The sequence below is a fragment of the Lithobates pipiens genome, unplaced genomic scaffold (genome assembly GCF_037356315.1).
Source record: "Lithobates pipiens isolate NorthernLeopardFrog02 unplaced genomic scaffold, aLitPip1_a1.2 Scaffold_27, whole genome shotgun sequence".
Taxonomy (NCBI): domain Eukaryota; kingdom Metazoa; phylum Chordata; class Amphibia; order Anura; family Ranidae; genus Lithobates; species Lithobates pipiens.
The window spans coordinates 102,577,879-102,701,995 of NW_027507788.1; the positions used below are offsets into that span (position 1 = coordinate 102,577,879).

At 42.0% G+C, this 124,117-nt stretch overlaps 1 protein-coding gene across 3 annotated transcripts; it reads right to left on the reverse strand.

The window, feature by feature from the left end:
- Positions 1-31,267: 31,267 nt before the first annotated feature.
- On the reverse strand, positions 31,268-121,228 carry LOC143934032 (ras-interacting protein 1-like). 3 transcript variants are annotated; one of them, XM_077457279.1, is made up of 10 exons: positions 120,945-121,228; positions 102,518-102,894; positions 90,604-91,242; positions 84,647-84,684; positions 73,489-73,640; positions 71,940-72,055; positions 64,497-64,737; positions 59,934-60,106; positions 54,238-54,385; positions 31,268-38,465 (listed from the first exon to the last, which is right to left on the reverse strand). In XM_077457279.1, the coding sequence occupies exons 1-10, from the start codon at positions 121,093-121,095 to the stop codon at positions 38,266-38,268; spliced, it is 2,235 nt and encodes a 744-aa protein (XP_077313405.1). In that variant the 5' UTR covers positions 121,096-121,228; the 3' UTR covers positions 31,268-38,265. The 3 variants fall into 3 exon arrangements, with proteins under 3 accessions (XP_077313405.1, XP_077313404.1, XP_077313403.1); XM_077457278.1 differs by having other exon boundaries at positions 31,268-38,462; positions 120,936-121,228; XM_077457277.1 differs by having other exon boundaries at positions 120,936-121,228.
- Between the last annotated feature and the right edge of the window lie 2,889 nt (positions 121,229-124,117).

The following is a 124,117-nucleotide window of genomic DNA, read 5'->3' on the forward strand; positions in this document are numbered from 1 at the left end:
TCTCCAATTTACAAGCCAACCTCAATGCTCTGTGTAATTAGGCAACTCTGTGGCAAATGAGGTTTAAGGCTGATAAATGAAAAGTTATGCACTTGGGGGCTAAAAACATGTATGCATCATACACACTAGAAAAAGAGCTGGGAGATTTAATGGTGGAAAAGGATCTGGGGGTTTTGGTAGAACATAAGCTTAATAATAGCATGCAATTTCAAGCTGTGGCTTCCAAAGCAAGCAAAATACTTTCTTGTATTAAAATGCCCTGTACACACAGTCGGACATTCCGATGCCAAAATCGGATTTTGGGCCAAATTTCTGTTGCATACACACGGTCGCACAAAGTTGTCAGAAAATTTGATAGTTCAGAACGAGGTGACATACAACAGGTACGATGGGACTATAAAGAGGCCAGTAGCCAATAGCTTTCGTCTCCTAATTTATTCTGAGCATGCATGGCACTTTGTGTGTCGGAATTGTCTACACATGATCGGAATTTAAACGATCAGATTTTGTTGTTGGAAAATTAGATCCAGATCTCAAACTTTGTGTGTCGGAAATTCTGATGGAAAAAGTCAGATGGAGCCCACACACAATCGGAATTTCTGACAACACAGTCCGATCGCACATTTTCCGTCGGAAAGTCCGACCGTGTGTACAGGGCAAAAGAGATATGGTCAGCAGAGACTCTCTGGAATAGAGTCTCTAAAGAGTTGGTTCTGGCCAGCTCAATAGATTGTTTTAAAAAAGGTTTAGATTATTTCCTAAATGTACATAATATAACTGCATACTAATATTTATAGGTAAAGTTGATCTAGGGAAGATTAGATTGCCTGTTGGGGGATCCGGAAGGATTTTTTCCCCTGCTGATGCAAATTGGAGCATGTCTTATTGGGGTTATATTATATAGGATTATATACAGGATTGTATATTTTTTTCCCTTCTATTGGTTGAATTGGATGGCATTTTCAACCAGACTAACTATGTAACTATGTAACCTTCTATTTATGCATTGCAGCAGCATAGCTAGCTTCTTGCCTGCAGTTCAGCTTTCAAGGCAAACTGAACTAAACAATACTGTATATGTCCTAGTTGAGCAAGTTTTAGGTTATTGTATAAAATAAAATTATATAAATTTATATAAATTTATATATAAAATTATATAAAATAATCCCTAATAGATAGTAGTATGATTGTATGTCTATTAATATCTCTGCACACACATCTTTGGTGGACCAATCTTGGTTTAAAGTAATTGTAAAGTCTGTTTTTTTTTCCCCTATAAAAATATTAAACATGTTATACTTACTTACCTACCCTGTTACAATGGATTTGCACAGAGCAGCCCGGATCCTTCTTTTCTTGGGTCCCTCCTCTGTTCTTCTGGCCTCTCCCTCCTGTTCAGTGCCCCCACAGCAAGCAGCTTGCTACATGGGGGCACCCGAGCCAAGCTGCAGCTCCGTGTATCCATTCATACATGGAGCCCCGACTCAGCCCCATTTTCTCTCTTCCCTGATTGGCTAGCTGACTTTGATTGACAGCAGCAAGAGCCAATGGCACCGATGCTGTGTCTCAGCCAATCAGGAAGGAGAATCTTAGACATTCGTGGACATCACTGGACAGAGAGAGACCTCAGGTAAGTATTAGGTGGGCTGAGAGGGGGGCTGCTGCACACAGAAGGCTTTTTTATCTTAATGCATAGAATGCATTAAGATAAAAAACCTTCTGCCTTTACAACCCCTTTAAATAGATTTTTCTAAAAAAAAAAAAAAAATCCTGGACAGTTATTACTGGATCCCAAAAGCAGGCTGGGACCCAGAGATTTCTACAGGAATAATCTGGCTGGAACCATTATGCATGTTTACGAGAAACCACCTGGCAGCCAGATCTTTTGACCAATATGCCAGGTCTATGGCTACCTTCACAAGGGAAGAAAGTTCAGCATAAATGATACATGAATACTGAAACTCCTCTACTCTGTTATGTGTATGTGCTTCATGAATCAGCATGGCTTCCCTCAGAAAATCTACTTTCAAAATTATTTCATGAAAGGCCATACCTTTGTTAATTTGTAACCCAGGTAACTGCATGTTATCTCTGCTCAAATATTAAAGGATTACTGAATAGAATCACATAAGGAAGCCCTCTACTTCCTCTATTAAGCAGATTTTCTGAAGATTTTTTCCTTCAGATTTACCAAAACCATGTAGTGCAAGGACCTGCCTGATTGCATACAAATTGAAACTCCTAAGGTTTGCCTCATATTATATGGTTTTGGTAAATCTGAAGGAAAAAAATCAGCAGAAAATCTGATAGTGTGTATGGGGCTTTAGACTTCTAATATCAGAGGAGGTGTGATTTTTTTTTTTTCATTAACAGGTCACATTAGGTGACCAGAGATCTCGCAAGGCTGTTTTGAGATCTGCTGTGCTTTCTGTCAGTTAATGAATTTGTAAAAAGCGGTCTAAAGTAACATTTACAATTTCCCTACTACCACAAAGCAAACAATTTAAATCACCAGGGGAGTGGATGTTCCCCTTTTTGTTCTTTATTAATCAACACTGCATGTGCAAAGTGGCCAATCTATGTCTTTAATAGAAACTTGTGTAGGACTTTTCTCAGCACTTGCAAGCCAACATCTTCCTAAGTGCATTACCCCAGCTGCTATAGTATCCCAGGTATTAAAGTAGAACTGAAGGCAAAACATTTTTGTTTCCATTTTGGATGGATTAAGGGAAGATTTTAACCCCTGTCCTTTTTTTGTCCTTAGTCATAATCTAGGGGTCTATTGATTGCACAAATGTCACAAGCATTCATGCAAGTTGATCAAAATGTTACAGTATTTTAATGCTTGTATCGTAAACTCCATCTAGTGGCCAAAATTTGGTATAGTTTTCTGAAATACCTCAATGGGAAAACTTTACAGAATTTTGCCCAATAGATGGACCTGATAATACAAAAATGAATCTCTTAGAAAAAAAATGTTGGTGATATTTCTTTCAGCTTGCATGAATGCTTTTGAAATCTGTGCAACAAATGTTTTATAAATAGACCCCTAAGAGTTGGATGGGTCCCTTTGTCATTGGATATCTTGTGCAGTAGACCAGAATGAGAAAGCCAGTATGTCCCCTGAGGTAAATGCTTCCCACGGGTTATTATAAGATGGTCATTAAAACGGCTGTCATACTATAGAAGGTCAAACACCATAAAAAATGGGGCACTGGATTCGGTTTTTCTAAGAGTCACCTGGATTGCATTGGGCACACTGGCTCCAGTTCAACGGCACTCTACAAAATGGGGACCATCCCCAGGAACAGGGAAAGGAACAAGAGTTGAGAATCCACACACAAAACATACAATCCAATGAGTAGAAAATAACCCAAGGTAATTTGATGAAAAAACTGATTCATAGTAGCATAAATCCAATGCGTTTGAGGGGCCAAACATGGTCCCCATTCATCAGGGCTATGAAACAAGTACAAATACAAAGGAAATACGTCTAAAAGTAAAAGGTCATGAATATAAAAATGAATATACAAGTAAAAATAATGAATATAAAAGTCAAAGTCTATACACCTGTTTGCATATATTTAATTCCAGTAAATAGTAGACGCAAAGATAATAATATCTTACATGCAGATACAGAAGTCAAATCTCTCTTCAGAGGCAGACAAACAGGGTTGTTTTTGTTTTCGCATTTATACGTGAAAATATGGGGAGATTTACTAAAACTGAATCACGCAGAATCTGGTGCAGTTGTGCATAGTAACCAATTAGCTTCTAACTTCAGCTTGTTCATCTAAAGTGGTTGTAAACGATTTCTATGTATTAAACAAAAAAGCCTTCTGTGTGCAGTAGCCCCCCCCCCCTCTGCCCCCGTAATACTTCCCTGGGCCCAATCTCAGTCCAGCTATGTGCATGAGTGCTTCCTTAGCCGTCCGGGACTCTCCCTCCTGATTGGCTTAGACACAGCAGCGGCGCCATTGGCTCCTGGTTCTGTCAAAGTCAGTTAGCCAATGAGGAGAGAGAGTGGGGGGGGGGCGAACCGTGGCTACATGTCTGAATGGACACACGGTGCTGTGGCTCAGGTGCCTCATAGCAAGCTGCTTGCTGTGGGGGCATGAGGGCAGGGGGGTGGTGGCCAGGAGCTTCAGCGAGTGACCTGGAAAAAGGAGGATCGGGGCTGCTCTGTGCAAAATCATTACACGGAGCAGGTAAGTATGACATGTTTGTTATTTTTAAAAAAATAAAAAAAATTACACTTTAGTATCACTTTAAGCTTTGGCAATAAAGCCTGAAAGTTGATGGTTACCATGCACAGCTGTATCAGATTCTGTGTGCTCCAGTTTTAGTAAATCTCCCCCTATGTGTTACAATTAGAGATTGGCCAAAGGTTTGGTCCAAACCCCAGGTGTGGACCAAACTTTGGCTGTTCAAGCATTCTTATTCCTCGATGTGGTGTGTTTTTTTTTATTCTCGTCTTTCCCTTTTTTTTTTTTTTCAAATATAAATTTTATTAATTTTCAAACAATGCCCAACATGGGCATGGACATGTAATACAACATAGAAGTGGGATACAAAAGAAAAGGGAAGGGAAGAAAAGGGAAACATACATCAAACATATTGCCGAGTTCACGGGAGGGACAGGGTCATAAAAAAAAAAAAAAAAAAAAAAAAAAAAAAAAAAAAACATTGTACGTGGCCCATCCATAGCACCTCCAGTGCCGAAGCGTGTTTGGGAATCTAGATCCCTTCAGTTCCCCCATCTCCGGCTCTCATCCGAAAAAAACCCAGTACCAAGGCAGGGACCATTAAGTGTAGGGGAAGGGACATTGACAGGGAAGTCTGAGAGGGGAAGGAGAGGGGGGTGAGGTGAGGGGGGGGGAGGAAGGAGAGGGGGGGGAAGGAAAGGGGGGGGGAAGAAGAGGGGAGGGAGAAGTGAGGGGGAGGAGAGGGGGGGATTTCTGGTTGATTCAGGACTGCCCTACCCCCCATGCAGTATATATCGCCAAACATATTACAGGGTCCTCAGAGATACCCCTTCGGGCGAGAAGATAAATTGGTGCCAGGGTGCCCATGTTTTCCTAAATCTTTCCTGCTGTTGCCTCCCCGTAAGCACCAGGTCCTCCAGTCTACTAATTTCCTCCACCTTACGAACCCAGGACGCCACCGATGGAGGGGCCTGGCTTTTCCAGTGGAGCGGTATACATGCTCTTGCGGCATTCACCAGAGGGCATAGAATGGACTTTTTGTACTTTTTAGTGGACATGGCGTTCACGTGCAGGAGGAAGAAGGCCGGGTCATTGGGGACATTGTACTCCGTAAATTTTTGAATAACGGTCCTAACAGTGGACCAAAAGTGAGACAACTTCGAACATGACCAAAACACATGCAGCAAAGTGCCCTGTTCCAGTCCGCATCTCCAACAAAGCGCAGAGGTAGTCGGATAGAAAGAATGCAAAGCCTGAGGAGTTAAGTACCATCTCGTCAGGATTTTATAGTTCGTTTCCTGTATGGTCGTACAGATGGTAGATTTCAGGGCCAATGCTACAATGTTTTGAGTCTGGCTCGGAGTAAACGTACAGTTCAAGTCCCTCTCCCATTTTGTCAGGAAGGTCAAGTGAGTATCATCCCCGGGTGTGATAAGGAGATTGTACATTGTGGACAGCGTTCTTGGAAGCACCCCGTTGCCAGAGCAACATTCCTCAAAGGCAGTCAGCGGTCCGTCAAATCGGAGGGAGGATGGGAGGGTTCGAAGAAAGTGTCTAAGTTGGACAGCAGTCCAGAAGGCTAATTTATAGGGTCCCGATGTATTACAGAGCGCCTCTATAGACGGCCAGTCCCCACCTGTCCGGAAACATCGTGCTTGTGTGCACCCGCTACTGGTCTTTCCCTTTTTTAATACTTAATGTACAAATACTATATTGATACTTTTCTCTACGACACCTCGGAGACTTGGCTGCTTTTACCCACTTGTCTATCCCATTGGGGGCACCACTGCAGGTACTTTTTTGCTTTTGCTTATACTAACCAATTCCACCCTGTATCCAGATCCATACACTATGAGTCTGGGTCTTTTGTTCTACACCACATTGCCTTTGTCTTTTCTCTCTGTCCCCTTTTTTTCAGGATCCCCTGCCACTGTCGCCTCAGTGTATTCCCCGGCTGCTATCAAGTGCTACCCCCATTTCATTGGAGGGGGGGTAGGGGAGTTGTAGGGTCCCCCTCCCTACATTTTTTGCTAGCAAATTTAATCCACTTTATATACATCTATACATGTGAGCCCTGAACACTGGAAAGCCACATATTATGGCTGCTTGTTTCAATTGTTTTTAATCTTAACCACTTGCCGCCCGCCCTATTACAAATTGACGGCGGCAAAGTGGTTTCATTATCCTAACCGGACGTCATATGACGTGATTAGGATTATGAGCCGCTGCGCGCCCCCGGGGGCGCGCATCGCGGCGATCGTTGTTGCGGGGTGTCAGTCTGACACCCGGCAACTACGATCTCGGTAAAGAGTCTCCGACGGAGACTCTTTACCATGTGATCAGCCGTGTCCAATCACGGCTGATCACAGTGTAAATGGGAAGAGCCGGTGATCGGCTTTCCCTCACTCGCGTCTGTCAGACGCGAGTAGAGGAGAGCCGATCGGCTGCTCCTCTGACAGGGGGGGTCTGTGCTGATCGATTATCAGCACAGCCCCCCCAAGGATGCCCACACTGGACCACCAGGGACACCACTAGACCACCAGGAAAAGTTAATAAAAATCCATAATCCTCCCTAGACCACCAGGGTGCCAGTCAGCACAATGGGTGCCAATCAGTGCCCATAATGGATGCCAATCAGTGGCCACAATGGGCATCACTGATTGGCATGCATTATTGTTTGGCACTGATTGGCATCCATTACTATAACACCGATGCCGCCTATGAGTGCCCACCTGTGCCGCCTATGAGTGCCCACCTGTGCCGTCTGAGTGCCCACCTGTGCCGCCTGAGTGCCCACCTGTGCCGCCTATCCATGCCCACCTGTTCCGCCTATCTATGCCCACCTGTGCCGCCTATCTATGCCCACCTGTGCCGCCTATCCATGCCCACCTGTGCCGTCTATCCATGCCCATCCGTGCCGCCCATCCGTGCCGCCCATCCGTGCCAGCTATCAGTGCCAATTTGTGCCACCTATCAGTGTCCGTCCGTGTCGCCCATCCGTGTCGCCCATCCGTGTCGCCCATCAGTGCCGCCTATCAGTGCCACTTCATTGGTGCCACATTGGTGCCCATCAGTGCCACCTTATCAGTGCCCATCAGTGTAGCCCCATCAGTGCCCATCAGTGAAGGAGAAAACGTACTTATTTACAAAGTTTTGAAACTGAAACAAAAAAAAACATTTTTTTTTTCAAAATTTTCGGTATTTTTTTATTTGTAACGCAAAAAATAAAAACCGTAGAGGTGATCAAATACCACCAAAAGAAAGCTCTATTTGTGGGAAAAAAATGATAAAAATTTCATTTGGGTACAGTGTAGCATGACCGCGCAATTGTCATTCAAAGTGCGACAGCGCTGAAAGCTCAAAATTGGTCTGGGCAGGAAGGTGTTTAAGTGCCCAGTATTGAAGTGGTTAAGTTACCGCATGTCTACATCTCTGTACCTGGTTATGTAAGTACAATTTTGGATGAATATACATTGTCCACCTGTATGTATCTCACCCTAATGTGCTTTCATTTGTGTTCTCCACTAGAATTACGCTTTTTATCCTATACCCACCCCTGATGAAGGAGTTTACAATACCTCAGAAACACGTAGGTTTACGAGTATTTTGATCTGCCTTACTCTGTATAGGTGATAAATGTATTAGCTATCTTGTATCATGGACAGTGCTGTTTAACTTTTAAATTGTTTTGTGATATATTTCCTTTTTTTACTACTACTAATATATATTTTGTATAAATAAAAACAGTTATTTTTCTACTTTATTGTTTACGTGCCTCCAAAGTCCACCAATAGGGATCCTCTTTCTTTTGTAAGCATTGAGACGAATGCCCAAAATTTATCCTTTTCAGCCCTCTGATTGGCAGGAGCAGTGCATTATATATATAACCGATTCCCTCTGACACTGGTTCCTAAGGAAGCCACGGGGGTTGCACCTGTGATGTCCCTAGGAACTACTGACATCATAGGGAATCCCCACCTGTTTTAAGCAAAGGGGCTGGGATAGCAGTGACATCACTGCCCAAATATGGCCCTTATGTAGCCGAGACAGCTTTGGGACCTGTCATTCGGCTACATGTAGTGTCGGAAGTGGTCATATGCTCTGGGTCACCTGTTTTTTTTTCTCTTGATGAGCAGTTGGTGGGGGCACCATGTTGATTAATTTACAATGAGGGACATTTTTTTGAAGGGGGGCAGTAGCTGGGGCCTCTCTTATTTTTAAAGGAGGCTTTCAGATTCCAATAATCTGCCCTGGACACAGACCCCCATAACCACAGGCTCAGGTTGTGAGTAAGAGGGCCTTGTCCTTATCAACGTGGGGGTGAGGTATTACTGAGAGTATGTTGCCTGGTATTGGCACACACTAACCCCCTCTTCCTGGCCAGCCAGGCTGCATGCTTGGATTAAGAGTCTGGTATAGATTTTTGGGGGGAACCTCTTGCATTTTTGTTTGTTTGTTATTTGTGTTGCGTTCCCTATAAAATATGTACCAGACTCAAATGTATAGTTTTCCAAAGTACCTCAATGAGAAAACCGTACAGCATTTGGGCCACTACAAGGAGTTGATGATACAGTAATCAATCTCTTAGAAAATACACGGTGACATTTCGATTTGTTTGTACAAATGCTTCTGACATTTGTGCAACAAATGTGGGCTTTTCTGGGCCAAAAAATAGTGAGTTGAAACCTGGCTTGATATTAGAATCAGCTTTCTGATATCATTCCAAGCAAATGCCACAAGACTCTGACCTCAGAAGATGGGATGGTGGAGATGACCCTCAGTGTGAATGCAATGTTCGAAGAAAAGGGGAACAAGGGAAAACAAGGGGGACATTGGGACTTTACATGAAGTACGTGGTAGCAAGAGAGCAGAAGGTGAACTAATAGGAATTTTATTAATCGTTGCAGTTGGATTTACAAGAGATAGGTACAATGATAAACAAAGTAATAAACAATACATGATAATGGTAATAGTGATAATAGTTCCTTCACTCTCTCCACATCTTGCAATTCTCCTGATGGTTCTATATTTTTTACTCCCTCTATAGAAGTGCCTCGTGGTGACTCTATGCCTGCTTGGGCTGTGGCCTTTTGTGGCTATCTCCATTGAGTTACCCACCACGCCTCCCGGTTGGGGGTGTATATCGGACGGCTTGTGGCACACACCTACTATACCATCAGTGCACTCACCTAACTGAGTAAGCATGTATTAGGTGTGGGTGACTTGTTTACCCCACCCTTTGTCATGGATTTTTATTACTATTTTTATTTTTCATTTACTTTACCTTACTTCTGAATATCATATTACTTTTTATTATAGATTGAACACGTGCTCTGCTCCTGATGAGTGGTACAAAGGCCATGAAACATGCGTAGAGCTATCATATGCCGTGCTTCTATTGAATACATTCAGATTCTGACGTTACTATACATTACCCTAATTGGTACACAAAGACCTTGGTCATGCAGGCATTATGCTACATATCCTTTTACTCAATCCTGCTGCGGTGAACTTTTGAGTTTTATTATGATACTTTGTGATATTCATGTTATTATCATGTTGTACTACTATTATCACTATTACCATTATCATGTATTGTTTATTACTTTGTTTATCATTGCAACTTATCTCTTGTAAATCCAACTGCAACGCTTAATAAAATTCCTATTAGTTCACCTTCTGCTCTCTTACTACCACGTACTTCATGTAAAGTCCCAATGTCCCCCTTGTTTACAACATGATGGATAGGGCCGGAGTGTCCCCCACAGGACTAACAAGTGGATACCCAAGGTGGGCCACCATGATAATCACAAGGACTAACCACAGAAGACAAATTGCACCAGCAATAAAGATGGTAATGTCTGGATATGAAGCTAATAATAATCACTCAACTAAAATAGTAAATCAAAAATAATAAGGAGGTTGATATACAGTATATCGGTTCACTAAAAAAAATATTAATTAAGTACACACTAACAAGAGTAAATATTCAAAGCTCAAGGCTATGAGTTACTGCAAATTTGGCATACATAGCAAAGCTATCCACTGTGGCACAAGGTTGCTGAAAGGAAAAATTAGCAATTTACCACAGAGAGTCTTATGACGCGTGGCGCAGCCTTACCACATAGATGGGACAATGTCACGCGCCACCGTATTGCCGGTGTGTAGTTCCCCCAGCCACATTGGAAAGGCAGTGGTAAAGGTGAAACTGAAGCCTCTGCCAACAGTCCAAGAGGGGACAACTGCAAGTCCAGGGCAAGCCTCCAGCCAAACAATATTGTTTCAGCATAACAGATGTGACAGAGGCCAACACACCGGGTGGCACATGAAAGAGCCCAACAGGTCCCACAGTGCCCTTCTGTGCATCGAGATACACACAGCAGCACAATCCTTGACAATAAATTGTGACATGTATTTACAAAGTTAGAACAATAAACATGTGGGAAAAAAGGGTGAAAAAGGACAAAGAGCCACCTCAACTCACGTTGTAATAGTTTTTTATTGGAATCGCCATCCCAATGTCATAAATTGTACTTTGGGGATAGAGTCACCATGAACAAGAGCCATATGGTGGCCCACTGGTAACTCTGTGTTTGCATATTCTAGCAAGGTGTCGATATATACGCTTCCAAAACTAATTTTTGGCTTTCCCAACATAGTAACATCCACACTCACAGGAGAGTAGATATACCACACCGGGGGTTTTGCATTTGACGTAGTGTCTTGCATGAAACACAGGCCCATTGGGTAATTTGATGTGCTTTCCTTCATCCATGTAGCAGCAATAAGTGCAATTGCCACATGGGAAAGTCCCAATGATTTTACACATCATTACCAACGTGTTTTCGTTCAATAGTTCCCCCTTCCTTCAGATGCAGGGTATAGCTATGGGGACCTGTTACACCTCAGTTTATGCCAACCCGTACATTGGGGAGTGGGAATGCACATTGTTAGCTGATGAAACCTTATCTATGTTTGTGTGCTAATTTGGCACCACTACATAGATTACATTTTTATGTTCTGGAGTGGATCAGATATTCTTCTCAGTGAATTTATCATACGGATAAAAAAATAACTTTCATTTAAAATTCACTATGTCATATATCAAAAGGGAAATTACCTTTCTGGATGTGCTGATTTAAAAACAACCTGATGGCCGCCTCTCCAGTGAACTATTCCACAAGCCAACAGTGGGAAATTCACTGCTGCGTACCTCTATCTTTCATCCAAAACCTTTACTGTCATCTATACCCTACAGCCAATAATTAAGAGCAGAGGAAACTGCTCTGACGATGTATGGTTTCAAAACGAGCCAAACATTTAAAAAAACAGGGTAATTCTAAGATCCCAATGGTTTTACACATCATTACCAACGTATTTTCTTTCAATAGTTCCCACTTCCTTCAGGTGCAGAGTGTGGCTATGGGGACCTGTTACACCCCAGCTTATGCCAACCGGTACATGGGGGAGTGGGAATGCACATTGTTAGCTCATGAAACCTTATCTGTGTTTGTGGGCCATGTGCTAATATGGCACCACTACATAGATGACATTTTTATGCTGTGGGATGGATCGGATACTCTTCTCAGTGAATTTATCATATGGATAAAAAAAAATTACTTTCATTTAAAATTCACTATGTCATATAGAAAAGGGGAAATTGCCTTTCTGGATGTGCTGATTCAAAAAAAACCTGATGGCCGTCTCTCTAGTGAATTATTCCGCATGCCAACAGCGGTAAATTCACTGCTGCATACCTCTATCTTTCATCCAAAACCTTTACTGTCATCTATCCCCTACAGTCAATAGTTGAGAGCTAGAGGGAATTGCTCTGATGATGTACCGTTTCAAAAAGAGCCAAACAATTTTGAAAACCAGACTCCTCGAACGGGGTAATTCTAAGACCTCTCTTAAAAAAGCATATAATCAACCCCATCAGGATTTACTTTTCCCTCAAAAAAAATCTAAAAGTGATGACACAACCTGGATCATCACTACATTTTTAATGCAACATAAACAGATAAAACATATCTTAACCTAGTATTGGCATTTACGCACTATGGATTATGCACTTGCCCCTTTTGTGCCAGAAGTGCCAGTTGTCACCTACAGGAAACCCTCCTCTGTTGGTGACAGATTGATATCTAGCGAATTTCAGATGTCATGGGGGGGATATGTGTAAAACCTTTGGGACTTTCCCATGTGGCAATTGCACTTATTGCGGCTACATGGATGAATGAAAACACATTAAATTACCCAATGGGTGTGTGTTTCATCCAAGATACTACATCAATTGCAGAACCCCTGATGTGGTATATCTACTCTCCTGTAAGTATGGATGTTACTAAGTCAGGAAAATTAAAAATTTGTTTTGAAAGCACATATATCAACACCTTGCTAGCATACGCCATATGGCTCTTGTTCATGGGGACTCTATCCCACAATTACAATTTATGACGTTGGATTATATCCACCCCAACTCCAGGGGTGGCGATTCCAATAAAAAAATATTACAACATGAGCTGAGGTGGATCTTTGACCTAAAGGCCACCTCAACACCAGGCCTCAACGAGGCATTTAACTTTAAGCCCATTTTACTTGGATTCACATCAGGGGGCTGTGTACTGAATCTATAACACAGGCAGTTCCATTTGTAACTCCTCCTGCTCTCAGAGTAGCCTCAATTCACATTCCCAATGTTTCATCTCAGTGCCTCTGTTCTTTATGATGTAGTCTTTCATTTTGTTTTGTCTTTTGTTCTCCTTTGTCCTCTTTCACATATTTATTGTCAAGGATTGAGCTGCTGTGTGTATGTAAATGATGTATTGGAGGGTACTATGGAACCTGTTGCCGGGCTCTTTCATGTGCCACATGGCGTGGCGGCCTCTGTCTTGTACGTGAGGCTATACTGTTTAGCCGGAGGCTTGAGCTGGACTTGCAGGTGTCTCCGATTGGACTGTTGGCGGAGGCTTCCCTTCCGTCCTTATTGCGGCCTTTCCTGTGTGGCTAGACAAGCTACACGCTGGCCATGAGGCGGGACGTGACATCTATGTGGCGGGGCTGTGTCACGCTCCATCGCGTCGGGTGATTTCCCCAATCCCACCCTTCCTCGGAGCACCATTCGGTGGCGTTTTTTTGTGCTAAAACGCCCAGCACCTCTTACATTAGGGGATTGATTCAGAAGTATATATATATATATATATATATATATATATATATATATATATATATATATATACTGCTCACACACTAATACCTATGTATAGAACTCTCTAATGGTAAATTGCTAATTTTTCCTTTGGGGGAACCTTGAGCCACAGTGGATAGCTTTGCTATGTATGACAAATTTGCAGTAACTCATAGCCTTGAGCTTTGAATACTTACCCTTGTCAGTGTGTAACTTATTGATTTATTTTTATTTTTATTGAACCAATTTGGCTTTTCCACAATATGTATCAATCCCCCGTATTATTTTTGATTTACTATTTTAGTGGAGTAATTATTATTATAATAGTTTCCAGACATTACCATCTTCATTACTGGTGCAATTTGTGTCCTGTGGGTGGTCCTTGTGGTTACATGGTGGTCCACCTTGGGTGTATATTGCTCATCCGGTGGGGGATTTGCACTCCAGCCCTATCCATTTGGGATCCTTTGATCGATCCACTTGATTGTATGTTTGTGTTTTATACATTGATTCATTGTATCAAAAACAGCCTATATTATACTTTGATGTATATTGTATGAATCTAAATTGTTTAATGTGTTTAAATATATTGTAATGATTGGTGATCATTTATATTTGTATTCTAGAAAGGATAAAGTACCTAGGGTCTCTCCTGAAGAAGGAAAATAATTCTGAAATATGTTGGGATGCATCATAGCAACTCATATGGACTGACCATAATATATCTCTGTAGAATGTACACTTACTGATATTATTTAATTGTTATAAGTGTCTTATTTAAAATTAGGGCCCTTGTCCCCAGCTTTCTCTTTTTTTTTTTTTTATATTTTGTAGCAATAAAAGTGGTGCCATTGCCTTTTAAAGAAACATATTCTATTTATAATTCTCTGCCTTAATGGCCTTTCACACCACATTTAGTCCAGTGCAGTTTTTTTTTCTGCATCACAAATGCATTGAAAGTAGGTTATATGGTCTTTAATCACATACTTCACACCAGTGCTTCAGTTCCAGTGCGTTCCAGTTCCAGAAAAAAAAGTATAAACGTACTGCATTTTTCCTGCACTTGTCTTTACTGGAACCCTGTAAAAAACATCAAGAACGCACCGGAAACGCACCAAAAATGCACCAAAACACGTCATTGTTTACGTTTAAGAAAAAAGTGGGGGAAAAAATTCACTGGACTGTATCAAAACGCACCACAAACGCTTCAAAAACACGCATGCAGAAAAGCATCTGGAATGCATCCGGACTGTGTTTCTATGGTGTGAACTGGCCCTTAAAGTTCAAGGGGTGTTGTTCCATATTGCACTTTGTGCATTTGCATATATGATAAAATCCGGATGTTGGCAGTTCAACACACTCTATTCCAGAACAGAGCCATAAATGTCCAATATATAGCTAACACTTTTTACCAAGAAATGAATGTGATTAGAACAGACTGTTTAGGTAACCTATTAGAATCAAATATTAGAAATATTAAAAACTGTTGAGGGAAGGGTCTAGTATTGCAGGGGGATCTACTGTTGAGGTAGGGGTCTCTATTGCTGGGGTGGCTGTACTGTTGAGGGATGAGTCTAAAGTTGCAGGGAGATCTACTGTTGAGGTAGGGGTCTACTGTTGCTGGGGTGAATCTACTGTTGAGGGAGAGGTCTAGTATTGCTTGCTGCTGAAGGGTCAATTGATGTTGGCTGCTAGAAGATATATTTTTCTGGGGAGTTCTATTGTTGCTGAAGTGGGTCTACTGTTTTAAAGGGGGTATCTATTGTTGCTGGGGGATCTGTTGTTGATGGTGGGGTCTGTTATTGCTGGAGGCATCTATTTTACAGCTTGTCTTGTTATAAATAACAATTTCCATACAAATTGCTTAGCACCAAAATAAATGAAACTTGGTTCTGTATGCTCTAAAAGGGGTGGTACCTGGAGATGGCCAGGGGTTGGTACTAAGAATGTGCTTAAAAGTGGGTAGGGGGCAGAGACAAGGGGTGACTCAGAGGAGGGGGAGGGGTTACTGCACCTATTCTCTGAGAAAAAAAGCCCTGCTTATAGCCAAAACAGAGCGTGCATGAGTTTGTATTTTTTTTTTTAACGTTTTCTACTGCCTGCTGCCTTTAGAGAGCACTGACACCACACCAGCACTGAGATAGAGAGCACTGACACCAGCACCATGATAGAGAGCACTGAGACCACACCAGCACCGTGATAGAGAGCACTGAGACCACACTAGTTTTTGGGGGCCACTGGTCTATCACACCAGTTATAATACTTTTTTTTTATTGCGTTTGTCACTCTTTGTAGTATCGCTGCAGAACCGCTCAGCAGTCACAATGCTGCACAGTGGAAATGCACTATACTATGCTTTCTATATTTGAAAGTATTTTATACGTGTATTACACCCCTATATACTGCACACCAAATAGTACACCTATACCAATCCTTAAAAGGACCTTTGTGGACCTAGTAGCTAGTGATTTGCAGACTATCCCTCAGACCCTACACTGATCTGATAAAAGACAGCTGCAGAATCAGTCAGCACTCAGCTCAGCAGTCAAGTATAATAGGCTTTCTATATTTGAAAGAAAGTATATTATATGTGTACAACCCTATATACTGTACAACTATCCCAGTCCTTAAAAGGACCTTTGTGGACCTAGTAGCTAGTGATTTGCAGACTGTCCCCCAGTCCCTACACTGATAAAAGACAGCTGCAGAATCGGTCAGCACTCAGCTTATCAGTCAAGTATAATAGGCTTTCTATATTTGAAAGAAAGTATATTATACGTGTACAAACCTATATACTGTACTCCCATACCAGTCCTTAAAAGGACTTTTGTGGACCTAATAGTAATAGCTAGTGATTAAACTGACTTTCCCTGCTCCACACAGTGTCCTGTCCCTACACTGACAAAATACAGCTGCAGATTCGGTCAGCAGTGCACTCAGCAATCACCAGCACAGCAGTCAGCAGCAGTGCACCAGAACCCTATATACTGTACACCTATACCAGTCCTTAAAAGGACTTTTTTGTACCTAATAGCTAGCGATTTGTGTCACTACAGTCTGTCCCTGCTCCACACAGCAACCTCTCCCTACACTGACAAAAGACAGAATGTAAATTGGCCGCCAGATCAGGTCTATTTATAAGGTAGGGGGAATATCTAATTGTCCATGTGCTAAAATGTCTCAATTGGCTGTCCTGTACCCCATGATGGATGTGTCATCATGGGTCAAAGTTCTTTCACAATATAAATGCATTTGTCCGCCGTGCGAACAGCGACAGAAGTCCGCCGGTTTGGCGAATCGTGAACATGCAAAATTCGCCGCAAACCGACCACCAGGCAAAACGCAAGGCCATCCCTGGAGGTGACAAAGAGTACAACCAAAATGTTTGAGAGAGGCTTTTGAGTCATAATACAAATCTGCAATGAACTAGTTACTCAATGGAAAGAGTAAAAGGAAGCTGACACTTGACAGTGAAAGGGTGTGGGCTGTCTGTATGAGATGCATCTAAGTAGTCAGAGCAACTTTGGGTATAGTAGTGGTCTGCAGAGTAATCGCAAACCATACCTCTCTTGTAGAACACAGATGCTGAATGTATGTTGCCAGGCATGGTGTGATCGGCGAAAATCTTGTATTGGTTCCCCCGCCCCTTGGCTACCATCAATAATTTTATAGTGGGTGTTACACAGTAGTTACATTATGTACTCTGACAGGAGACATACGTACAACAACCTCTTGTAGTCCAGGGGGCATGTCAGCGACAGGCAGTAGCTAACAGTGGTCTTGCGTAATGCAGGTATATGTCATCTGTCATGCACACTTTAAAGGCAGAGAAAGTTTAGGAGCACCTCATTTTTTAACCAAGCAAAGGTTGCAACAGGTGAACTATAAATGGCTGAGGCTGGACTTGGGTTTTACTAGCTCCTTAGAGCTTATAATGTTTCTGCTCAGCATAGGCAGATGGATCTTGATGATGGTTTTGGAGAGTTTTCCTGGAATTTGAGTTGCCCTTTAAAATTAGTATTGTCTAGGCATTTTTATGTGTAATTCAATAGACTCACTAGCTTCAAATGTTGGCACTTAAACACCTCCCTTTTTGGTTGGTACCTGTACTTACATAAACCACAAGAGGACTTGATGCCATCAGCTTTCACCTGAACATATGTTTGTCTAGACCCAGGCCAATATGTACAGTAGCTGCCACTACTGCCTGACCCACATTAAGTAGTCAAGGAACTTATCCTGTTTCAAACTTCATCCTAAAAAATCTTGCACACCAGGCTGATACACTTGCATCCCACAACATTGCCTTTGCAATCTCCAACCAGTGCAAGCCAACACTCCAAGATCTGGATTGATGCCCCTAGCCTCTAAATTCTTCGTCTCAATCTGTCCGTGCCTCCAAATCCCAGACTTATGCTCTAAAATCTTGAGTTTACTTTATCTGAACAGTTCATAAAGCATTTTGCTTTTAGGCCAAAAAGTTCAATTTTGGTCTCATTTGACCAGAGCACCTTCTCCCACATGTTTGCTGTGTTCCCCACGTGGCTTCTAGCAAACTGCAAACGTGACTTTTTATGGCTTTCTTTCAACAATTGCCACTCTTCCATAATGGCCATATTTGAGGAGTGTACAACTAATAGTCGTCCTGTGGACAAATTCTCCCACCTGAGCTGTGGATCGCTGCAGCTCCTCCAGAGTTACCATGGGCCTCTTGGCTGCTTCTCCGACGAATGCTCTCCTTGCCCAGCCTGTCAGTTTAGGTGGACGGTCATGTTTTGTTAGGTTTGCAGTTGTGCAATACTCTTAAAATTTTCAGATGATGGATTGAACAGAGCTCCATGAGATGTTCAAAGCTTGGAATATTCTTTTTAAAAACTAACCCTGCTTTAACCACTTTCAGTTATCCTGACTGGATGTCATATGACGTCTTTCAGGATAACTGCCGGTGCGCGCAGCAATCGATGGTGCGGTGTGTCAGTCGGACACACCGATACACCATTCTCGGTAAAGAGCCTCTGACAGAGTCTCTTTACCACATGATCAATCACGGCTGATCACAGTGTAAACAGGAAGAGCCGTTTATCGGCTTTTCCTTACTCGTGTCTGACACAGGCGAGTAGAGGAGAGCCGATTGGTGGCTCTCCTGACAGGGGAGGTCTGCTCTGATTGTTTATCAGCACAGCCCCCCTGCGGATGCCCACATTGGACCACCAGGGATGCTGCCGGGACCACCAGGGTTAACCACAATGGATGGATGACCAGGAGTGCCAGTAAGTGCCCAAAAGATGCCAGTAAGTGCCCACACATCTTGCCAGTCAGCGCCAACTATTATTGCCTGCCAGATGTCTCATCAGTGATCTATCATCTATCAGTGCCCATCCATGCCCATCAGTGGCCACCTATCGATGCCAATCAGTGCCCCCCATAAGTAGTCATCAGTGCAGCCTTTCAGTGCCCATTAGTGCCATCTTTGAGTGCCCATCAATGCTGCATACCAGTGCCGCCTATCGGTGCCCATCAGTGTCACCTCATCAGTACCTGTCAGTGAAGGAGAAAACATACTTATTTACAGGATTATAACAGAAACAAAGAAAACCCTTTTTTTCCCCAAATTTTTTGTCCTTTTTTTTATTTGTTGCGCAAAACATAATAACCCCAGCAGTGATCAAATACCACCAAAAGTAAGTTCTATTTGTGAAAACAAACTGATAAAAAGTTCTTTAGGTACAGTGTAGCATGATCGCACAATTGTCATTCAAATTGCGACAGCCTTGAAAGCTGAAAATTGGCCTGGGCAGGAGGGGGCAAAAGTGCCTGGTATTGAAGTGGTTAAACTTCTCCACAACTTTATCCCTGATCTGTCTGCTGTGTTCCTCGGCCTTTATGATGCTGTTTGTTCGCGAAGGTTCTCTAACAAACTTCTGAGGGCTTCATAGAATAGCTGTATTTATACTGAGCTTAAATTACACACAAGTGGGCTCTATTTACTAATTAGGTGACTTCTGAAGGCAATTGGTTCCACTGCGATCCGACTTCAGGTCGCCCCTAGTCGCCTCAGGTCAGACAACATTTAAAAATCAATGTAAGTGAATGAGAGCCGTCTTAATGCACGCTACTGAAGTCGCCTCCGACTTCAAAAGAAGTTCCTGCACTACTTCAATCCGACTTGTAGGCGACTTGTACCCATTGATTTCAATGGAGGTCGCCTCCAAGTCGGATCTCTGTCTATACGGAGGAGACTTTGACAGAATTATTAGCTCTGAAGGGGGAACTCCACGCCAAATTTCTGAAAAAAAAATTGGCGTGGGTTCCCCCTCCGAGAGCATACCAGGCCCTTAGGTCTGGTATGGATTCCAAGAGGAACCCCCTACGCCGAAAAAACGGCGTGGGGGTCCCCCCAGATCCACACCAGACCCTTATCTGAGCACGCTACCCGGCCGGCCAGGAAAGGGGGTGGGGACGAGTGGGCGGCCCCCCCTCCTGAGCCGTACCAGGCCGCGTGCCCTCAACATGGGGGGGTGCCCACCCCAAAGCACCTTGTCCCCATGTTGATGAGGACAAGGGCCTCTTCCCGACAACCCTGGCCGTTGGTTGTCGGGGTCTGCGGGCGGGGGGCTTATCGGAATCCGGGAGCCCCCTTTAATAAGGGGGCCCCGGATACCGGCCCCCCACCCTATGTAAATGAGTATGGGGTACAATGTACCCCTACCCATTCACCTGTGAAAAAAAGTACAAAAAAAAAACACAACACATGGTTAAAATATTTTATTGCACAGCTCCGGGGGGGTCTTCTCGCCGGACTCCTCCGCTATCTTCTTGTAGCTCTTTTGCTAGTGGAGGAGCCCGGCTTTCTTCCTCACCGCCGGCCTCTTCTTCCGACTTCGGTGGTCTTGTCCCCCTCTTCGGTTCTTCTGCCGGGCCACCGTGCCTTCTTATAGCTCTTTTACAGGCGGTGGCCCGGTCTTCTGTCGCCGCTGCCGCCTTCCGTTCTTCTTCTTCTTCTCCTGGAGATCTTGACTCGACCTTCTCTCCGGCTGCAATGCCAGGGATGCGCTGCGCTGCCACTTATATAGGGACAATGGGGCAGTGTCACATGGGTTGATGTCACATGGGTTGGTCACATGGGTTGATGTCACATGGCGACAGTCCCAGCATCCTCCGGGACTGTGACATCGTAAGGGGCGGGATCACCATGTGACATCAACCCATGTGACCAACCCATGTGACATCAACCCATGTGACACTGCCCCATTGTCCCTATATAAGTGGCAGCACAGCGTGTCCCTGGCATTGCGGCCGGAGAGAACGTCGAGTCAAGATCTCCAGGAGAAGAAGAAGAAGAACGGAAGGCGGCGGCGGTGGCGACAGAAGACTGGGCCACCACCTGTAAAAGAGCTATAAGAAGGCGCGGTGGCCCGGCAGAAGAACCCGAAGAGGGGGACAAGACCCCCGAAGTCGGAAGAAGAGGCCAGCGGCGAGGAAGAAAGCCGGGCTCCTCCGCTAGCAAAAGAGCTACAAGAAGATAGCGGAGGAGTCCGGCGAGAAGACCCCCGGAGCTGTGCAATAAAATATTTTAACCGTGTTGTGTTTTTTTTTTACTTTTTTTCACAGGTGAATGGGTAGGGGTACATTGTACCCCATACTCATTCACATAGGGTGGGGGGCCGGTATCCGGGGCCCCCTTATTAAAGGGGGCTCCCGGATTCCGATAAGCCCCCCGCCCGCAGACCCCGACAACCAACGGCCAGGGTTGTCGGGAAGAGGCCCTTGTCCTCATCAACATGGGGACAAGGTGCTTTGGGGTGGGCACCCCCCCATGCCGTTTTTTCAGCGTAGGGGGTTCCCCTTGGAATCCATACCAGACCTAAGGGCCTGGTATGCTCTCGGAGGGGGAACCCACGCCAATTTTTTTTTCAGAAATTTGGAGTGGAGTTCCCCCATCAGAGCTCATTCTTTGATTGGCCACGGCAAAAGTCGCCTGGCCTGGGGCGACTTGTAAGTTGCCCCAGGTCGTGTCGTGTTCAAGTCGTCTCCAAGTTGCCTCACAAAGTCGTCCTGAAGTCGTGTCGCCCCTGTGTGAACCGAGCCTTATCAGAGTAAAGAGGGCTGAATAAAAAGGCACGCCACACTTTTCAGATATTTATTTGTAAAAAAGTTGAAAACCATTTATCATTTTCCTTCCACTTCACAATTATGTGCCACTTTGTGTTGGTCTATCACATAAAATACATTTACATTTTTGGTTGTGACATGACAAAATGTGGAACATTTTAAGGGGTATGAATACTTTTTTCAAGGCACTGTATAGTGTAACATACATAGGCTTATGGATTCTCCATATGACAGTGTGGTGGTTCCACCCACCTGCTCCTAAATCTATATTGTGTTCTGTAGTATAGAAGCAGCTGGTTGGTGGAGCCACAGCATGGAGCAGGGAGGCAGCACCCAACACACCTGGAACTGTCAGATACTAGGGACAGCTGTAGCTCTGTAAAATTGGAGTTACTGCTGATTTGACAGGTGTTATTCTTTTTTTTTAGGCTGTCTCTCTAAGCCTAGGTTTACATTGGAGTGATTTGTCATGCAATTTGAGAGATCAAATCACATGACAAGTTGCAGCATATCGGGGGCAATGGCACTGTTCCAATCAGTGCGACACCAATTTTGTGTCACCACACCGATTTGAAAAAGTAGTTCCTGCACTACTTTTGTCGATTTCAGGTGCGACTTTAATAGACATCTGTGCATGAAGCCACACAGATGTCTATCAAGCAGCCCCTGAAATCGCGCTGACCTTGACCTTGAAGTAGCATGATTTCAAAGTAACATCAATGTGAACCAGGGCTAACATGCAGATCATGAAATCATGTCAGATCAAATCAAATTCAGATAAAACGTAAATGAAAATGAAAAAAAAATTTAAAATTTGCAAGAAAGTAAAAGTATCAGGGCCAGTTCAAGACTGCGTTTGGTTAAATATTACAATAATAATTTAAAAAGATCCTCCCTTAAAAATAATATAATTTTGTCTTAGGTAATGGATATTTTCAGGAAGAATGAGTCAGTGAAATAACTCTTCATATTGTGTGCACATTTGTGTTGGCCATTGTGTTATTACTTTCTATTTTCATTTTCAGTCTTTGTGAAATTAAAGTGAAATGATAACCTTATTCTCCAAATATAATCCTCCACGCACATCCACTACTTAAAGAGGAACTGCAGTCTGCTCACATCATTTGTAATAAAAACATCTTTGCCATTCTGAAGCTTCCCTCCAACCACTTTGCATATTATTTTATATATACTGTGATTCTGTACTTGCCAAATATGCTGCAGGAATCTCCCTCCACCAAGTCTGGTTGCAGCCATTTTAACTGTGGGCAACTGAAGCTGCTGCTTGTTCACTTCCTGGATTTACACAGATAAAAAGAGGCACGCCTCCAGCTCTGCAGCCCTGCAGCTTTCATTGGCCCTCTTATGACTCATTCCCCCTCCCTTCCTGGCAAACTCTCCCAAAAGTGAGAGAGAGAGCTGTATATATGCTGACAGACAGAATATGATCTACAATTTCTTATGTGTCTGATATTCATGTTTATTTCATGTAGTACGCCACATATACTGTTATTATTGTTGTTCTTTTTTCTCGCCATCCCAGTTTTTGACAGGATATTCACTCTCAGGCTTGAGAGTTCAAATTATTTTCTGCAAACTCTGAGACGTAGTTTTGTAGACAGGGGGAGGATGTAGCACCCTGGTGTTTGGGCAGGGTTGCTCCTAAATTTACCTTCCAGGTGTAGTTACCTTGGCTCATTGTTAGGGATCAAATAATTTCACCCTAAGTCTGGAATTGCTGCACTTTTCTCTTTTGCTGCTAGGTGGCTGGGTACCTGGTGACATTAGATAAGATAAGGGAAAAGCAAGGACAGATTAGCAGTATATGGGGTATGTCAGCCAATGTGAAGGGGTTTTCTTGGACCCCCTTGGTCTGCTGGGAGAACATATATATTTGGGTGGGGTCAGGTGATCACTGTTCTGTGCCTCCTGGACGGCTGTCTGGGTGGACGTGTATTGTGCTGTCCAGGCTGCTAGGCTGGAGATTGGGCCCATCCCAGGCACATCTGGCTGCTAGGTTGTCTGAGGGCCTATCCAGAAGCAAGAGAGCAGCGTAGGGTTGGGATTGCAACTTGCAGTCCAACCATAAGTGAAGGTTTTGCCAGCCGGAGAACCTGTCATGAGGTGGAGGGGAAGGTGTCGTCACTAAGGGACCAACCACCTTATTACCAGGGACCACAGTGAGTATCTCAAGCATGTTCCAGAGCAGTATTCTCACCATCCGGGAACAGTGAAGAATTGGGAAACATCAGCAGCTGTCAAGCCAGGGACCCAGCCAGCAGCTGTGATGCTTGAAGAGCAGCCTTGTGTATCAAGCCAGGGACTGAGCAGGCCAGTGGGATGAAGCTTGAGAAGAATCTGAAGTACCAAGCTAGGAACACAGCAGAGAAGTGCGGGTGACGCTTGAGGAAGATACTAAAGTGAAGATTGGAAGAGCTCATATGATTCAGTGGCAGTGAATTGGCAAGTCTAGTGAGAGAGACTGGGAGCTCAGAGAGTGAGAACCTACAAAAGGTTAGGGTTAGGAACTGTTATAATGTTGCCATAGGAGACAGCAATCCTACACATGCAGATGTGGTGTCTTGCTGGATGCCTTGTGTTTTGGTGTCCTGGCTTTAAACCCTCTATCCCACAATGCTGTTCAAGAGAAATAAAATCTCTTTGCATTCAAGAAGTGCCTGGTGCCCATCAATCGATCTTGCATTAAACCCACTATGCCTTGCAACCCACTCTATACAGAATAATGTCAGCAGTTCTTGGCTCTGGAGGTTCTCATTAGACTGAAGGAGGCCTGGGACTTCGCTACACAAAAGTATCACAATTTATGCTGCCTTGTTTACAATTTTTAATTTATCTGATGTATAGCTGTCTAGTTCAGTAACCTTTGTTATTGCAACCTTAATCAGATCCTATACACAAGTATTCATATAAAATTTGTTAGCTGTATGTCTCCGATGAATATAGAATATTTTTTTTGGCTGACGCACTTGCCTCTCCCAAAAAAAATACTACGCCTTTAAAGTGGAAGTAAACCCATTGATTTAAACAGTTAAAAAAAAAGGCATGCCGGGAATGCTAACTGCACATTGGCTGTGCTCTCAACCAAACTATCCAATGGCTGGTGTCATAACGAATCACATGTGCAGCACCAAAGCAGTTGAAGATTAAACAGAGGCAAAGATGGCAGCTTCCTTGGCTGAAAACGATAGGGGAGTTTACTTCCACTTTAATACTAATCACATTGTCAAAAGCATAGGCATTTGGTCACATGCTAACCCTCACCTTTGACTTGGAGCTTACACAGAGCATCAGAACTAACCTTTAGGCCGGGGTCACACCTATTCGAATTAGATACGGGTTTCCCTGCATCCAGTTCACATAGCAGGAGAATGTGGCTGGCTCCCTATGGAGCCGGTTCACATATGTCCGTTGAGGCTGCGGCGCGCGCACTGAAATAATGTGGATCTTTGACTCTGTTTCAGGGCCGAATTCAGGCATAGATTCGCCCGATTCGTCACTGAAACAGGAAACAGTGACGCACAGCGCTCCTGTGGGATCCACAGCCGGTTCCAGTGTGAACCCGGCCTTAAACTTTGAGTGGTTAACTGAAACGTCAATAAAAAGTTTGGGGAGGAGGTGGCGGAACTTAGTTGAGTGTTTGGAAATGCTATGTTAACTGTAGACAGTTTGGATAAAATAGGAAAAAGCTAGAGCCACTGCCAGGTTTTTTTTGCCGCTTGTGTCCCAATTTATCTCTTTGTTTTGATGACTAACAATTTCAAGTATTGAAAGCAAAGGAAAACACAACAACAACTTAGTCTCCAGCACAGGAAGTGTATAATTATTTTAGTAATTTCTCTTTTCTATACAAATCTGTAAAAAATTTTAACAATACATACCCATGCCTTCCAAATTTAAAACTGAGGAATTTTAATTTTAATAATGAGGGACACTTCAGGAGGATAGTGACCTGGTTGTCGTTAAATTATGGTGGCTGTGAGAGGCAATCTTCCTCCGTGCCAGGGCTGTTGCTTGTTAAAAAAAAAAAAAAAAATCAGAGGCGCCTTTGGGCACCCCAGGGTTAAAGGGAGACTAGTAATGCATCACAGGTCCGGGGGTGGCAAACAGTGGGTATGGCCAAATTGTTAACAGTAAGAGGGGCTAAAAAGGTACAAGGAAACAAATCGTCAGGTTTTTTGTATTAAAAAAAATATACTTTGATTGCTGTGCCACAATAAAGAGTCTTGCAGACACATTAGACATGTATAAATATACATAAACCTCGGTACAATCATTAAAAAAAAAAAAAAAAACGCTTCTATTATTTATGATTTTGTGCACACTGAACATATACAGAGAGCTAAAACTTTGTCTGAACCTACCTTAAAGTGCAATGAAAAAAAAATGACAAGTGCAAATAATTTAAAACACAAAAAATGATAAAAGTCTATATAAAGTATGTCACAAAAGTGAGTACCCCCCCCCTCACATTTTTGTAAATATTGTATTATATATTTTCATGTGACAACACTGAAGAAATAACAATGTAAAGTAGTGAGTGTACAGTTTGTATAATAGTGTAAATTTGCTGTCTCCTCAAAATAACTCAACACGCAGACATTAAATTCTAAACCGCTGGCAACAAAAGTGAGTACACCCCTGAGTAAAAATGTCCAGATTGGGCCCAATTAGCCATTTTCCCTCTCCGGTGTCATGTGACTTGTTAGTGTTACAAGATCTCAGGTGTGAATGGGGAGCAGGTGTGTTAAATTTGGTGTTATCGCTCTCACTCTCTCATACTGGTCACTGAAAGTTCCACATCTTATTTCAAAGAACTCTCTGACGATCTGGAAAAAGAATTGTTGCTTTGCATAAAGATGGCTTAGGCTATAAGAAGATTTCCAAGACCCTGAAACTGAGCTGCAACATGGTGGCCAAGACCAGGTCAATTTCCAGAAGCTTTATGAACGTTGCCAAAAGTATTGTGAAGGATGGCGATTATTTTGAAGGCCAATAAGGGAAATTTGTTTGTATCTTCTGTTTTGATTGAATACCATTCACCAAACTTTTTAGCCACATCCCATATGTATGTTGAACATTGGTTCAAGCTGGAAAAACATCCATACCTACACTTCAGTTTTAAGTGTTAAATGTTCGGTTAGACGTAAAATTGTATGGTTAGGTTAATTGTTAAGCCTTGTACACACGGCCGGACATTCCGACAACAAAATCCTTCGGATTTTTTCCGATGGATTTTGTGCCAAAATTGTCTTGCATACACATGGTCGGACAAAGTTGTCGGAAAATCCGATCGTTCGGAACAAGGTGACGTTCGTTACGGACGACGGGACTACATAGAGGCTAGTAGCCAATAGCTTTGGTCTCAATTAAATCTGAGTATGCGTGGCACTTTGTCCATCGGAATTCTCTACAAACGATCTGAAAAAGTCAGATCATGGATTTTCGGCGGAAAAAGTCTGATAGAGCCCGACAACATAATCCGATCAGACCTTTTCTGTCAGAAAATCCGACCTTGTGTACAGGGCATTAGGGTAGGGTTTCTGTACTTACCGTGTGTTGCTTTGAATTTAAGTATTGGGGAAAAAAGTGTTAGAGTAGGTTGGTGTAGAGTTAGTTGTTTTGATTATATTGTGCGTTTAGGATGGATTTTACAACAAGGTTACATCCGCACATATTTTTACCTATTACATTTTGCCACAAGAAGCAATTGTTGGCTGTTTTATACATCTCTAGGGTGCCAGTTCTGTTTAATTATTAAAGCAGAAAGCTTAGGGTTAAAACATTACCATTAACAAGCTAATATAAGCAAGCTTTCAAAACAAATCAGGTTTCTTTGGCAAGCATACGGAAATATGTTTTTAAACATTACATCTGTATTAAATAATCCAAAAACTGTCTTTAGTTTAACATTCTGCTTTCCTCAAAGGTTAACATGCTACAAGCACTAACTATAGCATTCTTTTGACACTTTGGCATATAAGAATGATTTAAATTATTACAACTGTTACAAATAAATTCCTTTTATGTTAATTTACGTTTTGTAATTGTGATGAAGATTTTCTGTTTTAAGAAGGCAGTGTTGTATTTTTTCACAGTAAATGGGTGGCTTGGCGCTCCCTTGTGGTTCATGTGTTGTAGTTCATGCACAACATAATTCTGAATTGTACTTAGATATCTAGAGAGACAGTGCTGTCATCAGAGTTTGTCTGTTTTTTTAACAAATACGTACTAGCTAATCTAGAGATATTAGTAGCATGCATTCTTTCAGGGCAAAAGTTATTATACTCTTATGATAGCGCCGTCTCTCTGACAATTCCCAGCCCGAAATGGCTGATGACATTATGAAAGCACTTTCTTATTCGGTGATAACCCTATTAGCTCTGCAAGGATATGTTCTATTTTGCTAAAGCACACAGGTTCAATTGACACAAACTCACAACCAAGAGTGCCAGTAGCTTGACTTTATATTATAACAATTATATACAAAAGAATGGTGGACATATTCTGTAACCCTGCAATTTCAAAAGATATAAAACATATATATATATATATATGGTTGTTTAATGCATATACTGTAAATCAACATCAAAAATAAACTTTACTCCATTATGCAATGTTGTGGACTAGTATCAGTCCTTGCTAAATACATTTATTAAATATTTCAGTCGTATGTAATATTTCATATTATATAGGCTTGGTAATTTCTGGCAACTTTATAGAATGGTCATTGGCATATTATGCCTATCATTTTCTTTTTTTGCCTCCCTGCCACCCATTTGCTCTGGAAAAAGCCTAGGGGATGTTTTATTGTACATCTGAGATGTAAAGGAAACAAATCTGTTTGAGGCCAAATAATTATAGTTTAGTCTCATCTGACCATAACACCTTTTTCCATGTGGCCTCAGAATCTTCATCGTGCGTTTAAGGTGGTCAGATGAGACTAAAATTCAATTATTTGACCTCAACACCAAACAACATGTCTGTTGAAAAGCCATTATAGCTCATCGTTCAAATAACACCATTCCAACAGTGCATGGTGGTGGTAATATCTTGTCAAGGGGGTGTTTCTCCGCAGCAGGGACTGGAGCACTTGTCAGGATAGAAGAAAAATGGATGGGGCAAAATACTGTTAAATTCTTGAGGAAAATCTGCTGCCCTCTGCTAGAAAGTTGTCAATGGGAAGAAGGTTTACCTATCAACATGACAACGACCCAAAGCACACAGCAAAAATTACCACACAGGTTGAAGGAGGAAAAGGTGAATGTCCTTGCATGGCTTAAGAACCATACACACTATCAGATTTTCTGCTGATTTTTGTCTTCAGATCTACCAAAATCATATAATATGTGGTCAATCCTTAGGAGTTTCAATTTGTATGCAATCAGGCAGGCCCTTGCACTACATGGTTTTGGTAAATCTGAAGACAAAAATCAGCAGAAAATCTGCTAGTGTGTATGGGGCTTTAGTCAATGCTCAGACTTAAACCCAATTGAAAATCTGTGGAATGACTTGAAGACTGGAGTCCACAAATGATCACCATAAAATTTAACTGAACTTGAGCAGTTCTGCAAAGAGTGGGAAAATATTGCAAAGTTAGTAGAGACATGTCCCAACAAACTAAAGCCTGGAATTAAAGCAAAGGGTGGTTCAACTAAATACTGACATAGGGGGGATCCTTTCCAATCAGTGATTCTGTTTTTTATTTTTTCTGACATGTTGTTATAGATTTCACTAGTAAATACAGCTGTATAAAACAAAAACTGTGTCTGTCTTCACTACAAGCTGAAAAGCAACATTTGATTATTTTAAAGGGGGTGATTATTTTCTATATCTACTGTATGTGCTGCATTAGGAGGGACATACAGAGCCTATACCCACTTCACCAGTCACAGTACCTCGGTTACCTAACAGCCAGTAACAGAATTGGGTCATGCTGAGCACATAGCGCAGACCTCATGCGTGTTCCACTTAACCCTTTTTGTTGCGTACGAAGTGACCGGGTATAGATGTCCTTAACTTTGATGTAACTTAACATCGAACCCCTTCACTACCAGGGAACCCATCACCTATTCAGGTAGCATGCCAATGGCTGGTTGCCATACCCATAGCAACTTACTTGCAAGTTAACCCTCTTGTTGCACTATAAACAAAAAAAGAGCGACAATTTAAAAAAAAATACAATATTTTTTACTTTTTGCTAAAGTAAATATCCCCCAATTTAAATAAATAAATCACTTTAGGCCAATATATATTCTTCTACATATTTTTGGTAAAAAAAAAATAACAATAAGTATATATTGATTGGTTTGCGCAAAAGTTATAGCATCTACAAACTATGGGAAAGATTTACGGAATTTTTATTATTTATTTATTTTATTACTAGTAATGGCGGTGATTTTTAGCGGTACTGCAACATTGCGGCAGACAGATGGCACACTTTTGACACATTTTTGGGACCATTGGCATTTATACAGCGATCCGTGCTATAAAAATGCACCGATTACTGTGTAAATGTCACTGGCAGGGAAGAGGTTAACACTAGAGGGCGATCAAGGGGTTAAACGTGTGTTTCCTCAGTGTGTTCTAACTGTATGGAGATGTGACTTACTAGGTGAGGAGACATATCACTGTTACTACTTAGTAGGAACAAACAACATGTTTCCTCTGCCCTGACAGCACAGGGATTTGTGTGTTTACACACACAAATCCCCATGCTGGCGCTCGTGCACGCGATCACATGTGGCCGGTGGGCGCAATCGCATGCACAAGTGCCAGCATGGGAATTTGTGTGTGTAAACATCGGGTCCCCCGCCATGCAGCACCGCACGCATGCCCTGTGGCGGCCACTAAGGACATACTAATACGGGATTATAATTATATAGTCTAAAAAAAGTTTTTTTTAATTAAGGGTAGGTTTACATCTCTGTGGCTGGGGAATGTGTGTTCCAGACCAACAGAGAAACATACTGCACTTTAGCAGATGCGTGAATTAATGGCACCCCCTTCCCTTGCATCAGCACCAGCAGCTCAGTGTGGGGCGATTTAAAAACAACAACAGATTATTATCCCAAAATTTGGGCAACAAAAGGGTAGTTATATACAATATGTAGGCTAAAGACAGGGAATTATGTACAAGTATTCAAGTTTTATGTGAATGTATGTGAATGTTGGACCATAAAGAAGGCTGAATGCCGAGGAATTGATGCTTTTGAACTATGGTGTTGGAGAAGACTCTTAAAAGTCCCTTGGGCAGCGAGAAGATCAAACCAGTCACTCTTAAAGGAAATCAACCCTGAATATTCACTGGAAGGACAGACCCTGAAGGTGAAACTTGAATATATTGGCCACCTAACGCAAAGAGAGGACAAACTGGAAAAGATACTGATGCTGGGAAACATGGAAAGAAAAAGGAGAAGAGGACAACAGAAAAAAGATGGATAGATAGCATCATCAAAACAATGAACATGAAGTTAAGCAAGCTCCAGGAGGCAGTGGTGGACAGAAAGGCCTGGCGCACTATGATCCATGAGGTTATGAAGAGTCGGACACAACCAAATGACTGAACAACAAAAATGCAAGAATTACATACTAGGGATCCAAGCTCCCTAACAAATTCACAGATTTGTAGTATTATTATCTGCAATGGTTGGTTTGATTGAGTCTGTTGCATATTCTAATAAAAAATAAAATATATTCTATTTCTTTTCAGAAAGCTGTAATAATAAATTAACACACATAAAGATCAATTTTATATTGCTTTATTTTAACACAATGCTTTCAAACAACTATTTTTCATTTTTCAGTTATAATATTTATTTTTCAAATCTTACAAAAATATTCACCTTGTTCAGTCAATAGATCATACAAAGCTTTAAACATAAAAAAAAAAAACACATTTTTAACCTCTGGTTATGTGGCTATACATATGCTTATTATGATAATCCCATCCAGCTATAAATCAAGCTATTATATTTATTCACACTAATGGAGGAAAACCTGTCACAAACCTGATTAATTCATACTGAGCGCATGTCAAAATATACACAATCAGAGGTTACCGTCAGTGATAACTGCATGTCACAATATCACGTCAGAATGATGAGTAGGTTCAGAGATGTTGCCTGTTAAACCTATTTGCTAATTTTGACTTTAACTGTAAAGTCATGGTTGGCCACACCCCTCCCACCACCCATACCTTACTGTTGGTCCTTTAATGTGATGGGCAGCCTTGCCGACTAATAGGTGAACATTTGTGCATTAGGATTTGTTTTTAAAAACTAGAATTTAAGCTGATTATTGTTTTGTTTTAAAGAGGAACTGCGGTCTGCTCACATAATTTGTAATAAAAACATCTTTGCCATTCTGAAGTTTCCCTCCAACCATATTTGCATATTTTTTTATATACACTGTGATTCTGTACTTGCCAAAAATGCTGCAGAAATCTCCCTCCACTGAGTCTGGCTGCAGCCATTTTAACTGTGGGCAGCTGAAGCTGCTTCCTGTTCACTTCCTGGATTTACACAGACACAAGGAGTCACACCTCCAGCTCTCATTGGCCCTCTTATCACTTATCACCCCCCCCCCCCCCTGGCAAATTCTCATGAGAGTGAGAGAGAGAGTTGTGCATGATGTCATAAGCCTAGACCTTTTACCAGAAAAGAAACGGGCTGTATAAGGTATTTACTGGCAGAAAAAAAAAACATTTTACTGTCCAAAGTTAAAACAACAAGGGCAGAATATTTAATAGATGGAAAGATGAAAAAATGACTGAAGGTCCGCTTTAATAGATAAAAGTGTTATTTGCAAGGAGCTGTCATTCAAACAAAAAGAAACACAGTCTTTTCATCAGTATGGCTTAGAAAAAAAACTGTAAAACTAAAAATGAATATGATTGTATAGGATAACTGCGCTGGTGTCATTATTGAATTATACCTAATGGCAAAACTTTTTTTTTAGATTTGGATAAAGTGATGAAGAGTTAAAACACAAATGTCAAAGTTTTATTAACAATGTCTGTGTCCCCCTTAAGGAGATTCTTTCTTTCTAATTGACCTGATCACCAATGTCAAGAGGAATGAGAGTGACGAGACACATGTTTCTTGCCAGCCAAGAGGAAATATATCCTCTCACTTCCTGTTGAGTGTGCAGGACAGGAAGTGAAGGGAAATATCAAGAGAGACACAGATGACAAAAAGATAACAGTTGATTTAAAATCTTCCCCTATTGATCCAAAAAGGAAAAAAAGCTTTGGCTTTAGTTATACCTTAAAAAAAAACAGTCAATTAGTGTGTTTCTCTTTTCACTTTACATTATGGAAAATCAGGTTAAAGAGTCAGGTTTTTTTTATTTGGATGATGGTGGTCTGGAAAACAGACTGACTTTTTATAGTCCTGCGGGTTGCAGCAGCAAAAAATGCTGAGATCCTGCCACTGGAGTCCTTAAAGGGTATGAGAATTTGGTGGATGTGACATCTATACAGAAGAAAACTATGACCCTTTAAGTAATTTAAAAATTTATATCAAAATGAAAAATATCAAGGAAAAGCAACACAAAATGGCAAATAACTATATAAATAAAATTATAATAAATTCAGTATCACTTAGATGCCAAAATGTACCTTAACTACTTTTCTAGCAATGCACATTACAAAGAAGAGATTAGGGGAAAAACAGTGCAGGTTAATGAGAAAATTAACTTGTTTTAAATTCATAAGTAGTTACGGATCCAAAAATGCTTTTGTACAGTATGCTCCCCCTACCAACAGAAAAAAAGTCATTATAAGGATTCTGTAAAAATGCTATACATGCAGAAGTGATCACTGCTATAGTATATGTGAGTGTGAGCACATTTAAAATACAGTATATCATGGTAATTCTTTGCTCAGAATAACAGGCAGTAACTAAATTGTACGCCAGGGGAAAATAAAAGAAAACACTAACAAAGTACATCTCTCCAATACATGCACATTTGCTCATGCTTTATAGCTTTAATGACTCTGGAAACATTGGCCACAAATGCACTTCACTCTGTTCTATTTCTTATTGTGGACTGACAACACACAGTATTTTTCTAGACAAGCAATGTCAGCCCTGCCTATTGTCTTTTGTTAAACTACCCTTGTCTTCTAATCCACAAGATAGGGACTAATTGACTTGTAGTCCAACATAATAAAAGAAAGGGCTATATAGTTCTTGGAGATAACACAGAACATGTTGTAAGGACACAGGACAGCTCTAAAAATTTCTGACAAAATCAACGGGTAGTTTTTTTTTTTATGCTCATCAAGCAGATGTAACAATGGTATGAAATATTTACCAGATCAAATAAAAAATAAATTTGTTGTTAGGGTTTGCATTCACTTTAAGCAGCAGGTGGCCCCATTTACTAAGCTACAACACATGTTTTAGACTGTTCTAATTTATCCTGGTGGTTGCATAGCTGGTAGCTGTTAGTCACATTCAACTGGGTTGTTCTCTAATGTTGAATGTTGATGACTTTATGATATTCATCTTAGTAGCCTCCTCAGCTCAAATGTGAATCTGAAGCGTCCAGCCCCTTTTCAGATGCCAGGCAGCTGAATTACAGTGGCGGGGGTGTATTTTTGAAGCACCTGATTAGAGCCGATCCGGAGGAGGGGAGGAGAAGCACAGAGGACACAGCAACCACTATCTGACCTGCTGCAAGGTCCTGCCGCTCGCTGCCTTCACCTGCTGCCTGACCCACCATCGAGACAGGGTAAGTGCTGGACAGACGGCGAGCGGGCAGGGTCACATTGGCAACTTTTGATGGGCCCAGTGGCAGCATTTGATGGGGCACAGTGGCAGCGTTTGATGGGACACAGTGGCAGCGTTTGATGGGACACAGTGGCAGAGTTTGATGGGGCACAGTGGCAGAGTTTGATGGGGCACAGTGGCAGAGTTTGATGGGGCACAGTGGCAGCGTTTGATGGGACACAGTGACAGCATTTAAAGGGGCACAGTGGCAGCATTTAAAGGGGCAGAGTGGTGGTGTTTGATGGGGCACAGTGGCGGCGTTTGATGGGGCACAGTGGCGGCGTTTGATGGGGCACAGTGGCAGCGTTTGATGGGACACAGTGGCGGTGTTTGATGGGGCACAGTGGCAGCTTTTGATGGGGCACAGTGGCAGCTTTTGATGGGGCACAGTGGCAGCTTTTGATGGGGCACAGTGGCAGCTTTTGATGGGGCACAGTGGCTGCGTTTGATGGGCACAGTGAGGCTGCAACTGATGTTTTTCTTTCAGACTTTTTCAGTTTGTTGCATCCCCCCCAAATATTTTGAGCACCAGCCGTCACTGATCAGAAATATGCCCCAGTATTGGTAGCCATATAGGTAACTCAGTCGTATTTATTCGTATTTGTATGAGGATTGCTCTCGGAGCTCAGTGGATGTGGTGAAATTTCACTTTGCAAGGAGTACCCAATCATGTGGGTAAATAACCAGCATTTTTGCTTGCACATAATTGGATACTGGAAGCTAGCAGAGCTTCACCTTATTCACCAAGCATGAGTCCACTATGCATTCACCACCATGAATCCCATACATCTTCTTTTGCAAAGTGAAAAGCCTTTAGTCTATAGTATAATCAACCCCAATAAACTGTGTCAAGGCAGATATGATTTTAACATCTCCCAACATATTCTTGTACAGCACCTGCCCAGGCACACTCCATGGTGATGGATGAAAGCGATCAAGTTTCTTGTGTGGATATAAATACTGGGGTATGTTCCTGACACTCATTAAAACCAAGGATGCCACTTGGATGAGTGGCAGCAAATCTTTAACATTACAGAACTAGTCAATTGAGAGCAACTACTACTAGCACTATAACTGTTGCACTGTTTTTATTACCATAACCATTGTTACTTTTAGCCATGTAACTAAATTTCAGCTTTTATTAGCCACCTTTTCTAAAAATAATGGCCATTATGAGGAATAACATTTGTTATAACTTCTTTAATTAAACCAGCACAATAGGTTCAGGGGTGGATGTGTAAATCAAAGTATCCTAAAGCTTGCCATATACCAGAGATATGCAATTAACGGACCTCCGGCTGTTGCAAAACTACAAGTCCCATCATGCCTCTGCCTGTGGGTGTCATGCTTGTGGCTGTCAGAGTTTTGTTATGCCTCATGAGACTTGTAGTTCTGCAACAGCTGGAAGTCCGCTAATTGCATATCCCTGCCATATACTCTAAGCTTAATTAATCCTATCTATGTTCTATACATGCTACATGGCTTGGGTGGAGGAATATCCACTGTTGACATCCGCAGCTGTCAGAATACCCAAACATACCCATATCTGACTGAATGCAGCCCCTGCTCAGCTGACAATTTTCCACCCAACTTTTGAATTTCAGATTGAGGGATGTCGAGTGGGAGACTGCTGACAGAGCCAAGCAAAGCTCAAATTCTACTTGGATTATCCAGAACAAGACAAAATTCACTCCACGTATGGTCAGCTTTAGGTAATTTAGGCATATGCCTTAGACCACATACCTCCCAATGTGCCTTTTGCCGCTTACACACGACCGGACTTTCCGGCAGACTATGTCCGCCGGTCTTCCCGACTGACTTTCTGAATGAACGGACTTGGCCACACATGAACGGACTAAGTCCGTTAGTTTTGAATGCGATGACGCAAACGGGATTAAACAAGGAAGTTCAATAGCCAGTAGCTAATAGCTTCCCTTGCGTCATATTTGGTCCGTCAGACCAGCACACAGACAAACAGTTTTCCCGATTTTAGTCTGTTGGATAGATTTGAAACATGTTCTATTTCTAGGTCCGTATTTTTTCAAAAAATTTACGGACTAGCCCACACACGATTGGATTGTCCGACAGACTAATCCCTTCGGACCTAGTCTGCTGGAAAGTCCGGTCGTATGTACGCCACATAACACACATTTAGGTCCAGTTACTAGTAGTAGTAGTAGTATAGATTTCTTGGTAAAGAAATGTATTGGGTTTTTATATCATATAACAGTAAACAAAAATGGTGTAAGAAAGACAGAAGTGATCTAGTAAGTGACAAGACGGTCTTATAAAAACACATAGATGTTCAACAGAATAGGGTTACATGTAATAAGGGTATAAACAAGGCAAAATTGTTTGAGAACAGTTATGAATAGTTTAGTTAGAGAGGAAGGAGTCTATGTCATCAGTTTAGGAAGAAAGCTCCGTAGTTAGAATGGAGGGAGAAAAAAAGAGAGTGAGGAATAGGAAAGAAGGGAGGTCCACGGGGATGGTCTGGTCGTCAGCAGTAGATTTGTTGGGAGCGGGAGGGCTAGTAGTATAGATTTAGCCTGTATTTTGTATTTTGAATAGACTTGGTACCAACCTATGAACATATTACATCACATGGTAGTATTCTAGACAATAGAATGGTAGATTCTATTTTCACAAGGTGTAAAAAAAAACACATATACCTGTAACTAAAGATAAAAAAATTGCACACTAAAATGTTTATGTGAAATTAAAGTAGTCCTTTATGTCCTATCTTTCAGAACTTTTAATGGAAGGCAAATGTTAGTGAGCTCAAAATTATACACCAAGTAAAACAGACATATAAATAATGAAGGGATAGTAGAGCAAAGCAGACAGTAGACCATGCCTTTAAAATGTATTCATTTCATACAACAAACATTGAGAAACACAGGCTCTTTTTCCTGACCTTCTGCCCTTATAGATTTCTGACCAAAACAGGTATTCAAGTTTCTCTGACTTTGCAGATCTGCATACTTGTTTCCGAAAAAGTGGCTAAGAAAGTACAGAAAATTGTCTCAAAACAATAGCCATACAGATAGTACTTTAGGAGGTCTGTGGCAGCAATAATCAGATGTTACTGTTTACTGAGCTGAATGATATAATAAATTACACTTGATTGGCAAGTTTGGGTCACTGTCTTCGTTGCCTTATTTAATAAGCCAATCAGAATTCTTTAAATGTATTGTGCAATTACTTAGGTTGGCCATACTTATCCTGAGAAAATCAAACAGTGTCAACTTTTTAGACAATGCTTATGCTGATAATCAGACCACTTACACAAAGACATATTCCAAAATCTTTGTGGCTGTGACTGTTCACTTATCAGTGGAAAGAATGTAATTAGGTATTCTTTGCATATGTTCTAGACCCACATATGTATTGGAAACATTATGAAGAAGATTGAAGAAAACATAAGTCAACTAAATATGTAATGCCACGATAAGGGGCCCATTTAAAATGGAGAGCCGATATCTTTATCTGCTGAACACTGCAGTGTTTACTCCACACCGCACTTGCATATTACACTTTCTATCATAAAAGGCAGGTTATGATGTGGAGCCTGCAGTGTTTTGTAACTGATTGCATTCTACATCAAATATGTTTTACTATAGAAGGCTGTCATAATTTAGCGGATTTGTAAGAATGACCAGTGGCAATACCTACTGAATGTTGTGCATGCTATGAATACATTTGCTGATCTTTCATATGTGGAACGACTTGAACAAATAATATAATTTTATGTGCATTTAATATTTTGGTTAAATATAAAGAAATATTGATATCTGAGTTTCCCTTTAGGTTTACCTTTTTAAGTTCAGCAGTTGGAGTCTTATACCTTTTTAACACTTATCCCTGGGCAGTCTAAAAAATGTTCTGTGACACAGGCAAACACAGTTCAAGCAATACATTAGGCTCTACATCGTCCGTTGACTTAATTTTCATTCATAGTGATGTTCTACTGACTGGTGTCCACCCTGTACAGGGCCCTCTGGTTAGCCGGCAAGGATTTCTGCTCCAGGTCCCATACAAAATATCGGAGATGACATAGCTGCTTGTGGAAGGTATCATCGGTTAATGGCTGTGATAGCTGCATGCGGAAGTTGTCACAGGGCAGGATAAGTGGAGGATGATCCGTGAAACTCTCAAAGATATCTGCTGCGAACAAAGAATGGAGTCAGGAAAAGTTTTTACAATAGATAGTAAAGCTACAATAGATACATTGTAATGTTCTGAAGGGAAATGCAACAGTGAACAGGAGATCCCAAACAGTTAGAGAAACGAGTGCTCAGATTAAAATAAAGTTAGGAATGAAGATTAACACTAAATTGTATAAAATATAATTCCTAATCTTTCCTGGATTATCCCCATTAGATTAGTGGGTAGCATGTCCATTGGGAATGATGTGCAATTCAGTGCACATCCTGCGCCATGTACAGTGTCTTGCGAAAGTATTTGGCCCCCTTGAACTTTTCAACCTTTTGCCACATTTCAGGCTTTAAACATAAAGATATAAAAATTTTATTTTTTGTAAAGAATCACCAACAAGTGGGACACAATTGTGAAGTGGAACGAAATCTATTGGATAATTTAAACTTTTTTAGCAAATAAAAAACTGAAAAGTGGTGCGTGCAAAATTATTCGGCCCCTTGACTTTCAGTGCAGCAAACTCACTCCAGAAGTTCAGCGAGGATCTCTAAATGATCCAATGTTGTCCTAAATGACTGATGGTGATAAATAGAATCCACCTGTGTGTAATCAAGTCTCTGTATAAATGCACCTGCTCTGTGATAGTCTCAGGGTTCTGTTGAAAGCGCAGAGAGCATCATGAAGACCAAGGAACACACCAGGCAGGTCCGTAATACTGTTGTGGATACGTTTAAAGCCGGATTTGGATACAAAAAGATTTCCCAAGCTTTAAACATCCCAAGGAGCACTGTGCAAGCGATCATTTTGAAATGGAAGGAGTATCAGACCACTGCAAATCTACCAAGACCTGGCCGTCCCTCTAAACTTTCAGCTCAGACAAGGAGAAGACTGATCAGAGATGCAGCCAAGAGGCCCATGATCACTCTGGATAAACTGAAGAGAACTACAGCTGAGGTTGGAGAGTCTGTCCATAGGACAACAATCAGTCGTACACTGCACAAATCTGGCCTTTCTGGAAGAGTGACAAGAAGAAAGCCATTTCTCAAAGATATCCATAAAAAGTCTCGTCTAAAGTTTGCCACAAGCCACCTGGGAGACACACCAAACATGTGGAAGAAGGTGCTCTGGTCAGATGAAACCAAAATCGAACTTTTTGCCCACAATGCAAAACGATATGTGTGGCGTAAAAGCAACACAGCTCATCACCCTCAACACACCATCCCCACTGTCAAACATGGTGGTGGCAGCATCATGGTTTGGGCTTCCTTTTCTTCAGCAGGGACAGGGAAGATGGTTAAAATTGAGGGGAAGATGGATGCAGCCAAATACAGGACCATTCTGGATGAAAACCTTGAGATTTATCTTCCAACAAGACAATGATCCCAAACACAGCAAAATCTACAACGGAATGCTTCACAAATAAACGTATCCAGGTGTTAGAATGGCCAAGTCAAAGTCCAAACCTAAATCCAATCGAGAATCTGTGGAAAGAGCTGAAAACTGCTGTTCACAAACGCTCTCCATCCAACCTCACTGAGCTCGAGCTGTTTTGCAAGGAAGAATGGGCAAGAATTTCAGTCTCTCAATGTGCAAAACTGATAGAGACATACCCCAAGTGACTTGCAGCTGTAATCGCAGCAAAAGGTGGCTCTACAAAGTATTAACGCAAGGGGGCCGAATAATTTTGCACGCCCCACTTTTAATTTTTTTATTAGTTAAAAAAGTTTCAAAAATCCAATAGATTTCATTCCACTTCACAATTGTGTCCCACTTGTTGGTGTTTCTTCACAAAAAATAAACATTTTATATCTTTATGTTTGAAGCCTGAAATGTGGCAAAAGGTTGAAAAGTTCAAGGCGGCCGAATACTTTCGCAAGGCACTGTATATGTTCCTTGAACAACCATTTTAGGGTGAATACAGCTGCGCAAAATGTGAGCAATTTGTTACCTTGGAAACCCAGATTCTTAATCTAAGGAGGCAGCTGGCAACATTGTGAAGCATCACCAACCTGATAGGGAGTTTGGACTGAAGCCGTCAGGCGCTGGCAGCATCCAGTATAGAGGTGGGTGCAGATATGGAAATGCAGCTCCAGAGAAGGTTAGTTGGGTGACAGATAGAAGACAGGGTAGAAGGAAAAGCATTTGAGAGGACAGTCCAGAGCTGGCACAGCCCAATCAGTATGCCAAGTTGCATGAAGTTGGGGATATCAATCAAGCAGTGCCATTACTGGAGCAGAGTTACCCCTCTTGCTGCCAGGGGAACAACTCCTCCAATGAGATGGGGGCAAGATTACAGAAAAGGATAGACAAATCTTGGTGGTAGGGGACTTACAGTAATTATTAGAAGAACAGATAGGGCAATCTGTCACAAAGTCAGTGATCACCGAACAGTATATTGTTTACTGGGGGCTCGGGTTTGGAACATTGTAGATCAGATGGACAGATTGTTGGGTGGGGCTGGAGAGGACACAGCTGTCAAGGTACATATTGGTTAGAGGAATTTTTAGAAGAATTAGAGGAATTTTAGAGGAATTAGCCGGCAGTGAGCGAAGGTCAGGGGGTGCTATGGGGAGCAATATTGGTAGTGCAACTAGAGTATCTAAAACCAAGGTAGATTGACGAGATCCTATTGCAGTCTCAGAACAAACAAAGAGAAAATAATCTGCTCATACAAAATGAAAAGGCATGTTCACAAACGCTAGAAGTTTAGTTAAATTGAAGGAGAAACTGGAACTGCTGATAAATAAGAATTTCAATTTTGTGGGAGTATCAGAAGCTTACATGACTGGCTCTCAACTGTCCAGGGGTATTCACTGTTGTATTCACTATTGGAGGGACAGGGAAACTAGAAGAGGGGGGAGAGGTCTGTGTCAAGAATGATTTGCTAGTAAAAAATGAAGGATGACATTGCTAACGGGGCAAGGTGGAATCATTGTGGCTGGAGCTTCAAAGGGAAAAAAGAAACAGGAAATGAATAGTGGGTGCATGCTACAGGATACTAAAGGATGAAGAAGAAACCAATCTTCTCTCAAAGGCAGTTATAGCGTTGAGGCAGGGCAATATTATCATGAGGCACTTTAAACGTCTTACATGACAGTTCCATGTGTCAATTGGTGGATGAACCAACTAAAAATAATGCTTTAGGCCCCTTTCACACTGGGGCGGTTTTCAGGCGTTACAGCGCTAAAAATAGCGCCTGTGTAGCGCCTGAAAAAAACAGCCCCTTTCACTCCAGTGTGAAAGCCAGTGGGCTTTCACACTGGAGCGGTGCGCTGGCAGGACGGTGAAAAAAGTCCTGCTAGCCGCATCTTTGGAGCAGTGAAGGAGCGGTGTATTCACCGCTCCTAAACCACTCCTACCCATTGAAATCAATGGGACAGCGCGGCAATACCGCTGGCAAAGCGCCGCTGCAGCGGCGCTTTGCGGGCGGTTTTAACCCTTTTTTGGCCGCTAGCGGGGGTTAAAACCGTCCCGCTAGCGCCCGCAGACCGCCGCTAAAACGACGGGAAAGCGGCGCTTTACCGCTGACAGCCGCACCGCCCCAGTGTGAAAGGGGCCTTAAAGTCAGGATTCACGCACATGCCTGGACCGGCAGCTGGCTCAGCCTCCCAATGAGCTGCTGGGAGATTGAGACAGCCGGCTCCCGCCCCCTCCGCAGCCCAGGACTCCAGTGAGCACTGAAGGGGTAGAGCAAAGAGCTGGTGACTGACCGTCACCGGCTCTCTACTCACTGAATGCTGAGAATCAGTGCTCTTTGAGCGCTGGGTTCTCCATTTTAGAGCTAGCAGGGGCAGATGCAGCATTGGATCAATGCTACATCCATCTAGGGGAGTATACATTTTTTTTTCACAAGCCCATACAGTATTAAATAATGGCATTAGCCAGTGCATTCCAATGGGCAACAAATATAACAGAACTAAGGTTAAAACGTGGGTGGCAAAATTCTAGGTTAATGATAAAAAAAAAACTGTCCTCAAAAAATCAGCATCCAAAACTACAAAGAATACAATAGTAAATGTAAGAGCATGATTAGGGCAGCCAAATTAGCCCACACGAGACACATAGCAGAGAAGAGTGAAAAGAAAGCCTCCTTAAACGTTTTAAATATATTAATAGTAAAAAGGTGAGGTCAGAGCAAATTGATCCCATAAAGGATAATCAGGGGAAGTTAGTTACAAGTGACAAGGAGAAGGCAACTGTACACACATTCTTCTCCTCAGTTTTTACAAAAGAAGAGGAGGGGTATAATAAACAAGACTGTATTGCTAGTAACACTGCACAGAATGTGCCTTTGTGGCTAACAGAAGCCAGCTTTCAAAAAAAGACTTAACAAACTTAATGTGAATAAATCACCAGGAGCAGATGGCTTACACCTGAGAGTCCTCAAAGAACTTAGCCAGGTTATTGATAGACCATTATTCTCAATTTTTAAGGACAGCTAAGTGACTGGAATGTCACCAGCTGATTTTTAAAAAGCTAACGTGGTACCAATTTTCCTAATAGGGCCAAAATATATACCTGGGAAATACAGACCAGTCAGCCTAACATTAAAGAGGAAGTAAACCCTGATGGGTTTACTTCCTCTTTTTTTCCCTGCAAAGGTAAAGCATAATGGACTACTATGCATCGCATAGTAGCTCATTATGTGTCACTTACCTGACACAGGAGCCAGCGAAGTCGCCGCTGATCCCTGTAGTCCGCCGCATCCATGTTGCTGGTGGCGTCTCGCAGCTCCGACGGATCATAGCGGCGAAGCCGCGATGACGTCACTCCCGCGCATGCGCACGGGAGTCGCGTCTCGCAGCTCCGCCGCTGCCACTCGGCGAAGCCGCAATGACGTCACTCCCGCGCATGCGCACGGGAGTCGACAAATTAGGCAAATCCATTCATGGATTTGCCGCATTTAGTGCGCCTGCGCGCCGCTGTCTACGGCGCATGCGCCGTAGACAGCGGTGCCCATTTTCGGGCAAATATCTCCTAAACCATATAGGTTTAGGAGATATTGCTTGGACCTACAGGTAAGCCTTAATCTAGGCTTACCTGTAGGTCCAAGTTGTTTGGAAGGGTTTACTTCCTCTTTAATAGTATGTAAACTATTGGAGGAGATAAGTGACCATATCCAATCATTTGCATATGAAAACAGTTTCATTAGTAGTAACCAGTATGGATCTATGAAATATTGTTCTTGCCAGACCAGCCTGTTAACATTCTATAAGGAAGTGAGTTGTAATCTAGATGGAGGAAGGTCTGTGGATGTGGTATATCTGGATTTCACCAAAGCATTCGATACAGTTCCCCATAAACGCTTAATTTACAAATTGAGATCTGTTGGCATCAACAATAGTGTATGTACCTGGATAAAAACTGGTTACATGAGCGCATCCAGAGGGTGGGGATAAATAGTGTATATTCTACTCCTAGATTGTAAGCTCTAATGAGCAGGGCCCTCTGTTTCCTCCTGTATTGAACTGCATTGTAACTGTACTGTCTGACCTCATGTTGTAAACGCTGCACAAACTGTTGGTGTTATATAAATCCTGAATAATAATAATATTCTAAACGGTCTGGAGTTGTAAATGGGCTCTGCCCTGGGACCAATTTTGTTTAATTTGTCCATAGATGATTTAGAGGCTAGAAAACAGTTCAAACTCAGTGTTTGCTGATAATACAAAGCTAAGCAGGGCAATTACTTTATCGCAGGATATAGACACTTTACAGGAAGACCTTCGCAAAATAAAGGGATGGAAAATGGCATGGCATGGCAAATGAGGCTTGATATAGGAAAATGTAAAGTACCGTATTTATCGGAGTATAACACACATTTTTTCCCCTCTTAAAATCAGGGGAAAATCGTCAGTGCGTGTTATGTGCCGATCCCCCGCAGACGTGAGCCTGTGGGCGGCTTTCAGCCATCTTCGGCCCTTCTCGGCAGCTTTGTGAGGCCAAAAGTGGCCGAAAACAGGCGATAACAGCCGAGAGCGGTCGAAAGCCGCGAGAGCGGGCGAAAGCTGGCGAGAACAGCCGAGAGCCTCCAAGAGCTAATGAGCACCGCCGAGATACACAGAACATCTGCCATTTTTAAAAGGCAAAGCTGCAAATGAAACTGACAAGGCTTCAAATGACACTGACAAGGGTGCAACGATGGACAAGGCTGCATGACAAAGCAGCATATGACACTGATAAGGCTGCAAATGATGGACAAGGCTGCATGACAAGGCTGCAAATGACACTGACAAGGGTGTAATAATAGACAGGGCTGCAGATGGACACTGATAAGGCTGCATTGATGGGCATTTAAATGTAACTTTTTTTTCCTTAAACTTCCCTCCTAAAAGTTTTTTTCCTTAAAATTCCCTCCTAAACTTGGGGTGCGTGTTATACGCCGATAAATACGGTAATACACTTAGGGGCTCAAAATAAGAATGCATATTACTTGCTCGGTGGAGATCCTCTGGGGGAATTAAGGATGAAAAAGGATCTGTGAGTCCTAGCAGATCACAGGCTCAGCAATAGCATGCAATGCCATACTGCAGCAAGCAAAGCTACAGTAGCAGACTATTAGCATGCATTAAAAATAGGAGCTTCACTCCCTATATAACCCCTCCTCCTTCCAGGAGTACCTCATTTTTTGTAGCAAAGCAATATACCTAAACCCCAAATAGAGGTGAGGGACCTCTGTGTCCCATGATGTACTCCAAGAAAAGGATTTTACAGGTAAGCGGTTATAAAAATCCTGTTTTCTTTATCGTACATCATGGAGCACAGGGCACCATAGTAATCACTATGTGGGACATCCCATAGCAATGCTACTTGAGGAGAGGGAGAGACAATCTGTAGGGCACCCCCAGACTTGAGGACTTATACTGCTGCCTGCAGCACACTGCACCCGAAGGTGATATCCTCATGCCTCCTTACACCCACCTGATAAAATTTGGTGAATGTATGTACTGAAGACCAAGTTGCGGCCTTACAGATCTGAGCCATGGAGGCCTGGTGACGCACTGCCCAGGAAGCACTAACCATCCTGGTAGAGTGCGCTTTGACTTGAAAAGGTGGAATCTTACCCCTTAAATCATAAGTCTGAATTATAACCTGCCGACTCCACTTAGTAACATGGATCCTCCACTGCCATCTTTACGATTTCTGCATGCCATGACCTTCTGGGCCATGCTGGCACTACCAGAAAAACTACCATAATTACCAGCTTTCTTTCCTGCAAAGAAGTCATGGCAGAAACTGAATAGGGGGAAATGCATAGATCAGTGAGAACTGATCCCATGGGGTCACCAACACATCTGTTCCTCATGCGAGTGGATCCCTTGTCCTGGACACAAAGTTGACTAACTTCATGTTGAATCTGGATGCTAGAAGATCTACATCCAGAGTCCTCAATCTTTGGCAAACAGCCCGAAAAATGTCAGAGAAAAAAGACCATTTCTTTCTGCCCAAGTTAGAATATGTTTTACCTCTGTCTGCGCTGCCAGACTCTTGGTGATTGATATAGGCCACAGCTGTGGCATTGTCGGATTGGAACCTGAAAGTCCAGGCCTTCAGAGCCAGACGCACTGCCCGAATCACTAGGATATTGATGGGCAAGGCTCTTTCGGTTCTTGACCAGTGTCCCTGGACAGCTGTCTTCTCTAGTACTGCTCCCCAGCCTGAAAGGCTCTCGTCTGTCGTTACCACTTTCCAGATAACTTTTCTGAAGGATTTTCCTTTCAGCAGATTCTGGGTTAGTAACCACCAACTGAGGCTTTGGGACACCCTTGGGGACAGCCGCATTGGCAAGTCTAAAGCTTGGATCATTTTGTTCCAAGCAGACAGAATACTAGAATGGAACTGGGCATAGGGTACCACTTTGAAGGAAGCCACCATCTTTCCTAACAACCTCATGCAAAGGCGAATGGAGGGATTTCCTTTCAACCTGACCATCCGCATCAGCTCTCTTATGGAGATGATTTTTGGCAAGAACACCCTTTTCTGGGCTGTGTCTATGATGAGGCCCAAATACTCCAGCTTTTTTAGCGGTTTTAAGGAAGACTTCTCTAGATTAAGAATCCAACCCAGACCTTCCAGGTAAACAACCAGTTAATGTGCATGCTTTGCTCCAAACGAGCCACCGACTGGTCTATTAGTAATAGATCGTCTAAGTACGCCAAGACTGTTATACCCTATGCCCTTAACATGGCTAGAGGTGGGGCCAGGACGTTTGTAAACACCTGTGGTGCTGTAGCCAGCCCGAAGGGCAAGGCTACAAACTGAAAATGCTGCTGTTCTACTTCGAACCACAGAAACCTTTGGTGAGCAGGAAATATAGGGACATGCAGATATGCATCCCTGATGTCGATAGACGGCAGAAGTTCTCCTCCTTGTAGGATAGAAACTACTGACCTGATCTACTCCATGCGAAAGGAACAGATCTTCAGGAACCGATTTTTATTCTTTAGATCTAGAATGGGTCTGACATCTCCATTCGATTTTGGTACCATAAAGTGGTTTAAATAAAACCCCAAACCTTGCTCTTCTGTGGGGATCTGTATGATCACCCTCTGAGCTAGAAATCGTTCTAATGCCCAAAACAGATTGCCCTTTCCCTGGATCTTTTGGAACGTTTGATCTCAGAAAACGAAACGGTTGAAACTCCTGAAATTCTAGTTTGTATCCTAGAGACACCATGGAGATAAACCATCTGTCCTGAATTTCCTCTTGCCAGACTTCTGAGTATTGCAGAAGTCTTCCCCCCACTCTGGCAAGAGGGGCACCTCTTCATAAAGGGGCTTTAGTATTCTGCTTTGCTGATTTCCAGCCCCAGGTTTTCTTCTGTGCCTGACCAATTTTTTAACCACAGGGTCCTACGCATGTGTACTAGCACAAGCAGAAGGCGGGGCGCCTGTTGAAAAGAGTCTTTCACGGCTTCTATGGCAAAACATAGCGCTCTTGGTAGTTTGGCCAAATCACAGACCTGTTGTGCAGGGACCTCCTCAAGGGCCTGTCTAAACGGGTCCTTTAGGGACTGGCAGATGCCTATTGCAGCAACTGCAGGCTGAGTAACTGCACCTGCCAAAGAAAAAGAGGATTTTAACTTCCAACCTTTTATCTGTTGGATCTTTACGCACTTGTGCATTGTCTACTGGACAAGTTAAACTATTATTCACAGTGGAAATCGCAGCATCAACTGCTGGTATATTCCATCTTTTGTGAATTTCTCCTCCATGGGATAGAGTGCTGTGAATCTCTTTGGAGGGAGAAAATGCTTATCCGGGTGATGCCATTCACTATAAATAAGCTTTTCTATTAATGCATGTATAGGAAATGCATGAAAAGGCTGTGAAGGTTTTAAGGAACCTAAAGAAGAAACAGAACTTTCAGCTGACTCCGCTAGGGGTAGCTTGAAAGAGGCACAAACCATCTCCGTAAGAGATTGTACCAGCAATTTCTCAGATTGCGAGGCTGAATAAGGTTCATCTACCGTTGTTTCCTCTGCAGAGGAGTAATTGGTTCGCCTTTCTTCCTGATCGCCTAAGGGTAACACCTCATCCTCTACCCACTGTTCCCTTGGTAAGGGTTCTGAGGTGGGGGAGGGGGTTCTAACATGCTTCCTATCCTTTTTGATGAAGGATGCGATTAAAGTCGCTTGACAGTGTGGAGGCACGCCTGGAGTTCCCAGCACCTGGGGGTGGAATTTTTGGTACCTTTGTGGTGTCTTTTTTGGGAGCCATAGTGCTGAGCACAAAAAGAGGCATAACTCGCTGAGCAAATAGTCTAGCAAAGACAATGCTAATAAAGTTTAGCTTTAGTGTTGTATGTAAATGTTATTTCCTGTACTGGAAATGCCTGTATCAACCTTACATGCCCCCAGCACTCATGTCCTGTGTGTCAGACTCCAGCTGTTAGCTATGAAGCGTCTGTCTCTTCTCTAGCCCCCAGCGCCTGCGCTGTGTGCTCCTCGTGCGCTTACGTCCTGCACATGGTGCCACGCCTTGAACCACGCCCTTAAGCCATGCCCCCTTAGTCAGTAAGCATTTTCCCTTTTGTTTAACTAGCCATAGTCCGCGCATGCATGCACGGCATTCAATACATTCCTTGAGCAAGGGAGGGCTGGTGGGGGAAGTTTGAAAAAACTTCTGTGGGGAAAAATCCTTGTAGGATAGAAACTAAATACATGATCTGCATGTGCTTGCATGGGTTTCCTCCAACACTCCAATGACAAATGGTTATTGGTCCTGGTTAGTGTGGCAGACCCTGGTAGTACTCTGTTGAATAGCTAATTAATGCAGCTCTGGTACAGATTTCAGGCACAGAAGATGTAGTTTTCCTAGGTTAGAAATGCAGCGATGACCACAACACAATCATAGTAGTAGGGAAGGCAAAATAAATATATACAAAACCTCTATACGATCCCTTTAAATGCATAGTTCACTTTTACCAAAACAGCTGCCTGTGCAGATAAAATAGATTAAAACAAGCTGTGCTGCTTTGACCAAAGTTAAATATTGCCCTTGCTATAGGTGTAGGCCATTTATGTACCTCATGAAGCCTGACTGTAAAACTTTTAGGATGTTGCTAAGAGAGGCCTACCTGTTAGCCCTTGTACACACGGTTGGACATTCCGACAACAAAATCCGACGGATTTTGTCCTAAACTGGTGTTGCATACACACGGTCGGACAAAGTTGTCGGAAAATCCGATCGTTCGTAACGTGATGACGTAATTTAGTTACGACGGGACTACGTTCAGGCTAGTAGCCAATAGCTTTGGTCTAGGAATTTGATCTGAGCATGCGTGCCACATTGTCCGATCGGAATTCTCTACAAACGATCGGACAAAGTCCGATCGGATCATGTTATCAGAAAATGTTATAGCCAAGCTCTCAAATTTTGTCAGTCGGAATGGAAACAGTTCGATGGAGTCCACACACGGTCGGATTATCCGACAACATGATCCGATCTGACATTTTCCGTCGGAATGTCCGACTGTGTGTACAAGGGCTTACTGTACACCTTCAACATCACAGAAGTGAGCTATTTCTCCAATTCAAACCCCCTCACATGTGCTTTCTCTTCCCAGCAGCTTTGAGCTCAGCATTTGAAAGCTCATTCCTGTGACAGCAGGGGTGAACAGTAACAGCTAAACCTCTCCTTGCAATGTCCTATACGTATTCCAGTCAGGCTTCATGAGGCAAGTACCTGGCCTACACCAAGAGCAAGGACATTATTCAACCTTTATCACAGCTGTATAGTTTGTTTTTATCTAAAATTCCCCTTATCTGCATAGCCAGTTTTTTGGTAAAGTTGAACTAACCCTTTAAAAGACTATGACACATCAGCTGAAAAAATACTTGCATAGTATAAACTGTGTAAAAATGCAATGACCATGTAATTGTACCATTTGTTTCCAGACTGGCACCATTTCCTAATGTCACAGGACAGATGGTTTGTGACCTTGTGCAAGATGTTCTTCTCTGACTTCCTACTGGAAACATCATGCATTTTAGAAGTTGTAAGAGCTTCTGGGTTTACCCAGGATGGATTTCCCTGCATCTCCACACACACAAATTTAAACTGAAGACACGATTCACATATGTACAGTTACACTATTTAAACTATTTAACTAGCCTTTCATCCAATACAATCCATTTTTGTGGCAATAGGCTCCATTCAAAGAACCAGATTGCATGTAGTATTTAGGTGTTTTTCCAAATACCGCATGCGATCCTGCAAATGTCAATTCCCTATTGCTTTATGTGGTATTGACCACATAAATCAAAAGCACTTGGTAAAAACCACATAAAACAGGACATGCAATATTTAAAGGGGTTGTAAACCCTTGTGTTTTTCTCACCTTAAAGCGGAGGTCCACCAACCATTCATTCTTTTTTTTTTTTTCAACCATGCAGACACTGGCATTCTAACAATGTAACACTCACTTGTATTGGTGAACTTTGTCCCCTGATGTCTGGTTTCTAATAAAAAACAAAGTTTTAAAAATTGTGGACCACTGGTTCCATCTTGCTTGTGGGCATTTGAAGCCCACAAGCATTTCCTTCCTGGATGCGGTGAATGCTGAGCTACCAGCATTCACCGCTCGTTCCCGCGCATGCTCAGTGTTAATGGCGCGGAGCGGCGTAAACTTCCAGGTTGCCATCACAATGGCATTGTCATTGGAAGTTCCCTTCCCGTTGTTATGGCAACAGAAACAATACAAACAATACAAAACAAACACTTAGACCTCAGGAGACATTGCTCCACGCTCCCAGGATACAGCATGAAGCAGGGAATAAAGAATGCCTACCCCCGTGGGGGTTCGAAACAGGAAGTTCCAATATAAAGACCAATTACAAGATAAACAAACAGCAACATTTTTTTTTTCCATTTAGACATCTGTTGAATGCCAGGAAGGGATTAATATATATTTTACAATATGTGTGGACCTCCGCTTTCATGCATCCTATGCATTAAGGTGAAAAAATGTCTGACAGTCACCGGCATGCGCCGTAGACAGCGGCGCGCAGGCGCACTGGGTAAGCCGCAGATCGCGGCAATATGCCACGAGCATTGGCTCCCGTGCGCATGAGCGGGAGTGACATCATCGCTGCTCCGGCGAATCACAGCGCTGGAGCAGCGAAACCCACCAAGAAGATGGACGCTCGGAACTACAGGGGACAGCGGTGACTTTGCTGGCTCCTGTGTCAGGTAAGTGACACATAATGGACTACTATGCGATGCATAGTAGTCCATTATGCTTTACCTTTGCAGGGAATCAAAGAGGAAGTAAACCCATCAGGGTTTACTTCCTCTTTAAATACACTATTTAGAAATCTGTCTGACTGTTTACATGTTGAATTAGAAAATCAGAGGTGTTGTGTAAGATTAGCAAATCTGTGAGATCACTAGGTTTACCACTACTTTTAAAATTGAACATCTAACATGGGATGTCTAAATACTGTATTTCACCTTATACATTTACTGTTAAAAACAAGTGTGAAATGCAATACTCCGCTGGGTGCAACAAGATGTCAGCTTGAACCCTTCTCATTGTATCCTTATTGTGGAGGAGTGTGGGGTGTAGCAAGATTGTGGAGATGGAACGTCACTGCTGTTACAAATTCTGACTGGTCGCCTAATCTGATGAAACACCAACAGCCACCGGCATCCTTAACAAACAGTAAACAACATGGTTGTTAAGGAGCTGTCAGCCCCTGTGTCCTTAAAGAGGAAGTAAACCCTGATGGGTTTACTTCCTCTTTGATTCCCTGCAAAGGTAAAGCATAATGGACTACTATGCATCGCATAGTAGTCCATTATGTGTCACTTACCTGACACAGGAGCCAGCGAAGTCACCGCTGTCCGCTGTAGTTCCGAGCATCCATCTTCTTGGTGGGTCTCCGTAGGTCTCGCTGCTCCGGCGCTGTGATTCGCCGGAGAAGCGATGACGTCACTCCCGCGCATGCACACGGGAGCCGACACTCGCGGCATATCGCCGTGATCTGTGGCTTACCCAGTGCGCCTGGGTAAGCATGTGCCGTAGACAGCAATGGCTGTCTTCAGGTAAATATCTCCTTAACCGTATAGGTTTAGGAGATATTTCTTGGACCTACAGGTAAGCCTTAATCTAGGCTTACCTGTAGGTCAAAGTGGTTTGTAAGGGTTTACAACCACTTTAACAACCAATGAGTCATCAGCTGTCAGTGGGGTTCCCTGCTAAAAGCTGAATGAAAAAAAAAAAATTCCAGTAATGAAAATGTAAGAAAAAATATGGCCAAAATGTAAAAAGAAAATGGTGTGCCCCCCCCCCCAAAAAAAAATCCACACCAGACCTGATTCGAGCATGCAGGCTGGCAGGTTAGGAAAGGGCGAGGACAAGTAAGTCCCCCCTCCCCAAACCATAGCAGGCCACATGCCCTCAACATGGGGGGGTGCTTTAAGGAAGGGCCTCTTTCCCACAACCCTGGCCGGTGGTTGTGGGGGTCTGCAGGTGGGGGATCTGGAAGCCCTCTTTAACAGGGCCTCCCTAGTACCCCTACTCATTCACCATAAAAAAAAAGTATAGTGTAAAAAAAAAAAAAAAAAAAGACAGTAGGCAGTTTATTTTATTTATTTAAACTTTATCTTTTTTTTAAAATGTACCCCAGTGTAGATCTATCAACAATCACGGTGTCCGCCACCACCACGAACCCCAAAAAAAATGCTTTTCTCCCAAAGAAAAGCTACCACTGTCTTCCAGCCTCACTCTCTGACAGTTCTTAAATAACGAACCTGTGTTGTCACCGACCCAGCATGCCCTCGGTCGGTGACGTCAAAAAGGGGACAGTGCCACCAGGAAATGTCACTTATTAATTTGAGAACTGTCAGATGGCACAGCTGACAGATGGCTGTAGCCTTCATCGGGAGCAGAGCAAATTATTTTTTAGGGGGTGAGGCCGGGGATTTGGGGGCCCACTTGTTGAAGGGGGATTTCAGATTTGGACAAGCCTCCTGCCAGGAGACTCCCACAACCACCAGCCAGGATTGAGGGAAAAAGGCCCTACCTTTCCCCAAAGCACTTGACAGTTCTTAAAGTGTTACTAAACCCACAAACCCACAACAGTAAACAGTCCGTATGTGTAGAATAGCATGCTTGTTATACTCACGTGGAACTTAAGGGGTTAATCCTCTGCATTGTGTAAAAAGGCTGTTTTATCCTGCATGCATAAATAACCTCCCCCCCCCCCCCCCCCCCGCTACACTGTCTATCTGGGAAGGCCTGCTAACAGGGGCAGGGTAGCCAATCTGCACATGCTCAGTTGTGTCTTTTATGCTGGAGAGAAGATTTACTTGATAAATTAATTAATTGATATCACACATGTAGGGGTATATACAGGCTGCAGTGAAATCTCCTCCTACCTGACCTCTCAGCAATGGAGAAAATGTGCAGTTTATCACGTAACCGTGGTATACAGATCATCCAAAAAGGTATATAGTGGCAGAATTTAAATGTAAAAGAAGATTTATAATTTGTGGGCACTGTGAGGGGTGGAGGGAGGGTGGATGAGCTACTTTCATATTACTGGATTTAGTAAAAGTTTAAATAACTAAGGGATGGTGCCACCCGATGATGTCTCCTGGTGGCACCGCCCCCTTGTGACATTATAGACCGGAGGCATGCTGGGTCAGGGATGTCACAAGTTAGTTATTTAGGAACTGTCAATTGGCAGAGTTGTAAGACTGTGGTAGCTTTCATCAGGAGCGGAGCGTTTTTGTTTCTCGGGTCAGTGGTGGCGGCAGGCACCGTGATTGAAGATAGATCTACACTGGTTTTGTTTTTTAAATAACGTTTAAATAAAAAATATAGAAAAACTGCCTACTATCTTTTTTTTTTAACACTACACTTTTTATGGTGAATGAGTAAGGGTACTATGCCCTTGCCAATAGGGCATGCAGATCCCGCTCGGATAAAAGGTCTGGCATAGTTTAGTAACTTTACAAGTCCTAATATCCTAGTGTCCAGATCTTTTTCACTATGTTGAGAAGTGGTGTAGATCAGAAAAATTGTCATTCTCAATGGTTGATCTAGGTTGGCCTACTTTCCTTTCTGAATAAATGAGATCATCTTTAAAAAGTTAACTTTTTTTCTACATTTAAAACAGTAAACATCTTGCCAGTTCTGTTATCATTTTTTCCAGCTAGCAGCTGAGCATTACAATAATGTGTCCTACAAACTCAAAGTCCACAGAAGTCGCAAGGAAGCGGAATCAAAGAGAGAAGGGCAAAGTACAAGGTCAGACTGCACTTATTGAACTCACTGTTTGTGATCTCATCGGTTTCCTCTTCAGGGGGGTCCCAAGCAGCTGGATGTGACCGTCCCACTCCCAGATGATAGTTTCTCAACAAGTGGTTCAGCTGAGAAGTGCTTAGTGCAGAATAATCATTCCTCAGAGTGCTCCAGGAAAGCTGTGTACGAAAAACACAAACCCTTATTGATTAATGATTTTATATGCAGTGATCACAGAGGTTCTTTAGCATACTATGCACTCAGGGAATACATTCTTTTACTGGCATGATGTTATATAAAGCAATGTTCCCCTAATTCTGCTCATGTCTGGCACTCTGCCCAAACAAATGTGGACTAAAACTCAAGCAGACTGATATCTCACACAAAGATCTGGGCATTAAAGCAAACCTGTCATCAGAGAAATATGTAAAGCCTGCTATTTCGTATGTCTTCCCAACACACTAGATTCCTGGCTGTCATGCTGATGCTTTCATGTCAATCCTTATAGAGTCACTGACCTATAATGAGTATAGGGATAAAGAATTTTTGTTTGTTCCCGATCTGTAATTCAGCGGTACTGAAGCCAGACACAGACAACGGGAGGCCAGAAATGGAAGCTTATCCGCTAGATGGTGCACTGTATTTGGCGGATTCTTATTCAGCCCTCTACTAAACAATTGCTGAGATAAGATATCAGCCACATACAAAGTACTGGCCATTCACTGATGGAAATTCAGTCAGTCCAGAAGGGGAAGGCTGAATTTCGATCAGCTTGTGGCATCCCATGCTTGATAGAAGATGATTATTTAATGGACTAATCTTGAAGGGACATTTGGGAATAATTTCCATTTATTAGCAGATCCAACACTGATTAGTGTATTCTGACAGCAGAGGGAGCTACTGCCAGAATACAATGTCCCAGAAAGAGGGATTCTTCCACCCATCTCTAAAACTAGCTAAATGATATTAAAAAAAATGTATGGCTAGCTTTGCTGAATACATGAACACATACCTTCTTTATATGTTTTCTTTCCGCCCTTCTATATTTGTGTATCTATAGATTTAGTGGCGGATCTGCTACCCAGAAGTTGGCCAGTGATTGATAAATTGGGTTAAAAAAGGACCTTTTAGGAACTAGAGGGTGAATAAAATGTAGGGCTAAGCGGTCAAGATTTAAAGTTCACCTTTAACCAAACAAAAACAAAATGCACATATTTTTGCAGGTAAACAAAATGTACATTTATTATTCTCTTTCTGCCCATACCTCTGTACAGGTTTTCAGTTTGAAAGCTAGAGGGAGTGTGAATGTACTATGGGTATGTTGATCAGTATGCTTGCACTCCATTGAAACTACAAATCCATATTCTGTGATGGGAGATGGGACTTGTAGTCTATTCATTCATAGATCCCTGTGAATGAATGATGTATCTGTGCAGGTGGTGCTGTTGACTAGTATTTATGATTATGTGCATACACCTCAATCATTGTAGTAGTATGGACATATATATATCTGGATCTGAGAGATCTTGTACAAAAGAGGTAGTTCAATCGGCAATACACATTTATTTATAGGGTTACATAATATATACAAATTACACATCAGAGAGTATTTACAACACAATGTACAGTGCAGGTCCCCTGGCTTACATGATATTTACAAATTACTCACAGAACCATATTTACAATACAATATAAGGTGCAAGTTTAGAGTTAGATTACCTGTTAACTTCAGGTCAGCCCATGGTGACTGCCGTGTGCTCCCACACCAGAGTGAGTTGGCTTGCTCACAAAGTATTATATCCCCCCCTACTTTCTGTAGTGTGGCTAATCTAATTCTCCCTAATTGGTCACTGTACCTAGTAAATGTATATTGGGAACAGCCTGATTGGATGAGTCAAAGAAAGCTGTTGTTTACTTTCCAGGTGAGATGTTATCAGGGAAAACAAAAGGCCAAGCTTTGAAGTTGAACTAATTACAGTAACACCAACACAACACTCAATACTTTAAATATATATTTAAATCTAACGGAAATATATTTCTATTTACAATCTTGTACAGGTATTAATGGAGATTTCACATAAACTCATAAGGCTACAGTGCTCTGCACAGCTTTGCCAAATTAAAATGTGACAGTGGGAGTAGGGGAGAGGAACCCCCATCCACTGTCAAGGGGAACAGGGGGCAAGGTTGCTGAACATGTTACATTCTAAATACAGGTGTAACATGTTCAAAAGGGGAACGCATCCTTTAAATAACTCTTCCCCCCCCCCAATGGTGATTATCTGGGTCCCCCTATGCAGGAAACAGACCTAAAAAATTAACTAGCCCTGTGACTGTGCAAGGGGTATGAGATTGTAAATTATATGGCTTACAAAGGGTTTAACGTTCTCTTTAAAACACTAGACAATATATTGGTATTATATGAAAATGTTTTATGATGTATGCAGTGCCACTGGATGTCATTGGCAAAACCATCCTTTACTTTGGTCTTCAGACACATCCAGGCTAGCAAACTGTCCAACCAGGCTAGAGCAGTAAAACAGAGGAAATACTTTTTTTCGTATGTCCAAAAACATGAGAGCTGAACAGGTCTAAAATTAGGTGATATAAGTGTTACATGTTCACCACCATATTAGTATTTGATAACGTAAGCATAAAATTTGCTCCCACCTATTAGCACATTAGGGGAAAATATAGTCCGTCAGTTTTAGACTCAGATGGAAAATAGGGATAAACTAATTATATGAAGTATTTTTGTCTTTGTAACCAAATTTGAGAAACCCCCACCATAGATTTATGTGTTCCTAAGCACATAGTATACCTAAAACTAATATAAAAAATACTTCTTAAAGGAGAAGCACAGCCAAAGCTCATTTGGCTGTACTTCCCCTGTGGATCACAGGAATGCAGTTCGTTTTGCAACCCTGTGACCCCTTTTCAGCAGACAGCAGGCTGAAGCCCGCTGTTGGCTGATGACACAGAGCCAGTCCTAGCTAAGGAAAGATTGTGACCACATGGTTGGGATCCACCCAGGAGCCTTGAGTGGCATATGCCTTTCAGGGAGCCGCTGAGAGCCTGAGAAAGCCGCTCCCGCTCCCTCCACAGCCCAACGCTCTAGTGACACAAAGTGGAGGAGGATGGAGTTGGCAGGTCAGACAAGGGTGACTGACAGTCACCAGCTCTCTGCTCAGAGCGGGGGAGAGAACTGAGTAATCAGCCATGTTTGATTGCACAGCGGGGGACAGATGCAGTATCGGAATGATGCTTCATCCACCTAGGTAAGTATGATTGGAAAAAAAACCCCTCAAAAAACTCATACTTCTCTTTTGGCTTTTTAGCAGCAGCATTTTGCACATGTGTTAAGGTGTGTCTAGGGTTTGAGCATTAATGCATTCTGATGGCAAGAATATTTATTTATTCTGGCCATTAGTATGCATTAATGCTCTACACTAGATGCGTCTAGCGTTTATGCATGTTAATGTTAATCTACTGAGGAGACACCAACCCAAGAACACAAATATGAATATATTGTTGCATTATTAATGAGCATTAAAGTAATAAAGCATTACATTTAATTAAAGTAATAACTACAACTACAGTATTTACTATATTAACAAAGCAAATTTCTATCTTAGCTTTTTCTCTACAGCACTGGAAACATGTATCCTAATTATATTATTTAGAATTTTGATTTTCAGGTAGATATAAAACACCAATGAAAGCAGTGGTTTGTTTTTAAAAAAAAGATAACATGTTTTTTTATTCAGCTTGGGGAAGTATCTGAATTTGTCTTAATATCAAACTCTTGTTTAGTGGAACTTATATTAGTAGAGAAACTTCTGGGACTATGATCCATTCCAAGGTGTGCTGTGGGGGATAACAGAGTGAGCAAAGGGATGAGCTCATCAGTCTACCACTGCCCCTTTACATGTCCAATCACTGGAAGGGGAAGGCAAAGAAGTGACCGGGCTGTACTGCTTATGCCGCGTACACACATTCGGATTAAACTGCCCGTGTGTGGGCTCCGGCGGACTTTTTCTTCCCAAAAGTCCGGTGGACTTAGAAAGAAGTCTAGACTCAAAATTGTCCACCGGACTTGGCAGTCCAGCAGACAATCCGCCCCTCTTTGTGCTAGTCCGCCGGACTTTTGAAATGAACGGACTTGCCCACACACGGTGTAAAGTTCGTTCATTTTGAACGTGACTCCAGGTAGAGGGGACTAGAGAAGGAAGTCAATGTCGCCGGCTCCATCGACGAGATTGACACCTTGCGCGCCCCGTCTCCTAGTACGGATTTAAAGGGGAAAACAGCGTGGGGGTCCCCCCAAAGTCCATACCAGACCCTTATCCAAGCACACAGCCAGAATCTGGGGGCCCCTTATTAAAGGGGGCTCCCGGATTCTGATAAGCCCCCCACCCGCAGACCCCGACAACCAACGGCCAGGGTTGTCGGGAAAAGGCCCTTGTCATAAGCAACATGGGGACAAGGTGCTTTGGGGTGGAGGGGGCCACAGGGCCCCCCCTTCCCCAAAGCACCCCCCATGTTGAGGGCACATGGCCTGGTACGGCTCAGGAGGGCTGGTGCTCGCTCATCCCCACCCCCTTTCCTGACTGGCCAGGCTGCGTGCTCGGATAAGGGTTTGTTATGGACTTTGGGGGGACCCCTACGCCTTTTTTTGGCATAGGGGTTCCTCTTTAAATACATATCAGGCGACGGGGCTCGCGAGGTGTCAATCTCACCGATGGAGGTGGCGACATTGACTTCCTTTTCTAGTCCCGTCTACCTGGAGTTACGTTCAAAATCAACAGATTTTACTCTGTATGTGGGCAAGTCCGTTCATTTCAAGTCTGGTGGATCCCCGCCATAGTCCGGTGGATTGTTCGCCAGACCTTATAGTTTCATAGTTAGTAAGGTTGGTCCCCTGAATAAAGACACCAGTCCATCCAGTTCAACCTGAGTGAGTGTCTACAATTGTCCCTATCCCTGTACATTACACACTCACATTGGTTCCTACCCTCAAGGAGCCCACAATCCAAGGTGCCCATTCATATACTAGGGCCAATTTTGGACAGAAGCCAATTAACCTACCTGCATGTCTTTGGTTTGTGGGAGGAAACCGGAGTACCCGGAGAACACCCACGCAGGCACAGGGAGAACATGCAAACTCCAGGCAGGTAGTGTCGTGGTTGGGATTCGAACCAGCGACCCTTCTTACTGCTAGGCGAGAGTGCTACCCACTACACCACTGTGCTGCCCAAAGTCCCTAGTCCGCCGGAAAAGTCCGGTCGTGTGTGGGCAAGTCTGCTCGTTTGGAAAGTCCAGCGGACCTCCACTGCAAAGTCTGGCGTATTGTCCGCCGGATAGTCTAATCGTGTGTACGTGGCATTATATGCAGTAGAGAAAATGTAGGTTACAAACCTGGTTGTGCCATCTGGCAGAGCAGTGCGAATTTAAGGAAAGGAAGTACACAAGAGCAAATTTTTTGGCAGGTAATGAAGCTCCCAAAAATATTTCAACAGTGTATTTAGACATTTGCCTACAGTTCAGTTTTAGTGTGCAACAAAAGTATTATTCAATTGATTGCCTGCCATGATTGTTCTTCCTCCTTTAGTTCTCTTATCTAGGCCATACAGTAACTTAATTTCTTTATCAATACTGCAGTATATGCTTTGTAAAACTTTTCATACATGGTAAAAAGCCAAATTAAATATATTTATCATATCATACCTTCAAGAGACTGGTTTTAGGTATGCACAGCAAGTTTACTGTTGCTGACAACTTTCTGAAGAATTCTGTGGCAATGTCACCAAGACCTATTCCTTGGAGCCAGTCCAGAACCAGATCAAGGTTTGTACGTATCTGGACAGCCTTTGACCACTGGTAGAATGGTTCCCCATTACCTGAAAAATATGTGCTGTCAGAATAGTAACAGACAAGAAAAATAAGACATATAAACTCACTTGCATAACGGTAACAAAAGATAAAAAGTGTCCATATTTAGCATATTGACTGGGTATAGTGGTGATTAGGGGAGAGTCTACATTCACAGTATGACATTGGATGTTTTTATATACCTACAAGAGAAGGTGGCACAGTGCCTTGCAGAATCAAAGCCTCAGCATCAAGTCTCACCATGGACTCTTCGCATGGGTCACCTTTGTACGTCTAGGATGTTAGGTGTGTTAGGATTTTTATGACTATGGTAACTAGTGTGTCTGGTGTCTCCATCATATTTCATATAAATCCACCATTGTCATCTTTAGTCATTAAACTTCCTATTTGTAATGAGATGCATTTATTCTATTATATTAAAGAACAATTTCACTTGTACCCAACCAACCCTCTCTATCCCCCTAACCCAGCCTTTTTAAACCAGGATGTCTTGGCAAAATTCCTAAAAATGTATCAAATAATGTATACAAGCCAGCAGGTGGATCAAGCCTCCCTTTTAGTTACACAAAGCCTATGACTTTCTACACACTGGCATCATAACAACCAATGATATCATCAGTTGATAAGGAGGATGTCTGTTGCCTCCACAGCATCCTTGTTTGACCCTCTTCTGCTCCTCTCACTCAGCACTGGGGTCACATTAGCTGACTGATGGAGAGAAATTGAGGGAGAAGAGAAACATTGGAATACTAGTCAGTACCAGTGTGCAAAAGTGTATTTGCTTTGCAAGAATAAAACACCTCTAACGGTGCTTGTCCTACATGTGGATGTTGCCGCATTAAGTAAAACTATTAGAATATTTTTTTACATTTTAGAATGGGTGCCTCAGGACAGTCTGTGATTTTAAAGATTGCCTTGACTGAAAACAGGTTGAGAAACACTGCCTGAACCTAATATCTAATTTAAACAAACAAAAAAAAAAAAAAAATCAAACCCCAGTCCCACCCTGGTAGGTACTTATCTTTTCCTAACAGTGATATTCTGAACCTGCTCAGCAACACCCCATAGACTGGAACTAGGCCTTGTTCCTACCATCTCTAGTCTTGGAACTGGGCCCTATTCAGATCTATAGGGAGTCACTGTTTAATTATGGGTTGTGCGGTCAGCAACGGAAAATATTTTGGGCCTGAGGATGTAAACACCAGATGAAGCTGCCACTGTGAGGATGAGGTAAGTAGGTAAAAGGGATGAGACCTATTGGGGGGGGGGGGGGGGGGTGCTAAATTAGATTAGGTCATAGTTTTATTTTTTTTTATTTTTTTTATGGGAGACGTGTCTTTCAGCTTTAAAGCTTACTCTCTAACAAGAGAAGACAGCACAGAATCAGAATGCTTGATCTACATTAAAGCACAATTATGTATTTTCTATGTATGTTCTCCCTGACCTCTTTACCCGTGGACAGTTGGCTTGGTAGCTTGAACAGAAGTGGATTTCCATTCATATGTGCCTGTGGTAGCCCTTACTACTCAAATGATTGGTTAAATTAAAATGGTAAACCACACTTAATAGTAAAAAGCGATATCTTTTTTTTATTTTTTTTTATGTCCTTTCCACCATTGCAATACAGTGGGCAGAAAGTTGCACCTTAATCTAAAACTGCAGCATAAATCAGTGCATACTACACAGAAACAGATTCCTGCTGGACTAATTAAAGAGTTAAGGGCTGGTGGTGTTATGGAAAAAGAAAGGCACGTCATTCTCTCTTTACAGTCCAGGCGACCTTCTGCTTCCTGCTGCGAAGGAAAAAAATGCTCCCAGCAGTCCTGAGAGCAAGGCTAGGAGGAAGCACACCACTTCCTGCAGATAACCTGGCAGGACAATGAGAGGAACTGCTACATTATGGATGCTGCATAAGACCGGCCCCTCCTCCATCAGAAAAGATGAGTGAGAGAATTAAGCAAAGATGCTGCTAAGCAGAATGATGGAAAATCCAACGTCCCATCCCAGTTTCAGGCCAACTGCAGCAGATTACAGCATAACATCTCAAATGTATGACACTGTCTGTAAACCATTTGGAAGATGCTAAATGAATGTATTCTTATTATGTATTAGGGTTAACAGTTGTTAATGTTAACATACCCTCATACAATTTCTCTGCTGGGGTCTAAGACCCAGGGACAGGAATATGGTATCGTGATTTCAAAACTCAGTGCGATGATGTCATCATGCTGTATTCAAGTTGGCATAGACCAGTGATTGCAAAGCCTGGCACCCCATATGTTTTGGAACAACATTTCCCATGATGCTCAACTACACTGCAGAGAGCATGAGCATCATAGGAAATGTAGTTCCAAAACACCTGGGGTGCCAAGGTTTGCCATCACTGGCGTAGACCAGTGTTTCTTAACTTAACTTTCTTAACTCCAGTCCTGGCGGCGCCCAAACAGGTCATGTTTTTAGGATTACCCTCAGATGAAATAGCTGTGGTAATTACTAAGGCAGTAAAACTGATCAAATCACCTGTGCAAAATAATGGAAAGCCTAAAAACATGACCTGTTGGGGTGCCTTAAGTTGAGAAACACTGGCCTAGACACTCTCCATACACAGGAACTTTCACATATGTCTTTGCGTGTGGGAGCTTTTTCAGGTCACTATGCTGTCACCATAGTGAATCTCTACATTCTTTTATGCTTGTGACACCACATTCATCTGTGAGTATAAAGGCCTTGGTTTCAGTACTGTGGTATACAGGTGGACAGGTGGCTATCCAGTGCCCATAGAGATTCTCAGTCTCCTATATAAGTGAATGATATTTTCAGCACAGGAAGGTAGGTACTGAAGAGAGGCCAATGTAGTATGCCCAGCAATTCTAATGGCACATAAAGTGGTCAATTAGCACTGAAAGAGATACAGCTAAAGCTAATGATGTAAGCAGGGACTCATCTGCCAAATATGTAGATGTGAGAGGCATCAAACAGCAATGAGTAGAAGCAATACTAATAAGCTGGACGTGTGTTGAAAAAGCAATAGGAACCTAATCGGTTTTCTAGAATCGATGGAGTTGGTTTACTAAAAGCAAATTCAGAGAGGAAGAAGTGAATGCAGCATGGAAACGAGAAGCATGGAGAGAGATCTAGTGAGATACAAGTGGGAACTGACTGGGCCAGAGCCTACAGAAAGAGCTGCTGTGTGTGGCGAAAGAGAGAGAGCTCCACAAGGGCACCAGGGTGAGAAGGCCTGCCAGGGACAGACTGTGAACCCCAAAGGAAAGAGAATAGTACAGTCTGGCAGCAGAGCAGAGGAACCATGTAGGCATTAGATATACGCACATGCTTGAGAGGGGAGCCCTAGAGTGTTGTGCTACCTCTTGCCTGGCCCCTAGAAAAAAAAGGTGTGAGCAATGTAGGGGTGCCTTGGGACGGAGCAGCCTGTGCTGTATCTGCCTTCATCCAGTCTGTTAGGTCAGTGGAGTTATTGCTATCAGGAGGACAGGTGTAGGTACATAGCATCAGTGTGATGAGGAGCCTTTAGCCACCTCAGTGTGTATTATACTTCTCTGTTTAACCTTTAGGGGCTCTGTAAAGAGTTCCCTTTACGAGTACCTTTAGATGAAGGTCAAGTGCTCCTACGCGAGTTCAAGGGCCCCACCGCAGGTAGACTTGCTTTTATTAGTATACTGGCGAATGGCTAAAGAGGGCCTGAATGCAGTAGTTAGACCAAACTATTACCTGGTTTACCTTAATTTTCCAGGCTAGTTACCCTCAGTGACTTCTATTATTTTCGTAATAATTTTTCTTTTGGTCACAAAAACAATGTGACTGTGAGTACCATGATGCTTATTGTATTTGCACTAACATCCAAATTTTCAGGACAAGCTTTCAGGTATACCCCCTTCCTCAAGGTCCAAGCAGTACCAATATGCAAAATTTTAGCAGAATAGTCACTCAATACAGTCTGGCAGGACCATTTCACAGGCAACTAAGGGGGTGAGTGCGTTTTGTGAACGCATTTTTTTTTCTGCCAGTAAAAACCTTCTACAGCCCACTTCCTCTTTCTTGTCTGGAAAAAAGTCTAGGCTTATGACATCATGCACAGCTCTCTCTCTCACTCTAGTGAGATTTTGCCAGGAAGGGGGGGGGGGTGAGTCATAAGAGGGCCAATGAGAGCTGCAGGGCTTCAGAAGTGTGCCTCTGTGTGTTAGTGTGAATCCAGGAAGTGAACAGACAGCATATTCAGCTGCCCACAGTTAAAAAGGATACCATCCTATTACTACTGGTGTGTAGGTTAGTTGTTGAGGTACCCACCACTGGGAATGGCAGGAGAAGCAAACAACCAGCACCTATTTAGAGAATCATTGCTACGGGTTCTTCCTTAACCAAACTGGTAAAATGAATTACCTTTCTCCATTAGAGTATTGAAGAGTGATGCATTGGAGAAAAAGAAGAGATAGCCAAATGTTTGAGACACAAGATCTGGATGTAGTTCACATTCCCGAGTTAAATCCAATGTAGCCTGGTAAATGGCAAGTGTTCCACGTGTGCCTTCTGGCATATTGCTCAGCTCTCCTACATCAGAGAGACTGGCAGGATCGGTGAAAGGATTGCTCTCCAAAAGGGCTGGCAAAGCTGCATACAATGTCTAAAAAGAAGGATAAAACACTTACAATGTTGTTTTACAGAACAAGATTCAATATAAGCTGTACTCCAGCCAAACCACAGTTGGAATATGTAAATATCCCCTCCAGACTTCTAATTAACCAACATATTCATTACAACCCTGTTGCTGATTGCCAGTAACACATTCTCATGCATAATAAAATGTTCCAAACAGCCATGCTGCATGTCAGAGCTATGTGGCTGGGTCTTCATGGGGGCTATTCCTGCACAGTTTTTGCTATTTTGTTGATAGAAATGTGTTTGTACCATGTGCTCACCCAGAGAACCATGCCTTGAAGCAAACTGCTAGCTGAGTATGTTAACAGTCTATTCACCTCTATTCTATTCATCCAATCTAAGAGCACGAGCGTTGACAGTGCTAGCCCTCTATTTTCTAGTGCGTGTATAGTTTTATATTTATATACAAAGGATGTATGATTGCATCAATCAGCAAACACTTTAGTTTTATAATTTTTATTATATAAATATATACGGTATATCAATCTTTAAGGACAGCAGAATTTTTTAACAGAGCTCAAAGCTTGCATCTTGGGCTCAGAAACATGTTTTCCTCATTAAGAATAGCTAGGCTACCGATCCCTTCCAGATGAGTATCAAAACACTTAAAGGGGTTGTAAATTTTTTAAACTAAAAATAACAAACATACCTATACTTACCTGCTTTGTGAAATCGTTTTTCACAGAGCAGACTTGATCCTCTTTATATGGGGTGCCCTGCCGGTGCTCTAGGCCCTTCCTCTTCACTGGGTGCGGGCTCGCCTGCTGCTTCTGCCATTGACACACACAGCAGGACTTGGCCCGACCCAGCTCCCGTGTCACTGGATTAGATTGACAGCAGTGGGAGACAATGGCTCCCGCTGATATCAATCTGTCCAATGAGGGGAGAAACAGCGTCCGGGAAACCAATGCGCTTGTACACATTGCTGGATTGGATCGGGGCTCAAGTAAGAAAAAGCGGGGGTCTGGAAGGAGCTGCAGCACAGACGATTTTTCACCTTAATGCATAAGATTTTTCATCTTAACTGCATTAAGGTGAAAAACCTTGAGGCTTTACAACCACTTTAAGCAATTACCCTCTTTGAAACACTCTATGTAGTTGCAGTGCATGTAGGACACACATTGCCTCTGTCATACTTCATGTTGATGTCGGGTGAACATAATAAGCACCCCAAAGTTTATAACAATATGGGAACGAGAACTACACACAACCTTTTCCCAAGCTCAAAAAGATCAAATTTTCCTCTTTGCACATAAGGCCTCATTAACAAACACATACCAAGAAAAGAGTTATTAAATCCTCTGCCTCTGACCTTGCTACACCTTCACTTATTTATGCTTGGGTCTATAATATACTACTGGTATGGTGTTAGTATGGTATCATTTCTAATTATGTTTATTTATTTTGTACTGTATTGTAAATTATTATACTTTACTTTCCAGCTCCCCTTACCTCCTGAAGAAGTGGCACTCCTGCGAAATGTGTTGAGATTGAGCAAGCACAGTGGTGTAGTGGTTAGCACTCTCACCTAGCAGTAAAAAGGGTCGCTGGTTAAAATCCCAACCACAACACTACCTGCCTGGAGTTTGCATGTTCTCCCTGTGCCTGCTTGGGTTTCCTCCGGGTACTCCAGTTTCCTCCCACACTCCAAAGACATGGTAGGTTAATTGGCTTCTGTTCAAAATTGGTCCTAGTATATGAATGGGGACCTTGGATTGTGGGCTCCTTGAAGGTAGGGACCGATGTGAGTGTGTGATGTACAATGTACAGGGATAGGGACAACTGTAGACACACTCACTCAGGTTGAACTGGATGGACTGGTGTCTTTATTCTACCTAACTAACTATGTAACTAAGACTGCCTACCCACAGAAGACACCTGATGTGTTATCTGCAAATCTAGTTGTAAACTACCTAGCTAACTGATTTGTTTGATCTGTTATTCTGTGGGAGGTTTTTGAGGGAGGGTTATTGTATTGTCTATGTCTTTTATGAACAATGTTTTACACATATTTGGAACAAAAAATTGTATTTTTTCATCATACTTACCTGTAAAAGTACATCATGGGACCTACTGGGTTATACTTCATCTCCAGGTCAATGGACACTGGTAGATAAAAAGGTATTTAACAAGGAAGTGGTTCCCTATATAACCCCTCCCATACAGGAAGTACTTCAAGCACCAAATCCTCAAAAAGAGGGGAGGGACCTCTGTTTCTCATGATGTACTCAAAGAAAAGGATTTTACAGGTAAGTATGATGAAAAAATCCTATTTTCTTTTTCATACATCATGGGACACAGAGTTAGGCTAATATTCATTACCTGATGTGATGCCTTGAGGGCAGAGAGACACTCTGCCAAACAATAGCCATCAGACCTTACACACCCCTGCAGCCGAAAGCCGAATCCTTGGCTGCTCGAACATCCACTTGATAAAATTTTGTGAACGCATGCACTGAAGACCAGGTAGCAGCTGTCAGAAACCAGGAAATCAGGCCGAAACAGAAGTACAGTTTAAATCACACTTGTTTAATAGTAAAAGTAAAAAGAACAAACGTAGTCAAAACATAGCCAAAGTTCAGTAACCGGAACAGATAGTCAGCCAAGCCAGAAGTCAGGGATTAATGTAGTGGAACAGCAAGCAGGATCTGGAGCCAGAAGGGATGTCAGCAAAGCAAGTCTTGAACAGGATCACAGGAGATATTTTCTGTGATGTTGACCAAGGTGAAGGCAGAGATGCTCTGGACTGGACGGCTTAAGTAGGCAGGACTGATGAACAGGATATCATCCTGAGTAACTGTGGAGAGATAGGAGCTGGCAATTAGACAACAGCTGAGCAGCCAGCTCAGAGAAGGAAGGGCTGAGCTCAGCCCTGACAGCAGCCTTACAAATCTGAGTCACAGATACCTGATGGAAAAAATCCCAGGAGGTTCCTACACCCCCGATAGAATGAGCTCTCATCCTAAAGTCAGGAGCTTTACGTTTCACACCATAGGCCTGAATGACCAATTGACGGACCCAATTGGCAATGGAAGCTTTGGAAGCTGCCTGCCCCTTCTTGGGTCCTTTTGGTAAAACAAAAAAGGTGTCTGATACTTAGATCTCCACAGATCTAGACAAATAAGCCTTGACTGCCTGGACAACGTCCAAAGAATCGTCTCTCTTCTGCCGAACGAGGCTGAGAGAAAAAAGAAAGCAAAATAACGTCCTGATTTAATGAAAGGCTGACACCAGTTTTGGCAAAAAGTATGGACATAACCCTGTCGTGGTGAAGGATCAAGTATGGTTCCCTGTATGGTTCCCTGCATGAAAGGGCCACCAACTCCGACACCCTTCTAGCCGAGGTGATGGCCATCAAGAAGGCTAGCTTGCGTGACAAGCAAGTCTAATGGAATTTCCTTTATAGGCTCAAATGGTTGTCTTTCTAACATAGATAGCAACAAGTTCAAGTCCCAAGAACACATAGGTGACCTAATGGGGAGAAGCAAGCTATTTGCCCCCTGCATAAAGGTTTGGATCAGTGAATGAGAGGCTAAAGGTCTTTGGAAGAATACTGATAGGCCAAAACTTGACCTCTGATTGTACTCAAAGCCAATTTGATTTCCACAGCTGACTGTAGAAAATAGAGAATTCTCCCAATCACGTATTTCCGAGGATGCCATTTTTTGGCTTCACAACAAGCAATATAAGTCTTCCAGACCTCATGATAGATCTTCCTAGTGACAGCTTTTCTAGCATTCACTAGGGCAGACACCACTGGTCCTAAGATGCCACTGTCCTTTAGCATCCTGGCTTCAATAGCCATGCCGTCAAATTTAGAGACTGTAAATTGGGGTGAAATATAGGACCTTGAGACAGTAGATTGGAGCAACATGGAAGCGTCCATGGCCCGTCTATTGTCAGTCTCACAATCTTCGGGAACAAGGGCCTTCTGGGCCAGGCTGGTGCCACCAGAATGTCTGGAACTTCCTCTCTCCGAATCCTGTGCAACAAATGTGGAAGGAGAGGGATCAGAAGGAAAGCATAGACCAGGGAGTACTGGCTCCATGGAACTACCAGAGCATCTGTTCTAATTGCCAGAGGATCTCTTTTTCGGGACACAAACTACTGTAGCTTGTTATTTAACCTGCATGCCAGTAGGTCAATCTCCGACCATCCCCAGCATTGGCAAATTCCCTGGAACACCCCTGGGTGTAGAGACCATTTCGCCGGGCAGATCTGCTGTTGGCTGAGATAATCTGACTTCCAATTCTCTACTCCCGGGATATGGACTGCCGATAGAATCAGCACATGTCCCTCTGCCCAGGCTAGTATGTGGTTCACCTCCTTCAAAGCTGAACAACTCCTGGTACCGCCTTGGTGGTTTATATAGGCCACTGCAGTGGCATTGTTGGGACTGAACTATAGGGCAGTCCTGAAGCTCCATCGTCCAGGACCATATGGCTAGACGTACTGCCCGTAATTCCAGCACATTGATGGGCAGGATCTGTTCTGTCCTCTTGACCCTTTCCCCTGAGCTGTGAGCCCTTCTAGGGTCACACCCCAGCCTGAGAGACTGGCATCTGTAGTCAGTACTCTCCAAGTTACCAGGAGGAAGGATCTTCCCTTTCACAGGTTCTGATCCTGAAACCACCAGTTTAGGCTTAAGCGTGCCTGAACAGATAAAAACATTGGATAATCCAGGGCTTGTCCTCTCCTGTTCCAAGCCAACAAGATGTCTTGTTGTAGAGGCCTGGAATGAAACTGGGCATAGGGCAAAGCCTCGAAGGAGGATAACATCCTCCCTAGAAAACTCATACAGAGCCGAATGGAGGGTTGTCTGGTGCCCCTTATCTGATGCACCTGATCCTTCATGGCACAGATCCTTGCGGGTGGCTCTCCCAGTACTCTTGCTTGGACCATATCTAGGATCAGACAAATACTTTAGACTTTGAGCTGGTCTCAAGGTTGACTTTTCTGTATTTATGATCCAGCCTAAGCTTTCCAAATACCGCAATGTGCATGTTATGCTCTGTTCTAGAGCCTTTAGTGAGTGATCTCTGAGCAGAAGGTTGTCCAGTTACCCAAGCACCAGGATCCCTTGGGCCCTTAAAAGACCCAATACAGGTGCTAGGACCTTTGTGAACACCCGGGGAGCTGTAGCAAGCCCGAAGGGTAGAGCAACAAGCTGAAAATTACGCTTCTGTATTGCAAATCGCAGAAACCTCTGATGAGGCTGAAAGGTAGGTACGAGTAAATACATGTCCTTTGTATCAACGGAGGATAGAAACTCTCCCACCTGGAGTGAGGTTACTGCTGAGTGGACAGACTCCATCCCACAGGTCATCTGTATGCATGGCAACCACAACCCCATGACATGCAGATTACTTGAGGATTGTGGTGCCTGAACGCCAAAGAGCACTTAGAAGGCATATTATTAAGTACCGTATATACTCGAGTATAAGCCGAGATTTTCAGCCTCTTTTTTGAGGCTGAAAGTGCCCCCTCGGCTTATACTCGAGTCACCGCTGTCTGACTGCTCGATCAGCGTATCGAGCAGACAGACGGCGGACATTAAAATTTAAAAGCCGCGCCTCCTTCTCCGCCTCCGCCTGTGATAGGCGGAACACTGAATTTCCCAGCAGTCAGTGTTCCACCTATCACGGACATCCGCTCATTCTCATACTACGGACGAGTATGAGAGGATGTCCGTGATAGGCGGAACACAGGCTGCTGGGAAATTGAGTGTTCCGCCTATCACAGGCGGAGGCGGAATTTTGAATTGTAGAATGGCCGCCGAGAAGAGCGGCGATCCATCGGCACGGCACGGGACGGAGGAGGCACGGGACGGAGGAGGCACGGCACGGGACGGAGGAGGCACGGGAAGGAGGAGGCACGGCACGGGACGGAGGAGGCACGGGACGGAGGAGGCACGGCACGGGTCGGAGGAGGCTCGGGACGACGGCGGCTCGGGACGGAGGCTTGGGACACAGGTAGGCTGGACACACACACAAGGCTGCACGGACACACACACACACACACACACACACACACACACACACACACACACACACACACACACACACACACACACACACACACGGATGGATGGATGGATGGATACACACACACACACACAGGGATGGATGGATGGATGGATACACACACACACACACAGGGATGGATGGATGGATGAATACACACACACACACACACACACACAGGGATGGATGGATGGATGGATGGATACACACACAGGGATGGATGGACACACAGGGATGGACGGACACACACACAGGGATGGACAGCCATGTCTCACCCTCGGCTTATACACGAGTCAATAAGTTTTCCAGTTTTTTGGGGGTAAATTGGGGGCCTCGGCTTATATTCGGGTCGGCCTATACTCGAGTATATACGGTACAAGTATTTTGTTTTAGTCATTAACATAGGATGTGCATGGTGTGCAGAAATTGTTATTATCATAGACCATAGTTAGCAACACACTCTATAGAGGGGCCATGACAGAAAAAAATAAAAACATTTACATTATGTAGTGCATTTACAAAAACAAATCCTAAAAGCTTAAATGATTGATGCGATATCGTAACTACAATCAGCACTATGAAAGTGTTACTAAACCCAGGACCCTGATTCACTATATCTGGTCTCCCACAGTAAGCAGAACATGGAAATGCAATTATTTTAGTATATATAAACTGTTAAATACCTTTTCTCATCAGTAGTATATAGCAGTCTTGTGACTTCTGTCAGTGTCCAGCCGAGGACTGGTTAAAGCTTGTAAGAGGAGTTTTCTGACTATCCTTTGAGACTACAGGACCCCTGACTCTCTGTCTGGACAGAGTTAATTGGCCCTGTGCTGATCACATGCACCCTCCCAAGAAAAAAAAAATAACTATCAAAATACACCACACTGAGCATGTGCAGCCTGACTCCATAGACTCTGTGTTATCAGGAAATTATTAGGGGGCAGTGGAAGAAGGGGAGGATCAGGTAAGATAGGATCAAAAAGCCTTTTTACACAATGCAGAGGATTAGCCCCTTATGTTCCACAGGGGTTATAACAAGCATGCTTTACTACATATACAGACTGATTTTACTGTTGTGGGTTTAGTAGCACTTAAAGTACCTGTAAATGATTGCCACATATAATAAAACTATCTTCCATACCTTAGTAAGGTAATACACACACTGTTGGAAGGTATACATAATGACTTCATCAAGAAGGGCCATAGACTCCTCGCATGCCTCCAGGTCACTTGAAAGCAAAGCATCCTGGGAAGATGCTGGAAGAAAGAATTACTATTTTTATTACAGAAGTAAAAGTAATAGTTGCTAGTAGCAATGTTTTTTCTTATCATCATCATCATCCTGATTATATACGTAGTACATTGCAACAGTTCTGCTCATAGTCTTTACTACTGCTGATCACACATTTCTGCTTATTCTCTCTCATCATTCTTCTTAGAAAATATGCACTATATAGTAGTATTTTATTAAAAACTGCAGTCAATATTTATGTCTCCCTTTTAAGTTGCATTTGTAGATTCATTCTCAGTAGCCTACACTTATAGATCTGTATTTGGATTAGTGGAGCCTGCAGGTACACAGGTTTTGGTGTAACACACCTCCGCTAGTATCACTTCAGTGACACAAAAGTTTTTTTAGTTTGGTGGTCCTAAAAAGGCTTAGAATATATTTATTTATGGTAAATTATTTTATAGGAGATGAGAATTTGCACTAATTATAGAAAAAAAATGTGCAATCAGCATCTCTACAGCTAACTTTTTTGCACCTGCGCCCTATAGGCCCCTGCCTTCTGTGTGTAATAGTAAATCTGGCCTTGGCCACTAATCATAGCATCAGAGGACTTCTAGTCTATTCTATTCCGCAAGATATAATACATTGGACATAGGATTGATATTCATAAGCTATGGATGATATGCAGGTTACCATCAGGTAATTGGACACTGGCAAAAAACTTGCTAGAGCCACCCCTAGAGCACACATATGACCTCACCCACTTCGTAAGAGTCTACATTCTCCCTAGTAGCCTAGGTGATGGACCTGTTCTCTAGAGAATTATTTTTCTCTTTTAACTATTCAATTCTTTTCTTTTATGCTTTTTTTTAAAGTTTTGACTGCTTACTGTCTCAGCTGTATAATAGATACCAGATTGATTACCCCGAGTGTGTACTCTGGGGAAAAACAAATGCAGTCACCACATGTAATTATTGGTACGCTGCAATATATTTTATTTTTGGTTTTAATAACGCTTTAAGACCCATTCGGGGTTATGCCCACCGTGAAAGTTGAAGCCTGGACCCTTAGTAGGCCCAGCATCCTGGATAAGGTAAAACAGAGTCTCCATCTATGTTTGCACTGGTCCGTGACTTTTAATACTACAATTCACAGTGTGTAGCACACTGTGCTGTTTTACAGGCAGAAGATTTTCTGAGCTTTTTGCTTTATTGTGGTAACCCCTGCCATTTTGTCTATAACGTTTTTTGGCGCATTTCACTTCCCAATTAGCACCTTACAGTGCCTATTGAAAATGTTCCCTCTTTTAAGGATTCTCTTGATAGGCATCTGGAAGCCCCAATTAATCCCTTCTTTGCCCTTACAGGTTCTTGGCAGAAGCTGAAAAATACTGTAAGATTTGGATGCAATGCCTTTTAATAAAAATACATAAAAGTGAATATTTATAAACAATATAAACCTTCTGAATCCCATTCTTTTTCCATATCTAGGATTTTCTTCTGAACAAAATTGAGAAGTTCCATGGAATTTGCCATCCATAGCATTAAAGGTCGAAGATCAGTGGCCACCTCCTCAATCCCCAATGTACTCAAGAAACTTTTGTCTTGTTGGCTGAAATAATCAACAAAAATGTTCTTATCATTTTTATCAAGAAACTCAACCAGAAGCAATCTTTATTTCAGGAGGAAAAAAAAAACAGTCAATCTACAGAAAAGTGTCAGGAAAAGAGCTTTTCATCAGTACACATACAGTAAAAGCCTTTAAACTCCAAACAATGAATGTCAACAATCACCAACTAACTGATATTATGTCACTGTAGCACGCAAGCTTTGGTGAACAAATAAAACATTCAAATAAAACATTAAAATATGGTAAGGAAAATAAGAAAAGCATTCAAGTGGTAAAAAAATGTCATTATGTTTTGAAGATACACCCATAGTCATAGATTTAGCTACAAAGTACACACTGTATATTGTACAAGGAAAAAAATATTTTTAAGATTTGTTAAAAAACTATTTGTAACTGGATAAAAACTTGTTCTAAAAGAAACAACATGACTTTCCAACTGACTCCTAGTGAATGTCCTTGACCAAGCTCTATTGCTTTATCTGCAGTGGAGAAAAATAAATCCGAAAAAAACGAAAGCAACAAATTCATTCATATTAATTATTTTTATTTGGATGACAGGATGCGATATTTTGGGCCTTTTGTTAATGTTTAAAGCATCCAAAATAACGTAACAACGTAACAAATTATTCAAACTAATTCAGATACATTGTTTTATTCTAGTGGACGCAGGTGGATCCATCAGAATCTCTGAAACTGAATTCCCCCCAACTCCCCTTCCTTTTCCTTCCATATCCTTCCCGAGCATCCCCTCCCTTCCCCCTTCCCTTCCCCCCCATTTCAACCCCTCCATTTTGTCCCTTTTTCCCCCCTTTCCCCTTCTTCCCCCCTCCTCCCCTTCCCTCCTTCCCCCACCCCCCTCCATTTTCCTTTTCCTACCCCGTGCACTATACAATCTTTTAATGGTCATCACTCCACCAACTATTGTGTATATAGAAATACATTTGGGTACATTTACTATTACTATGTTCAAGTATAATTAGAATATTTCAGACATGCAAAAGACAAAGAATCTGGTGTGATTGTTTTGCAACACCTCAAGCCAGCAGTCCTTCAACAAAGAGGGACTCACTACTGAGACCTACCTTCCAAACTGGCAAGGATAGATAGGCTTTTACGAGAGCAGTATTTCCTAAATTTTTTATAATAAAGCTAAGGATTAAGATACACTAAACAATGTTTGAGATAATGATTTCTTACATTAGCTGTACTTTTTGCTGATGTGTAAAGCCCACCAAAGACAGTTCAATTATCACCTGGTTGCTGCTGAACCAAACGAGATTAGAACCATGTATGGTCAGGCTGAAGGTACCCAATGTGATTATTGCTAGCAGCTATTATAGAATAATCACTGTGTTCTTCTGGCAGGGATGGCTTCCCCCGCCGGGAGAATACAATGGCTCCGCACGAGGGATTCCCCCATCAACACTGACTTGTTTTCAGCACAACCCATATTTGCAATAAAGAAATTTACTCATCCTATGGCCCGACCAAAGTCTTGTGTACATGGGCACATGAAGCATGCTTTTAGTTTTTATTTCAGATCAGTTTGAGGTTCCTCTGATATCTTGCTGAGTTTCTTCAAAGGTGGTTCTAGCCTCATTCTGACCTGCTTCTAAGCTGCTTACCCACTTCAGCTCTGGAAGGTGTTACCTCCTTCCTGACCAGGCCATTTTTTGCGATACAGCATTGCGTTGCTTTAACTGACAATTGCGCGGTTGTGCAACATTGTACCCAAATAAAATTGATGTCCATTTTTTTCCACAAATATAGCTTTCTTTTGAGTAGCCTCTGTGTTTTTGAGTATTTATCCCCTCTGTGTTTTTATTCTTTGCGTTATAAACAAAAAAGACTGACAATTTAGAAAAATATATAAATATATTTTTGACTTTCTGCTATAAAACATACCCAATAAAAAAAAGTAACAAATGAAATGTCTTCATCAATTTAGGTCAATATGTATTCTGCTACATATTTTTGTTAAATATATATATATATATATATATATATATATATTGATTGGTTTGCACAAAAGTTATAAGGTCTACAAACTATAGGATATTTTTTTCTTATTAGTAATGGCAGCAATCAGCAATTTTTAGTGGGACAGTGACATTGCGGCAGACAAATCAGACACCTAACTGACATTTTTTGGGAACCGGTGACATTATTATCAGTGCTAAGAAAAATGCACTGTCCTGACACTGGCAGGGAAGGATTTAACATCAGGGGAGATCAAAGGGTTAATGTGTCCCTAGGGGGTACTTTCAAACTGTGGGGGATGTGCTTTGACTAAAGCAAAACAGAGATTCATGTTTCTGCTTAGCAGAAAGACAAGATCTCCATTTTCTCCTCTGTCAGAACGGTGAGCTATCTTGTTTACATAGGCAGACCGCTGTTCTGCCTCTCCTCAAAACGATCAACGGGTCCCAGGCGGACATCGCATCCATCAGACTCCCTGCTTGGCTAATGCTGTGTCCAATCACAGCGGGAGTGGGGCTCCAGTGGCGCGCACCCCGGAGCCAAAGAACAAAATCATGTACAGGTACATGATTTTGCAGTATATGTGCATGGGGCGGTCCTAAAATGGTTAAAGTGGTGTTTGCTACTGACTTGTGTGTGGGGAAAAAAAATCAGTTTCCCAAATGCCAAAGTTCAAAGCCCTAAAATAGATGGTGCCCACAAAGAAAAAAGAAAAAGGAGTGGCTTAGCCTTCAGTCGCCTGCCTGAAGCAGAATTAGTGGGCTGGTGCAACTTTGCAAGCAAGTCAAAATAAAAGAAAAAGCTCTCTTTTATGGCTCTTGAAGAGGAAATGAAAGCCGTGGCTAAAAAATAGGCAGGCAGAAGGCAAGGAAGTGTCACCCTTTTTGCCTGTGGTCTTCCTGCAGCTGATCTTTCCCCATTACGGACATGGATTGTGTCTTTGTGTTAAAGGGGCCATCTTGGTAGAGACAGAGCTTCGTTTTCTTCCATCAGAGATTTCAACTCTGTGAGCAGCACAGTAACCACCAAATCTTACCTCAAATCTCATGCTACTAGCAGGCAGAAGCGGCAGTGCCTTAGATCTCACGCTGCAGATACATAGCTATTGGGGTTTTGGCACAAGAGAGTGCACTGATATTTTTTATGAGGAATTCCAGAAAAAAGATAATGCTTTCTTTAGGGTACTGCTAAAGGACAATTTAGGGCTTTTTAGGGTACTGCTACAGGACAATTCCTTTCCTAAAATGTCCCTATAACATAGCAAATCTTAACTTTTTATGTTTAAAGGGGTTGTAAAGTCAGAAGCTTTTTTTTGTTATCTTAATGCATTCTATGCATTAAGATAAAAAGCCTTCTGTGTGCAGCAGCCCCCCCTCAGCCCCTCTAATACTTACTGGAGCCCTATCTGGATAGAGTCCAGTGATGTCCATGAGTGTCTTGGCCATCCAGGACTCTCCTTCCTGATTGACTGAGACACAGCAGTGATGCGATTGGCTCCCGCTGCTGTCAAAGTCGGTTAGCAAATCAGGAGAGAGAGAGAGGGGGGTGGGGCCGAACTGCAGCTCCATGTCTGAATGGGTGACCCCATAGCAAGCTGCTTGCTGTGGGGGCACTCAACAGGAGGGAGGAGCCAGGAGCACAAAAGAGGGACCCAAAAAGAAGAGAATCCAAGCTGCCCTATGCAACACCACTGCAGCAAGGCAGTTAAGTATAACATGTTTTTTATTTTTATAGAAAAACAAAAGAGACTTTACATCACTTTAATTCCACTAACTATAGAGCAAAGCCCAGTGTCACCTATGAGCCTCATGTAAGACTTCGATGAAAAATGGTTCACAACCGTAGACAAAGCAAATATTTTAAAGAAAGTGTCATTAATTATTTTGAGAAAACACTTTGTATTATGAACGATTAAGTGACATAAGGCGGCTAGGAACAAAAATAAATAGAGCAGAGGATCAAAAATGGTGTGAACTTTTACACACTAGGGAAACTAATAAACAGGATGGGCCCAGCGTCTCAAATTCTTGGTTCTATGTGTTTAAAGTACCATGAATAAAACATCTGAAACACAATGCATATTCATTGTGAAAGCCAGGACACAGTGAAATAATCATTCTATATACAAATAAAGAACAAACACTCATTTCTGTTTAAGGTCCAGCTGGGAATTCCATATAAATTGTATAAAGACACAGATGTTACCGTGTGTTACTATATCAAATAGTATGAAGAAACACATAGCATGTCACATAATGGGACAATGCAACACTAAAAATGTTTATTGATTTCCGCTATCAAGACATTACACATGGTCACAAAAGACAATATATATATATACATAATGCTTTTTTTATTGCAAGGCTTTGTAACATGCTGTGAAGGCAAGAAGGTTTATTCAATTGTTTTTAAAAATACACAAAATTCCTTGTAATGCATATAAGCATTTGGATGGCATTTACCAGGCTAAGACTGCCAAAAATGAAATAAAAAATATATACAAGAGTAAAAAAATCAACCAAACGAGACTAAAATCTGCATTCATTTTGTTTATCCAAGATTAAGGGACCACTAAGCTTAAAATTATAAAGTTATAAAAGAAAGACTATATGAAAATGCTACTAGTATTCATAATTCTCCCAGGTATTCAGAAACAGATTGTAAAGCGTTTAAGTAGTAATAAGAGACTGTTGGGTATCGTGTCCCAATACAAATATTTCTATTGCTCCTGTCTGTGCCTGTTGTGCTTGATTTTACTTTGCAATGGTGTTGTACACTAAAGCAGAAGTACTGTAAATTCAAGCAAGTGAACATATTCTCAGCACACCATGGATCAACACTTCCATCCAAGGATTTCTTTTATTGAGAGAGATCACATCACAGAAATAAGTGCAACGTTTCGGAGCCGCACATGCCTGACAAAAGGGGCCCTGCGCGGCCCTGAAACATTGCACTTATTTCTGTGATGTGATCTCTCCCCATAAAAGAAATCCTTGGACAGAAGTGTTGACCCACAGTGTGCTGGCGAATATGTTCACTTGCTTGATGTTTCCAGGACCCAACTGGTAATCGCTACAGCACCCACCATTTTAACCACTTGCTTACTGGGCACTTAAACCCTCCTCCTGCCCAATGCACTAATCACAGGGGGTGCACAGGCCGCTCGAGCAAAGTAGGATTTGAAGCAGTTAAGAGCCATACTTTTCAGGAACGTGAGCTAAAGGAATATTGACAAGACTACTGTAAACTCAGGTGTAAAAAACCAGAAACTTGATCCAGAGACAGTATGTGTTAATTAAAAACAACTCTTCAATATGTATTATAACCTAGGTTTAAGTAAAATGTTTTAAAAAAACATCAGCACAAGGGACAGTACATTCGGTACACAAGTACTTACATTTAGTGTATAGTGTTTTTCGTGCTAGTGCCAGCTGTCCTTGTTGAAATCTGAAGTCTTCGGCCCCCCTGCAGCCGTAATCTACCGGTGCTGTGGGGGTTCATATAAGTGCTGGACCTGACAAGTCGCACTCTTAAAGAGTGCCAACTATACCCACCCTTTCCTCCCCCCTTCCTTTATTCATAGAAGCTGTACTAGAGTTTCAAGCAATGAAAAGCACTCTACAAATGGAGAATGGGTGGAGGAATGAAAAGCTTGTCTTCTCCATTCATAGAGCACTTTTCATTCATGGAAGCTATAGTAAAGCTTGTATAAATGGATAAGTGGGTGGAAAGGGTGAGCATAGTCAGCCCTCTTGATGAGGTTCAGGGCTCATATTAACGCAGAACTCCACCCAAAAGGGTTTACCTCCTGTCCCCTTCCTCTGCCAAATTTGGCATAACATTTCTTTTTTTTTGGGGGGGGGGGGGGGGGAGAGCAGGTCCCTTGTTTTAACAAGTACCTGCTCCCACATTCGTTTGGGTCGCCAGTTAGAATGCTGGCGCCTGGACCTGAAGCCAATTGAAGAATCGGCTCAGGTGAAAATGGTACTGGAATCCATGGAAGGGTGAGTGTCCTCTTATTAAAAGTGAGCAGCTACAGGATTTGTAGCTTTAACCCCTGCAGCAGAAAGGTTATGGCTGCAAGGGTATGAGGACGGGGAGTCTCTGGTGCTGTTTTAAACATTATATTTAAGCCCGAACTTAGGCTTTGCTATACATTGAAAAGTTGTTTTTAATGAAGACATATCTAAGTTAGGTGTGGGATTTTTATTCCTGTGTAAAGTCTTGCTTTAGTTTTCATCACTATTGCACGGATATTAACCCCCGCAGTACCAGAACATTACAGCTGCAGGGGTATGGTAGGAGTCAGAGGATTTCAACTAGGACAGCTGGCACCAACACAAGGAACACTTTGCATTAAATGTAAGTTGTGTCCCAAGTGTTGATTTAAAAAAATAAAAATAAACATCAGCTTTAAATAGTTTCTCAGTCTGTCTTGATATCAATTTCCTGTAATCCTCTGCAAAGCTTCACAGGAAGGGGCAGAAATGTAAACCTATCTGGCACAACTTAAATAGAATGTAAACCCAACATTTCATATCCCTGATATGTGCCCACTATATGAAAAAGCCTCCTGTCCTGGTGTTCCTGCTAGTCCCTTTGCTATCCTATTAAAAACTGACCACACTAAGCATGCAAGCACAGCGCAGTTAGCTAGCTATGCTGGGAACTCAGACTGCTCTCCTCCAATGATCAAACTTGTCTTGACACCCATCCCCGCACAGCCTTTCACTGGGAAAAGCTCCTTGCCGACACAAATTTTATCTCATATGTCGGGAAAATTTCTCAGAAGTGACTCATGCTGATAAAAAGGGAAGGAAACACCAGAGAGAAATGACACAGAGCTTTGCAGAGAGATAAGTAAACACTACAGATATATGTGCTTTGCTCAGATTCCATGACTGAGGTTTAAAGACCACTTTAAGCTAATTTTACAAGTTTACATTTATTGTTACGTGTTTCCCAGGAAAATAAATTTAACATATTAAAATGCTTGTAAATGGCTGTAAATGTTGAGTAAAATATTTCCTTTTTCAATAAATACCTGAATTTAGATCCATGGTGTCATCACTAGGCTTCTCATCGCAATGCAGGCAGATCATGGTGGTGGAAGCGGTCTGCAGGGGGGCTGTGCATAGTTTCCTGAAATCATCATAGCACCCTGCCTCAGTACTCCTCTGGAGAGCCCTCAGGCCTGATGCAAACAGTGAGCTGGCTTTTGGGAGGGGTTATGAACACAACAAAATGCCTAGATAAGCAGATATCCATCTGAAGGAGTAGGCATTCCTAGGCAGACTGCATTTGCATGCATGTAAGAAGGGAATGACTGGTGGTTCGTCACATCCTCCATGCTTTCCTCTTTTGTTGTGCGCCATGCAAGGGTCACATGAAAGGTTCCCCCTCAGGGTGGGTTCTTGAATTACAGCAGGCCTTGTATGGGGTCGCTAACCCTTGCATGGGGTAATACTTCACCTGAGAATGTGCTCACCAATGCCTGGGGACAAGGCAGGCGCTGCGGTCATGTGAAAAGTCAAGCATAAAGGCAGTCTCATAACTTCTTGATGAGCCTTACGTATGCAGTACCCAAAATACGGAGTGCTTTGCGATGCTCTGACAGAGAAGTCCATGTTGCAGGGTTCTTCTAGTGATTTTGGGTTACAGGCGCACCATAGGTCCCAGCAAGTCTTTAGCATAGATTCCCCATGTGTTTTCCAAGTGTTCCCAGGAGCCTGCTTTGGATCTGAACCTCTGACCGTTTATAGAACACGGAAGACTGGACCCCAGCGAAAGCCCCTCAATATCCCCAGGAAAGGAGTCAAAAACATTAACCCCTTCCCCCTGACCTGGGCAGCCAGTTGCTAACTATACATACAGTAGGCTACCTGCCTACACGCAGACAACCCTAGGTAACACTAGGTGTGATGCGGTACCTCAATGATTGAAAGAGCGGTAATGCAATCAATTAAGGAGCATGGCCAACTTCATCTATCTCATATGTAATTCAAACATATTTGCATACCAGAATGACAAAGAGAAAAGCAGGATGGCATAGAGAATAAAAGTTTTTTTTTTTTTGATGCTTTGACGGATGAATTAGATGCACAGAACAAGGCTGTGCTTTTTCCCAATGATGTTCTGCAATCTGTCATGTGTCATTACACTGTGCATGGTATATCATCCACTGCACTGATGCCTGCAATTTCTCAGATCCCCAATTCTTTCCAATTCGTCTTCCCTTTTTTGTCTTAAAAAATTAATAAGGGTAGATGGAAGTTTGCCTGGGCATCATAAAATAATTATTAAGGACATCCTTCCAATAAAATAGAAAATGTGAATATAAAAAAAATGAAGGAGCATGGCCACAGATAGTAAGACTGTCCCTTGTAGCGACACACGTAGGGGAGGGGACTGGACGGTGCAGGAGGCAGCTGGTCTGTCCTATGGAGTAGGAGCACACAATCTCATCCACGGCTTGGCGCTATTAAGGCATGCTATAGAGCGGTGCACTAACGCACCAGATCCATGTGAATACCCCATAATAGGGTTTTGTTTGCATTAAATAAAATCTTTTAAAACGTTATTACACTATGGAAGTCTCTTTTTGATATTTATATATATATATGAGGATGTCATGTCTTTGAGCAGTATTTGGACCTTGCAACCTGACCTGGAATCCGTTTTGACATTTCAAAAAGCGTGTACTGACCAAACCTAATTGTGAGGTCACACGCTCTGTGGTGAGCGCCCATTACCTTGCGGTGGGGAGCACCTGAGTGTAATCACTGCTGAAGATCGCTATATTCACAGTCACCTATCAAGTCACATTTATTATCTTTGTATTAAGGATGCTGAAAACTGACCCTGTATGGTCAGAGTATTTCGGACCTATATGCAGTTGAGCACTTTATGAATCACTTTTGTATCAATATTTATATTTTATGAAATGTGTGTATAGTCACTCTATATGATGTTGAAAGCTGTATGACGACAACCGTTGCTTTATATAATATATATAAAAATATACATGTATATATATATATATATATATATATATATATATATATATATATATATATATATATATATATATATATATATATATATATATATATTTTTTTTTTTTTTATTATTTATTCTTGGGATTTCATTTATAGGCACATCACTTTAGTTAACAATTTAGTTTTTTAGTTTTTTTGCTGCAGGTTCAGCAGATAGCTCAGGGGGTAGCACAGCACAGGATTTATTTATCTGAAAGAGTAGAGGGGTAGGTGATACAGGACATCTTCCAACCAGAAAATGAGATGGGCTCTATCTGACTTGTGTCACCTTCTAATTGACACTGTGAAAAGCTAACAGTGTGCAGTGAAATCTGTGTAAGCAACTTCAGTATAGCAGAGAAATCTATACAACTGTGCATGAATGAAGTTAAGGCCTGTATTGTATTTAGGTTTTCTGCTACCCTAGGCCTGACTAAATTCATGCACCCCCTAATTTAAATATCACCCATCCTCTTCCTGTCAAGGGCACACCCCTCGCTGTTTCGAGTGAGGACACTAGTTCTGAGGGCCTGGGGTGGGGGAGCAATAGATTCCCTTAATTTGCATAGATTTCCTCTCACTTCCTGTTTGGCTATGGGGCAGGAAGTGAAGGGAAATCTCTGCGATGGGACAGGGATGGTAAAAAAAATAAACTGACGGGGGCTATAAGTCTCCCTTACGCTATCCAAAATGAAAAAAAAAAAGTGTTGCCTATAGTTCTACAAATTTCTAATAATTTTATGGAGAGGACTAAGAAGATATAATTATGCCAATGGTGCAGCAGAAAACAGCACAGTGAGGAAGGTTCGTGGTCCAGGATGATAGGACAGTCAAAATTAGAAGCGGTGCTCCCCCAACTCCCCCCCCACCACCACAGTTGCCGGAATGCCAGCTGCCCACATACCAAAAGCAGTGCAGCCGTTTATGGGGGCGGTAGACTAATTTGCCTCTCAGCCAAGTCCACCCCATAAGACTGGCACTACACTAAAAGTGTAGCGCAAGCTGGCAGGGACTCTTTTCGTGCTGCCCCCCTGCAAAGTGCTGCCCTAGGCCTGTGCCTTGTCGGCCTAGGCCAGGATACAGTGTTGGGTAAGGCTGGTGTTCATCTTTAGATGACAGTTCTATAAGCTATAATGGCCCAGATCTCACAATTTTGGCTGAGGTTTGCAAAATTGCAGTGGAAATTTGCATGAACAAACATTAAATCTAATCGATATTGTGGAGATTAAAATAGTCAGATCGGCTTAAGTAATTGTGCAGGGCACAGTAACATGGTCACTTTAATGTGGATTCCTACCCCCATCTTCTTACAATGTCTCTGTATTGGAAAAGTAAGAAACTAATACCTGGAAAAGTGGAGCACATAGCTCAGTTTCCTTTTTCCCATGATGCAATGCTGGATGCACTGTCATTTGGGGGCAGGAAGATAGCTACAACTAGATCAATATGAAGTTTACACAGTGCTTCTTTTTTTTTTGTTCCTGTATTTTGAACAGAAATGTATGGATAATCAGCACATAGGCTAATGAACCTGTTGCTTAGCCCTGCATAAACAAAGCACAGGTTCACTTTAAATGCATCAGTTAAATAAATCCAACAGTTAAGAGAATCTTACAATGACAACTTTCTCTACACTAGCAGTAGATATTGTCAAGTTGATACTGACATTAATAGATGGTGGCAGATGAGCCATAATTTCAGAAAGAAAGGATATACAACTTTCTAAAAAAACAATATTTCTTCTTTATCACCAGAGCTTCAAGTGACATAGGCTCTTCTTTCCCTGGTCTTCTGGCAAGCCATAAATACAATAACTCTATCATGAACACATCTGACTGAAACAGCAAACATAGCGTCATGAGTTGAGACAGTAATGCATCACTGAAATGTCCCTTATCTATCAATTCAGGGAAGATATGACTCCTGCCATAGGAAAATAAAGAAAAAACTCAGAAAATGATCACTACTCACTTTTCTGGTTGTTTGTCTCCAATTTCTTTAATCTTCTCCTGCATGGACAAAGCATTATTAATATTATTATCATCAATATTACTAGTATTATGTCTTTGTGAAAAAAAGCATGTTCACACATTTGAAGATGTCTATCTTATTAAAATATACCATTATGGAAAGGAAATGTTGGCAAGGGTAAACAGCAAGAATAGACTTAAACTGTAGACTAATTATAAGACACGATCCCACCACCCCCAACTTTCTATAACCTAATCTAGTGCCAAGACTGCCAACCCCTAATGGTTCCATAACCTAAACTAGAAAGACTGCTAAATTGGGTTGGAAGTGCTCCGTGTTTGCTAGATAGGGCTCCAGAGTGACATCCTCAGATGTAAACTCCTAGCTTAAAGTAAATGTAAACCCGAAAAAACTTTTTTTAATTAACTATTGTACCTTGTAGAGTATAAGATGTCATGTCATCTGTGCCCAGTCTTGCCACAAAGAGTTAATCCAGCCCTGAGCAATCCTCTTATCTTTTTTCAGTAAGAAAAAAAAGGACACACAGAGAAATAGGTGCCCATGTCTTCTCTAGTGCAGTGAGCGACAGGTAATTTCCTTATTTCATGCAACACCATACACACCTCTTTTTCTCAGTTTTTCTCAGCTACCAAACAAAAGTACCTACAAGTCCTTAAATAGAAATTAATTGGAAGAACACTCTGGAATTCATCCATATGCTTTATTCATGCTTATATTAAAGTGACTGTAATAACTCCCATTAGTTAATTGGTATAATTAACAGTAAATGAGAAATCACCACAGCAGAGACGACTCTCTAGGAATGGAGACTTGACACATAACTATATAAAGATATTAATAATGATACATGGACAATAATATGCACGAAAGAAAGAATATGTTACTATTTAATGAACACAAATACTATAATTTTAAATGATTAAATAAAACCATTTTTCATGCATGGATCAAGACTAAGGCCGCGTACACACGCGCGGACTGTTCGCCCAACTTTGTCCGTCCAACAGTTTCGGCAAACAGTCCGCTCAAACTTAGCATGGACGGACATGGCCACACACGACGGACGAACAGTTTGCTGAAACCGTGCGCGATGACGTGAACGGCACGTACGACGGGACGAAAAATACGACGTCCTATACACTGCATTATAGCTTTCGGCGTGAAAATCCTTTCTGAGCATGCGCGCAACTTTGTTTGACGAACAAGCCTACACACGAGCGGACTGTTCGCTGAAACAAGGTTTCAGCGGACAGTTTTACGGAATTTCCGAAAAACCTTGTCCGTCCAACTGTCCGCTGAAAGCCCACACACGAGCGGACTGTCCGCCCAAACACTGTTCAGCGGACAAAGTTGGACGAACAGTCCGCCCGTGTGTACGCGGCCTTAGATTTCAATACTACCAAGGATCTCATTGCAAGGAAAATCAGAGAGATTGAAATAGGTGGAAAAAAAAAAACATAGTGCAGGCTAATGATAATAATAGCTGGTGTCGCCAACATAAAAACAGATCCACATCATATCTGTAATTCATTCAAACCGGAATTCTCGTTTTTAAATTGAATATCCACCAGATTTCTACTTCTAGAAGCTTAAGAAGTTTGAAGCACGTAAAAAATTATTCCAGAAGTCCTTAGTGGTCTTAATACTGGCGTGGGTTGAGAAGGAGTGGGTGAGCAGCTAAAGATCAATCCAGAATTCAATTCTGCTTTAGATTAAGCCTGTGAGGATCAAAATATGGGAACGGGAAAAAAAAATCTATAAATATGGGAACTGCTCTTGCTGGGTTATTTGTAAAGGTGCAGAGTCCAAGTTTGTTATCCTGCTCATGCCTCCTCAGTAATATCGAAAAACCACCTTTAATCACCCAAGCCACTTGTTTGTTATTCAAAGATGTTCCATTTGCATCCATTATCCTATGAATTAATAGGAGGAGGCTGTTGATAGCCATGTTTGTTCTATCACAAATTGGCTAATAAGCAAATAGGTTTTTATTGTTATCATGACTGACATGTAAAGAACGGGAGAAAGTAAGTATCCATTGACTGAGCTACACAGAGGCAGGGTGTTTTTCTTGTCCCTGATTTAGCACACCCAACAATTGCACATTAAGAACAAAAAGTGGTCCTACGTTTTTTCTTTTCCAGTGAGCAGGTTGAATAGCTGTGTTGTGGACATAAAACAGGGGAAGAGATATTGCTCTCATGATAAGAGTATAGTCCATCTACTAAACACCTAATATACTAAGCAATAATATGTGCACTAGAAATAGCAGGCAACTGCCATTAAACTTTAGTGCAGGGGTGTTAAACTCAATTTCATCATGGGCCACATCAGCATTATGGCTGCCCTCAAAGGGCAAGTTGTATCTGTTATGCCGCGTACACACGACCGGACTTTTCAACATTAAAGGTCCGACGGAACGATTCCGGCAGACCATTCGATCGTGTGTGGGCTGCAGCGGACTTTTGATTTGCAAAAATCCGACAGACTTTAGAAATGGAACATGTTTCAAATTTTTCCGCCGGAACTCCGCCGGACCCAGTTCCTACCAAGAAATCCGCTCGTGTGTATGCTAGTCCGACGGACAAAAACCGACGCGAGGGCAGCTATTGGCTACTGGCTATGAACTTCCTTATTCTAGTCCAGTCCTACGTCATCATGTTCGAATCCGTCGGACTTTGGTGTGATTGTGTGTGGCTAAGTCCGTTCATTCGGAAAGTCTGTCAGAACTCCGTCAGAACTCCGTCAAAAGTCTGTCGGACCTAGTCCCTCGAAAAGTCCGGTCGTGTGTACGAGGCATATGACTACATACATTTATACAGGGCTTTTTTTTCTCAGAAAATAGGTGTAGGAAATGAACCATGAACCCCGCGCCAAACCGCATTGAACAGTGAGTTTGACAAAATAGCAGTGGGAGGGGCAATAAATACCAAGAGTACATTATGTGCAGAGTTCAGGGGTGTGCCAAGTTCAGGGGTGCATGCTCTACATATAGTGCAGTTTCAGGGATGCCCTATAGACAGCCTATGTCCCTTTACTAAATCAACCCCAAGGAATCCGATCTTTTCCCCCATATGGCCAGCTATGCCCCCAGAACCATTGGTTACAAAACAAACACAGACAGCATAATAGATATAGCTACATGTCATTTCCAAAATTGTAAAGTCTCATTAGTACAAGATCAGTAGAGGATACAGCTGGGGTTCTAGTTTCCGTATTGCTGCAAATTAATGGTTTGCATAACTTTGCACTCATTTCCTTAAATGAAAGGTAAACCAGTTCATGAATCATGGTAGAAGGCTACTAGTCAGAAGTAGGGAGTTTGAAAAATCCTTGAACAATTACTTTGTCATTGTGTGCAAAACATGTAAGTAAAAAGAAGTGATATCTTGAAGGGTAAACCTGAAGGTTGAGAGTCAGAGGTGACTGTCAGCAAAGCAAAAGTCACAATCAGTCAGGAGATCAATTAGACACAAGACCAAGTAAAAAGAGAAGAACTTGTGTTGCCTATAGGTGGGAGCTGGGAGTATGATCTCCTTACTATAGCCAGGTAAGATACATTGAATTACAGGCTTGGCCCTGGTGGAGTACTTCAATAATGAAAATGGAGTAACAAATGGAAACTAGATACAGACAGTGATGGTAAATGGCTGAAGTACATGGGTAGGGAACATGGATAGTTACCAAGAAAATCTCAGGAAAAACAGCTTACAACAAACATGAAAAAAGAGCTTGAAGTGCAGAAACGGGAGCCCACAAACAAAAAAGGGACTGCAAAGGGAAGCAACAGACAAGATAGTGGGTGAAAGCAGATAAAATAACGTACAAAACAGGATACCAGGTATGGATCAAAGAAGACAAACCACATCAAACAATAAACATGTAAGAACCAAAGTAAGACAACTCCACCAAGACAAGAGTTCAAAGTATACATAAAGATGCAAGGGACAAGATACACTATACCACCAAAGGTATTGGGACGCCTGCCTTTACACACATGAACATTAATGGCATCCTAGTTTTAGTCCGTAAGGTTCAATATTGAGTTGACCCAACCTTTGCAGCTATAACAGCTTCAACTCTTGTGGGAAGGCTGTCCACAAGATTTAGGAGTGTGTCTATGGGAATGTTTGACCATTCTTCCAGAAGCGGAGGAGCCCAAACTCGCTCACCCATGTGTGTATGGACCTTGCTTTGAGCACTGGTCCAAATCATTTGGTGGAGGGGGGACTATGGTGTGAGGTTGTTTTTCAGTGGTTGGGCTTGGCCCAGTGAAGGGGACTCTTAAGGCGTTAGCATACCAAGATATTTTAGACAATTTCATGCTCTTAACTTTGTGGGAACAGTTTGGGGATAGCCCCTTCCTGTTTCAACATGACTGCTCAAACCAATGCACAAACAAGGTACAGAAAGACATGGATGAGTGAGTTTGAGGTGGAGGAACTTAAGGCCTGCACAGAGTCCTGACCTCAACCCGATAGAATACCTTTGGGATGAATTAGAGTGAAGACTGCAAGCCAGGCCTTGTCATCCAACCTCAGTGCCTGACTTCACAAATGCGCTTCTGGAAGAATGGTCAAACCAAAGGGCAAAGGGTGAGCCACCTAAATATTGAACACTATGGACTAAGACTGGGATGCCATTAAATTTATGTGTGTGTAAACACAGGCATTCCAATACTTTTGGTAATATAGTGTAGCTATAACAGAAGGCAAGGGATTGGAATTTTAGAACACTGTGTATATCAATTATCTAGCACCATGCTGATGGGAAAGCATTCCAAAAGTCCCAGAAGCAAAGTATGGATGATGCACTGGTGTAGCTTCAGCAAGGTAGCACAGCGCAGAGACATAACCAGAGAAACAGCAGAGATACAACTAAAAAAGCCAGAGGAGGAGTGTCCTTAAAGGATAGCATAACAGACAGGGAAAATTCACAGAAAGATAGAGAATAAAGGATCAGAACCAGAATCTTCTTATTGTTTGGTTTTATAAAGTAATTTTGACATGTGCCTTTAGTCATAAAAAATGTATAATGACTCTGTGATGTTTGGTTCCTTATGTGTACCTGCTCAGTCCCTTCTCATAAAACAATGGTTGTTACTGTTGGAGTAAACACATTTACTTATTTTTTATAAAATAATAATACATTTATTTTACAGGAACACACCAAAAAAAAAAAAAAAAAAAAAATATATATATATATATATATATATATATATATATATATATATATATATATATATATATATATATATATATATATGTCTCCATAAAAGGCAAATACAACCAAACAACTGTACAAATAACTGAAATATTTACAAAATATTTTTCACCCTTTTCAATGGCTTTTACAGTACAAGCCTGCACCCTGGCTGTATGACATAAGGAGGGTAGAAAAAAATATTTTAAGAGTCTGCAATTGTACACCTCTGCGTCTGGTAACAACCACCAAAGTTCTCTACATACTTTAAACCCTGTTAGGTAGGTATGCATCACCCTTCTGTTTATAAAGCTGTCACTCCTACTGCAAGCGTAGCTACATATTTTAGCTGGAATGTGACAGAATTGGGGAATTACAGCAGTTGAATGGCAAAATAATTTAATTAACAAAATACATTTAAAAAAAACTAAAACCTAATTTGTATATGTGTATCACATGGCTTCCACACGGGTACAGACAGGAGAAAATCTGTACAATTAAATTAGTAAAAACTAAAGAAAATTATAGGTATCATTACAACAAGCAACCAATCAAAAAATTGCTTTCATTTTTTAACTTGCACTATAAAATCTCAATAATGTGCCTGTTTGCTTTTACCATCCCCCCTTAATTTTTTAATCATTGAAACAAGTAAAAATAAATACAATTCTAGAGAATTCTACAAAATACTGTAAAATAAATATTGCAAACAAAAGAAATGGAAATGACCTTACCCAGACAACTTCCTTAATCATGGTGGCAATCTTCATTAAGAGTTTAGGAAAGTGTCCTGGATCCAGGGCTCTTGTTGAGTGCTCAATACAGAGGCTGAAGAGGTAGGCAGGGGACAGTTTGAATTCAGTGCTTGGGTTGCCGTTTTTCTCAATAATCTCTTTTAATACAGCATCCTCTTCCTGAGAGCGGTATTGTAGCAACAAATCCTTGCTCTCTATGTAAGCTTGGACAGCCTCCTGTCGCTCCTGGAGTGATCTCCCACACATTTGACATGAAAAGGCCCCACTCAGGCCAGGAGAGGACCAGGATTGAGGAAGCCAGGCAGGTCTGGACTGTGGCACTCTAGGGTCTTTGTACATAAAGAGAAAATGCTCTCCAAGCCCCAGTAAATCACCAGTGTGGAGTTCAGCTTCTCTCTGAAGTACTGCCCCATTGTGAGTAACAAGGGCTCCCCGGTAAGGTCTTACTCGGACTAGGTTCTTTTGAGTTGAGGAATCTAACCTCCATACACAGCAGTGACGGGGCAGTATATCTGGAGCGGACAGGAAAGTATCAACGTAAGGTCCTTTGTCCCTTGAAGCTTTTTCTGATCTTCCAAACAGATGTTTCTTTCGGGTCATCACATAAATCACAAAATCCTGATACAAAAACACAAATCGAGAATGTTTTATCCAAATTAAGCTATGGCAATTAAATTAAGATACATTTTAAGAGTTTGATATTCTATTTTATATTGCGATAAACATAAAAGTTCTGTACTCTTAAAATCATATTTAGCTTTTGATAGATGCTGCTGGGATAGATGAATGGATTTTACCAAATGAAAACCACATACACTGTTCGAAATGTATTCGTTCAACGAAAAACTTCCATCCTGCTCCTTTGAATTTTCTGGTTACTGCGGTCAAAAGCAAACATAAATTTGACCCATCATGATTAGAAAAATGAACATACCTTCTTGGAACCTTCTTTTTCTATTAAATGTTGTTAGAAATGCTACCCATCTACAGCACAGCCAGCTAAATGTATCTTTAATTTAGGCTCAATTTACAAAAGGACAAATATATAGTTATACATATAATTTATAAATATATATTTTTTAAGTGAACGTTATTTTCAGTCCAATAAAATTGAAAGTTACAGTCACACAAGTGCCTTGGACTGGTGTTAAAGCTTCGTGAATTAGGTAGCTTTGTGACTTTAGCTACTATGTCAGCCTGATAATTTATGTGAAGTGTTGGGAACAACTGCTGCCTCCTAACTGCTTCATCTCACACACTACACATTCTGAGAATGGGAGATGAGAGGTCAGGCAGCTGACAAATCAGCAATTCTGCCAAACTTAGTGACCTCTGATGCTCTTATTACTTAAGATTCTTCAGTCTCTGGATTTCCATCTTAACAGGTCCTTTTGTGAGGCAGTGAAACGAAGGGAGCATGGCAAGAAGGGGCAATTTCTTCCAGTGAAATATCACAATTGTACATAACATAAATATGGCAACTGTACATTATATAATGCATTGTAACCAGTACTTAAAGTGATAGTAAACCTTTATTGTTTTTTGAACAACAAACATGTTATACTTGCTCTGTGCAAAGGTTATGCACACAGCAGCTCTGATTCTTGTCTTCTGCAGTTCTCCGCCGCTGCTCCTGGCCCCTCCCCCCTTCTGAGTACCCCTCCTAGGAGGCTGTTTGCGAAAGTATGCCCTTGAGCACTGCTGCCTTTGTCCATTGACATAGATAGCTGGGCTTCGCCCCGCCTCCCTCTTCGAAGGGGTTGATTGACAGCAGCACGAGCCAATGGCTCCCGCTGATATCAATCTGCACTGTGAGGAGGGAGAGAGCAGAGAGAGACACTGCTCTCATTCACAGTGCTGGATAGAAATCAGGCTCAGGTAAGTATAAGGGAGGTGAGGAAGGGATCCTGCAAACTTTGGGCTTTAGAACCACTTAAGTGAGGTGAATATTGAGGGCAATACAATATGGCTTACCAGGGGTGGGAAACATAGCAAACAAAACGCTAACAGGTCCACAAAAAACAAGTAGATGAAAAAGAACTGAGAGCTACTTACAGCTTAATAAAGAGTCTAAAACATTATGCCAGAAGCTGGCATCAATTGAAGTCTGAAAATCAACCTGATAAAGCTTAGACAACATGTAAACTGATGACCGGGTAGCAGCCTTGCAAACCTGGGAAACAGTTGCCTGATGATGATGAACCCAAGATGAACTTACTGATCTAGAGAGTGAGCTTTGACAGGAAAGCTTAGAACCTTATCCCTAAGCCCATTAGCTTGAATATTGGGCTTGAATAATGAGCTGGCTGTCCCTAATATGGTTCCTCCAGAATTACAAATATGAATACGGCTCACAGAGATAATGGCAGGGAGTAAGGCAACCTCGTGAGAGGGATTTCAAAGAGGGTTATTCCTGATAGGAACCAGGTCAATATCCCATGGAGTAACAGTTGGACATACAGGTTGAACTACATGAACCACACCCTGTAAAAAGGCCTTCACCAAGGAATAAGGGGCAAACGGTGGATAAAAGAAAAATATTGCTAGAGCCAAGATTTGACCCTAGATAATACTCAGGGCGGTAATCCAAACTAGAAGAAAGGTCAGGATGTGTCCCTCTTTTCAAGTCGAGGTAGTCCTCCATCCTTTGAGAGATAGGTTTCCTAGCCTTTTGGAGCATAAGAATAACCAGATCATGTAGGCCCCTACCCTTTAGAATCTGCACTTCAAAAGCTAAGCCATCAAAGCCAGTAACCTTAAAGCAGGGTGGTAAACCAATTTCTTAGACAGAAAATATGGATGATCTGGAATAGCCCATGGAGTCCGATGAGGTCTGAGTATCTTATCCATCTGGGTGCAATGAGAATCACCAGTATCCTCCACCTCAGTCCTGCGAGACAGACAGGGCAGGTGCTTAAAGCGGTTGTAAAGGTCATTAAAAATATTAAACATGTTATACTTACCTGCTCTGAGTGGCCCCTAGCCTCCATTTCCGGGGTCCCCCACTGGCCCTTTTTGCTCCTCCTCTTAGGTATGTGCCCCCATAGCAAGCATTGTGCCCATCTGTAGAGGTTTATCCCTGCTCTCACTGGCTTTGTTGAGATAGTGGGAGTCATTGGCTCCCACTGCTTTCAGTCAAATCCTGTGACTAGGGAACAGGGGGCAGGGCTGAGCAGCTCTGTCTGTGTCTATGGATGCAGGCAGTGCAGCTCAAGATAGAGCTTGCATGTTTGCCACAATGGGACGTGGTTTCTTATGGTTGCACACCAATAAGAGGAGGAGCCAGAAATTACCCACCAAGATGAAGATCGGGCCGCTGTGTGCAAGTTCATTGCACAAAACAGGTAAGTATATCATGTTTATTAAAAAAAAAAAAGTGACTTTACAGTCTTTTAAAGATGACCTGTCACATCATATATACACTATCTCACAAAAGTGAGTATACTCCTCACATTTTTGTATATATTTTATTATATCTTTTCATGTGACAACACTGAAGAAATTACACCTTGCTACAATGTAAAGTAATGAGTGTACAGCTTGTATAACAGTGTGAATTTGCTGTCCCCTCAAAATAACTCAACACACAGCCATTAATGTCTAAATATGTCACAGTACATGTTGGCATCCATGACACTCCCACCGCCAGTTGAGTGCACATGCTCAGCGTCATTTCCAGAGGTTGTCTTTCGGAAATACACATATGAGTGTTGCCAGCATTGCTGCAGAGGTTGAAGGGGTGGGGGTCAGCCTGTCAGTGCTCAGACCATACACCACACACTGCATCAAATTGTTGTTGTCCCGAAGGAAGCCTCTTCTAAAGATGGTGCACAAGAAAGCCTGCAAACAGTTTTTGAAGACAAGCAGACTAAGGACATGGATTACCGGAACCATGTCCTATGGTCTGATGAGACCAAGATAAACTTATTTGGTTTAGATGGTGTCAAGTGTGTGTGGCGGCAACCAGGTTAGGAGTACAAAGAAAAGTGTGTCTTGCCTACAGTCAAGTATGGTGGTGAGAGTGTCATGATCTGGGGCTGCATGAGTGCTGTCGGCACTGGGGTGCTACAGTTCATTGAGGGAACCATGAATGCCAACATGTACTGTGACATACTGAAGCAGAGCATGATCCCCTCCCTTCAGAGACTGGGCCTGCAGGGTAGTACTCCAACATGATAATGACCCCAAACACACCTCTGAGACAACCACTGCCTTCATAGTTTCATAGTTTCATAGTTAGTAAGGTTGAATATAGACACCAGTCCATCCAGTTCAACCTGAGTGAGTGTCAACAATTGCCCCTGTACATTACACACTCACATCAGTCCCTACCCTCAAAGAGCCCACAATCCAAGGTCCCCATTCATATACTAGGGCCAATTTTGGACAGAAGCCAAATAACCTACCTGCATGTCTTTGGATTGTGGGAGGAAACCGGAGTACCCGGAGGAAACCCACGCAGGCACAGGGAGAACATGCAAACTCCAGGCAGGTAGTGTCGTGGTTGGGATTTGAACCAGCGACCCTTCTTACTGCTAGGTGAGAGTGCTAACCACTACACCACTGTGCCGCCTGCCTTGCGGAAGCAGCTGAGGGTAAAGGTGATGGACTGGCCAAGCATGTCCCCAGACCCAAACCCTATTGAGCATCCGTGGAGCATCCTCAAATGGAAGATGGAGAAGCGCAAGGTCTCTAGCATCCACCAGCTCCATGATGTTGTCATGGAGTGGAAGAGGACTCCAGTGGCAACCTGTGAAGCTCTAGTGAACTCCATGCCCAAGAGGGTTAAGGCAGTACTGGAAAATAATGGTGGCCACACAAAATATTGACACTTTGGGCCCAATTGGGACATTTTAACTTAGTACTCACTTTTGTTGCCAGCGGTTTACAAGCTGTATACTCACTACTTTACATTGTAGTGAAGTGCAATTTCTTCAGTGTTGTCACATCAAAAGATATAATAAAATATTTACACAAATGTGAGGGGTGTACTCACTTTTGTGAGATACTGTATGTTTTATTTAACCTTTAAAAGCATTAACTGTACTAATATTGACACTTTGGGCCCAATTCGGACATTTTCACTTAGGGGTGTACTCACTTTTGTTGCCAGCGGTTTAGACATTAATGGCTGTGTGTTGAGTTGTTTGGAGGGGACAGAAAATGTGCACTGTTATACAAGCTGTACACTCACTACTTTACATTGTAGCAGTGTGTAATTTCTTCAGTGTTGTCACATGAAAAGATATAATAAAATATTTACAAAAATGTGAGGGGTGTACTCACTTTTGTGAGATACTGTATATATATATATATATATATATATATATATATATATATATATATAGTAATAGGTCAGCTTTAAAATGAATGTAAAGTAATTTTTTTAAATAAACATGATATACCATACTTACCTGTATTATGCAATGAACTTGCACAGAGTGACCCGATCCTCATCTTGGTGGGTCATTTATGGCCCCTCCTCTTATTGGTGTGAGATACTGTATGTACATATACAGGGAGGAAAAATATTTGATCCCCTGCTGATTTTGTACGATTGCTTACTGACAAAATAAATGATTAGTGATATTAATGGTAGGTTTATTTTAACAGTAAGATACAGAATAACAACAAAAATATCCAGAAAAAAGCATTTCAAGAACGTTATAAATTGATTTGCATTGTAATGAGTGAAATAACTGAACGTTCAGGGCATTAACTACCCCCAAAAACTAGTAAAATTTTTCAAATACCATAAAAGACAGCAGGTAGATATAACGTGTTTGCAGGAAACCCTCTTTTCAACCACTCCCTACCCAAAATATTTTGATACTCAATACTCTCAGGTTTTTTTTTTTGCCAACGGCCAAACTAAGCAAAAGGGGCTGCTCATTGCTTTTCAAAAGTCGGTCCCTTTCAGTTGCACTAAACAGATAGCGGATCCAGATGGCAGATATGTGTTGCTACAAGGTACCATTCAGGTCACAGAGGTTACTATCATGACTTATTATGCTCCTAATTCTACCACAGAACCCTTTCTGACCCATCTCTATGGCCTTCTGACATCTCACCACAAGGGCACCCTCCTTCTTGCAGACGACTCGAATTTGGCTTTAAACCGTTCCTTAGACAAACATCCCTCAGAACGTGTTGCTCCTTCCCCTGATGCTAGGAAATTTGCTTGCGCCCTACAAGTCCATAACCTGGTTGACCTTTGGAGGGAACTCCATCCCCTAGGCAAAGATTACACACACTATTCTCACCCCCACTATTCTCACTCTAGAATAGACCATGTGTTTATGTTAAGGAAACATCTGGTAGTATCCACTTCTATTTTAGCTGCCCCATGGTCAGATCATGACCCCATTTTGGTAGTATGTAACTCTATTCTCAGTAGACCACCCCATCCCCCTGTGTAATGAATGACTCACTTCTATCTTTCAAGGAGATTTGGGATCATATTCTGAAAGCTTCTGAGGATTACTTCCGTACCAACATAGGCTCGGTTCTTAGGGGCCACATCATACAGATAGTTTCTAAACGTGAACGAGAAAGGGGCATTTAGAGGCCCACCTGGAATTACTTTCTACTGCATTTAAACAATCCCCCACTCCCGCTAACCGTAAAATCCTGAATCGGGCTCTCTCAGAGCTAAACCTATGCCTTACGGGTGGAACTGAACGTGTTCTGCGTTGGTCCCGCCAGAAGTGGTATGCCAAAGCGAATAGATCAAATCAGATGATGGCCCACAGGCTTCATACCTTTACTCCTAAATGTACCCCTATCACTCTGCGTACTAGGCATAATGTACTCACCAGTAATCCAGTGAAGGTTCCGGAAGAATTCCGTTACCATTTGACCAAACTGTACTTGGCCTCTGCTCATTCGGGTAGTCAGGACATAGACAGTTTCCTTGACTGCCTTTCACTACCCACATTGACAGAGTCTCACTCGGCCCTCATGGACCAGGACATTCAAGTCTCGGAAGTCCTTCACTGTAGCAAAGACCTGAAAGTGGGTAAGCGACTAGGACCAGACTGCTACACGGTGCTTTATTATAGGAAACTGCCGACATTATAGCCCCACATCTGACAGCTATGTATAACTCTTTTAAACAGGGCCAGAATTTCACCTCAGACCTGTTAACCGCTAATAATGTCTTCCCAAACCTGACCGTGACCATTCCTCTTGGGCTAACTTCCGACCCATTTCTCTAATCAACATAGATATGAAGGTTTTGACCAAGACCCTGGCTAACCGATTGAACTCTTTCCTTCCCTGCTTAATAAAGAAAGATCAAGTCGGCTTTGTACCACAGAGGCAAGCAGGGGATGCTATTCAGTGGATTTTACAGTTGCAACACATAGCTCACATTCGTTCGTTAGAATCAATGCTTCTATCCTTAGACGTGAAAAAGGCCTTTGACGCGCTATCATGGCCTTATCTCATGTCTGTACTTTGCCATTATGGATTTGGCGCCTCCTTCCTGAGATGGATGGCAGCCCTCTATGATTCCCCTCGAGCTAAACTTAAGTACTATGGATTTGAATCGCCTCTGGAGCCATTGGCGGAGGAGGTTTGCTCTCATTCCAATATCAGTTGGTATTGATGTTGCAGGTTCTTCCCACAAAATATCTTTATTTGCCGACAATATCTTGTTAACCTTAATCTCCCCCAGGATCTCTCTACAAAATGTATTCTCGCTTCTAGATTCTTTTGCTTCCCTCTCAGGCCTTTGTGTTAACCCCTCCAAATATAAAGCCCTGTCAGTTAACCTCCCTCATCCAGTATTGATGAATTTGAAATCATCCTTTCCCTTTCAGTGGCAATCCTCTCTACCCTACCTTGGAATCCGCCTTATTCCTATGAACGCAGGAAAGTTTCAGGCCAATTGTCCATCCGAACGTCTTACCTCTCTAAATTACTTTACTATTTTCGGGTCTTACCTGTCCCCATCCCCTCTTACATCTTACGCATTCATCAATGCAAGCTCTTGCCTTTTATATGGGATCTATCCGCCCTCAAATCAATAAACATGTCTTGTATGCCCGACTGATCTCTTGGTACCTAACTTGCAGGCTTGCTATACAGCAGCAGGTATTGCTCCACTCTCCCATCTCCATGAAACCAGATGCCGCTATGGGCAACAATAGATCTTGTTGACTTTGACCCTATGCCGGTCTCCTCTCTACCATGACTCCCTCCTACCTATCGTTCAAAATCAATAGGACCATGTTTAACCCATTCCTTTTATGTGACTCAATCAAATACTCCACGGGCTTGATCTCCACTATTGGAACTCCTACATTGCCCATTGTTCCCTCTGGGATGTGAAAACCCGGCCCAATTCTCCTGGTGGACTACACATGGGTTTACAGACATTCTTTGTTTACCCCCACTAGGATATTAACATTTGATGCCTTATGCTCTTCTCATGATATCCCACTGAGGGAACACTATAGCTACCTACAATTGAGACACTTTCTCGAACAACTTATTAAATCTTGTCCCACTCCATACACCCCGACTCCTTTTGAGAGCCCCTTCCCCAGGCATATCATTAGTATACTCGTTCATAATTTCTACAAAAAAAACCTCAGTTGAGGCCCTACCAACTTCAAAGGGAAAAATAATTGGGGAAACAGCTAGACCCAGAGGACTGGCGGACTATGACCATGGCCCTTTCCAAGTGCTCAAGAAATGTCCTTATATTGGAGAATGCCTATAAAGTGTTATATTGGTGGTACTACACACCAGCTATATTGACCCGTTTCATTCAACTAATGCCGTGTACACACGACCAGACTTTCCGGCAGAAAAGGTCAGACAGACTTTCGACGGACTTGCCTATATATATATATATATATATATATATATATATATATATATATATATATATATATATATATATATATATATATATATATATATATATATATATAGTGCAAAAAGGTGCTCAGATTTTCTAAACTTTAATAGTCCCTCTTCTTTGCCATGAAGGAATGTTGATGTGAATCACCAAAGAAAGAGTGCTCCCAAAAAGAATCACCACAAGCAATTAAATGAGCTCCTTACCAGCTGCTCTGATCCAACAAGGAGACCATCAGACGCCTTGCTGCATAGCAGCCATATATACCACAATATTGCATGCAAAGGTTCCATGATCTCGTAAGCCAAGATAGACTCCATGGAGGAAGTTAAAGTACAGAGGAAAATCCACATAGTGTAGTATTTCACCAAAATTTGAATAAAATGATAAAATCACACTTACAATTTTGAAGAAACTTGTAGGATAACATCACATTTGAGGCCCCTCTCTATACGAGTGTTTCTCTGTAACAAGCATCGTCTAGGGATATGAGGCTAGAGGCTGGTTACAGAGAAACGCGCGTGTTGGGAGGGGCCTCACACGGTTATTCCACAAGTCGGCCTGACCACTTAGACCTGCTGGTTGTTTGTAAGACATACTGCATAATTCCTTCAAAATTGCAAGTGTGATTTTATCATTCTATTATTATTTTGGTGAAATATTACACTATGTGGCTATTCCTCTGTACTTTAACTTCCTCCATGTAGTCTATCTTGGGGGCTTAGGAGATCGTGGAACCTTTGCATGCAAGATTGTGGTATATATGGCTGAGCACTTTTTTGCATGATATATATATATATATATATATATATATATATATATAGATAGATAGATAGATAGATAGATAGATAGATAGATATAGTGTTTGCACATTTTATATGGACTTAATTTGCACAGATATGTCAATTTAGGATGAGGTCATCATATGTTTAATGCACTTTTATTGTGTCTCGTGTGATTTATTAACTTATACCTAACACAAGGATAGTGCAATTTTTATTGTTTGGTTGGAACGCGTCTCCACTTGCTTTGCACATTTTCCCCAATCAAGTCATGTCTTTGCTAAAGTTTATACAATGTTTAAGGAGGATTCTTTTCGTATGAACATTTTAGTAAGTACAATAGAGATCAATAGAATTAAAATAAGATATGAGATATTTTGTGAGAAGGAACCTGATACACATGTGGTTACCTTGTACAGTTCTAAAACCTTTAGAAAGGTATAGAAAAATATAAGTTTTAATGAGTACAGGTGACTGTGAAGTAACATTTTACATTTAATCAAAAAGGCAAAGAAAATGATCAATATCACACTAATAATACTCCGCAATAGCGCTACTGTGGATTATTACAATGGTGATTTGTTTCACCTTATTGTTTACATTTTAATATTAGGTAGCAGCACAGATAGATATATCACGGAATATTTGTATTTAGTCACTTTAAGAGCATGGTGGACTTTTGTTATTAACATTTTATACTTCCATTTTAATAGATGAAATAAAAGCTATGTTTTCTTCATAAGGACTGAGTATAGGTAAAGTGTATATTGGGAATATTTAATTGAAAAAAATCTTCTCCAAAAAAAAAAAAAAAAGAATCTAACAACATATCAAGCCTTTCGTGTTGATGTCCTGAAGGAGATTGTTCAAGTAAGAGGTTCCTAAAATATACATACAAATATTTCCTAACCACTGCACCAGTATAATTATCCAGTGAAGAATGTACTTACTTATTATAATGGTTACCTGAAAGTGATATGAAACACACACTGTTTAATTTACATTTTCCCTTCTATTTCTGTATATAGATGATGGCACCGTAATTATTTTAATTAAAAAAAAAAAAAAAAAAACATCTACTGGAAGTACCTTTTCCTAATAGATACACAGCTGTCACATGACCCAGCTCTTTCCCAGTCTGCAGGGGAACATAAGCAAGAGGAGCTTCTAGTCCTCTGCTGTTGGTCACATGTCCAAAATAAAAAAAACAGCCTTTGGAATACAGAGTAAAAATAAAGATTTACTATCAATAAACTGTTTTATAATGATATACAAATATATGTTTGAGATCAAATCTTTTTTTTATTTTTTTGGCAATAACATGGTGTGGGCGGACTTCTGACGGTCAAAGCCTGTGTCACGTCCCTCCAGTCTGTGTGTTAGAATAAGAGGGAGATGAAGCCTCCATCAATCTACATGTAATCTCCCAACCCTATTGTGTTTAGCTGGTTAGTGGGCATGAAGGAGGTGGGAGGGAGTGGCCTGGTGTGTATATGCCTACATGTGACTCTATACTCACATGGGCTGCTCAGATATGATAAGGAGGAAATGTTCAACATAGAAACTACCACGCGCAGAGCTGCCGACGCTGTGCTGCAAAATCCCTAGCTGAATTGTGAGTTGGACAGATGGGGGAGATCGGCAACAGCAGAATCTCATGACTGAGTATGAACAGCATGTAATACACCATGTATTGATATTTTTTTTTTATCATTTGTGTTTAGTGACACCTTAACTAAGCTTTTCTCAATCTTTTAAACATGGAGGAACCCTTGAAATAAGTTTCTGGTCTCAGGGAACCCCAGCCAATAATTACTGTATCTATACCTCACTGTATATTAGTGAGTGGGCTGCTCCTTAGATTTGTGGTCAGTGGGATTATTTCCCCCTCTTACAGATAGTCAAAAAGAATATTGGTGTCAATAGGAGCTTATCTTTGAAGCAAAAAATGCTCCTTGGTCAAAGACCACCTAGCAACCTCGGGAGGAACCCTGGTTGAGAAAGGCTGTCCATTCTCACTTGGGTGACTCCAAAGTTGCACAATTTCCAGTACGACTTTGGAGCACAACTTTGATATGACTTTACACTCTCTGGCACTAAGTCGCAGCCAAAGTTGCATCAAAATAGTGTAGGTACCTTTTCAAGGTTTCTGTGACTAAGTGGCACTGATCTAAATGAGTGCCACTGAAAATAATAGGCTGTAACCTGGTCGACTTGTAGAAAAGAAAAAATAAGTTCTCACCACATCTTTATTGTAGCCTTGCAGTAGAAGAAAGTATGGGTGCTCTGATGGGGGCTGAATCAAATATTGAGTAAAACGTTCAAAGTCCAAATCAGGTTGGTCTGTAGGGTCATCTGTACCATGAATACTGCTATTCCTTTCAGCTGAATTCTGCGTTCCGTCATTTTGATTTGGATCTCCATCTTGCCCAGCATCCGTGTCACTGGTTACCATGCTCTTTATGCTCTTCCGCTCCCTTCGCTTCTTGCTGTTTAAGTTGATGTCACTTATGCTGCGACGCAGGGAGATGCTCTCTTCTCTCTCTCTTAGTGGAGCATTTCCACCAGAAGCTGCCCGGGAACGACTCTTCTGTAGTCTACGTGCTTGAGCATTGATTCCTGGGAGTAGAAATGACAGTAATTTGAATATTGGTAATATGATGATAACGTTCATTAAAAACATACCCAGCCCATCCTTAGTCCTCTTCCTAACTAAAAGATAGGACTGCTAGTTCTAGCAAGTTTTAGGTTTTTATGTAATTAGCAATTACATTGAAAAGCTATTTCATATCATGAAAATTGGACTTTAGTGGTATCATCGGTATACAAATAAGCCATAGACAAAAAGTCCTTTAGTTCTTAAAAAAAAAAAAAAAGTAAAATTTTTATTTCAGATAGATTAAAATCATCAATCTTACATATGCATTTGCACTGTTTATTATATCAGGAGAGATCAGGTCTTCTGTTACATCATGAATACATCAATATTCTATGAAAGCTGTACAGACTTCCATTTCATAAGGTGATGTATAGAGATTACTTTTTCATTCTGAATAGAGATTTTCTGGCACATTTTGCTGGAACAGAGTATTCTTCTTCAGAAGAAAGCAATAATACTTGAGGATATTTATCTCCCATCAAATGAAATAAAGATTTTCACTAGTGTGTATATTGATATGTGTGTATATTTATAGTACATACTGTATTGTTTTTAGATATACAGTACAATTAATATTTATCAGTCATGCTGTGGCTTAAAGGAAAACTATACTAGTTTAGAATCAGTTTTACTTTAGGTGATTTTCATAAAATTCATTTTTTTAACTGATGTTCTGTATCTTTTTTTTTTTTTTTTCTTTTACTATAGAACATGTATACAATCTTTGATTACCAAAGACATTTATCACATAACAAAAAGTTTGCATGGGTTACATTAAAGAGACAGTGTTTGTGTACATATTGTAAATCTACACCCTCCACTGACCTACTGATATTCACCCCTCCAGCACTCTATCGCTGCTCCTTCCCTTGCCACAGCCACCACAAAATGTTTGTTGTTCTAGTATGGGGAAATCTGTAGCTTCGTTCAGTGATTTGGTTCTTGAGCTGAGCAGCCAATAGCTAGGCATGAGCAATGTCATGGAATCGTGGAAATTACTTGTAAGGGAAGTTTAAATTGAACTTGTAGGAAGGCTTTGGATATTAAACAGCAGTAAATAAAGTTAACCTGTGCAGCCTTTAACATTGTGGAGCAATCAGTCTTTCAATTTGAAGGTAACCTACTGAAATCGATTATATTCAAGTTCATCCTGCTTTGCTTCTCTCTCCCAATAGCCTTTCAGCCATCTAAGGTAGACTTTCTCCACCTTTTCAACACAGAGGAACCCTTGAAATAACTACCTGGTCTCAGGGAACCCCTGCTAAAAGTTTCTATATCTACAACTCATGATACATTGATATAATGGTCAATTGAAGAATGCTCCTTACATTTGTGGGCATTGGGAAGAATTACTCCCTTACAGATAGCCAAAAGGATCAATGATGTCAGTGGGAACTTATCTGAGAGGCAGAAATTGCTCATTCTTCAGAGAAACCCTGGTTGAGAAACCCTGATCTAAGGTAAACACAGGGTATATGCTTAGCTCACCCTGCCCCTTTCTCCCAGCAGCCTTTCAGCCATCTAAGGTAAACACAAAGCATGTAAGTAATCTGTCTATACATTAAATAGCAGGAAGGATTCCAAAGCCTGGTACACATGAACAGTTTTTTTTTTTCATGCAACCCAGCAAGTTGCAAGAAATAAAACTGTCAGCTCCGGTCCGAGCCACTGTACTAACCATGCAAGTTTAGTGCAGGGACCTCCCCCCACTAAGCTGTTCTAACAGCGAGTGGCCCTCCCACTAGAACACTCCGATCAGTACTCTCTGCCATTGGTTAAGAGCGCTGATCTAAATTTGGTCAGCTGCTGGTTTTCCAGCATGCATGGCCGGCTTCTGTTGGTCAGACTGACATACACATGGGTGGAACGTCGGCCGTTTTCCTCTTAACTGGCCATTGTCTCCCGAAATTCGGCCCTTGGGTATGTGGCTTAAGTCACTGCTGTGATGGAAGAGCAGGGTGTTCAGGGCTGCCGAGAAACTGATTTGAGAATAAATTGCAATGATGCAAAGGTGCAAAGGTCAGTAAAGGCTTGTTTTAAAGGCTTGTTTTACAGCTCACTTCTGCTTGATGTGTGTAAATACTTGAATATGACTTTTTGAATAAACAAGGATAAAGGGAGAGCTATTTTTATTAGGTTTATTTTAAGGGATTAAAGAGTCACAAGGAAAAAGTTACAAAAATGCTCTAATGCCGTGTACACACGATCTGACTTTCCGGCAGTCTAGGTCCGGCGGACCGGAATCTGTCAGACAATTCGATTGTGTGTGGGCTCCAACTGACTTTTTTTTCCCCAAAAGTCTGACGGACCCAGAAATAAAACATGTTTCAAATCTGTCTGATGGACTCGGCTTTCTAACACGCAAACCGTTCGTCTGTGTGCTAGTCCAACGGACCAAATATGACGCTATTGGCTACTGGCTTTTGAACTTCCTTGTTTAGTCCCATTTACGTCATCACGTTCAAAACTAACAGACTTTTGAACTGACTTAGCCGGTCGTGTGTGGCCAAGTCCGTTCATTCAGAAAGTCCGTCAGACCTCCACCGAAAGTCCATTGGGAAGACCGTCAGACCTAGTCTGTTGAAAAGTCCGGTCGTGTGTACACAGCATAAGCCTATAGTTGACCATATTAGGATATCATATATATCATATATATATACCATCCGATCTCAAACATGTGCCTGTAGATGATCTCATTTTAAGGGTAGCTCTCTTGAACCACACTAGTATAAAAATGCTGCATTATTAATATGCCTTGTAGCAGGGCGGTACCTTGCCACGATCCAGGTCTAATAAACAGCCAGTTCACTAATGAGTCCGCTGTGTTCTGGACTTTAAGTAATCACCAGAACAAGGCTCTAGGCTCCCAGTTGGAGATGACTCCACTTTGCAGACAGGAGGTCTGGGCATGGGAGTCAGTAGCGCTTCACCTAGGAGAGAGCGGTGGGAGCCAGTGTAACACGAGGCTACTTGCTGTACGTACGGAGGTGCCAAGAGTCTGATCTGTGGGAGACAGACCAAGGCCCTAAAGTGTAAAGCCTGAGCTGGAGAGCTGCGTTTACAAGCAGTGCTGGGAAAAGGTCATCTAGAGCCCAGGACAAGCATGCCAAACTGCACCCCCCCCCCCCCCCAAGATGTATGGGCATTATGTGTCAGAAAAAATCCCCTGCCCCCAAAAAATTTAATACTAATCTGCATGCTTAGCTCAAAGCCTTTCATTTCACATATGCTCCCAGCACAATTCCCTCCCCCCCAAAAAAGAAATTCCCCCTTTCCTAGCACAAATCCTCTACCCCTCAAATATCCCCGCCAAGAACAAATCCCCCCTCCCAGCACAAATTACCCTCTCCCAGTCCCCCATCATTGCACAAATCCCCCACCTCTAAAATTCCCTCCAAGTACAAATGCCCCCCAATCATCCCTATCAGCACAATACCCCCAAATACAAATTTCCCTCCTAGCACAAATGCCCCCCCCCCCCATATTAACGTTCTAGCACAACCCCTCCAAATCCCTTATCCTAGCACAAATCCGCTTCCCCCATCTCCGCTCTAAACACATATCCCCCCCAAATCACCACTCTTATCATACCTCCCCAAATTTCCCCTCCTAGAACAATTATCACCCCCTACTTTTATTTTTTTCTGTCACTCAATATTTAATATTCTAAATAAAGGAATCCTAAAAAGGTTGTACTGTATTTGTAATATTTTTAGTTAGCCTATAAAAGGTATCACTTGACAATTTTGCCTTCTTTGTCTTCTTCTCATTTCTAGCTAACACAGTATACCGCTCTAGTTTTAAAACTTTATATTTGAAAACTGACAAAATATCTAAAATGACATGAGTATAATTAGGCCATCCTTTTACTTTTGAAGCAACAGTAGGAAATCTAGGTACGTCGTGGTCCAAAAAAAGAAGCCAAGGTTGAAGGACAGTCCTTTTTTTTTTTTTTTTTGCCATGTGCTTTATTTAAATGATTTGTCATTTTTATTAAAAGAAGTGACATAAGTAAAGTACAATCTGAGATCATGGGCATGGCTTTTACTGTCTGCTGCCTGGCGGATTCTCCTATGCACATCAGGAATTAAGCAGGAATTCCAGAGACATAACTTTACTGAGTAATTTCCTGAGTAACTAATTTCTATAGAGCCTGCTTCCCATACATTACAATAAAGAAGGGGATGCAAGTTTGAAGCATTTCAGCTGTAAAAGTTTGCTATGACTAAGACATCAGACAAAAATGTATAATGGAGTTTGATAATTACAAACACGTAGAAGAATGACGTGTATTCTCTTCCTATGTTCCTGCAATGACACCTCCCATAATCACTGCTATAATCTACAAATACTGTAGCTACTGGGTTCACTATATGCTGTTCATAGTTGCTGAGTGTCCTGGTTCCTACGAGACAGTCCTGGGATTTTGGACACTGTCCTGCTGTGTCTGTGCCCTGCAGGCTGTCCCAAAAAGATCCTCAACACTTGGCACTTGCAAATTGGCTGTAGGGGCCACGTGCTAAGGCACTCTGACACCAGCGATTTCAAGTTAATTTTGCTCCCCTTAACACAGATTTCACTTTAACTGACGCCAGTGATTTGAGATTTTGCTCCCATTGACCCCTATAAGTTTTCTAAATTTCTCAATGTTGGCAACTATAAGTTATCTACAAATTACATAACTATTCTATGGCTATATGTCTACAGTTTGTTATATTGCCAAAATCGGCAGCAATGGCAGCCTCTGAATCAGTGCGACCCAGCATTTGCGGTGCTGTCCCGATACCCAAACGTAGTTTCTGTATTACTTTTGGTGATTTCAGGGTGCGATTTCCATTGACATCTGTGCAGAAACCCACAATTATGTCTCTGAAATCGCCCCCGAAATCGGGACGGACATGAGAAACTGAAATTGTGCGAGTTCAGCTGAATCCACACAATTTCATTACTGTAGTCAGAGTAAACCAAGCCTAAGAAGGAATAGCCTACCACCAGGACATATCTACCTTCTTTTAATTAATTGCTATATACTGTATGTTCCAAGATAGTAGCTCTATTTGACTGGAGTTAAGGATCACATTTCATAGAGGGCCTTTGAGCAGAAGTTTAGCTTTCACATATATTTGCAACTTCTGTTTATTAATGCATCATTTACCTTCTAAAAAAATAGTAACTGCACATCTTTTTGCATTTACTATATTTTTAATAGGAACTTGGAAAGTATTGCACACAATGAAATGCAGCGTTTCTGCAGACTGCCTATGTAAGCGGTCTGCTCATACCCCATATGGGCAGGCAGTAACACAATGTCAGGACCCATCAATGAACTACATAGAGCACTCACCTACATTTCTGGTAGTTAACTGTAAAGTACAAGCCGTCATCCAAGGCTGACGGTAGTTGTAATTTTCCCATTTACAGAACTCTGTAAATGAATGACACGGCCAAGCAGGCAGATCCCCAGCTTGCTGTCACTAGGGGCAGAAGATCGGGAAGAGGCTGCAGCAGTGGGAACATGTTACATGGTCCACCCTAAAAACGGGTGGAGCATTTAACATGTTCACAAATGTGAACTTATCCTTGAAAGGAGTTTAGTTAATAGATTTTATCTCCCTCAAATTTACACAAGAATAATGCAATTTCGGTAAAATCTCTCTCTCTCCCCCTACATAGCCCTAAGCAAAGTCCTAATTGTCTCAACAGCTGCTTTTAAAGAATTTGTTCTTCTTTAAGGAAGTCTCAGACAAAGATAGCTTTTTGAGCTCAGAAAACCTTTTGTAATGAAATAGTTTTATATATATATATACATATACATTGGTGTGAAAAAGTGTTTGCCCCCTTCCTCATTTCCTGTTCCTTTGCATGTTTGTCACACTTAAGTGTTTCGGAACATCAAACCAATTTAAACAATAGTCAAGGACAACACAAGTAAACACAAAATGCAATTTGTAAATGAAGGTGTTTATTATTAAAGGTGAAAAAAAATCCAAACCATCATGGCCCTGTGTGAAAAAGTGATTGCCCCCTAAACCTAATAACTGGTTAGGCCACCCTTAGCAGCAACAACTGCAACCAAGCGTTTGCGATAACGTGCAATGAGGCTTTTACAGCGTCCTGGAGGAATTTTGGCCCACTCATCTTTGCAGAATTGTCCTAATTCAGTTACATTAGAGGGTTTTCGAGCATGAATGGCCTTTTTAAGGTCATACCACAACATCTCAATAGGATTCAGGTCAGGACTTTGGCTAGGCCACTCCAAAGTCTTCATTTTGTTTTTCTTCAGCCATTCGGTGGTGGACTTGCTGGTGTGTTTAGGATCATTGTCCTGCTGCAGAACCCAAGTTCGTTTCAGCTTGAGTACACGAACAGATGGGTCGGACATTCTCCTTCAGGATCTCTTGGTAGACAGCAGAATTCATAGTTCCTTTTATCACGGCAAGTCTTCCAGGTCCTGAAGCAGTAAAACAGCCCCAGACCATCACACTACCACCACCATATTTTACTGTTGGTATAATGTTCTTTTTATGAAATGCAGTGTTCCTTCTACGCCAGATATACTTGGACACACACCTTCCAAAGAGTTCCACTTTTGTCTCATCGGTCCACAGAATGTTGTCCCAAAAGTCTTGGGGATCATCAAGATGTGTTGTGGAGAAATTGAGACGAGCTTTGATGTTCTTTTTGCTCAGCAGTGGTTTTCTCCTTGGAACTCTGCCATGCAGGCCATTTTTGCCCAGTCTTTTCCTGATGGTGGAAGCATGAAGGCTGACCTTAACTGAGGCAAGTGAGGCCTGCAGTTCCTTGGACGTTGTTGTGGGGTCTTTTGTGACCTCTTGGATGAGTCGTCGCTGCGCTCTTGGGGTAATTTTGGGCGGCCGGCCACTCCTGGGAAGGTTCACCACTGTTCCATGTCTTCGCCATTTGTGGATAATGGCTCTCACTGTGGTTCGCTGGATTCCCAGAGCTTTGGAAATGGCTTTATAACCCTTTCCAGACTGATAGATCTCAATTACTTTCTTTCTCAATTGTTCCTGAATTTCTTTGGGTCTCGGCATGATGTGTAGCTTTTAAGGATCTTCTGGTGGACCTTACTGTGTCAAGCAGCTCCTATTTAAGTGATGCCTTGATTGTGAACAGGTGTGGCAATAATCAGGCCTGGGTGTGGCTAGAGAAATTGAACTCAGGTGTGGACAACCACAGTTATAGTATGTTTTAACAAGGGGGCAATCACTTTTTCACACAGGGCCATGATGGTTTGGATTTTTTTTCACCTTTAATAATAAACACCTTCATTTACAAATTGCATTTTGTGTTTACTTGTGTTGTCCTTGACTATTGTTTAAATTGGTTTGATGTTCCCAAACACTTAAGTGTGACAAACATGCAAAGGAACAGGAAATGAGGAAGGGGGCAAACACTTTTTCACACCACTGTATCCTTTGTACTGGGGTTCATACAGTGCTTTGCAAAAGTATCCCCCCCCCCCTGGCATTTTTCGTGTTTTGTTGATTCATTTAATTTACAGAACATGGCCACAACTTTGAAGATGTTTTTTTTTTAATGTTAAGCAAACAACAAATAGGACAAAATAACAGAAAAAGTCAATGTGCATAACTATCCCCCCCCCCTCCCCCTAAAGTCAATACTTTGTAGAGCCACATTTTGCAGCTATCACAGCTCCAAGTGGCTTTGGATAAGTCTCTATGAGCTTGCCACATCTTACCACTGGGATTTTTGCCCATTCCTCCTTGAAAAACTGCTCCAGCTCCTTCAAGTTGGATGGTTTGCGCTTGTGAACAGCAATCTTTAAGTCTGAGCACAGTTTTTCTATTGGATTGAGGTCTGGGCTTTGACTAGGCCGTTCTAACACATTTACATGTTTACCCTTAAACTGCTCAACTGTTGCTTTTGCAGTGGGTTTGGGGACAATGTCCAGCTGGAAGGTGAACCTCCATCCTAGCCTCAAATCACACACAGAGTGGTACAGGTTTTGCTCAAGAATATCTCTGTATTTGGCACCATCCATCTTTCCCTCAACTTTGACCAGTTTCCCAGTTCCGACTGCTGAAAAACATCCCCATGGATGGTGTTCTTTGGGTGATGTGATGTGTTGGGTTTGCGCCAGACATAGCGTTTTCTTTGATGGCCAAAAAGTAAAATTTTAGTCTCATCAGACCAGAACACCTTTCTCCATACATTTTGGGAGTCTCTCACATGCCTTTTTGCAAACTCAAACGTGCCATTTTGTTTTTTGCTGAAAGTAGTGGCTTTCTTCTGGCCACTCCGCCATAAAGCCCAACTCTATGGAGCATACGGCTTATTTTCCTCCTATGTACAGATACTCCAGTCTCTGCTGTGGAACTCTGCAGCTCCTCCTGGGTTACCTAAGGTCTCTGTGCCGCCTCCCTGATTAATCTAATAGTGTGTATGGGGTCTTAGTCTTGACCCCTGCAATCTGTGCATTACTTACTCTTGAGCACTGTGAGTTACTTACTCCTGAGCTCTAGGTTCTGTGCATTACTTACTAGTGAGCCGTGTGCATTATTTAGTCTCGAGTGCTAGGCTGTGCCTTACATACCGCTGACACCTGTATTGTGTGCATTACTTCGTTTTCACTCAGAGCAGAATAGGCTCAGGTTTTATTTAACTATATCCCCTAAGCCTCTCCCACTAATAACCCACGTTGGCCACGTCTACCATTTCTCTCCTTAGGGTGTCCCGGGTCTTTTGCAGTCCCACGTACGCCCCTGTGTGTTGATGTGTATTATGACATCTTCTGACATTCAACACATTGTAACATGCATTGAAACCCCACGGCAATGCATTGACATGCATTTTGATGCTTCTCCATTAATTTCACAGGAAAACACAAAGTTCAAAACACAAACAGTAGGTGTGAATCCAGCCTTATTGACTCTGAAAAATACAGAAGGTCCTTTCAGCTATCCTAGTCCCATTCTTCTAGGAAAAAACATTCAGTAGCCTCATTATTTTCTTTTTTGCTTTTCATAGAAAAAAAAATGTAAAATTCAAAGCGACACCAAACATATAATGATAAAATACACAAAAAATTGAGAAAATATAATAAAAAAAAAAAAAAAAAAGTAGATCTTTTTTCAAACAAATTTCAATTAAGCAACAATGTACAGTTCCCATGGGGGAATTTAGCAAATTGAGAAATTAGTAATTTTGTAGCAAAATCAGTTATACTAAAAAATAATCTATTCATCCCTTCAGAATTATATTTGCATATATCTTATAAAGCAGAGGATGTTACAGGACTTAACACTTCATTTTATTACCCAGTATTGGAGCAGTGAGCCTCTTTGTAGAGCACATGCAGAACTATTCACCATCTGGGCCAGTAAGTAAAGGGATCCACGCCCTTCACAAATAATCCCTCATAAGCTTTGGTGCAAGTTGGTTAAGGGGACACATACTGTTCCCAGTATGAACAGAATGGACTTCACTGATGATGCTGTTTCCAGCATGCTTTGTACAAACTGGTTCCAACGGGGAGAAAGATTGTCCTTTCAGAGGGACAAGAAAAGTATAAGCTTGTTAATTAACCATTTGTGCAAGGAGGCCATTTCTGTACTCTGATATTGTCAAGACAAGAATGGATTGGGGGGGGGGGGGCACTTTATAAGGAACACCTGTTTAATTGCTTTGTATCACAAACTGATAATCAGCCAAACAATTGGCAGGAACTCACTGCATTTAGGAATATAGTCATGGTGAAGATGACTTGCTGACGATCAAAACGAGCATCAGAATGGGGAAGAATGAGGATTTAAGTGACTTTGAACGTGGCATGGTTGTTGGTGCCAGACGGACTGGCCTGAGTATTTAACCACTTCAGCCCCAGAAGGATTTACCCCCTTAATGACCGGGCCATTGTTTGCGATATGGCACCGCATTGCTTTAACTGACAATTGCGCACTCGTGCGACACTGTACCCAAACAAAATTGATGTCCTTTTTTTCCCCACAAATAAAGCTTTCCTTTGGTGGTATTTGAGCACTTCTTGTTCAGTGCTAAAAAAATGCACTGATCAATCTATAAATGACACTGGCAGGAAAAAGGGTTAACACAAGGGGGCAATCAAGGGGTTAACGGTGTTCTATGGGTTTGTTCTAATTGTATGGGAGCTGGGCTCACTGGAACACCTCAGAGACCGCTGTTCCCAATTACTGGGAACAGCAGATCTCCATGATGTCTCCTGTCAGAACAGGGATCCAATTTATTATCATAGGCAGATCCCCGTTCTGCCTCTGTGTACTGGGTCTCCAGTAGACAGAGCCCGCGGGTCGCTGGTGGACATTGAGTCTGCAGGACTCACAGGCAAGCTCCTGCGGCATGCAGCAGGCATGTGCCCACACAGTGTCATATGCACAGACCGCCGCACGGGTACAGCGGTTTGCGCAATTGAGCTGATCTGCCGCTGTATATATACAGTGGCTGGTCGGCAAGTGGTTAAAAAAACTGCTGACCTACTGGGATCTTTTTTACGCACAACCATCTCTAGGGTTTACAGAGAATTGTCTAAAAAACTGAAAATATCCAGTGAGCAGTAGATGTGTGAATGAAAATGCCTTGTTGGTGTGGTCAGGGGAGAATGGGCAAACTAGTTTGAGATGATAAAAATGGCAACAGTAACTCAAATAGCCATTCGTTACAACCAAGGTATGCAGAATACCATCTCTGAATGTACAACACATCAAACCTTGAAGCAGATGGGTTACTACAGCAGAAGACCACACCAGATGACACTCCTGTCAGCTAAGAACAGGAAAGTGAGGCTACAATTTGCACAGGCTCACCAAAATGGGACAACAGAAGATCGGAAAAATGTTGCCTGGTCTGATGAGTCTTCATTTCAGCTGCAACATTCACATGGTAGGTTCAGAAGATAATATGAAAGCATGGATCCATCCTGCCTTGTATCCACAGTTCAGTTCAGACCAGCTGGTCCAGCCAACTCGATGGCCACCGGCCACTCGTGATCGCTCCAGAAACAGGCAGAATGGGGATCTTTCAGTGTAAACAAAGAGATCCCCATTCTGTCAGGGGAGGAGAGAGAGACTGTTTGTTCCTAGTGATTAGGAACAGCGATCTCTCTCCTCCGCCAGTCAGCCCAGCCCCCATAAAGTTAGAAACACCTCCCTAGGGAACACTTAACCCCTTGATTGCCCCCTAGTGTTAACTCCTTCGATGCCAGTAACATTTATACAGCAATCAGTGGCAATTTTTAGCTCTGATCGCTGTATAAATGTCAATGGTCACAAAAAGTGTCAAAAGTGTCCGATCTGTCTTCCAGAACATCGCAGTCCTGCTAAAAACCGCAGATCACCGCCATCACTAGTAAAAAAAAAATAATAAAGATGCCATAAATTGATCCCATAGTTTGTAGACGCTATAACTTTTGTGCAAACCAATCAATATACACTTATTGCAATTTTTTTACCAAAAATACGTAGAAGAATACATATTGGCCTAAACTGATCAAGAAATTAGTTTTTTTTACTTTTTTTTGGGGGGGGGGGGGGGGAGATATTTATTATACCAAAAGGTAAAAAAATATATATATTTTTTTTTTTCATAATTGTCACTCATTTTTTGTTTATAGTGCAAAAAATAAAAATACCACCAAAAGAAAGCTCTATTTGTGGCAAAAATGGACATCAATTTTCTATGGGTAGTGTTGCACGACTGCGCAATTGTCAGTTAAAGTGGCGCAGTGTAAGAGGGCAAATCTTTCTGGCCCTTAAGTGGTTAAGAATGCAAACAGGCAAAAAAGAAAGTCAATGCTGAGAAAAAATACAAAACTGTGAAAATGTTCTGTGCATCTGTTTAAAACAGTAGTAAACTCTTGCATAGTATGCCATCCCTTCAGAGCACATGCACCGGTAACATCCCTGGGTGCAGAAACAATGAATATCTCCTAAACCGTGCACGTTAAGGAGATATTTCTTGTACCTACAGGTACAATTAATTATAAGCTTACCTGTAGGTACAACTGCCCAAGCAGTGTTTACTACTTTTAAAAAAACGGAATGCTAAGGAATATTTGTAATGATGGAATGATATTTATTTAGAATTTTAATTAGGGGAGTCCATATAATTTTAACAGAGCAGCAGTTAACTTGTTCAGCTTATAAAATTGTTCCTTATTGACAACTCATCCCTTATAGTTGTATTAAACTCAAAAAACAAACATTTATTATATCATAGCTTACCAATTCTTTGATCTGATGGCTACATAATTTTCTTTTTTAAGGCTTTCTTTCTTTTATTTTCACCTGGTGATCTAGTCAGCAGGTCTGTCGTTTTTCAACAGAACAAGCTGCCCGGCAGAGGAAGCAGTTAGGAGGTTGAGACAAACCATTTACCACTGACAGAGGTGCTTACCATGGTCATCTTTTATTTATTATGCTGAAATAATGCAGCCACCACACCCAAGGACTGGTCAGCTGAAGTATATTAAAGCTGACCATAGATACTTTGAATCTGAACAGGCCAAGATTCCAACCGTGTTTGGGCAGGCTGAATGTACCGAGTTGGTCGATCAATTAACTTGCGTATAAGAAGAGGTTATCGTTAATGGCTGCTATAGCCGCTAGCAATAATTAGGGATGAGCTCAGGCGTGTTCGCATGGACCACGTGCAGAGCCCGCCAGGAAGTCGGCGCAGCGCTGTGCTAATCACAGGCAGTGAGACATTGCCCGATCTCTGCAGCCGCACATCGGGGCAATGTCTCATTGCCTGTGATTAGCACAGCGCTGACTTCCTGGCGGGCTCTGCACGTGGTCCATGCGAACACGCCTGAGCTCATCCTTAGCAATAATCACTGTCTTCTCCTATCCGCCCCTGCCAGGAGAAGACAATGGCTCGTCAGAAGGGATTCCTCTGTCAGCACTGTCTGTGCTGATGGGGAATCAGGCACATTTCTTGTGGTTGCAGGAAAGAAATTCTCACTATATATGGCCTGCCTAAGTTTTTGTTCCTGAGTTTGGCTATTATTAAAAATAACAACCAGAATTTATCATGTAAATCAATTACTGTAGTGAAAAACAGAAAGAAAACTCTGCGCTTATGGTTAAAATAAAAAAAGCTGCTGAACACATACCCTTGATAACAGGCAATAGAACAAGTATCACCAAAAAAGTGCAGTGTATTAATATTAAACAATATCATGAAATAATGTGTAAATAAACAACAAAAAAACAAGATAAAAAATATGAAAATCATGATTCTCACATCCAATAGTGTCCATAGATTTTCTCCATTAGAAATCGTGAAATATTTTTTCCAGCCAATAGACAAGATATATTAAAAGGGCTTCCTCCACTAACAAAAATAGCTGGCAGTTGACCGTGCACGCATGGTAGCATGTGTGTATGCGTGGCTCCTCCCTACGCTTTTCGTCAGAATTTACGACATCGCGACACCTGGAGGAAGACCTTTTTGATGGCGTTCTCTTGCGACATGCTGTTTATTACATGCTGCCTTGTAAGTGCAAATTATTAAACTTTTACATTATTTCACTATGTGGGGCTATTTTATTTTACATAGTCTATCTGAGCTCTCCATTGATCTGGTATTTTGAGGAGCCTCCTTACATAAATACAGTGACCTCGGCTGGTACTATATGCTTATCCTTTGCCATGAAGTACATCTTTAGGATCTAGCTGACTGCATACTGACCATCTTAATAAGTAGGTCGCCGGTTTTCTGGTAAGCCTTTTGAAAGGGTGTTTTTTGGTGTCACCTTGGCTATCCTTGGAGCTTCCTTTTCTTTCCAACTCTGTCACAAATTTTGGGACTTTATTTAACATATATTAATTTGGCAACATCTTGTCTATTGGCTGGATAAATCTTTCATGATTTCCAATAGGGAAAATCCATAGACACTATTGGATGTGAAAACCACGATTTTTATCTTCTTTGTCATGTTTATTTGTTGTTTATTTACACATTATTTCATGATATTGTTTAATATTAATGTGCTAAAGCAATTACTGTAACAAACTATAGGTGGTGCATTTTTAGTCGACCGAAAACTTTTCTTACCATGAAAAAGCCTTTTGCTTATCTCGCAGTCTTTTCAGAGTGCAGAGCAGTGACTGTAAGTTACGGTTCTCTGCCCCTCCAGTGCTCACGGGAGGGCCGGACAGGGGAGGGAGAGGGCAAAGTTGTTAGCGGAGCCAGCTGTTCGTTAGATACTATGTTTGGGATTCTTCCAGAGCCTGAAAGAGGTTCTGTGAATCAGCCAACAGCAAGCTAAAGCCCGACAGTGAGCTTTAGCTTGGTGTTGGCTGATTCTGGCTCACAGGAGACCAAAAGTGGGTGAACTCCTGAGACCCACATAAGAAGTGTGGCCAAAAAAACCTTCATCCATATATATATTTTTTTTTTACAGGTGGAAAGTATGTAATGGAACGGTGCCAGATCTTAATTGAAAGAGGGCCCGCTGAATTTATTGACACCATTTTAGTAACCTCAATTGGCTCCGCTATAGTGTTATCACAGGGCATAACTCCTAGACTCCCACCCATAAAGATAGACCATAGTACACATATCCTCATAGTTGTGTGTTGCTGTCTGCAAATGTTGCTCTTTCCTTATATCATTACCTTGTGCAACCTTTACTTATTCCCAATGGACTCATGTACCACTGCCTTCTGTTTGTAAAAAAAAAAAGTTATAACTGATAAAGGGAATTTCTCCTTTGAACAGACATTGTTTCACCTAACAGCAGTACAGATTTCAGGAAACTGACAATAAAGTCTTGGGTGGCATTCAATGCAGAAACTGGCTTCTTAACAATCTTACTATTTGATATGTTGCATGGTTATTATTTTCTACGTGTTACATTTTTTTACAAAATTGTCTTCTCATTTTCAGCAATGCTAACATGTCATAATATACAGTGGTGTGAAAAAGTGTTTGCCCCTTCCTCATTTCCTGTTCCTTTGCATGTTTGTCACACTTAAGTGTTTCGGAACATCAAACCAATTTAAACAATAGTCAAGGACAACACAAGTAAACACAAAATGCAATTTGTAAATGAAGGTGTTTATTATTAAAGGTGAAAAAAAATCCAAACCATCATGGCCCTGTGTGAAAAAGTGATTGCCCCCCTTGTTAAAACATACTATAACTGTGGTTGTCCACACCTGAGTTCAATTTCTCTAGCCACACCCAGGCCTGATTATTGCCACACCTGTTCACAATCAAGGCATCACTTAAATAGGAGCTGCTTGACACAGTAAAGTCCACCAGAAGATCCTTAAAAGCTACACATCATGCCGAGACCCAAAGAAATTCAGGAACAATTGAGAAAGAAAGTAATTGAGATCTATCAGTCTGGAAAGGGTTATAAAGCCATTTCCAAAGCTTTGGGAATCCAGCGAACCACAGTGAGAGCCATTATCCACAAATGGCGAAGACATGGAACAGTGGTGAACCTTCCCAGGAGTGGCCGGCCGCCCAAAATTACCCCAAGAGCGCAGCGACGACTCATCCAAGAGGTCACAAAAGACCCCACAACAACGTCCAAGGAACTGCAGGCCTCACTTGCCTCAGTTAAGGTCAGCGTTCATGCCTCCACCATCAGGAAAAGACTGGGCAAAAATGGCCTGCATGGCAGAGTTCCAAGGAGAAAACCACTGCTGAGCAAAAAGAACATCAAAGCTCGTCTCAATTTCTCCACAACACATCTTGATGATCCCCAAGACTTTTGGGACAACATTCTGTGGACCGATGAGACAAAAGTGGAACTCTTTGGAAGGTGTGTGTCCAAGTATATCTGGCGTAGAAGGAACACTGCATTTCATAAAAAGAACATTATACCAACAGTAAAATATGGTGGTGGTAGTGTGATGGTCTGGGGCTGTTTTGCTGCTTCAGGACCTGGAAGACTTGCCGTGATAAAAGGAACTCTGAATTCTGCTGTCTACCAAGAGATCCTGAAGGAGAATGTCCGACCATCTGTTCGTGTACTCAAGCTGAAACGAACTTGGGTTCTGCAGCAGGACAATGATCCTAAACACACCAGCAAGTCCACCACCGAATGGCTGAAGAAAAACAAAATGAAGACTTTGGAGTGGCCTAGCCAAAGTCCTGACCTGAATCCTATTGAGATGTTGTGGTATGACCTTAAAAAGGCCGTTCATGCTCGAAAACCCTCTAATGTAACTGAATTAGGACAATTCTGCAAAGATGAGTGGGCCAAAATTCCTCCAGGACGCTGTAAAAGCCTCATTGCACGTTATCGCAAACGCTTGGTTGCAGTTGTTGCTGCTAAGGGTGGCCCAACCAGTTATTAGGTTTAGGGGGCAATCACTTTTTCACACAGGGCCATGATGGTTTGGATTTTTTTTCACCTTTAATAATAAACACCTTAATTTACAAATTGCATTTTGTGTTTACTTGTGTTGTCCTTGACTATTGTTTAAATTGGTTTGATGTTCCGAAACACTTAAGTGTGACAAACATGCAAAGGAACAGGAAATGAGGAAGGGGGCAAACACTTTTTCACACCACTGTAGGATGGCACAATTTACAACCCAAGAGTGTATATGTTCCATGATACAAGGATGTAACAAAGAACATAGATTCAATTATTTCTACCTATAGAAAAAGAAGAACGCAAAAAGGTCAGGGCGAAAACGTCCTTAACAAATGATTATCTAGCATTGTCCAGTAATAAACTATATTCAGATCATGTATGGAAAAAAAAAATATTTAGGCAAATTTTGTAAAAATGTCTCCTTTTGATAAAGTTGTATTAATCAATTTCTACCATTTAAAAAAAAAAAAAACAGTACACAAGAAAAAGATCAAAACACAGGCACAGCATAGCTTTCCTTGTTACAGATAAAATCAGTTAAAGAATATGTAAACCCAACATTTCATATTCCTGATATGTGAATGCTGTACCATGTACTTGTATTAAAAAGTATTGTTACCTTTCTATTGCTTCCTTTGTGTGAAATCCCTGGTGTTCTTGCCAGTCCCTCTGCTTTCCTATTAGAAACTGACCACACTAAGTAGGAGACCACACTGTGGTCAGTTCTCTAGCTATGCTAGGAACTCAGTGTACTCTCCTTTAAAGATCTTACTTGTCCTAACACCCCCCCCTGCACAGCCATTCCCTGGAAAGATCAGTGTGCTGCTGCTTCTTCTCCTCCACCCAGCTCTTATGAACTAGAACAGTGGTCAACCTTGTATCTCCCACTCTTTGCACTACTCCCAGTGCCTCCCTCTGAGTTCACAGTAACCAGAACTGCAGAGGAGGCATCGGGTATCAATGCACACTGTCAGTATTGGCTGAGAACAACACTGGAAACAACATTGGGCGGTATACATCCGACACAATGTTGTTGATTTGTCAATGGTCTACGAACCACTGGTTGGCAACCGTGCATTAGTACAGAGGGAATGTGATTACTTATAAAAATAAAAATAAAATAGAAAAAATTTATTTATATTGTTTTTTTTAATCTATACACAAATGTTTTGCCTTTCATTTCTATTTTAAATGGAATGGATTGTTTTACAAGGTGATCGTTTACAACCACTTTAACTAGAGGAGGTTGAGCCAGCCCTTCCCTAGTTGCCCCAATATGTATTCTGCCAGAGATACAGCAAAAAAGGGAGGATTCCAGGTTAAAGCTTGTTGCAGGTTTTAATGCACATGTGAGAATCTCACAGTGTACAGCGAAAGCAGTAGGCTTGGGGCGACTTCAATAGAGATCTGTGCATGAACCCGCACAGATGTCTTAAGTCGCCCCAAAACTCATACTGAAATGTGAGTTTCAAACCTGCCTTCAGTGTGAATGAGGGGCCAAACCTAGAAGCTTATTTATTACTATGCACAGCTGCAACAGATTCTGCACCAGTTTTAGTAAATCTCCCTACATGGTGTATATGAACAATAATCATACAAATAATAAAATCAGCATAAATAATAGTACATTAATTTGGTTTTACACACCATGCCCACCTGCGGTCTCATTATCTTCTGCTGCAGTCATCTTCTCCACTTCTTGTTTGCGTCTAATTTCAAACCGCCGAGAGAAACCAGCTTTAGGCTTCCACATTTCTTGTAAGACCAGAGGCCGTTCATTGTCCCCCACTATGCGTAGATACTCCATCTTCCATTCTCCATCGTGACCCACAAAACGTCCCACTACATCACAAAGGACAAATGCTTCTGTATCTGCATCCGCTACAGCATATCTCTCCAGAGCTTCCTTTACCAGCTCCCGTGCTGTGGACCGTGGAGTGGCCAGAACACTCTTGTAGTTGGTACCAGACGAAATATCATCACCAAATATCTTAAGAATGCCAGGTAGATTCTTCTGGCTAGAAAGCTCCACCAAGTCTTCTGGTACTGAGTCAATGATTTCTGACAACTTCTTCTCACTAGCCCAACGCCCAGCCGAACTGCCGGCACTGATGCTGCCAGTCACAAGTATTGTGCTGCGATGGAAGAGGTTAGACAAGCGTTTGTGCCGATTGTTTTTGTTCTTAGTTGGTTGGCGTAGCTCAACGGGCTCACTGCTGCGGCTGCCTGTGTCTGAAGAGGTGGACCTGGTAATGACCATAAAAGTGTAAATATACGTATACATGCAAAGTATAAAATATGGATTATTATGTTCTTATGTTGATCATAGATTTCAAAATACATTGATCGACAAAATAAAAACCAAATTAGCTATTTTCTAATACCAGCAAAAAAATATTAACACCATTATACTACTACCACCACTTTACACCTATTTAATGCCCATGGCATTTATACTCTGATGTTTGAATGTGCTGTTTATTAACTGGTGGTAACTGGGACAAATCGGAAGGGTGGATATTCTTTAGAGGGACATCGACAGTAATAAACACATTCTAGTTAAAACCTAAAAAAAGGTTTGACATTAGATACATTTTAATCTATTGTCCACTGTGATGCTACTGGCATGGACTGCATGGGTAGCCGTCCTTCCTTGCAAGGAGAACACAGTGATTATTCCTAGCGGCTATTGCCCCTGGTAATAATTGCATCTTAAAAATCTGACATGCTGGTTGTATCCAAGTCAATCGATAGATCAACTTGGGTACAATCAGCCGACCCATACATGGTTCAAATCTCGGCTGGCGCCTGCTGAACCAGCTAAGATTCGAACCATCTATTGCCTTAGAACAGAGGTGCTCAACCTGTGGCCTTCGGAGCCCTCCGATGTGGCCCTCGACCTCAAACTGAATGCAGTGTTTTGGTGCACTTTCAGAAAGTGCACCACATCCACAAGATAATGGAAGTCTATGGCAAAGCAGAAGTAAAGCCACAGATTCATTGTGCTGCACCTGCAATCGGGGCGGATCCAGGGGGGGCAATTGCTCCCCCCGAGAAAATAATGAGCGGGTGAGCCGACAGGCGACTGAGCAGGCCGGCTAGTGAGCGAGTGGACGGGCAGGCTGGTGAGCAGGTCGGTGAGTGAGCAATTATGCCAGCGGGTGGGCGGACGCGTGACTGAGCGAGCAGGCAGGTGTTGTCAGGAAGCCGCTCCCCTTCTGAATATGTGACGGGATGTTGCGTCGCGGACATCTTGGTACTCCCACACTCGTCCACAGTAAGCCTAGTGTTATAAGTTATACACCCACCAGAGTCTTACTTTTCACAGTTATTTTTAACAGTAAACTCAACTTATATTTCACTAAATAAGCTGAGTTTACTGTTAAAAATAACTGTGAAAAGCAAGACTCCGGTGGGTGTATAAAGATGTCCGCTTGCCGACTTCTAACTATAGGCTTACTGCTGACAAGTGGGGGTGTACCAAGATGGCCGCAATGCAACATCACTTTGGTTGCATATTCTGATGAGTAGCAGCTTTCTGACATCATCTCTCACCCTGCATCACCACAGCTCAGATTCAGACAGAAAACCGCCATCACTGTGCAGGCGTGGGCAGCAGAGAGATTACATTATCTCTCACTGCCCGCCCTCACTCTGGGACACAGCCACGGGCAAGTGACAATCCGCATCTTGTGGCAGGCGACATTGGCAAGTGACAATCTGCATCTTGTGGCAGGCGACATTGGCAAGTGACAATCTGCATCTTGTGGCAGGCGACATTGGCAAGCGACAATCCACATCTGGTGGCAGGAGATGCGGCAAGTGACAATCCGCATTTGGTGGCAGCCAACAATGGCATGTGATAAGCTGCATCTGCTGGGAGGTGACGGTAGCAAGTGACATGCTCGGGGCTCCCACTGATTCTGCATTATGGTGAGTTGAACGATTTAATTTTATACTACAATGTAATAATAGAAATAATGCGCTTCAATCATCCTGACACTATATCAACCATGACGCTGTGATGATTGAAGCGCCAACACCAGCCTTTGCCCCTGACAAATTGCCGCAAAATTTTCTGGCAGTGCCCCTCCTGAGACTAGGCTCTGGATCTGCCCCTGCCTGCAGTGCAGTGCGGGTAAACTGCAGTGCTTCAGTGTGAAAACAGCCTCATATGGGGCTTAGGACAGTAAGGGCTCATTTGAGGGGTGGTAAAACCCCATAGTTAAGACCTGACCCCCCCACCACCGGTGTAACGTCAGGGGTCATAATGGTGACCCTGTCCCATGCGCCAGTGGGCCTGTGCGTCCTTCCTGTCACATTCTACTTTACACTTGGAAAAGAGGCATCAAGGGTAGCTTATACAGGAACTGATCCTCTCCATTTTCCTCCTGAAACTGCCAAAAGCCGGCTTCTCCTCTTCTCCCTCCCATCGGCATTCAGCAGGTACAGGAGGAAAATGTTCATTATGCTTTTTAGAATAAAAAGTTTGAAATTCTGAACCATTTAATTTTATTATGGCCCGCTACTGGTTACCAGATCACTTAAGTGACCCTCGCTCTTCAAAAGGTTGAGCACCCCTGCCTTAGAGCCTATGTTTCTTAATGTGTTCTTAAAACCAGATTAACAATTTCTGAACTGTGTCTGAATGAGACCATCAAATACTGAAAAACATCTCAGCATAGCTTACATTTTATGTTGTTTGTTTATCCAGACAACCACTTCCATGGGAATTGCAAGCAAATGCTCCCGTTAAACATTTGTTTGGACAATTCTTTAAAAGTGGAATTTTTTTGCTCTATGGAATGTTCCTGTTGCTACACCCTGGT

Excerpts from the sequence above, each read along its gene's own strand:
- LOC143934032 (XM_077457277.1), bottom strand. The coding sequence starts at position 121,095 with ATGGAGTATCTACGCATAGTGGGGGACAATGAACGGCCTCTGGTCTTA. Across the intron at positions 64,738-71,939 it reads GTGTGTATTACCTTACTAAG|ACATTGTATGCAGCTTTGCC; the intron begins GTATGGAAGATA and ends CCTTCTTTTTAG. Across the intron at positions 60,107-64,496 it reads CAATACTCTAATGGAGAAAG|GTAATGGGGAACCATTCTAC; the intron begins GTAATTCATTTT and ends CATATTTTTCAG.